The sequence below is a fragment of the Giraffa tippelskirchi genome, chromosome X, assembly GCF_054371585.1.
Source record: "Giraffa tippelskirchi isolate mGirTip1 chromosome X, T2T-mGirTip1v1.2.pri, whole genome shotgun sequence".
In the NCBI taxonomy this organism is placed as follows: Eukaryota; Metazoa; Chordata; class Mammalia; order Artiodactyla; family Giraffidae; genus Giraffa; species Giraffa tippelskirchi.
Window position 1 is genome coordinate 57863028 of NC_137289.1, and position 143731 is coordinate 58006758.

Here is a 143731-nt window from a genome sequence, read left to right on the forward strand (position 1 = left end):
GGTCTTGATCCCTGTCTCCTGTACAATGTCACAAACCTTCTTCCATAGTTCATCAGGCACTCTGTCTATCAGATCTAGTCCCTTAAATCTATTTCTCACTTCCACTGTATAATCATAAGGGATTTGATTTAGGTCTCACTTGAATGGTCTAGTGGTTTTCCCTACTTTCTTCAATTTAAGTCTGAATTTGGCAATCAGGAGTTCATGATCTGAGCCACAGTCTGCTCCCGGTCTTGTTTTTGCTGACTATATAGAGCTTCTCCATCTTTGGCTGCAAAGAATATAATCAATCTGATTTTGGTGTTGACCATCTGGTGATGTCCACGTGTAGAGTCTTTTCTTGTGTTGCTGGAAGAGGGTGTTTGCTGTGACCAGTGTGTTCTCTTGGCAAAACTCTATTAGCCTTTGCCCTGCTTCATTCTGGACTCCAAGGCCAAATTTGCCTTGTTACTCCAGGTGTTTCTTGACTTCCTACTTTTGCATCCCAGTCCCCTATAGTGAAAAGGACATCTTTTTTGGGTGTTAGTTCTAGAAGTTCTTGTAGGTCTTCATAGAACCGTTCAATTCAGCTTCTTCCACGTTACTGGTTCGGGCATAGGCTTGGATTACAGTGATATTGAATGGTTTGCCTTGGAAACGAACAGAGATCATTCTGTCATTTTTGAGATTGCATCCAAGTACGCATTTCGGACTCTTTTGTTGACCGTGATGGCTACTCCATTTTTTCCTAAGGGATTCCTGCCCACAGTTGTAGATATAATGGCCATCTGAGTTAAACTCACCTGTTCTGGTCCATTTTAGTTTGCTGATTCCTAAAATGTTGATGTTCACTCTTGCCATCCTGTTTGACCACTTCCCATTTGCCTTGATTCATGGACCTAATATTCCAGGTTCCTATGCAATATTGCTTTTACAGCATGGGACCTTGCTTCTATCACCAGTCACATTCAAAACTAGGTGTTGTTTTTGGTTTAGCTCCATCTCCTCATTCTTTCTGGGGTTATTTCTCCACTGATATCTAGTAGCACATTGGGCACATACCAACCTGGGGAGTTCATCTTTTAGTGTCCTATCTTTTTGCCTTTTCATACTGTTCATGGGGTTCTCAAGGCAAGAATACGGAAGTGGTTTGCCATTCCCTTCTCCAGTGGACCACGTTTTTGTCAGAACTCTCCACCATGACCTGTCCATCTTGGGTGGCCCTACATGGTATGTCTCATAGTTTCATTGAGTTAGACAAGGCTGTGGATTAAAGATTTTTAATCTTATTGGATTAAAGATTTACTGAGCATGGCCCCGCCCATCAGAACCAGACCCAGTTTCCCCCTCAGTCAGTTTCTCCCATCAGGAAGCTTCCATAAGTGTCTTATTCTTCTCCATCAGAGGCAGACAGACTGAAAACCACAGTCACAGAAAAAATATAGTGTAAAAGAATATTTAAAAAAGAATGTATATATATATATACGTATAATTGAATCACTTTGCTGTATAACACAGGAATTAACAACAATGTAAATCACCCATACTTCAATAGAAATAAGAAAAAAGTTGAAAATAAAAAAAGGAGGAAAGCAAAAACTTCATTTTCTTCTACCACCTAGAGACAGCCACTATTACTATTTTCTGCATTTCTTTTTAGCCTTTTCCACTCATTTCCACTAATTCTTGTGATCATATCTTATATTAAAGTTGTATTGTACTTTCAGGGCTTCCCTGGTGGCTCAGACAGTAAAGAATCTGCCTGCAATGTGGGAGACCTGGGTTCGATCCCTGGGTTAGGAAGATCCCCTGGAGGAGGGCATGGCAACCCACTCCAGTATTCTTGCCTGGAGAATCCCACAGACAGAGGAGCCTAGCTGGCTATAGTCCATGGCGTTGCAAAGAATCAGACACCACTGAGCAAGTAAGCATAGCACATACTTTCAATTAATCCTAGAGTATAAATATTTTCCTGTCATTAGGAATTATGTGTAAATATCATTTTTATTGTTTATATAGTATTCTGTGACTATACTGTAAGTTACTTAACCTTTGAACCATAAGAATGTTTTTCAACATAATTAAGTTTTAAACAATTTTCACACAACATTATAAAACAAATTCTATTTGAGTTCTCACAGACTGTAATCCAAGAGACACTGGAAATATACCCAGGGACATAGAACAAGATGCAAAGATTTCATGGTCTAAAGGTATTGAAATCATAGAGGGTCTGTTCGTTATCACTCTGAACCATAAGGATTTTTTCTAGTATTTTATTATTCTAAGTAGTATTGGGACTAACATCATTCTGCAAAATTTTGTGTACGTTTCTGTTTCCCTAGGAAACATTCATTCATTCATTATATGCAAATATTAGTGAGGACTTACTAAATGCCAGGTACTATGCTTGGTGCAAAGTTTCTGCCTTGGGTGACATGTTGTCATCTACTGAGATAAGGAGGAGGAGCAAATTTAAGAGAGAAGGTGGTGGGTTCAGCTTCAGATGTGTTGAGTTTGAGACGTCCAAGTGGAAATGTCAAGAAAGCAGAGCTCAGTGAAGAGGTCTGGATAGAGGTATAAAATTACAGTTGTGGTCATATAGATGGTAATTCATGCCAAATGAGTGAAAGATCATACAGGGAAAGAGTATAGGTAGCCTAATCCTGACAATGTCCAGCTTTCAGAGGCTAAATAGCAAAAGTGGAATCTGCAAAAGAGACTGAAGAGAGGGCAAAAGGTTTGGAGGCAAAGCAAGAGTGTGGCATCATAGATGCCGCAGGAAGACTTTCAAGGAGGAGGAAATGGTTAACAGTGTTAAATGTAGGAGGGAGGTCAAGCAAGATAAGCAGGGAAAATACCACATTTATTTATTTAATATAGCTTTTCTGACAAGAGTTCATTGGTTGAGTATCTTGTTGAGCAGTTTCAGTGGAGTGTTGGGGGGAAGGAAGCCAAATTGCTGAGTAATAAGGGAATAGAAATTGCCCATAAAGAGGAGCTGGAGAAGTACCTAGTGTGTAGGGAGGATTTTTTTTCAAGGTGACAGACACTTGAGCATGTTTAATTGCTGATGACAGATGGAAGGGACTTGAGCCTGGTTAATAGCTGATGAGAAGAATTAGGGGGAGTAGGGAGACTGGGGAGAGGAATGTATAATTACTGGGTAAATATAAACATTTTAATGTCTATTGATATATACTGCTCACATGCTTTCTAAAAGGGTTTTAAACCAAAATACACTCCTCCTAGCGATTATGAAAGAGCTTGTTTTGTGGCCACTTTGTCTTCATTAACTGTTATAAAAACAAACAAACAAACAAAAACCGTTGCTGAAGAGTTTCATTATGGTTCTAATTTACTCCATTTGGATTACTAGTTAGCTGAATATTTTAAACAGTTGTGTCTGTGTGTGAATTTAGTCTATGTCCTTTCCCCAAAACGTTTCTGTTTTGGACAGACACTTTTATTTGCCATAAAAAACTGAAAGTCAAAGGATCAGAATAGCATCGTGTTTTTTCTTCCCAAATTATATATGGTCGGGAGTCTTCGTCTTCTTAGAAGTACACAACAATTTGACAACTTGTGGCTCAGCTGAACGGAAGAGAGACACGATGTATCATCTGAGAGAGGGACCACCTATGAAACTCGGGTCTAGTCAGACTCCTATGTCAGTCGTCAAGCTCCCTTTGCTAACCTGGGACCGCATCCCTCCAGTGCCTTAAGGATCTGGTCCTCAGAGCTCCCCTTCAGGTGGCCGGTGGCGCGTCTCCCTACCACGGAGCCCGGAGTGCTGTGCGGCCCCTTTAAGAGTCCAGCTCCTCCCCGCTCCAGGGAAAGTTGCAGCTTTTTCCGCCTCCAGGGAGGGTGAGAAGGGCCAGCTGCTGGAGCTGGGCTGCGGTCTTCCCGGAGCGGGATACCCTTCCCTGAATCTGGCACTGGGACGTCTCGCCCTCTCGTGGCACCTGTTGCAGGTGACAGGTAGGTCCATGGCCCGAGACCGTCCCTCCGCACTCGGTCCGGGACGCTTCCTGGGCCCCCAGCACCTTTTCACTGCCTAAGCGCCCCCACCCCCATCTAGGGGACCTGCGCTCTTCCCTCCCTCCTCCCGCTCTCCCAGTCTCGCCTTGTCCGGAGCTGACCCTCTGTCCCTTAGCCCCGTCCGCCTGAGCGGACCGCACCCCCACGCTTTGACTCCCGTCAGCTGGGCGGTCCCTCCCCACCACTTTGCTTTCCCTTAGTCTCCCGGCCCTTTCCCCGGCCCCTCCGTCGCCGCCCAGGGCTCCGCTTCCTCCAGTGTGGACGCCTTTTCCCGCCCTCGGGAGCCGGGGCCCCTCCCGGGAGGTGGCCCTAGGGGCGGGGGTGGGGCCGAGCTCCTAGCGGGAACTGCGCCCTCTGAGGCGTCGAGTCACCTTTTCTGCGGTGTCTGGGCCCCGCATTGCTTCCGGACCTTGGCCTTCACAGCGTCCGCTTTCCTGGCCTCCGCGGATCCACCGCAGGTAAAGGCTGGAGGCCGGTTGGCCCCTAGTCCTGCTTCAGTGGGCAACCTCTGCGCTTGGGGGTGAGGACCCGGCTGTGTGCTCTGGAGCTGAACCGCTTTATCTTTCCACCCTTAGGCTTCCCTGATGGCTCAGCAGTAAAGAATCCGCCTGCCAATGCAGGATCCCTGGATTGGAAAGATCCCCTGGAGAAGGGAATGGCAACCCACTCCAGTATTCTTGTCTGAGAAATCCTATGGACAGAGGAGCCTGATGGGCTACAGTCCATGGGGTCACACAAGAGTCTGACACGACTTAGCCACTAAAGGACAATTTACAGCCGTCAGCGAGGTTCGCTTCTGAAAGAGGGTCCTCAGAGCCCTCAGAAGGGACATAGAACGTTTCCATCTGTGATGGTTTGTAAAGGGGTAGAAAAGATGTCCCTCCAACCCTTAATGTTGAGTAAGATGGTTGAAATTTTGGGTGCTAAAATCGTTGGATTAGAATTTTGGCGACTGGAACAGGTGATGTTTCTAATTAACCAAACTTTTCTTCCTGAAGTACCCTGCCTGCTTCTCTAAGACCAGAGGACCTAGCGTTCCAGAATACTGCTTTAGGCAGGGTTGATCCTAGACCTTGTACATTTGTGCCAGAAATTAGTCTTCAGTACATATTGTACCTCTTGGCTTCTTTTCTGCTTTCAGCTCCCCACCCCTCATAAGTCCATTAATTTTAAGGTGTTTAACGGTCTTATGTGTTTGCCCGATGGTCTGTGGAGAGAACAATGGTTAATGCAAAGAGTTGAGGCCCTAATGAAGTTTTCGGCTATAGTTGTAGTTGTTGGGTGTTATTTTATTTTATTTTTTTTTTGGCATCTGTTGGAAATTCTAATGTTAAAAGACCACCAGCTTGGCTTGTGAGACTTTTCCTGGCAGGGGATGAACATTTCTGATAGCACAATTTCAGGTGCCTCTCACTAAGTCAGAGCAGTGAAATGGAGTTTGGAGGCCTGTTCAGGGATAATTGGTCTGTGAGTGTATGTGACATTTCTGATTGATGCTTTCTGAGCTTTTCCCCTGAAAGTTGCTACTAATCAGGGTTGTTAGAATCCATTGAGCCAGGCACTGTGAGAAGTTCTTTATATAATTACCTCACATAATCCTAATGATAACTGTATGTGTGGGGTACCACAATTATAAGCCTGAAGGCTTAGGCTTCTCTGGTGGCTCAGCAGTAAAGAATCTGCCAGCCAGTGTAGGAGACACAGGTTCGATCCCTGGGTCGGGAAGATCCTGGGGAGAAGGAAATGGCAACCCACTCCAGTACTCTTGCCTGGGAAATCCCATGGACAGAGAAGCCTGGCAGCCTAATAGTCCGTGGAATGGCAAAAGAGTCAGGTATGACTTAGCGACTCAACAACATAATGAAAGGGAGACTCTGAGTGTTTAAGTACCTTGACTCAAATCACCCAACTGATGAGGGCCAGAGCTGGGCCATCTGACTGCAGCTGAGCTGTATTCTTCTCCCTATCACACCAACTCTGCTGTCTTAGATTTTAGGAACACTAAATAGCTCACAGGTGAGGACTAAGTGATGAAAAATTTCACTTCCAAGCTGAAGCCTAAGTTTTGGTCCTTGATTCCACCTCAGAGGGACTGCAGAGACTTTGGAGCACTTACCTCACTGATGGCTCACCCACTTCACTTCCACTGTGGGAATGCGTGCCACATTGCCACTATAAGCACACCCCACCCCCACCCCGCGCGCCTCCTGTACCCAGGTGAGGAGACTTCCAGGGCTTTAAGCTCAGAAGGAATTGTCCTGAAGTTAGAGAAGGTGACCCTTGATTCTAGGGATGTGTGCCTGGCTCAATTTTTTCCTTTTCTGCTAGGTAGGGGAGAAATGAGAGTGTGGAAAGTGGTAAGGATTTCCCAATAGCCAGGCCAGGATGTCTGAGGCTGAGTGTGGGCTTGTTTTATGATGGAATGGATGGACTACCTTAGGGAAGAACAGTCCATGAGAAAATTTCCCTCCTGATCCCATCTCTGGGTCTTTGCTTAAATTACTCTTTTTTTCTCTCTCTCTCGCTCTTTTCCTGAAGTGATAACTTTGTCACCCATACCCACTTCCCTGCCATTAATTCCTATTCATCAAGATTTAGCTCTAAAGTCACCTCTAAAGTTACTGAACACACAGTTCCTTCCCCTAAGCAGAATTACCAGTTATTCTGTGTCCTAAAACTCTTTGTTAACACCTCAGGAAAGTCCCTTAAAACCTCTTTCAGTTGATTTTCCTGGGAAAGGAAATAACAACCCACGACAATTTTCTTGCCTGGAAAATCCCATGGACAGAGGAGCCTTGCGGGCTACAGTCCATAGGGTCGAAACATGACCAAGTGACTGAGTACCTGCTGACCACAGTCGGTTTTCCATCTTGAAGGTTGTAATCTAAAACAAGGTCTAGATCTTGGAGCTCCCTTTGTCTTGAGCACAAGAGATTAACAAATATTTGTACAAGGACCTGGGGATACCATCCCTTCAAGGGCCTGAGGTCAGGTGATGATGGGATTAAAGTACAGAAGACACCTTTTTGAGGCACTTGAATCTACAGCTAGGACTTTGTACTTAAATGTCACCTTAGGTCATCCCTAACCACCCTAATTAAACTTATTTAAATAAGTTTTAAAGTTTTAAGTCCTTCCCTGAACATTCTGTTGATATATGCTCCTTCCCTACCGTATTACTCTAATGTAATATTTTGTGTATTTTATTCATTTTTCTTTCTTGTTTTTCTTTTTCTTTTCTTGTTTTCTTTCTTATTCATTTTTCTTTTCTTCTCCCTCCATGGTGTAAGTTCTATGTGGGCAGAGATTGCTGTCTGTTTCATTCACCAGTGGACCCCAGCATCCATAACAGAGCCTGGCACATTGTAGGTGCTTAATGAATGACATCACCATTGTAGGAATTGGTACTCTTTTATGTTCTCCTGGACTGGAAACTTAAGTGTCCCTGGTCTGCCCCAGGCCCAGTTCTCACACAATTCTGCTTTGAGATTGCATGCCTGATGACAACTTTGACCTGCTTGGAAGTACTTCGTCTCTCTTTTTTTAAGGCATGAGTCTCTGGATGGAAACTTTTAAAATTTAAAGTGGAAATGTAAAGATGCTGTGCTTCTTGTGGTCCGCACTAGGAAGAGGGGTATGGCTTGTCAGATGTCTTAAGGCATTTATCCAGTGAGCTCAGTAAGAAGCTGGAGAAGGTTGCTGTGTGATAGGGAAGTGAACAGCTCAAAAGAATAAAAGATGCCTAAAAAATTAAGCTTCTGGCCTCAAGTCACTCTTAGCCTTTTAGGCATGATGTGGTTATTGGATTATTAACTTTATGAAAAAGCCATTGCTGATTACTGCTTGTGTGGTACTTGACAAGTTTTATACTAGGAGAATTATACCATGTGAGGAAACCACTATGTAAAAGGAAAGAAAGAAAGTACTATTCTATTTAAATGTTTTGAAACATTCAGAAAGAAAAATAAGGCTAGAATCTTTCCAAAGACAGGCTGGAAGGAGTTAGACTCTTGATACTTTGGTAAATATGTGATTCTCCACCATTTAATGAATGATAACTTCTCTGAAACTGAAGTTTGTACAAAAAACTTCTGCCCAACCTCTTCTTCTACTCAATTTATCTCCTCAACTTCTCAATATAGTGGCATGACCCAGGGCTCAGTCCATGGACTTTTCTCTACCCAGAATTTTTCTAGAAGCATTCATCCAGCCCCATGGTTTTAAATACCATCTGTCACTCCAAAATTTATGTCTCTGTCCTAAGCCTTGCTTCTAAGCTGCAGCCTCATAGATCTAATGAGCTATTAAGCATTCCTACTTGGATATCAAATAGGCATCTCAAACATAACATGGCCAAAACAAGACTCTTTAAAAAATTTTATTGACATATAGCTGATTCACAATGTTGTGTTAATTTCTGTTGTACAACAAAGTGATTCAGGTATACATATATATAGTTATGTATACATACATATATATGTATATTTATACAGTTATATATATATGCACACACACACATATTATTTTTGGCCCTGCTACCCAGCTTATGGGATCTTAGTTCCCAGACCACAGATTGAACCCATGCCCTTTTTAGTGAAAGTGTGCAGTCCTAACCACTGGACCACCAGGGACTTCCCTATGCATTATTTTTTTAAACATTCTTTCCTCCATGGTTTATCATAGGATAATTGAATATAGTTCTCTGCTATACAGCAGGACCTTGTTTATCTATCCTCTATATACTAGTTTGCATTGCTGCTTCCAAACTCCCAATCCATCCCTTCCCCAACCCCCTCCTGCTTGGCAGCCACCAGTCTGTTCTCTATGTCTCTGAGTCTATTTCCAAAACAGGACTCGAGTCCTCTCAAATCCCCAGCCCCTTCCCTCAGCCTCCCCTGTCTCAGTAAAATGACACCATCATCCATTCCAACCACGAACCTACAGTCACCCTTGATTCCTCTCATTCTCTCACCCCCTCCCTATACCCAATTCATCAGCAAATCCTGTCCACCATGTTATTATATTCTGCCACGTCTCCATCTCCTCTGCCTATCCCCCTAGTCCAAGCCACCACATGCTGCAATAAGCATCTTTGCGCAGTGCTCAATGATGTATATAGAGCTAGGTAAACATACAGATATTTACGCTGGACAGCTTTCTAGTAGGATAATTGTTGGGTCCAAGGACATGCACATTTAAAAAATGTGAATAGGCATCAGAAAAGTGGCATCGAAGAAGATTTACACTCTCACCATTGAGAGTGCTTTTCCTCATTCCCTTGCTGAGGATGGACAGTCTGTTTAATTTTTGCCAATCTGACAATGAAAAATAGTATCTAACTGATTTAACTTTCATTTATATCTGGTCACTAGTAAGGCTGAGTGTCTTCATGTGTGTTAGCTACTTGTATTTTTCCTGAGACTTGCTCCTCAATATCCTTCCCACACTTCTCTTTTGGATTATATATTTCATTTGTTTATAATAACACTATTTTTAGGGATATTTACCCATTGTCTGTTATACAGTGCAAGTTTTTTTTTTCTCTTTAGTCTTCCATAGTCATAACTTTATTCATGATGTGTACCCCTCTTGTAATCAGATAAAGCATAACATAAAACATTTAAAAAACATGTTCATTAGATTTGACAATTAGGATGTCAGTGATGATATCAATGCAGCAGGAGGAGAGAGGCAGATTGTAGAGAGTTGGGGGGGTAGCACTTAGACAGACTGATAGGGAATATGGTATACATTTGAAGAGGCTTGGCTCTGACGGGAAGGAGAGCATTTCCCATAGACAGTGGAGCACAGGGGAGAAGAAAATGTTAATTTTGTTTCTTTTTAAATATAGGAGAGAGATGAACCCATTTCAGAGCTTGACTGATGCCAGGTTGATTGATTTGGAGGATGCCGGAGGGTGGGGGCTTCAGCATGAAAGTGGTGAAAAGATGGGTCTTCGAGAAAGAGAGGTAGCTCTTCCATTGAGACAGGAGGGAATCACAGCAGGATTGTTGGGGCTATGGAGAAGGAAGGAGCTGTGGAAGGACAGGATTTTGAAGGAGATCCCAACTGATGAGAGTGGTGATGGGTTGGAACAGCATTTGAGGAGGATGAATAGAAGAACCCCTTAGCGGCAAATCATCCAGACTGCCACATCACAGTGAGCCCAGAGAGGCTTGGATAACTTGAATTTGTCTCCTTCCAAGTCACAGAACTCTGTATCCATTCTCTCTAGAAGCACTCATCAGCCCAGGTGTAGGAACAAAGTGGAGACTGTCTAGTTTGGGGGATATTTCTGGGTGCCTGTGGCAGAAATATAAGAGGGTAGGAAATTGGACAGTGGTGCCAGAATAGTTGAATTGACGAACCACTGTGGCTTTCATATCTGTGTCTATCTAAACCTAACTTGATGTTTAACAATTCATAAGAGATGGAAAATTTCCTTGACTTCTGCTCTGTTTCTTGTTTGTATCTCTGTCAACTCAGGCTAGCTTTAGTGGGACTTTCCTGGTGGTCCAGTGGCTAAGACTCCTCATTCCCAATGCAAGGGGGTCCAGGTTTGATCCCTGATCAAGAAACTTGATCCCACATGCCACAACTAAGAACCAGGACAGCCAAATAAATAAATAAATTTTTTAATAGCTTTAGTATCAGTGTCTTTAAACTATTGCTTGTCACTTTTCAGAAAATATAGGTTTATTTGGGCTTCCCTGGTGGTTCAGTGGTAAAGAATCTGCCTGCAGTGCAGAAGATGCAGGAAACTCAGGTTCTATTCCTGGGTCAGAAAGGCCCTCTGGAGGAGGGCACAGCAACCCACTCCAGTATTCTTGCCTGGAGAATCCTATGGACAGAGGAGCCTGGTGGAGCCTGCTATAGTCCATAGGGTTGCAAAGAGTCAGACACTACTGAAGCAACTGAGCATGCATGCATGCGTGGGTTTATTTACTGAGAATCAACAATGTGCCAGTTTCTAGACTAGGTGCTTGAGATGGAGTGTATAAGAAGGTAGATGATGCCCTTTTATGGGAGTAGAACTTATTTCAACCAGGGAGTATATGTTTTTAAAAGGAACATATTTCATAATCAGTGATTTAATTGCAATTGTGATAAGTTGTATGAAGTTTGGTTTTTTATAAATCAAATTTAAATTTATTTATTTTAATTTTTATTGGAGTAGAGTTAAATTACTGTGTTAGTTTCTGTTGTACAGCAAAGTGACTCAGTTATACATATATCTACTTCTTTTAAGATTCTTTTCCCATTGAGGTCATTACAGAGTATTGAGTAGAGTTCCCTGTGCTATACAGTAGGTCCTTATTAGATCAAAACTGTTTTGCATTTGCTAACGAAGTGTGAGAGTACTTGTTACATCTTCCCTTTTAAAATTGAATATTGTCTTTAAAATTTTGCTTCATTGATAGGAAAACAAAAAATCTTTATTACCAGTAACAGTGAAACTTTTTTCTTTTTTCCATCTATTGGTCATTTGACCTTCTTCAAGAATTATCTGTTCATGCTCTTTATTTATTGTATACCTACCTCTTCTTATTTTTAGTAGATCTTTCTTTTCATGTTTAAAACCATTAGCTACCTTTCTCTCTCTCCTCCCTTTATCTCTGGTACATTAAAATATACTTGACCCGGTTTCTCTGGCCATTCCCTTTTGATCTGCTTTGAACTTCTTTCTTACCTGCTTTGGGAATGTTGGTGTGCTTAGGGATCTGACTACATTTTTATTACTTGACCCAATAAAAGAGAACGTATAAGTATTCCATTCTCCTCTCCATATCCCATTTCCCACAGGTTACAATATTAAATTCGTATCCCCTTTCAGACATTTTCCGTGCCCATATGAAATATTTCCTTCCTTCCTTCCATTCATCTATTCATCCATCCTGTCTGCAGTTATATGTTACAAAATACAAATGGAATTATCATACATATGTTCTGGAATGTATTTTTTGCTTAACATTTGTGGCATGCTTTCAGTGTTAGTATATGTAGAACTATCTCTCTTTTCTTGGCTGTACTGTGTGTCATGTGGGTTCTTAGTTCCTTGACCAGGGATGGAACCCTTGCCCCCTGCAGTGAAAGCATGGAGTCTTAACCACTGGACCATCAGGGAAGTCCCTTACCGCTTTCTTTTTAACAGTGACATTGCATTCCATTATAGAATGGAACCATAGTTCTGGAACCATAGTTGTACCATAGTTTATTTAATCAGTTTTGTATTGATGTTTAAATTGTATAAATTTTTTGCTGGTTTAAACGTTGAACATCCTTATGATATATATTTGTGCATCTACTTGAATATCAGTAGGATAAGTTTTTCAAGATGGAATGGCTCCATTAAAAAAATAGTCAGTGTTGCTAAAGATTCAGAGATGTCTACGATAATAAAAACTGACTACTATCCATTGGATTTAGGAGGTTGTTGGTGACCTTAAAGCAATTTCAGGGGACTGGGGGGTGGAATGCTAGATTTTGATGGGTTGGGAAATATTTGGGGATATGAGGAAGTGGAGGCAGTGGATATGGACAATTCCTTAGACAAATTTGTCTCGGAAGAGCACAGAAAGGGTGGTAGTAGGGGAAGAATTGAAATCCAGAGAAGTTTTTTCTTTTCTTTTTTTTTAATTTAGGAAGACTTAGATGTCTTTAAAGGCTGATGGAAAGAGATAATTGATAGAGCAAAGTTCTTACCGAGTAAAGTCCTTATGCCAGATGGGAGAGGATCCCAAAATGAAGTGGAGAGATTACCTTTAAACAAGAGGAAGGACATTACAGTTTTGAAGAAAAAAAAAGTGAACAGATATAGATAACAATAAGTTTATAGATTTGGTGGCAGGAGCTTGTCTGAGGGTGTTTATATTTCCCTATGATGGAAGAGGAAAGATAATACTCTTAGAGCAAGGGGTTGAAGTGGAGCAGGGTTTGGGATGGAATATTGAGGTGCTTTTGGAAGGTTTGAAATACTGTGATGAACAGGAGAGCAAGCTAGGACCACAAAAGCATAGCTGGAGTGTCAGGCAGTGTTGAAGTGAGCTTGGCAACCAAGAATTCATATTGATCGTAATCCACCATATTGTGATTTTTTTTTTTCTCCAGCAGATCTCAGTAGTCCCAGTGTGGGCATAAAGCACAAGAGTTGGGCTCTTCCAGGGTTACGTTTTTATTAGATATTTGCAATGAAAATGGGTTATTGAGAATGATGACAAGAGTGCAGTTGAAACAATAGAATCCAAACTGTCTAGGAAAAGAAGACAGGAAGGAGCTGACAGAGTGGAAGTGAAAGGTCTATGGAAGACTACCTCCCCTCCATGAGGTCTGAGAACTGGTATAGGGCTGGGAGAGGTCATTGAATGAACAGGCCAGAAGGACAGGCAACTGTAGCTAGAGTCGGGTATTTGACTTAATGATATCAAATGTAGAGAAGTCCTGGGTGATAAACTTTTGGGTGTGGCTAAATATGACCTATGGTATTTTAATGCCAGCTCAGTCATTCAACAAGCATTTATTGTGTGCATATTATGTACGAGACAGCACTCTTGGCACTGAAGAGCACAGAGATGAACAAAACAAAGTCCCCTCTCTCATACAGTTAATTATCTAGTGAGGGAGATTATTCATTTTTGCAAAGTGAAAGGGCACCCTCATTGATATGCTAATTACTGTTTGTGTAGTTCTGTTTAGAAATAATAGTAATACCAAGGACAAATGTTTATGTATGTGGGACTAGGAAAGTCCATCTAGACATAGTGCCTTGCTTTATTGTAAATTACATTAACTGAACAATGAAAATTAATTTATCTTTCCCCCTTGGAACTTTTAAAGGTACTTTATATGCTATGTCACAATTGAAGATAAAACAAATATATGTACATGAAATTTGAATATTTTAGCAGTTTCAAATTTTTTATACTTTAGTGGGTTTTATAGTATTTTTTAAATATTGGGATATTGCTTCTAGCTGTAGACCAGATGTTGATAATACATGTACTAATCTTGTTCTAGGGATTTGATGTAATGTGTAATTATGATTAAGCAGTTTAGGAGGCAAAGAAAGCTTGCACATTAATATTGTATCTTTATTTTATATTCTCCAATTTATACCTACTCTTCTGCTTACATATACTCATATATACATTTATTAATGTTATATTTGAAGGAAATTAGCATTTATTTTATGTCTTATAGGCCTTAAATAACACCTTAAAATTATCTGCCACATATATAGTTCAATTCAAGTTCAACTACAGGTTATTTCATTGTGTTTTAAAGTTTCTGTGGCCATAGCTAGATCACAGCATCCCTAAAATTAAAAAAGAAACCAAATGCATGAAATCTCAGCTACGTGTGAACATGGGTTGGATTAGTCATGAACCATCATGATTTCTCATTTAAGGGGACTGCGTGGGTGATTTTTAGGTGATGTGTCCTGCAAGAAAGAATTAGATGCTAGCTAGAGTTCAGTTAGAAATCCCCACCATCTGTGACCCAGGCATGAGAAGAGGGTCTTCCCTGAGGGGCATGCTGGTTTATCAAAGCTGGTTGACTAAGGAAAGATAATGGAGTTTCACAGGGTGATGGTGATAAGGCTTATTGAAAAATGACGTGTTGACTCTCACTAGACTTAAAAAGTGTTTTATGCATATAAATGACCTGGGTTTTAAAGCATTCTGTTCTTTTTCGTGTGTGCTCAGTCATGTCTGACTCTCTGTGACCCTTTGGACTATAGCCCACCAGACTCCTCTGTCCATGGAATTTTTCAGACAAGATTACTGTATGTGTAGATTTGCTCCATTGGTGGGCTTGTGGGGGTCTGGACCCTAGCTGACCACTGGGAAGCCTCAGTTGCCCTTTTGTTTTGGAGCCTTGATTTTTACTCTCTTTTGTCTCCGCTCTTGCTTTCTTCTTTTTGACACGGTTTTTTAAACTTTTGCTATCTTGTTCTATGTATCTTTATATTCCCTGGTGGCTCAGATGGTAACGCATCTGCCTGCAATGTGGGACACCCAGGTTGAATCCCTGGGTCAGAAAGTTCTTCTGGAGAAGGAAATGGCAACCCACTCCGGTACTCTTGCCTGGAAAATTCCATGGACAGAGAAGCCTGGTAGGCTACAGTCCATGGGGTCTCGAAGAGTCAGACACGACTGAGTGACTTCACTCACTTCACTATGTATCTTTATGAGTTACTTTAAATGCAGTCTGGCACAGTGTATAAATATCTTTTAAACTGATCGTTTTTAATTACTAACATTTGCTTAATATTTATGCTTGTCAGCTACTTCCCTGCAGAGAGATATGGTGACTTTCCATCTGGGCAAGAATACTGATTTGATTTCTCAAATTTCATAGTAAGATGTCAAAACTGCAATTTGCTCATATATTTTCTAAAGCATATGGTTAATAATAATAAAATTAAACAGCTACCAAAATTGAATGCTTATTCTAGACCAGGCACTACGCTGTGCCCTTTACTCGTGAATATACTTGAATCCTCACAGCTTTAAGTGGCTCTTATTATTAATCACTTTTTGCAGATGGGGAAACAGATTCAGGAGGTTGAATAACTGCCCCAAGGTCACACAGCTAAAAAGTAGTGAAGCTGTGATTTGAACAGAGCTCCAGATCCAGTCCTTGTAGGCACTTTTCTATGCCATACTGCTCTTAATTAGAAATCTAGCAAATCAGAACTCCAAGTCCTAGTAGAAGAGGCTGTTCTGTGTTATAGAACATTCACAGGTCTGGCAGATTTTACCTCAGTATTAAATCTTCAGTATGGCCCCTTTCCATCTCTTCTATCACTGCCCTCTACTTTGGGGTTTCATCTTCCCCCTGGATTTATACTAGATCCTCCTCAAATCTATATTCTGCAAAACCGTCAGAGTGATCTAACGAGTCCTTGCCTTCCTGAAAAGTCTTCAGTCATTCCCATTGTCCAAGGCTAATTATCCATGTCTCTGAGCATAGCATATCAAGCTCCTCCTTTGATCCCCATTTGCCTCTTCCACATCCTTCTTTACAACTTGCTATACAATATCACTGCACTTCTTGCCTATACCACATTGCTTTGTGCCTCTATGCTTATGCTTTTGTAAATGCTGTGCCCTCTACCTGGCTGACCATCTGGTAGATATTTACAACCATTTCATGTGCTACTGCTGTTTCATTCTAATTCCCTTTCCCCAAGCTGGAATAGGTGCCCCAACTTGGCATTCTCATAATACCCTGTGTGTAAATTTCTTTGATTACCATTGAAGGCCTGAAATCTCACAGACATTCAGAGATAACTACCAGTACAGGAGAGGGAGATCTCACAGAATAATCTTTGGGGCCAGATACATTTACATCATTTAATCTAGGAGCCAGAAGGGACTTCAGAGGATGAGAGTGGGAGTCTGTATCCAAGAAAAATTGGAAAGATCTGAGAAATCAGACTTAGCACCTTTGCAATTTGAATCTACCTTAAGTTTGTCTGAGCAACCTTGACTAGATATAGAAGACAGACACATTTTAATAAACATTTAGATTTCTTTTCTTGGACAGACAACACCTTAAAATTAAAAGGGACGATTGACAAAATAACCAACACAGTATCCTAATGTAAAACTTTTTGTTGACTGTAAGCAATGTTGCATGTCACTCAGCTGTTACCAACCAAGAGGATGTTCTCAGTTGGTGCCTTTGTGTATAGATGGCTGGATCCAAACAAGGGGATTTAGGGAAGCCCTGCATCCCTGGGAACTTTCTTTTCTACATGGAGTCTTTTTTGGGGGCGGGGGTGAGTTTGGCAGACTCACCACATAACATGTTTTGGTTTCATTTCTTTATGCTCTAAAATCCTCTCTCTTTTACCTTTAGATTTTAAAATAATTAGTTCTTTTCCTCCAAAGTGGGCTGGATTTTGCTAGGTATGCTTCACTCATGTTTTGGAAACCCGCACACATAATAGGTATTAATTCTGACTATGCTAGATTGGTCTGCTTCAGATACGGTAATTGCCTTCATCACAATTAGCTAATAGAGTTCACTGTGGAATGTACCTTATGGCAGCACAATCTTCATTCATTAAGCTGCCCTACTTGCATCTGGGCAACTGCATTATAGTCATCAGAATGATTTATTCTTTCCTAATTAACATATAACTATATGTAAGCAGAATCATGATAATACATGGCAATTAGTAAGAATTGTTTCTCTTTACCGTCCTTTAAGCAAATTGTTTCCCAACTTTTTGATCACTCTCCCTTACCAGCAAAATTTTTGATCACCTCTAATATATTCAAGGGCTTCCCAGGTGGTTCAGTGGTAAAGAATCTGCCTGCCAAGGAGGAGACCCGAGTTCAATCCCTGGGTGGGGAATATTCCCTGGAAAAAGAAATGGCAACCCACTCCAGTATTCCTGCCTGGGAAATCCGAAGGACAGAGGAGCCTGGTGGGCTACAGTCCATAGAGTCACGAGAGTTGGATATGACTTAGAAACTACACAAAAACAAATACACATAAATTTATTTACAAACTATATTTCTCACTGTCCCAATATTTTATAAGGCATTTACAAAAATAGAGATAAAGAAGGGTATGAGATGAAACAAACCCTCTTTAAGATTAATTTTAATATTTATTAATAGTGTAACAACTGTTGCTCTCACTTTGAGAGCAGTGACACTGTGGTGCTTCATTTGAACAAAATCTTGATTTATGATACAGCTGCCTGAGGGTCTGATTCTAAGTTGTTTATCTTAATACTTGATTAAAAAAAATTTTTGGTTGTGCTGGGTGTTTGTTACCATGCAGGCTCTTTCTCTAGTTGCATCAAGTGGGGCTACTGTTCATTGCAATCCATGGCTTCTTATTGAGGTAGCTTTTCTTGTTGTGGAGCACAGGCTCTAGGTTGCCCGAACTTCAGTAGCTGCAGCGTGTGGGCTTAGTTGCTGCACAGCATGTGGAATCTTCCCAGATCAGGTGCCAAAACCGAGTCTCCTGCATTGGCAAGCAGATTCTTTACCACTGAGCCACCAGGGAAACCCCCATACTTGAGTTTAATGACTGTTGTAGCTGAGAAAGGATACCTCACAAAACATATAAATCTAAAAATTATTTTTTTTTATTAAATAAATTTATTTTAGTTGGGGGCTAATTACTTTACAATATTGTAATAGTTTTTGCCATACATTGACATGAATCAGCCATGGGTTTACATGTGTTCCCCTTCCTGGACCCCCCTCCCACCTCCCTCCCCATCCCATCCCTCTGGGTCATCCCATTGCCCCTGCCCTGAGCATTTGTCTCATGCATCGAACCTGGAATGGTGTTCTGTTTCACATATGATAATATACATGTTTCAATGCTATTCTCCCAGAACGTCCCACCCTCCCCTTCTCCCTCAGAGTCCATAAGACTGTTCTATGCATCTGTGTCTCTTATTCTGTCTCACATATAGGGTTAAAAAGTGCATTGTTGGATGCACTTACTAAATAACGGTATAAATATTAGTTTCAGGAAACAGTTATACAAACGTTTTGTTGTTGTTCCGTCTTCTCAGCTCTCAGCATGCTGTCTTTTCGTCTTTTTAACATATGGTTCAAAACTCATGGAATGTCTTCATTTGGAAGGGTTAGAAGATGAAATACATCTTTTAGGTAATAATTAATAATAGAAAAAAAATTCAAATCTACTCTGTATTCTTTATAAAAGCCCCTTTGATAAAAAAAAATATTTTACTGTTTGAATGCATTTAAAGTCTCCTACTGCCTTAGAGGTATTTTGGGAATATAAAGCTGCTGGTTACAAAACGTTTAGTTACATTTAACCTTAAAACTTTAAAAAGTATGTTTTTGAGTCATCATTTACATACAATAAGCTGTGCATATTTAAAGTATACAATTTAATAAAATTTGACATCTCTGTATATCCATGAAACCATTACCAAAATCAAAATATAATCATATCTATTACCTTCAGAAGTTTTCCTTTTGCTATTTTGTAATCCTTCCTTGGAGGAACCTGGTGGGCTACAGTCCATGGGGTCATACGAGTTGGATATGGCTTAGTGACTGAACAAACCACACCAATCCTTCCTTCCTGTTCATCTCTATAATGTATCCCTGTTTTCTCACAACCACTGATCTGTTTTCTGTCACTGTATATTATTTTTCATTTTCTACCAGTTTTACGTAAATGAAATAATGTACTACTGTGTGTTCTTTTTCTGTCTGATTTTTTTCAGTCAACATAGTTGAGATTCATCCATATTGCTGTGTGTGTGTCAGTAGTTCACTCTGTTCTATTGTTGAACAATGTTCCATTATATGGATATACCTCAAGTAAGAAAAATCCATTCACCTTTTCATGGGCATTTGGGTTGATTCCAGTTTTTGGCTATTATGAATAATGCTGTTATTATCATTCACATGCAAGTCTTTTCATGGACATATGCTCTTTATTTTCTTGGGTTAACACCTAGAAGTGGAAAGTCTGGGTCATATGGGAGATATATGTTTAACTTTTTGAGAAACTACTAAAATGTTTTCCAGCATGGTTGTATCATTTTATTAATACATTCCCATTGCAGTGTGTGAGAGTTCCAGTTGCTTCAAATCTTGGCCAACATTTGTTACATTTTTAGTTTTAGTCATTCTAATAAGAGAGTAGAGGCATTTTGTTGTGGTTTTAGTTTGCATCTCACTAAGAATTAATGATGTTGAACATCTTTTCAGATACTTATTTGCTATTTATATGTCTTTGGTGATGCATTTGCCTAAATTTTTGGTTCATTGAAAAATTTTAGAGTTTTTTTGTCTCAAAAATCTTTATTTAAATAAAGATAGACATTAACACATATAAAGCATTGATTTTTCTTGGCTCTTGTGCCCCAATCCTGTATTTCTTTCTTTTTGTTTTTTTGGTAGCAGAGGATTAGCAAGAACTACTTTTTTTTTTTTAATTGGAGTGTAATTGCTTTACAATGTTGTGTTAGTTTCTGCTGTACAACAGCATGAATCAGCTATTAGTATACATATATATCCTCCCACTGGAGCCTCCCACCCCTCTAGGTCTTCACAGAGCACCGAGCTGAGCTCCCTGTGCTATACAGAAGCCTCACACTAGCTATCTATTTTACACAAGGTAGTGTATATATGTCAATGCTACTCTCTCAATTTGTCCCACCCTCTCCTTACCCCGCACCATGTCTGTTTTCTACATCTGCATCTCTATTCCTGCCCTGCAAATAGGTTCATCGGTACTGTTTTCTAGATTCCATATATATGCATTAATATATGATATTTGTTTTACCCTTTCTGACTAACTTCACTCTGTATGGCAGATGATAAGTTCATCCATATCACTACAAATGACAAATTTCATTCCTTTTCATGGCTGAGTAATATTCCATTGTATATACATACTGCTTCTTCTTTATCCATTCGTCTGTTGTTGGACATCTAGGCTGCTTTCATGTCCTGGCTATTGTAAATAGTGCTGCCATGAACATTGGGGTACATATTTCTTTTTGAATTATGGTTTTCTCAGGGTGTATTCCCAGTAGTGGGATTGCTGGGTCATAGGGTGGTTTTATTTTTAGTTTTTTAAGGAACCTCCATACTGTTCTCCATAGTGGTTATATCAGTTTACATTTCTACCAACAGTGCAAGAGGGTACCTTTTTCTCCACAACCTCTCCAGCATTTATTGTTTGTAGGTTTTTTGATGATGGCCGTTCTGACTGGTAAGAGGTGATACCGCATTGTAGAGTGTAGAGTTTTGAGAGTACCTTACATGTTCTGGATACAAGTCATTATCAGATATACTGTTTACAAATATTTTCTTCCAGTATATATAATTTTTTTTAAATTTTCTTATTAGCATTTTTCAAAGAGCAGAGTTTTTAGTTTATGTTTTAGCAAGTTCTGGATCACGTTTTAGATATCATATCTAAGAAATCTCTGCATTTTTTGCATATGTCTACCCAGTTTTCTCAGCACCATTTGTTGAAAAGACTGTCACTTCTCCACTGAATTCCCTTGCATTTTTTTTTTTTAATTTATTTTTGACTGTGCTGGGTCTTCATCGTTGCATGCAGGCTTTCTCTACTTGCAGTGAGTGAGGCCTACTCTTTGTTGCGGGGTGCAAGCTTCTCATTGTGGTGGCTGCTCTTGTTGAGGAGCACAAGCTCTAGGCGGGTGGGCTTTAGTAGTTGTGGTGCTTTGGCTCAGTAGTTGTAGCACATGGGCCTAGTTGTTCCACGGCATGTGGAATCTTCCTGGACTGGGGATTGAACCCATGTCCCCTGCATTGGTAGGCTAATTCTTAACCACTGGATTACCAAGGAAGCCCCTCCCTTACATCTTTATCAGAATTTAAGGGACTATAAACATAAGGATTTATTTCTAGACTCTATTCTCTTCCAGTGTCTACCTGTATGCTACTAAAACACTCCCTTGATTACTGTAGATTTATAATAAGTCTTGAAAACAGATTGTGTAACTCTTCTAATTTGGTTCTGTGTATGTCTTGAACTTTACAATATGTTTTATAAATTTTTTTGCTTTAAGGAGTCAATTATATTTTTAAAGGAAACTTAAATAAGAAAATAATATTTTTTACCTGCATATTTTGGAGTAGGAAATGGCAACCCACTCCAGCATTCTTGCCTGGAAAATTCCATGGGCAGAGGAGCCTGGTGGGCTACAGTCCGTGGGATCACAAAGAGTCGGCCATGACTGACCGACTAACACACACCCCCCGACATGTTTACTATAGCATGTGTTCTTCATTACTTTTTATAGATCCATATTTCTATTATTTCTATCTGGTATTATTTTTCTTCTGCCTGAAGGACTTCCTTTAACATTTTTTATAGTTGCAGATCTGATTGTGATTAATTCTGTCAATTTTTGTATTTTTAAAAAAGTCTTTATTTCACCTGTTTTTGAATGACATTTCACTGGGTTTAGAATTCTAGGTTGGCAGATATTTTCCTTTCAGTGTTTTAGAGATGTTGACTGTCTTCTCGTTTGCATTGTTTCCAATGGTAAATTTACTTTCATCATTAGCTTTATTCTTCTGAGTATGGTATGTTGTTTCTCTCCTGCCTCCCACCTGCTGGCTGCTTTTAAGAATTTCTCATTATCTCTTGTTTTAAAAAATTAGACTATGCTGTCCCATATGGTGCAGTTTTCTTTCTGCTTCTTGTGAAGTTCATTGAGCTTCTTGGATCTGTGAATTTGTACTGTTCATCAAACTTAGAAAAAACTTGGGCCAGTATTTTCTCAAATATCTTTTCAGTGTCCCTATTTCCTTTGATGACTCCAATGACATGCATATTAGCTGAAAGTTGTTTCACTGCTCATTAATGCTCTGTTTTCTTCCGTGTTTTTCTGTTTCATTTGAATAGTTGCTACTGCTGTCAACTTTAATAATCTTTTTTCTTACAATGTGTAACCTGTTATTAGTCCAATTCTGTGTATTTTTCATCTCAGACATTGTTTTTTTTTAATTAATTTATTTTAATTGGAGGCTAATTACTTTACAATATTGTGGTGGTTTTTGCCATACATCAACATGAAGACATTGTTTTTTATCTCTAGGTTTGATTTGAGTCTTTTTTTAAACACCTTTCATGTCTTTATTTAGCTTTTTGAAATATGGAATACAGTTACAATAACTGTTTTAATGACTCTGCTAATTCTAAATTTGTGTCCATTCTTGGTCAGCTTTTGATTAATTTTTCCTCTCATCATGGACTGTATTTTCTTGCTTTTTTGCATGCCTATTTATTTTTTATTGGGTACTAGATGTTGTAAATTTTACCTTGTTGGGTGCTGATACTTTCATATTAGTACAGATATGCTTGAGCTCTGTTCTTGGATGCACTTGAGTTACTTGAAACAGATTAACCCTTTCAGGCTCTTCTGTTTAGATTTGTTGGACAATGCACAATCTAGGACTAATTATTTCCCATTATGTAGGCAAGACCCTTCTGAGTACTCTGCCCAGTGCCCTGTGAATCATGAGGTTTTCCAGTTTGACTGGTGGAACAGGCACTATTTCTGGTCATGTTTGAGTGACAGGCACTGTTCTTTTGAATCCTTTCAGCTAGGGTTCTTTCTCTGGCCTAGTGTAATTTCCTCACAGGCATGCCACACTGTTGACCAGTCCTTTGCTGAATATGTGAGGGAGACCCTCTATAGACCCTCTGCACGTCCCTCTGTGTGACTTTCTCAGGTACTCTGTCTTATGAACTCCAGCCAGACTCTCAGTTCTGTCCCCACAACTCAGGGAGTTCACTGGGACCTGCCTGTATTCGTCCTCCCTGCACCATGGCCTGGAAACTCTCTCAAGACAATGAGCCTGGAAAGTCAGAGGGCTCACCCTGTTTGCTTCCTGTCTCCCGGGGATCACAGTCCTCCATTGTCTAATACTCAGTGTCTTCAAAATTACCATTGTTTTATATATTTTATTCATTTGGAGAGGTGGAGGGGGTCCAGGAAGGGTAAAAATCCATTCTTGGCCAGAAATAGAAGGCCACTGACATTTTATAACCCCCAATTTTCATGAGCAATTATAATTTGTAGCCCCATTTCAGTTCTAATTTTTCAAAAAATATATACATCATCATGTTTCTTGACATAGCTAGATCAGTTCTAAATATCTGTTCAAAAGTATACAGAATGACATGCAGCAATGCAAATCTTTCCATATCACTCATCAGTTTCTGTGTAAAACATACTATTATTTGCTTAATTATAGCAGTTTAACTCAGTGTTTCTTGGTTAAACTAATGTCCTTTGAAAGACACTGGTTCACTTTTTCATTTTCAGTGAGCTATAAACTTTACCAAAATTGTCCATTGCCCTTGGCCCAAACAGCAAAATGCTTTTGTCATATCACTTAAGTGGGACATGACTGATGGTGGAATAGGATTATATATGCAAAACCATCGCATAATTATTACCCATAGGTTTAGAGGAATAATTTAATACCAGTTCAGTCTTTTTGCCCTTAAGCGTGGGTCAGTTTTTCTGGAATTCTCTGTCATCTCTAAAGTTGTCAGCATAGTTTCTCACTGGAAAACAGGCCTGAAACTTTAAACATAAATGCAGTTTAACTCACATTCATCTGTATTCTTCAATAGAAAATCAATGTCACTTTGTAAGACCCAGTTACATCTTAAAGAACAAATGCACGTATAAAAACTGACAAAAATAAAAATAGCCAAATCTTAGAGTTTAGCACTCTCTCTGTTCACATTACTTTAAACACTGCATATTTTAAAAACTCATGAATCTTTATAATAAACCCAAGACAGTAGGTCTGACAGAATGTGGTCCACTGGAGAAGGGAATGGCAAACCACTTCAGTATTCTTGTCTTGAGAACCCCATGAACAGTATGAAAAGGCAAAATGGTAGGATACTGAAAGAGGAACTTCCCAGGTTGGTAGGTGCCCAGTGTGCTACTGGAGATCAGTGGAGAAATAACTCCAGAAAGAATGAAGGGATGGAGACATGGCAAAAACAATACCCAGCTGTGGATGTGACTGGTGACAGAAGCAAGGTCCGATGCTGTAAGAGCAATATTGCATAGGAACCTGGAATATTAGGTCCATGAATCAAGGCAAATTGGAAGTGGTCAAACAGGAGATGGCAAGAGTGAACGTCAGCATTCTAGGAATCAGCGAACTAAGATGGACTGGAATGGGTGAATTTAACTCATATGACCATTATATCTACTACTGTGGGCAGGAATCCCTTAGAAGAAATGGAGTAGCCATCATGGGCAACAAAAGAGTCCGAAATGCGTACTTGGATGCAATCTCAAAAATGACAGAATGATCTCTGTTCGTTTCCAAGGCAAACCATTCAATATCGTGGTAATCCAAGCCTATGCCCCAACTAGTAACGCTGAAGAAGCTGAAGTTGAATGGTTCTGTGATGACATACAAGACCTTTTAGAACTAACACCCAAAAAAGATATCCTTTTCATTATAGGGGACTGGAATGCAAAAGTAGGAATTCAAGAAACACCTGGAGTAACAAGGCAAATTTGGCCTTGGAGTACAGAATGAAGCAGGGCAAAGGCTAATAAAGTTTTGCCAAGAGAACACACTGGTCACAGCAAACACCCTCTTCCAACAACACTAGAGAAGACTCTACACATGGACATCACCAGATGGTCAACACCAAAATCAGATTGATTATATTCTTTGCAGCCAAAGATGGAGAACCTTTATACAGTCACCAGAAAAAAGACCGGGAGCTGACTGTGGCTCAGATCATGAACTCCTTATTGCCAAATTCAGACTTAAATTGAAGAAAGTAGGGAAAACCACTAGACCATTCAGGTATGACCTAAATCAAATCCCTTATGATTATACAGTGGAAGTGAGAAATAGATTTAAGGGACTAGATCTGATAGAGTGCCTGATGAACTATGGACAGAGGTTCATGACATTGTACAGGAGACAGGGATCAAGACCATCCCCATGGAAAAGAAATGCAAAAAAGCAAAATGGCTGTCTGAGGAGGCCTCACAAATAGCTGGGTAAAGAAGAGAAGTGAAAAGCAAAGGAGAAAAGAAAAGATATACCCATTTGAATGCAGAGTTCCAAAGAATAGCAAGGAGAGCTAAGAAAGCCTTCCTCAGCAATCAATGCAAAGAAATAGAGGAAAACAACAGAATGGGAAAGACTAGAGATCTCTTCAAGAAAATTGGAGATACCAACGGAAAATTTCATGCAAAGATGGGCTCAATAAAGGACAGAAATGATACGGACCTAACAGAAGCAGATGATATTAAGAAGAGGTGGCAAGAATACACAGAAGAACTATACAAAAAAGATCTTCATGACCCAGATAATCATGATGGTGTAATCACTCACCTAGAGCCAGACATCCTGGAATGTGAAGTCAAGTGGGCCTTAGAAAGCATCACTACCAACAAAGCTAGTGGAGGTGATGGAATTCCAGTTGAGCTATTTCAAATCCTGAAGGATGATGCTGTGAAAGTGCTGCACTCAATATGCCAGCAAATTTGGAAAACTCAGCAGTGGCCACAGGGCTGGAAGAGGTCAGTTTTCATTCCAATCCCAAAGAAAAGAATGCTCAAACTACTGCACAATTGCGCTCATCTCACACGCTAGTAAAGTAATGCTCAAAATTCTCCAAGTCAGGCTTCAGCAATACGTGAACCGTGAACTTCCAAATGTTCAAGATGGTTTTAGAAAAGGCAGAGGAACCAGAGATCAAATGCCAACATCCACTGGATCATCGAAAAAGCAAGAGAATTCCAGAAAAACATCTATTTCTGCTTTATTGACTATGCCAAAGCCTTTGACTGTGTGGATCACAATAAACTGTGGAAAATTCTGAAAGAGATGGGAATACCAGACCACCTGACCTGCCCCTTGAGAAACCTGTATGCAGGTCAGGAAGCAACAGTTAGAACTGGACATGGAACAACAGACTGGTTCCAAATAGGAAAAGGAGTACATCAAGGCTGTATATTGTCACCCTGCTTATTTAACTTCTATGCAGAGTACATCATGAGAAACGCTGGGCTGGAGGAAACACAAGCTGGAATCAAGATTGCTGGGAGAAATATCAATAACCTCAGATATGCAGATGACACCACCCTTATGGCAGAAAGTGAAGAGGAGCTAAAAAGCCTCTTGATGAAAGTGAGAGAGGAGAGTGAAAAAGTTGGCCTAAAGCTCAACATTCAGAAAACTAAGGTCATGACATCTGGTCCCATCACTTCATGGGAAATGGATGGGGAAACAGTGGAAACTGTGTCAGACTTTAATTTTTTGGGGTCCAAAATCACTGCAGATGGTGATTGCAGCCATGAAATTAAAAGATGCTTACTCCTTTGAAGGAAAGTTATGACCAACCTAGATAGCATATTTAAAAGCAGAGACATTACTTTGCCAACAAAGGTCCATCTCGTCAAGGCTATGGTTTTTCCAGTAGTCATGTATGGATGTGAGAGTTGGACCGTGAAGAAAGCTGAGTGCCGAATAATTGATGCTTTTGAACTGTGGTGTTGGAGAAGACTCTTGAGAGTCCCTTGGACTGCAAGGAGAACGAAGCAGTCCATCCTAAAGGAGATCGGTCCTGGGTGTTCAGTGGAAGGACTGATATTTTAGCTGAAACTCCAATACTTTGTCCACCTCATGGAAAGAGTTGACTCATTGGAAAAGACCCTGATGCTGGGAGGGATTGAGGGCAGGAGGAGAAGGGGATGACAGAGGATGAGATGGCTGGTTGGCATCACCGACTTGATGGACATTAGTTTGAGTAAACTCCGGGAGTTGGTGATGGACAGGGAGGCCTGGTGTGCTGCAGTTCATGGGGTCACAAGGAGTCAGACACGACTGAGCGACTGAACTAACTAACTAAGACAGTAGGTACCATTTTCTTCCTTTTACCAATGAAGAATTTGGGAGCTTCCCAGGTGGTGCTAGTGGTAAAGAACTCGCCTGCCAGTGCAGGAGACATAAGAGACATGAATTCGATCCTTGGCTTGGGAAGACTCCCTTGAGCAACCCACTCCAGTATTCTTGCCTAGAGAATCCCATGGACAGAGGAGCCTGGAGGGCTACATTCCATAGGTTCACACAGAGTCGGACAGGACTGAAACGACTTAGCATACATGCACAGTTTTCTTCCTTTGACCAATGAAGAAATTGAAGCACTGAGAGGTTTAGTAGCTTGCCCAAGGTCACACAGATAGTCATTAATGGAGTTGCAATTCATATTCAGGCAGTTGGGGTCCAAAGGTCACATTTTTGGCCTGACACCAGACTGCCTCAGGAAAATAAAACCACTTTGCTCTCAGCTCTAGTCCCACTCTTCAGTTTCTGTGAGTTTAAATTTAAACATATAAATACAAATAGATTTCTGGGTGAAGACATTCAGCAAAGTTTATTGATCTCATATTGTGTATCAGACACTGTGCCAAGTAAGCTCTTCAGGGTACTAAGTCCAGATACAGTGCCTACCTTCAAAAAGGCCACATCTGGTAGAAGTTTCTAGTTTGAACATAAGTATTACCATCTTCCCATTTACATGTGCCATGTGCGTTGCATGTTTGAGAGAGGGAGGGGTACCAATGTGCCCAACAAATTAAACACAAAAAAATCTGTTTTATTTGCTGACGACTACACGGACATTATTTGATGTCTTTCTAATTCACATCAGTTTCTGTTTTGGGAATACCACAAAGATTTTAAATCAAGCACTGTTCTTACAAGGAATTCTATGTCTTTGATGGTCTTTTTTTATATTTTTGGTCATTGCCCAAGATCATATAGCTAATAAAAATCTCTGCTCTATTCAGCTGGTCCTCAGAATTTAAGACAATTCAAGAGAGCTCCCCCTACCCTTTCTTGGAAACTAGCTCTGTTAGTGTTGGTGTTAATGTTCTCTTAATCTACAGGAATAGGGTATAAAATAGATATATCTCTTTGGATAAATAATTCTACATATGTTCATTGTACCAAGATTATTGTGTTGTTTAAGTTGCTTACACACACACACACACACACACACACACTAAATTTTTATCTGCTGTGCTATCAGTAATTGAGAGATGTATATTAACCTCCCATTTTAAAAAACTAATTTATTTATTTTAATTGGAGGCTAATTACTTTACAATATTGTGGTTAACTTCCCATTTTGATGGTAGATTTTTCAGTTCCCTATTGCTTCCTGGTAGGTCAGTGGTAAAGAATCTGCCTGCCAATGCAGGAGACATGGGTTCAATCCCTGGGTTTGGAAGATCCCCTAGAGAAAGAAATGGCAACCTACTCCAGTATTCTTGCCTGGAAAATTCCATGGACAGAGGAGCCTGGCAGGCTACAGTCCATGGGGTTGCAAAAAAGTCAGACATGACTTAATGACTAAACAACAACAGCAACTTGATTTGTAGGTATTCATGCATTGGAGAAGGAAATGGCAACCCACTCCAGTGTTCTTGCCTGGAGAATCCCAGGGATGGGGGAGCCTGGTGGGCTGCCATCTATGGGGTCACACAGAGTTGGACACGACTGAAGCAACTTAGCAGCAGCAGCAGCATTACAATATTTTCCTGAATTTTGAGTAATAAGTATTTGTAATTTTATAACTCAACGAACCATCTTTCCTAAAATATTTTGTGGGCAGGAAGCCCATAAGACGTTTCATCTGAGTCTTGACACCCCATGACTAACATGGAACAAACTGTCCATCAGAGCTTGGGTTTGGACACTCCTATTATCTGATCTGTGGTTCTTTTCAGTGGATAATCCTTACACTTTTGACTGGATAGTGTTAGTTGCTCAGTTGTGTTTGACTCTTTTTGACTCTGTGGACTGTAGCCACCAGTATACCTGTAATTGAATTTCAGTGAAGGACTAAAGTTTTCTTGGCCTTTGGTCTCTCCATTAAATCCTAGTACTGTGTTTGTCAATTGGGAGAAAATGAAAGGTCACAGGTTTTCTGTGGCACAAATCTGGCTTTCTTATTTGTGCCTCATTATTTTTTTGAATTATATTTTTCAAAATGTGATATGCCATTTGCCATAAAAATATATCACTTAAGTCACTGCATATAAAAGCATTTTTTAATGCCTTGTTTTCCTTTATGAATTTCTAGGAAACATTCTACCCTATGTTATGGGCATGGTGGTGGTGCTGAGGCAGGGAGCAAGTTTCTTCTTTAAGATGTTAATGATAGGTTTAGTACAATTATGAAATTATGATTTATTCTTTGGCCTATGAGTTATTAAGAAGTATCTTTAAATTTCCAAAAGGTATCAGGATTAAAGATTATCTTTTGTTGTTGACTTCATTTTTAATTTCCTTGAGGTCAGAGACCATGGTCTGTATGAGAATGGGTTTCTTTGAAATTTTCTGAGACTTGCATTATAACCTAGTACATGATCATTTGGTGGGGGAGGCAGTAAATGTTCCAATTGGATATAGAATTCTACATATGTTCATTAAATTAGACCTATTTTGTTCAACTTGTCTTATATTTAGTGATTTTTATCTGCTTATACTATTAATAATTGAAAGAAGTATGTTATTTCCCCTCTTTTTTTTACAAATGCTATTTTATTTCTTGACTACACCTATCAGTATAGTGCTAATTTACATAGATTACGTCATATTTTCTTTTTAAATTAAAGTATAGTTAATATTAAAGAAAATGAACCCTAAATATTCATTGGAAGGACTGCTGCTGAAGCTGAAGCTTCAGTACTTTGGCTACCTAATGCAAAGAGCCAACTCATTGGAAAAGACCCTGATGCTGGGAAAGACTGAAGACAAAATGAGAAGGGGACGACAGAGGGTTAGATGGTTAGATAGCATCATGGACTCAATGGACATGAATTTGAACAAGCTCTGGGAGATAGTGGAGGACAGGGAAGCCTGGCATGCTGCAGTCCATGGGGTTACACAGAATTGGACACATCTCAGTGACTAAACAACAACAGTAATAGTTAATATACATTATTATATGTTACATATAGTTATATGTAAGGTATACAATATAATGACTTACAGTTGTTAAAGGTTAGACTCCATTTAGAAGAGACAGTGATAGAGTTAGTCACTTAGTCATGTCCGACTCTGCAACCCCACAGACTGTAGCCCACCAGGCTCTCCTGTCCATGGAATTCTCCAGGCAAGAATACTGGAGTGGGTAGCCATTCCCTTCTCAAGGGGATCTTCCTGACCCAAGCATTGAACCCAGATCTCCTGTATTGCAGGCAGAATCTTTATCATCTGAGCCACCAGGGAAGCCCAGACTTCTTTTATAGTTATTATAAAATATTGGCTATATTCCCTGTGTTGTATCCTTTTGGCTTATTTTATATACTCTCCCATTTTGATGGTAATTTTTCAGTTTCTCTCTCTAGTTGTACATAATCTTCTGTTATATATTTGGAGGTATTTTCTGAGTGCATGTTAATAAAACATACTTGATATTTTTAACTCTATGTAGTAGTCTTATCTTTTATAATGATTTTATTATTTTGAAATTTTGCTCTTTAGATATTGATATAACTGTCTCAACTTTATTTTGGTTTTTATATACCTAGTATATCTTTTTTCCATCTTTTTACTTTCAGTCTTTTGTGATCTTTATGTTTTAGATTTGTCCCTTGTGAAATGGCACATACCTGGATTTTTAAATTTTATGTAGTCTGTTAACCTCTGTATTTTAAAGTATGAGTTTTACTTATACATTTAAAAATGTTAGTTGATATACTGGAGCTTTTTTTACCATCTTATGTTTTGTTTTCTATTTATTTCATTTTTCTATGGTTTTTCTCCTTGCCTTTAACTTTTTTTTTCCTTATTCTGTTTTCCCATTACTGACTCTACAAGATCACATCTCAAGTGAGCTGGCTAGTAGCAGGGTTAACATTGGAAATAGCAACCTATCATCTAAGGTGAGGTTGAGAATGGAATGTAGCTTTACCAAAAGTAGTCAGGTTGGCAAGTGATAGGGCAGAGGAGGCAGGAAGCTGATGGAGGTCATGGCTTATATATTTTCCTTGAGGATGAGAATTAAGAATATTTCCTCAAGACTACCTAAGAAAGGGCCTGTGAAAGAGGCTTAGCATCTTATAATCCAGTAAAGACCAAGAAATAGTGAAGTCAAGAAAATGTTGATACTTCCAGAACCTATGTAGCTTTGCTGTGATGTTTATATGCTCTATTATCTTGCTGGTAATTAGTTTAATTACTTTTTATTACCTTTGTCATGCTGATGGATTCTAAAAGCCCACCAGGCTCCTCTGTCCATAGGATTTCCCAGTCAAGAATACTGGAGTAGGGGGTTTCCCAGGAGGCTCAGTGGTAAAGAACCTACCTGTCAATGCAGGAATACTGGATTGGGTTGCCGTTTCCTTCTCCAGGGGATCTTCCTGACCTAGGGATCGAACCTGGGTCTCCCGCATTGCAGGCAGATTCTTTACCATCTGAACCACCAAGAAAGCCACCAACCGAACTAAAGGCAAGTAAGAAGACTTATAGATGATACTGAGGGTACAGCTGAGGTTGTAGACTAGGAATTATGTAGGACCTGGGTATAGGAGCAGACAAGGCAGACTATGTAGCCTTGGTACAGGTTTGGGATTTTGATGGACAGTTGCTGCAGTGGGATGAAGATGCATGGATATGGAAGATACTGGTGAGAGTGGTTCAAATGTTGCACTATCTGGAGTCCAGGATGGGTAGGGAAGGAAGATAGATCAATGGAAGGCAAGTAGACCAAGAGAAAATGGAGGGAGGGCTCAAGAGACTGTGCTCTTGATAAGGTTGTAGATAGGTATAGTGGGAGTAAGCTGTAATTGAAAAGTAGGGATTCTTGAATTTAAGATTTCAGAGGCGGGCAGTCCTGGTTGATCAACTCCATGAGTGAAAAATAAAGGGAAGATGTACAGTATTAGCAGTTCCATTTTGTTATCGTGCTATCTTTGATTCCTCAATGGCACTCTTACTTCCTTGGCTTTTACTACTAGTTGGTCTCATTATTGTGCCAGTGTGCTTGTCTCATCACAGAACTCTCCTGTCTCTCCATAAATATCAGTTTTCTAATAAATTTGGTTTTGCTTTCATTTCCAGTGTGTCTGTGCCATCCTTGGTCTTTAATTGCCAGTCAATTGGTGATACCTAGTTTATCCAGGAGCTGCTGATTTTTTTGGCCAGTTCTTCAACCATAATCACACATATGGGAATTCATTTCCACAGTGCTTTTGATTGCTGTGTTCAATATTTTGTAATTGCTTTGGCCATGATCCTGTCTGAATAGAGCCAGTGGAGCACTAGCTCTTGAATGCAATTGCCTGGGCTTGAATCCTAGCAACTTCAATTACTCTGTGTTTATTCTTGAGTGAGTTAACCTAACCTCTCCTGAGTCCTCATCTGTAAAATGTGGATAATAATAGTACCTCATTCTTGTGGTTGTTGTGAGCATTAAATTAATGTATGTCAAGTACTTGTTGCCTGGCACATAATAAATTCTCAATCAATGGAACTATTGGGGTTGATGATGACAGTGATGATGATCAGCAGTAGTGGTGGCATATGCAACAACATAATGTGCCAAATACAGTGTTAGGTGCTGGGCCAGATGCATAGAAGAATATTGAAAAAGTCCCTGTTCTCATGGAGAATATATATTCTCCTTGGGGGTGAAAATTAAGAATATTTCCTCAAGACTTCCTAAGAAAGGGCCTATAACAGAGGCTTAGCATTTTATAGTTCAATAAAGACCAAGAAATAATGAAATCAAGAAAGTGTTGATATTTCCAGAATCTGTGTAGCTTTGGTATGTTGTTTGTGCTCAGTGCGCTCAGTCGTGTCTGACTCTTTGCGACCCCATGGACTGTAGCCCACCAGGCTCCTCTGTCCGTGGGATTCTCCAGGCAAGAATACTGGATTGGGTTGCCATTACTTTGTTTGTATTCTCTATTATTGTCTTATCGATAATTAGTTTTAAAAAGTGAAAGCACTTGTGTAATTTCAAGGGAGAGCAGAGAAGGTAAGTATGATCCTCATTTCCTTTCTCATGCTCTGTCCATCCTGGGCTCTTTGACTCTCAATATGACTACAACAAAACTTCCTGCCTTACTTCTTTTTTTTTTTTTAATTAAGAAATACTTTATTGATGAAAAAGGCTATTATCTGAGCCTTCAGCGAGTTATAGTAGTAACATCAAGATCATTGATCACCGATCACCACAACAAGCATAATAATGAAAAAAAAGCTTGAGGTATTGTAAGAATTACCAAAATGTGACACAGAGACAGGAGTGAGCAAATACTGTTGGGAAAATTGTGCTGATAGATTTGCTCCACATACATAGTGTTGCCCCAAACTTTCAATTTCTAAAAATTGTATTATCCACAAAGCACGATAAATTGAAACACAATAAAATGAGGCATGCTTGTGTAAATAGTTGTGCTGTGATCATCCATATACAAATTTTTGTGTGACCATGTGTTTTCAGTTCTTTGAGTATCTATGTGGGAGTGGAATTGCTGGATCCTTGCCTTACTTCTATACCTGTTTCTTCTCTTACCACCCCTGTCACTGTTACGACTCTTACTAGCCAGGTGTTTAACTTTGACATGCACACTAGGCATCTTTGCCTTCACCTTCATTCTTTCCATTCAGTCAGTCACTCCATTTTGTCAATTCTACTTCTCAAACCTATTTGTGTTCTCTTGTCTTCCTGTTCTGGTTTAGGTCTCCCCTGTAGCAGATTCAGTGAGTACGTATATTCCGCATGTGTGTTCCAAACACTGTGATGGGACTTTTAGCACACAATATTCAATTTTCTTGACACCTTTGAGAAGTAGTTCATTTTGTAGTTGAGAAACCAGAGGATGACAGAGATACAGTGACTTTGCCCAGTTGGTTAAAAGCATAGTTAAATAAACTTAGGTTGTCTTTTTGTCCAGTAATCTCTCTGTCTTCTTTGAATGTTTTCTTTCTTTCCTGAAATTTAAAAGGAAGACTTATCTGTGAAAAAAAATCAGAGCTATATAAAATAAAAAGTAAAAGTTGCCCCCCTCAATTCTGCTTCTCAGCAGGAACCAATGATAATGGGTTTTGTTCTAGACTTTCTTCTTTGCATATACAAATGTATAGATAGACACTTGAGCAAACAGATCATTCAAGTATAGTCCTAAAATGACTCTTATTTTTTTACTCAGGGTCTATTTTCATACAGATCTACCACATTTTAAAAATGGATACATAGTATGCCATCATATGGAAATATTGTTTTGTTTAATGATTTCTCTGTTAAAGAACTTGCTTTTTCTCTTACAAATGATATTGCAATAACTTTCTTGTACATACACCTTGCATACACATTTATGTGAGTATTTCTATTAGCTAGGTTCTTAGATTTGGTATTGCTTGCTTTTGAAGTATGCACATTTTACAATGTGTTATCTGTTATTGAATCTGAAGCCCCAATAATTTGGCCACCTGATGCAAAGAACGACTCATTGGAAAAGACCCTGATGCTGGGAAAGATTGAAGGCAGGAGAAGGGGATGACAGAGGATGAGATGTTGGGATGGAATCGCTGACTCGATGGACATGAGTGAGAGCAAACTCCTGAAATTGGTGAAGGACAGGGAAGCCTGGCGTGCTGCAGTCTATGGGGTCGCAAAGAGTTGGACTTGATTGAGCAACTGAACAACAATGTGTTACTGTACTTCAATTTGTCTTTTGAACCAGCCTTTCATACTATAGCTAGAGTGATCTTTGTAAAACAAATTTGAGTATGTAATTTCCCAATATCAAAAACAAAGCAACAACAAAGGTGTTTAATTGATTTCTATTCTCTGTGTCATCAATTTAAAAATCTTAATTTTTAAGAGTATTTGAGAATTACATAATCAGGTTTCCAGCTATATTTCCTACCATTCTCCCCAACCAACAAACATATACTCTGTTCTATAAGGCAAAATCCACCTGTTCTATAAAACCTTCCACATGTATATAGTTCTCTCTCTCCCCTCTCTAGGCAAGATAGAACTAATTACTCCCTTCTCTAAGTTCCCATAACAATTTTTTATTCCTCTAAGAGTGCTTAGTACACTGTACTGTGTTTGTGTGTACCTTTCTCCTCTACTACTCTGTGATCATCTTCAGCACAGGAACTGTGCCTCACTCATCTTTGTATCTGTAGCACTTTGCACAATGCCTGTCAGAGTGGGTTCTCAACAAATGTGGGTGAAACAGGTGAAGATATTCTTGAGGTAGTGTTAGCAATAAGAACTTGTAAGCCAGAAAGAAAAACAACAATACAGTATACTAATGCATATATATGGAATTTGAAAGATGGTAACGATAACCCTATATGCGAGACAGAATAAGAGACACAGATGCATAGAACAATTTTATGGACTCTGAGGGAGAAGGTGAGGGTGGGACGTTCTGGGAGAATAGCATTGAAACATGTATATTATCATATGTGAAACTGAACACCATTCCATGTTCAATGCATGAGACAAATGCTCAGGGCAGGGGCAATGGGATGACCCAGAGGGATGGGATGGGGAGGGAGGTGGGTGGGGGGTCCAGGAAGGGGAACACATGTAAACTCATGGCTGATTCATGTCAATGTATGGCAAAAACTATTACAATATTGTAAAGTAATTAGCCCCCAACTAAAATAAATAAATTTATATAAAAAAAAAGTAAAAATAAATAAATAAATAAATAAAAAGAACTTAGAGTAGGTGATGGCCATTTTGAAGTGTAGCAGAAAGCTGACTCAATCTAGGACTCTGGTCCAGAAAGGTTTGGAAGGATGTAGGCTTCAACTGGCAGAGGTCCGTGTGTGGTTTTCTCCACTATAGAGATCAGCTGTCTGATTATTTGGCTTAATAGACTTGTGACTTGAGAACATTAAAAGTATTGAAAATTAGATAATTGAGGATCCACTTGGTGGAAGGAGAATTTGACTCAGCTGTTTTGTCCTCTTTCCAGAGATGCTTATGTTGAAAGACCCAACTGTTTGCCAGAGTCATGAGTAAATTTTTCTTCTTGAAAAATTAGTCTCTTCATTTTCAGGGTAGGATTCACCTGGAAGTAGGAATGGTAAATTGGTCACATAGTTCTATGTTGTCTCTTTAGCCTAGCTCAAGGGGGAAATAGTAAATTATCTGTGCAAAATTAGTTTTTATCTTGTTTCAGACAAATCTGGTGGCCTGGTAGCTTTGAAGAAAGAAGAGTAGAAGGAAAAACTGGACAAGTCATGTCGGAGATACTTGATCTCTCTTTTCTGTCTGAGGTGGAAAGGGATTTGATCCTCAGTGTTCTACAACGAGATGAGGAACTCCGGAAAGCAGATGAGAAAAGGATTAGGTAAGAGTCCCAGAAAAATCATGTTCCCAGGCCCTTAACCAATGATACGTGGACTTTTCCTTATACTTCTCATCTGACTTTCAGAGGAACTTGTATATGAGGTTTACAGCTCCTCACTGGGTCAGGTTGGGCTCTGTTGCTTTCACAAAACTAAATAGTCTTCCTGTCTCCACCCCTCAACCCATCTCTATCCAGCCCATGCAGCCTCCACATGACTTGTGCTTCTCTTTTGGGTATTGGCAGGCGACTGAAGAACGAGTTACTGGAGATAAAAAGGAAAGGGGCCAAAAGGGGCAGCCAGCGCTATAGCGATCGGACCTGTGCCCGGTGCCAGGAGAGCCTGGGCCGTCTGACTCCCAAGACCAACACTTGTTGGGGTTGTAATCACCTGGTGTGTCGGGACTGCCGCGTTCAGGAAAGCAATGGTACCTGGAGGTGCAAGGTGTGCGCCAAGGAAATGTGAGTGTTACTTAGAGTTGAGAGAAGAAAGGGGGCCCCAGTTGTGGTTACCATTTCTCCCCTTGGCCTTTATTAGTTGAATGTCAAGGGTCATTTTGTAAAAATCCGTCTCTCGTTTTCTTTTGTTCCTTCCCAGAGAGCTGAAGAAGGCAACTGGAGACTGGTTTTATGACCAGAAAGTGAATCGCTTTGCTTACCACACGGGCAGTGAGATAATCAGGATGTCCCTGCGCCGCAAGCCTGCAGGTACCAGACCTGTTGGGATATGGTTCCTTGAGGTGCTTGACCTCAGTCATAGACCCTCTGGTGTGGAATCTTAGTGTATTCTTACCAGTGGTGTGTCTTCCTTCATTCCATGGGCTCAACCCATTTGTGGGCCACATAAAGACTGTGTTGCCATCCTTTCTGCAAGCATACTGTGTTCCCCTTCCCCCACCCCTCACCCCCGCCATCATCACCCATATGCCATGCTTTTGTTTGTCTTAAAGTGAATAAAAGAGAGACAGTGGAACAGTCTCTCCTTCATCAGTCACAATTGGGTGATATCTGGCCAGGAAGAAAGATCATTCAGGAGCAACAGAAGGAGCCCAGGTAAGAACCAAGCAACCATTTAAAGAAAAAGCTACACATGCCTCTAATTGTTTTATTTTTTAACTTCTATTTATAAAATAATAGATGTTCATTGTAGGAAAATTTAGAAAGGACAGAAAAGAGTAAACAAGGAAGAAAAAAAAAATTCCTAATCCTGTAACCCACATATAAACATTAACATTTTGGTATATTTACTTTTTTATTTATAAGAACAATTTGAAGACAAAAATACAAATAACACAAACTCATTATTAAACATTTAACCAGTATAGAAAACAATAAAGAAAACAACAAATCACCCCAAACCCTACTACCCCAGTATTCATATTATATCAAGTTATTTCAGATATGTTTTTGGCATATATATGGATAGAAGGATGGGTGGGTGGATAGATCAAAACACTTTTATAATATTGGATCATAATATATTAAATTAAAAGCTTTGGTTCATTTTACTTGAATTTAACAGAACAACCACTAAAATAAGATACAGGAATCACTAATCTTCAGATGAATGTTTCTTTACTGTAAAGGATATTGGTCATTAATATCCCTCTAAACTTAAGAAAAAATATTATGAAAACCACTGAGCAGTTAGTCATTTTTGTGTAGTATCTTTCTGGTAGCAGCCCTATCAAGCTATAATTCACAGACCATATAATTCACCCGTTAATAGTGTACAATGAAGTAGATTTTAGTATATATACAGAATTGTGCAACCATCACCTCAATTGATTTTAGAACTTTTTATTACCTTCAAAAGAAACCCTTGTGCCCTTTAGCTATCACTGCCCCCCACCCACCTCCATATCATTCCCCATCCCTAAACAGTCTCTGATCTACTTTTAATTTCTATTTTGGACATTTTATTTAAATAGAATCATAAAATATGTGGTCCTTTGTGACTGTTTTGTCTCACTTAACATAATGTTTTCAAGGTTCATCCATGTTGAAGCATGTATCAGTACTTCATTTCTTTTTATTGCCAAATAATATTCCATTATATGTAAATACCCCCATTTGTTTATCCATTCATCTGTTGATAGATGTTTGGGTTCTTTCCACTTTTTGGACCAATGCTATTATGAACATTTTTAATGAGTTTTTATGTGGACATATGTTTTCACTTCTCTTAGGAAGATACCTAGGAATGGAGTCGCTAGGTCAAATGGTCATTTAGTCATTTTTTAAAAATCTACCTTGTTCAATATTAAGCATTATCAGTGGACTCTACTATGAAGGAAGAGATTAGCTTTCTTATACTTCTCCCCAATACTTTACCCTACTGCCACTTTTTATTAATCAACGTGTTTTTACTTTGTCAGGGCTTACAACATTTACATTCTATTGTGAAATCTTAAATCATTTGCTTGTTTTATCTGTTTGTTTAGTTTTAGTTCTTATTTAAAAGGATTGTATACTTACAATTAGGTTTTGGCCTATGGCTTATCTATATTTCCGATTCCTTTATTTCTTGATTTTTGGGATTTTATTATTGAGAAGTTTCTTCAAGAAGGGATTGTGAGTGCTATATTTGTTTTACTCTTTCATGTTAAGAATGTCTACTTAGTCCCTTTATGAATTTAAATGTTGTCCTGGCTGAATATTATATTCTTGGATTATACTTCCTTTCTCTCAGAATGGTGTAGACCTTACTCCATTGTATTCTGCCACTGAATGTAACTGTGAAGAAGTCTGAGGCCAGCTAGTCTTCTGTTTTATCCCCTTGTAGGTAACTTACTGTGTGTGTGTGCACATACCTACATGCATGTGTATGTGTCTGAATATGCCTGAAAAATTCCGTTTATTTTTCTTGAAGTTTAGTAACAAGAATAGATCTCAATGGTGATCACCCTGTTTCATTTTTCCTTAATATGCAGTGTACCTTGATGCTTTCTATCTTCATTGCTGCAAAATTTTTCTGTGTTGTATCCTCTGAACTTCTGTTCTGTTTCACCAGTTAAGTTCTCCACTTCAGGGACATTGGATATCTTTATCTTCCATTTCTGTCCTTTTACTATCAGATGCAAAAGAAAAAGACAAAGGTGAAAGCAATTCACCATCATAACCCAGCCCTTTTCTTCTGTGCTATTACTTTATCAGCCAGTTTCTTTCTTGTCCTCCCTTCTTCCTTCCCCCCTTCCTTTGTGCTGTATCTAATTTACTTATTTGAATGAACAATCTTGTTTAGGTTTTCAATTTATACTTTGTTATCCGTTTTTCCTTTTCTCTAATTTTGTGGTTTTATCATCTTGTATTTGAGCTCTTGTGCCTTATCAAATCTGTATGCTTATTAAGTTACTGTGTAAATCTAAAGCATTCACAAAAAGCTACTTATTTTCTTATGGTTATATTCTTCTCCAAAATGGGTGTTTTGTTGATAATGCAATTTGTTTCTATTCTCCCCACCCCATAGCATATTTATATATCTTCCAGCCTACTTTTCATTTGAATCATGTTTAACACAGGAGTTCTGCCTGTGTTTTTTATTTGCTCTGATATTGTGTGTGAATTCTGCTTGATAGGCTTTCACCTTAAACTGACACAATTTATCTCTTCTTCACACTCATTTATACTTTAGTTTAAGGATAGAAGTTACTTTCTACAAAAGACCTGTATTTTGGAAACTGTAAGATGCTGATAAAAAAAATTAAAGACCACACAAACATATGGAAAGATATACCATGTTCTTGTATTGGAAGAATCAATATTGTTAAAATGACCATACTACCCAAGATAGTCTACAGATTCAGTGCAGTCTCTATCAAATTACCAATGGCATTTTTCATAGAAAAGGAAGAAGAAATTTTAAAATTTGTATGGAAACACAAAAGACTCCAAATAGCCAAACAATCTTGAGAAAGAAAAACAGAGTTGGAGGAACCAAGCTTCCTGACTTCACACTATACTACAAAGCCACAGTCATCAAAAGAGTATGGTACTGGCACAAAAACAGATGCATAGCTCAATAGAACACGATAGAAAGCCCTGAAATAAACCCATACACTTATAGTCAATTAATCTATGACAAAAGGGGCAAGAATATACAACGGAAAAAAGACAGTCTCTTCAGTAAGTGGTGCTGGGAAAGCATACAGTTACATGTAAAAGAGGGAAATTAGAACATTCTCTAACATTATACACAAAAATAAACTGAAAAATGAATTAAAGACCTATGTAAGACTGGATACTATAAAACTCATAGAGGAAAACATGCAGAACACTTGTTGACATAAATCACAGCAATATTTTCTGAATCTATCTCCTAGAGTAATGGAAACAAAAGCAAAAACAAGCAGATGGGACCTAATTAAACTTAAAAGCTTTGCACAGCAAAGGAAATCATAAACAAAATGAAAAGACGACCTACAGCATGGGAGAAAATACTTGTACAGCTTAATCAGAAAATGGGGAGAAGACCTTGATAGACATTTCTCCAAACGTATCCAGATGGCCAACAGGCTCAACATTACTAATTACTCGAGAAATGCAAATCAAAACTACAATGAGGTATTAGCTCACACTGATCAGAATGGCCATAATCAAAAAGTCTACAAATGCTAAATGCTGGAGAGGGTGTGGATCATAGAGAACCCTCCTACACTGTTGGTGGGAATGTAAATTGGTGCAGCCACTATGCAAAACAGTATGGAAGTTCCTTAAAAAACTGAAAATAGAGTTACCATATTATTCCAGCAATCCCACTCCTGAGCATATATTTGGGAAAGACAAAAACTCCAATTAAAAAAGATATATGCATCCCAATGTTCATAGCAGTACAATTCACAATAGCCAAGACATGGAAGCAACCAAAATGTCCATTGACAGATGAATGGATAAAGAAGATGTGGTACATATATACAATGGACTACTACTCAGCCGTAAAAAGAATGAAATAATGCCATTTGCAACAACATGGATGGACCTAGAGATTGTCATACTAAGTGAAGTAAGTCAAATAGAGAAAGACAAATAGCATATGATTATCACTTATATGTAGGACCTAAAATATACAAATAAACTTATTTACAAAACAGAAGTAGACTCACAGATGTAGAAAACAAATTTATGGTTACCAGAGGAGAAAGGGATGGGGAGGGATAAACTGGGAATTTGGGGTTAACAGATATACATTACTATACTGTATAGCACAGTTCTTTTGAGTGGTGGACCCAAAGACTGCAGTTGAATCAGGAGGCTAAGACAAAAATTAACATAATTATATTAAAAAGCCTCAGGAAATGGGAAGAGAATACTGCCTCCCAGCCTCAATTTCTGATATTCAATATGTTGTAACAAATGATGAAGAAAAAAATCTGAAAAAGAATATATATATATATATATATATATGCATGTAACTGAATCACTTTGCTGTACACCCGAAACACTGTAAATCAACTATGCAAGTGCAAGTGTTAGTCCCTCAGTCGTGTCTGACTCTGTGACCCCATGGACTGTAGCCTGCCAGGTTCCTCTGTCCATAGAATTCTCCAGGCAAGAATACTGGAGTGGGTAGCCATTCCTTTCTCTAGGGGATCTTCCTGACCCAGGGATTGAATCTGGATCTTCTGAATTGCAGGCAGATTCTTTACTGTCTGATCCACTATACTTTAATAAAAAAATAAATTAAAAATAATGAAATAAAATACTTAAGGAAAAAAGGAATTGCTTTTTATATACTTCTTTTCTATAACCCAAGGAAGGGGTTACCAAGGGACAGAGATACCAAGGGAATATTTCATGCAAAGATGGGCACAATAAATGACAGAAATGGTATGGACCTAACAGAAGCAGAAGATATTAAGAAGAGGTGGCAAGAATACACAGAAGAACTATACAAAAAAAGTTCTTCATTACCCAGATAACCACAATGGTGTGGTCACTCACCTAGAGCCAGCCATCCTGAATGCAAAGTCAAGTGGGCCTTAGGAAGCATCTCTACGAACAAAGCTACTGGAGGTGATAGAATTCCAGTTGAGCTATTTCAAATCCTAAAAGATGATGCCAGCAAATTTTGAAAGCTCAGCAGTGGCCATAGTACTGGAAAAAGTCAGTTTTCATTCCAATCCCAAAGAAAGGCAATGCCAAAGAATGTTCAAACTACTGCACAATTGCACTAGCAAAGTAATGCTCAAAATTCTCCAAGCTAGGCTTCAGCAATACATGAACCAAGAACTTCCAGATGTTCGAGCTGTATTTAGAAAAGGCAGAGAAACCAGAGATCAAATTGCCAACATCTGCTGGATCATGGAAAAAGCAAGAGAGTTCCAGAAAATTATCTACTTCTGCTTTATTGACTACGCCAAAGCCTTTGACCGTGTGGATCACAACAAATTGTGGAAAATTCTTAAAGAGGTGGGAATACCAGAGCACCTTACGTCCCTCCTGACAAATCTGTATGCAGGCCAAGAGGCAACAGTTATAACTGGACATGCAACAACAGGCTGGTTCCAAATCAGTAAAGGAGTATATCAAGGCCGTATATTGTCACCCTGCCTATTTAACTTATATGCAGAGTACATCATGAGAAACGCTGGGCTGGATGAAGCACAAGCTGGAATCAAGATTGCTGGGAGAAATATCAATAATATCAGATATGCAGATGATACCACCCTTATGGCAGAAATAGAACTAAAGAGCCTCTTAATAAAAGTGAAAGAGGAGAATGTAAAAGCTGGCTTTCAACTTAGCATTCAGAAAACTAAGATCAGGGCATCTGCTCCCATCACTTCATGGCAGATAGATGGGGAAACAATGGAAACAGTGAGAGACTATTTTGGGGGGCTCCAAAATCATTACAGATGGTGACTGTAGCCATGATATTAAAAGATGCTTGCTCCTTGGAAGAAAAGCTATGACCAACCTAGACAGCATATTAAAAAGCAGAGACATAACTTTGCTGACAAAGGTCCGTCTAGTCAAAGCTATGGTTTTTCCAGTGGTCATGTATGGATGTGAGAGTTGGACTATAAAGAAAGCTGAGCATCAAAGAATTGATGCTTTTGAACTATGGTGTTGGAGAAGACTCTTGAGAGTCCCTTGGACTGCAAGGAGATCCAACCAGTCCATCCTAAAGGAAATAAGTCCTGAATATTCATTGGAAGGACTGATGCTGAAGCTGAAACTCCAATACTTTGGTCACCTGATGTGAAGAACTGACTCATTTGAAAAGCTCCTGATGCTGGGAAAGATTGAAGGCAGAAGGAGAAGGAGATGACAGAGGATGAGATGGTTGGATGGCATCACTGACTGGATGGACACGAATTTGGGCAAGCTCTAGGAGTTGGTGTTAGACAGGGAATCCTGGAAGGCTGCAGTCCATGGGGTTGCAAAGAGTTGGACACTACTGAGCAAGTGGACTGAACTGAAGGGAGGCGCAAAAGATAACTTGATGATACTGGATTTCAGTCTCCTGAAATTCTCATAAGTGTCTTGTTCAGTATCTCAGTCATGTCATACTCTTTGCAACCCCATGGACTGCAGCATACCAGGCTTCTCTGTCTTGCTCACTCAGTCTTACGTGTCTGGGCTCACTCAGTCTAACTCTAGATGCATCCTCTAGTTCATACTAGTGCCCTGAGAGATGACATCCCACAGAAGGCTTGTCTGCCTTGGTTGGGGTGCCCCATTGATACCTGGGGCTGTAAATATTGAGGATCTTTGTTTTCTTTATCTTACCCCAGGTTTGCCTACTCACTTACTTAATCTGTACACATTGGAAGAATTCTTGCCAAGCTAGATCTTTCTTCTGTTTTCTTAGCCTTCACTTTTCGAACTTCATGTCTTGAGGCTTTATTCCTTTCCTCATTTGGTTGCTGCTGGCGAAGTTTTGACTTTTTATTTGTATTTCCCCCCCCAACTTTCCCTCATCCAAAGCAAAATGAGATTTTATCATGTTTTATATGATTGATGAAAAGCAATATAGAAATATATCAAATGAATCCCCAGTAAGTTTACTTCTTCTGCCCCAGACAGTTCTTATTGTCATTAATAATTCTGGTGTACAGACTACCACACTGTCTCAATGTACAAATATGAGTTGGATTCTTAAGATTTTAGTTTCTTTTTACAAAAGGATCATACTGTATACATTGTTGTTGTTCAGCCCCTAAGTTGTGTCCAACTCTTTGTGACCCTATGGACTGCAGCATGCCAGGCTCCTCTGTCCTTCACTGTCTCCCGGAGTTTGCGCAAATTCATGTCCATTGAGTTAGTGATGCTGTCTAACCATGTCATCCTCCGTTGTCCCCTCCTCTTCCTGCCTTCAATCTTTCCCAGAGTTAGGATCCTTTTCAATGAGTCAGCTCTTCACATCAGGTGGACAAAGTGTTGGAACTTCATCATCAGTTCTTACAATGAATATTCAGGGTTGATTTCCTTTGGGATTGACTGGTTTGATCTCCTTGCTGTCCAAGGGACCCTCAGGAGTCTTTTCCAGCACCACAATTCTAAAGCATCAATTCTTTCATACTCATCTTTCTTAATTCCTTTCTTTGGGCTTCCCTGGTAGCTCAGATGGTAAAGAATCTGCCTGCAGTGCAGGAGACCCAGGTTTGATTCCTGGGTCAGGAAGATCCCCTGTAGAAGGGCATGGCAACCCACTCCAGTATGCTTGCATGGAGAATTCTATGGACAGAGGAGTCTGGTGGGCTACAGTCCATGGGGTCGCAGAGTTGGACACGACTAAGTGACTAACACTATGCTTACTATGCTTCCTTAATGCCTTCAGTATTTTCATTACCCCATTTTTGAACTTGGTATCTATTAGACTGAAGAGATCTGTTTCGTTGTTTGTTCCTTCAGGGGAGTTCTCTGGGTCTTTTAACTCGGAGTGGTTCCTCTGCTTCTTTATTTTGCTTATGTTTCTCTTACTCTGTGAGTTTAGGGAAAACAAATATCTACTTTAGTCTTGGAGGGCTGTTCATCTGCAGGAGTGTTCCTGCATAGCATAGTGTATTTAATATTTTTTTGGCATGAGGGCTGTTTTTGGTTTGGATGCTTGCCGTCTCTTTCCTCAGTGTGTGTTGGCTGTTATGCCCTTGGCAGGGAGAGTGCAATTGCGCTCCCAGGAAGGCAGGTACAGCAGTTAGCACCCGGTTGTGGGGCCCTCAGTGGTAGCAGCAGACTGTGCCCTCTTCTGGGGTCTGAGATGGCAGTGGTGGCTCGCACCCACCCCTGGAGCTTTTGTAGGCAGTGCTTTGCCAGTATGAGAGTACATGGCTGGGGAAAGAAGCTTCTATGGCGAGCCCACCCCTCTCCTAGCTCGCCCCCTGCTAATGGCACCTTGCCTCTCTGGTGGGCCCAGGCTTCTTCTTGTACTACCTTTATGTGGCGTACCACACCCTAGCCCTCTCAGGCTGTCTTCATGCTGGCAACCCCAGTCCTCTCCCCAGCTCTGGCCTCTATAACCTGAGACTCAGCACCTAGTCCCCACCCGCCCCAACAGACCAGTGTCTCAGGCTGGGGAATGCTATTGGCACTGTCTGTGCAGGTCCCTGTCTGCTTTGCCCTCTGCAAACCTGTTACTACACTCTGCTCTGAGGCTCTAAAGCTGCCCCTCTGTCCTGGCTGATCTCTCGCCAGTGAAGGAACTTTCCTTTTCTCTTTCACAGTTCCTTCCCAGATCCCTCCCAGGGGCACAGGCCCCAGTCCTGATTCCTTTCTCTCTTCCTTTTTTCCTTTGTGCTATCCAGTTATATGGAGATTTTCTTGCCCTTTTGGAAGTCTGAGGTCTTCTTCCAGTAGATATTCAGTGAGGATATTCAGTGAAAATATTCAGTAGATATTCTGTGAGAATCGTTTCACATGTATTTTTGATAAATTTGTGGGAGAAGGTGAATTCTACATCCTACTCCTCTGTCATCTTGACCCAATCCCCAACCATATCAATTTTTGATGAGGCTGTAGAGCAACTGGCATTCTCATACAGTGCTGGTAGGAATGTCCAATGGTGAAGCCACTTTGAAAACCAGTTTAGTAGTGTCTTAACCAGTTAAACGTGCACCTACCTTGTGAGTCAGCCTTTAAATTTCTAGATATTTACTCAAGAGAAACACAAGAATACGTCCATACAAAGACTTGTGCAGGAATGTTCATAGCGGCTTTGTGATTGCCAAAACCTAGAGATAACCCCAGTGTCTGTCAGCAGGTGAAAGGATAAACTTTGCTTTGTTTTATACAGTGGAATACTACTCAGCAATGGAAAGGAACGGATTACTGATACGTGCAACAACATAGATGAATCTCAAAATAATCATGCTGAGTGAAAGAAGCCAAACAAAAAAGAGGACCTACTGTATGACTCTGTTTATATAAAATTCTAGAAAAATCAAGCTAATGCTAATGACAGCAGATCAGCACTTACTTGGAGACAGGTCTGAGGAGGGAGAGATGGACTATGAAGGGGCGTGAGGAAACTTTGGGGAGTGATAGATATGTTCAGTAGCTTAATGTATACACATTCACAAATGTATACATATAGCTGATTCATGTTGATGTATGGCAAAAACCACAGTATTGTGAAGTAATTAGCCTCCAATTAAAATAAATAAATAAACTCATCAAATCAAACATTTAAACATGTGCATTTTATTAATGTTAGTTATAGCCCAAGGTGCAAATGGAAAAAAATGACAGAAAAATATAACATTGGCATCTTTCTGTCAACACCAGGGGTCTGCCTCATTCTTTTTTGTTCTCATATGGTATGTCATTGTATGTATGTACTATGATTTTATCCACACAGCCTTGGTTGGGTGACTCATCTGTTTTAGGTGATGAGCCCCTCCCCTTCTTTTGTGGATAAGAATGGCTTTTATTTCCTGAACTTGATTAACACATCTGACATCACTGGTCAGAATGTAATTTCTGAAGCTCACTGCTTCTGGCTGTCTATGACTTCTTGTCTCATTGAACCCAGAAGACTTTCGTTTATCCTAAACATGAAAACAGATTAAGTGGCCATAAATGATCTTTTTCATAAAATTATGGAGCCTCACAAATAATCTAATTCAACTCCCTTATTTTTGCAGAAAAGAAAGCAGGATAAGTGATTTACCTAAGATCATACAGATAGTTAGAGCCCAGGACTCCCATCTCTAAGTTTATTTTTCCACTGCACAGATGTCAAATAATTGCTTTTTTGCCCTAGAGTGGTTTGTATCAGCTTTGGATCAGTACATATTAATCTTTAGGAAAAAATACAAGCAGAAAACACTCTCCATGGACCACTATTAAACTGTCTCTCTAGAGGAATGGTTCTGCTTTGGGTTCTTTGGAGCAAAGAGGGAAAAAGAATGATTCTAAAGTGAAAATGAAATCAAGCTCCCTGCTGTGTTTTTGACTATAAAGCTAATATATCTCTCAAGAAATGACACTGTTTCACCTCTGGCATGCCCTAGGATTTCAACCCCTGCTGTTTGTTTTCATAGAGCTATCTCAAATATCATGTTATGATAACTTGGAAAGTTTATTCTTTCCTGCCTAAGACGTTATAGAGTTTGGCTATTTCATTCTATGTTCTTTTCTTATTAATTCTTTCGTTTGTTTGTCTATGAATGCCTACTATTTTCCAGGCACTGTTTTAGGTAGTAGGATATACTGGTGAAGACAACAAAGTTCCTTGCTTGAGGAGTGTAGATTTGGGAGTGGGGGACACAGACAGTAAGTGAATAATCAAGTAAATATATGTCAGATGTTGACAAGTGCTATGGAGAAAAATGAAGTAGTCTAAAAGGGAGTACCAGGAAAGCGTGTATGTATACAGGCAGTTTTACCTAGGCCAGTGCAGGGAAAGGCTTAATAATAAGATGGCATTTAAGAGGAGACAAGCAAAGAGGACACAAACCCTGAGAGCATCTTGGGGAAAGAGATACTTTCTAGGCAGAGAAAGCAGCAGGTATAACAACCCTAAAGTGAGTTTGTGTTTGGCACATATGAGTCATCTGGAACTGGCAAGCAAGGGGAGAGGGTAGGGGATAAAGACAGAGGCTGGGTGAGAAGCAGATCCTGTAAGATTTTGACACTTGTAAGGACTCTATCTTTATTCCAAGTTTGAAGGAGGGCTCTGAATGATGTGATATTGTTTTTTTTAATTGGGGTAAAATTCACATAAGGTTAATCATTTTAACAGTTTTAAAGTATACAATTCAGTATCTTTTAGTCCTTTCAGAATATTGTGCAGCCATCATCACTGTCTGATATCAGAGCATTTTCATCACTCCAAAAAGAAACCCTGTGCCTATTAAGCAGTCACTCCCCATTTCTGCAGCAACTAATCTTCTTTCTGTTTCTATGGATTTGCCTATTCTGGACATTTCCTATAAGTGGAATCATATAGAATGTGGCCATTTGTGTCTGGCATTTCACTTTAGCATAATATTTTCAAGGTTCATCCATGTTGTAGCATGTGTAGAACTTCATTCCTTTTTGTTGTCAATAATATTTCATTATATGGCTGTACCACATTTCCTTTATCTGTTCATCTGTTGATAGATATTTGGACTGTTTCCACCTGTTGGCTATTGTGAATAATGCTACTGTGAACATTTATATACAATTTTTTGTGTGGACACGTGCTCCCAGTTCTCTTGCGTAGATACCTATGAGTGGAATTGCTGGGTTGTGTGGTAATTCTGTATTGGATATATATATGTAAAATATATATATTTATTTGTATTTATTCCACATTGCGAAGCTTATAGGATCTTAGTTCCACAACCAGGGATTGAACCTGGGCCCCCAGCAGTGGAAGTGTAGGGTCCTAACCACAGGACCACCAGAGAATTCCTTGGGTTTATATTTTTAAAGCTCATTTTGGCTGCTGTGTTGAGGATAGATTGTATGGGGACAAGGGCAGAAGTAGGGAGTTCAGTTAGGAGACTATTACAAGCATTCCTTGAGGTAAAGGGTCCAGGAATTGTGTCCTTTGCTTTAGAGATGAGGACTGTTGTTTTGAATGCCCAGGGTCCTCTTTCATTAAACTGAAAAGAAATTCTGGTCTTCTTAATATCTTCAAAACATACTGCTTATTTATGTATATACTTTAAGCCCCACTGAAGGCATTTAGTCAAGAATTCAGTCAACAAATAATTGAGTGCCCAGTCTATGCTGGTTTCTCTGCTAGGCATTGGGAACGTAGCAGTGAACAAAATATGTGATCACTGATCTTCTGGAACTTAGTCTAATGGAAGAGAAAGACAATTATCGAGCAAATTAAATAATTTGTATAAAAACATAATAATTATGTTTATGATTACTACAAAGACATCAGGTTGCTTTAGGAGCACATAGGAAAGCTACTAATCCATACTTGGGGTTGGGGCATGGTCAGAGATGTGGAGGAATTGACGTGTAAGGAGAGACTGGAAGAAGGAGTAGATTTAGCCAGGAGTTTCAAGTAAACAAGAAAAATGGCCACTGTGACCATCCCAGGCAGAGAGAAGAGAGGGAAGAAAAGCAGCTTTGTCATATTCAGGGAACCAAGAGAGCTTCATCATTCCAGAATGTAAAGTATAAGGAGAGGTGGAGGGTGAAAAATGAGTCTGTAGACATGAGCAGAGGGTCAACTCATAAGGATTTTCTTGCCATGCTAAGGAGTTTGAACTCAATCCCAAGGGCAATAGAGAACCTCTGAGCAGTTTTAAAAGTATACTCAGCTCTTAGAAAGATCACTTAGGCTACCACTGTGAAGGAGTTGGAAGGAAGCCCAACACCCAGCAGGAGAGCCCACTTTCTTTATGTGTTGGCTTGGTTTTTATTGTAGCATGCCATTTGAAGTGCCCAAGCTGAAAAGTGGAAAGAGTGCGCTGGAAGCCGAGAGTGAGAGCCTGGATAGCTATACGGCTGACTCGGATACCATGTCCAGGTGAGATGTCCCCAGTCTGGCCGTTCCACTCAACTGAGCTCGCGTTATGTTCTCTAGAGCCAGGGTGTGGGGTTCCCCTGCCTTCAGTGTTGCTGACTTCTGTACTTGGTAAGGTGAGTGAAGTATTTTCTCTGTTGCTGCAAGTCTCCCACTAGCACTTCTCTGAGCACAGCCTTCTGGAACACACTAATTTCCACAGGCTGCTGCATCTTGGAGGAGTGTTCTTGGACCCCTGGACCAGCAGCAGTGGATGCTGCTATCCCTTAGGCATGGGAGTGTGAGTGTTTGTATTTGTACAAAGCTACTTATCTGATTGTCTGCATTCCTTCAAGGTTGTCAGATGTGAAGTTTACCTTCTGCGTTTGGTTACTGACCTCAAGCCAGTGGCTTTCCTTCCATAGAGCTTGGGTCCCTAGATAGACAGGGAAGGGGAGGAGGTGATTTTATTACAGTTTCTGTATCTGCCCCCAGGAGAGACTCTCTGGATAAATCTGGCCTCTTTCCAGAATGGAAGAAGATGTCTGCCCCCAAACCTCAAGTAGAAAAGGTAAGCTTTAGTTATTGGTTGGTCGATCTCTGTCTTTCTGTCTTTGTCTCTCTCTCTCTCTTTCTTCTTCCTTTCTCAGGAAGAATTTAAATTAAGAATTGAAGCAAACAAATTTTAGTTCAGATTCCCACGGTAGCGTTTTCTAAGGTTTTGGTTGAAACATGTGAGAAAATAGGTTTCAGAAAGACACTTAGAGAATGAACTTAAGGTTGCCAGGAGGAAAGATGAGGAGAAGGGATAGTTAGAGAGTTTGGGATGGACATATACACACTGCTGTATTTTAAAATGGATAGCCAACAAGGGCCTAATGTATAACACGTGGAACTCTGCTCAATGTTATGTGGCAGCCTGGATGGAACAGGAATTTGGGATAGAATGGATACATGTATATGTATGGCTGAGTCCCCTTATTGTTCACCTGAAACTATCACAACATTGTTAATCAGCTATACCCCAATACAAAATAAAAGTTTAAAAAGTTAGTGTAAACCACAAACAAAAAAAAAGTAGATTTTGTGCAACTTCCTAGGATTAAGTTAAAGCCCTAAGATTAAATTAATCTTTCTTTTAAGTTTGTCATAATTTAGTGAATATCGGAGTCTTCTTCCATAGTCCACTCTTCCACCTACCCAACTGTCTTTTTCCATTGTTTCACCCTTATCTGTTCCTAGGAAACTCAGCTTAGGGGTCAAAATGTGGTATCTGTGGACGAAGGTGAAATGATATTCAAGAAGAACACCAGAAAAATCCTCAGACCTTCAGGTAGCTGGTTTCCCTTCATGGCCTTTTGAGATTGAAGTTCTGAGTACTTGGTGGGTTATTGGTATGGAGAAGAGTGTTTCTTTTGCTTTGATTTTTGATTTTCCACTCAGAATATACTAAGTCTGTGATCGATCTTCGCCCGGAAGATGTGGGGCATGAAAGTGGCGCCTTGGGAGACAGGAGCAAATCTGTCCCAGGCCTCAGTGTAGATATGGTAAGTACCCTTGTATTTCACTTGGTCACCATATGAAAAATTATATATAAACATACATACATACATACATATATATATATATATATATATATATCTGACTTTGGGCCTCCCAGGTGGCACTAGTGGTAAAGAACCTGCCTGCCAATGCAGGAGACGTAAGAGAAGACGTAAGAGAAGACGTAAGAGACATGGGTTCAATCCCTAGATCGGGAAGATCCCCTGGAGGAGGGCATGGCAACCCACTGCAGTATTCTTGCCTGGAGAATCCCATGGACAGAGGAGCCTGGTGGGCTACAGTCCATAGGGTCACAAAGAGTTGGACACGACTAAAGCAACTAAGCCTGCACGCACGCAAAGTTGACTTTACTACCTGATACTCTCAATTTACCTGTATAGTTCCTTAGGAAAATGTAACATGAATTTTGATTTTTCCCTCAATTCTAAAGTAAATCTGGTTGCTAAATTGCCTAAAGAAAGAGATTATCTTTCACTGTCTCTTTTGTTTTCTAAATATTGCTTGATATATGGTTGGAGGCTCAAGTAAATACTTCAGTCACTCAGTTCAGTCATTCAGTCATGTCCAACTCTTTGCATGCCAGGCTTCCCTGTCCATCACCAACTCCTGGAGCTTGCTCAAACTCTTGTCCATCGAATCAGTGATGCCATCCAACCATCTCATTCTCTTTCGTCCCCTTCTCCTCCTGTCTTCAATCTTTCCCAAGCATCAGGGTCTTCTCAAATGAGTCAGTTCTTTGCATCAGGTGGCCAAAGTATTGGAGATTCAGCTTCAGCATCAGTCCTTCCAATGAATATTCAGGGCAGATTTCCTTTAGGATGGACTGGTTTGATCTTCTTGAAGTCCAAGAGACTCTCAAGAGTCTTCGCTAACACCCCCGTTCAAAAGCATAAATTCTTTGGTGCTCAGCTTTCTTTATGGCCCAACTCTCACATCCATACATGACTACTGGAAAAACAATAGCTTTGACTAGATGGACCTTTGTCAGCAAAGTTATGTCTCTGCTTTTTAATACTCTGTCTAGGTTGGTCATAGCTTTTCTTCCAAGGAGCAATCGTCTTATAATTTTATGGCTGTAGTCACTATCTGTAGTGATTTTGGATCCCAAGAAAATAAAGTCTGTCACTGTTTTCATTGTTTCCCCATCTATTTGCCATGAAGTGATGGGACCAGTTGCCACAATCTTAGTTTTTTGAATGTTGAATTTTAAGCCAGCTGTTTCACTCTATTTCACTTTCATCAAGAGGCTCTTTAGTTCTTGTTCGCTTTTTGCCATAAGGGTGGTGTCATCTGCATATCTGAGGTTATTGATACTTCTCCTGGTGATCTTGATTCCAGCTGGTGCTTCATCCAGCCTGGCATTTTGCATGATGTACTCGGCATGTAAGTTAAATAAGCAAGGTGACAATATACAGCCTTGATGTACTCCTTTCCCAATTTGGAACCAGTCTGTTGTTCCATGTCTTGTTCTAACTGTTGCTTCTTGACCTGAATACAGATTTCTCAGGATGCAGGTCAGGTGGTCTGGTATTCCCATCTCTTTCAGAATGTTCCACAGATTGTTGTGATCCACACATTCAAAGGCTTTAGCGTAGTAAATGAAGCAGACATAGATGTTTTTCTGGAATTCCATTACTTTTTAAGTGATCCAACAGATGTTGGCAATTTGATCTCTGGTTCCTCTGCCTTTTCTAAATCCAGCTTGAACATCTGGAAGTTCTTGGTTCATGTACTGTTGAAGCCTGGCTTGGAGAGTTTTGAGTATACTTTGCTAGTGTGTGACATGCGTGCAATTGTGCAGTAGTTGGAACATTCTTTGGCATTACCTTTCTTTGGGATTGGAATGAAAACTGACCTTTTCCAGTCCTGTGGCCACTGCTGAGTTTTCCAAATTTGCTGACATATTGGGTGCAGCACTTTCATGGCATCATCTTTTAGTATTTGAAATAGCTCACCTGGAATTCTGTGACCTCCATAGCTTTGTTCATACTGATGCTTCCTAAAGCCTACTTGACTTCGCATTCCAAAATGTCTGGCTCTAGGTGTGTGATCACACCATCGTGGTTATGTGGGCCATTAAGATCTTTTTTGTATAGTTCTTCTGTGTGTTCTTGCCATATCTTCTTCTTCTGCTAGGGCCATACCATTTCTGTCCTTAATTTTGCCCATCTTTGCATGAAATGTTCCCTTTATATCTCTAATTTTCTTGAAGAGATCTCTAGTCTTGCTCATTCTGTTGTTTTCCTCTATTTCTTTGCATTGATCACTGAGGAAGATTTTTTTCTCTCTCCTTGCTATTCTTTGGAACTCTACATTCAGTTGGGTATCTTTCCTTAACTCCTTTGCCTTTCACTTCTCTTCTTTTCTCAGCTATTTATAAGGCCTCCTGAGACAACCATTTTGCCTTTTTGCATTCCTTTTTCTTGAGGATGGTTTTGATCACAGCCTCCTGTATAGTGTCACGAACCTCTGTCCATAGTTCTTCAGGCAGTGTGTCTATCAGGTCTAATTCCTTGAATCTATTTGTCACTTCCACTGTATAATCATAAGGGATTTGTATTAGGTCACACCTGAATGGTCTAGTGGTTTTCCCTACTTTCTTCAATTTAAGTTTGAATTTTGCAATAATGAGTTCATGATCAGAGCCAAAGTCAGTTCTCGGTCTTGATTTTGCTGACTGTATAGAGCTTCTCCATCTTTGGCTACAAAGAATATAATGAATCTGATTTCAGTATTGACCATCCGGTGATGTCCATGTGTAGCGTCATCTCTTGCGTTGTTAGAAGAAGGTGTTTGCTATGACTGCTGCATTCTCTTAGAAAAACTCTGTTAGCCTTGCCCTGCTTCATTCTGTACTCCAAGGCCAAAGTTGCCTGTTACTCCAGCTATCTCTTGACTTCCTACTTTTGCATTCCAGTCTGCTATGAAGAAAAGGACATCTTTTTTTGATCTTAGTACTAGAAGGTCTTGTAGGTCTTCATAGAACCATTCAACTTCAGCTTCTTTGGCATTAGTGGTTGGGGCATAGACTTGGATTACTGTGATATTGAATGGTTTTCCTTTGTAACAGAGATCATTTTGTTGTTTTGAGATTGCACCCAAGTACTGCATTTCGGACTCTTGTTGACTATGAGGGCTAGTCCATTTCTTCTAAGGGATCCTTGCCCACAGTAGTAGATATAATGGTCAACTGAGTTAAATTCACCCATTCCATTTCATTTAGTTCCCTGATTCCTAAAATGTCCATGTTCACTCCCATCTCCTGTTAGACTACTTCCAATTTACCTTGATGCATGGACCTAACATTCCAGGTTCCTATGCAATACTGTTCTTTACAACATCGAACTTTACTTCCATCACCAGTCACATCCACAACTGGGCGTTGTTTTCTCTTTGGCTCAGCCTCTTCATTCTTTCTGGAGCTATTTCTCCACTCTTCTCCAGTAGTATATTGGGCACCTACCAACCTGGGAGGTTAATCTTTCAATGTCGTATCTTTTTGCCTTTTCATACTGTTCATAGGGCTCTCAAGGCAAGAATACTGAAGTGGTTTGCCATTCCTTTCTCCAGTGGATCACATTTTGTCAGCACTCTCCACCATGACCCATTCGTCTTGGGTGGCCCTACACTGCATGGCCCATAGTTTCACTGCGTTACACAAGGCTGTGATCCATGTGATCAGTTTGGTTAGTCTTCTGTGATTGTGGTTTTCATTCTGTCTGCCCTCTGATGGATAAGGATAAGAGGCTTGTGGTAACTTCCTAATTGGAGGGACTAACTATGGGGGAATCTGGGTCTTGCTCTGATGGGGGGGGCATGCTCAGTAAATCTTTAATCCAATTTTCTGCTTTTGAGTGGGGCTGTATTCCCTCCCTGTAGTTTGGCCTCAGGCCAAACTATGGTGGGATAATGGCGGTAATGGCGACCTCCTTCAAAAGGACTTATGCCAGCATGCTCTGCGGCTCCCAGGTCTGTTGTATTCAGTGCCCCTGACCCCGCAGCAGGCCACTGTTGACCCACACCTCCACCAGAGACTCCTGGACACTCTTTGATATAATTGTTCTCCAGTTTGTGGGTTATCTACTCGGTGGCTCTGTGGTGGGGCTAATGGCGATCTCCTCCAAGGGATTTATGCCACACTTAATAAAATGTAAAGAGATGGCTGGGTTGGGGCAGTCAAATTAGAAAGAGATATTCTTACTGTTTTGTGATTTGAGAAGGATGGTTGTGATATAGTTTGGAAGCCTGAAGTAGAGAAACACAAAGATAGAGATAAGCATGTATGTGTGCACATGACACCTCAGAGCTTAGCAACAATTATGGCCCCTACTAAAGGAAAGATACTCGTTTTTGAGCTTTTTCTTATTTCTATTAACTCTGAATCTATATTTATCCTTGGAGGAAGAGGAAGAAGAAGAAGAAGACATTGACCACCTGGTGAAGTTGCATCGTCAGAAGCTAGCCAGAAGCAGCATGAGAAGTGGTTCCTCCATGGTAAGTTCTGTTAGTTCTGTGGCTGTGGACATGTTGGGGTACCAGGAAAGATGGAAGTACTTCCCTAGAGCAGAGTCAGGATGTGGGAAGGTTCTGGTTATTCTTTCTAGGTAAGTGAGATGCATTTGTTTGTTCCTTTTCTCAAGTTAAACCATAGTTGCTTAGTGCACAGTTAGGTCACTTTCTCAGTCTCTGCCCTGGAAATTCTTATTTCAGGTAGTTAGGTCTAGAGATGTTCGTCACAGCTTTGTGAACAGTAACCCATAACTTCTACCCTAAAAAGGTACCCAGGCCACAACAGTAAGAAAGATCAGGTGTCCTCATCAGAGCATGCCCCAAGTCTCACATTCAAGGGCAGTGAATGCCATGAGAAGGGTCTTGGTAGGGTTAACTGGCATCAGGATATGATTAAGGGAAAGCTATACCAATGAGAATCATAAAGTTAAAGGGACATTTAAGAATCAGGGCCTAGTTCTGCCATTAAGTATGAAGACTGATGTTTAAGGGAAACAGAGTCAGAAAGCAGGGCGATTAGATGATCACACTCACACACAGGAAGAGAACGGTAGGCTTGCAGAGTTGATTATCAGCTGAGAGGAACGTGGCTTTTCACCTCTGGTGGGGTTTTCCCCCCAAATCTGACACAATCACTTTTCTCTACAGGCCTTGAGAGGGATAAGGTGGATAAAAGAAACCCACAGACAATTAACACCCCTTGTTTTAATTGGTAACTGATCCTTTCTAACCAACATCGTAGTATACATAATACACACCAAAATCAGACTCAGCTGCACGCTACCTCTACTCCTTGCCCACCTTCTGGGGCAGCTGAAAATTAACAATAAAATGTATAAAAAGAGAATAAGAAGAGCAGCTCAGAGCCTAGGTGAGCTGATTGATAAACCTGAGCAGTTGTGAGCAGTTGTGAGTGTGCTCTTAGCTGTCTCTTATATTCTGGGTACAAGACCATTGGCATTACTGGTTAGTTGCAGGGGCTTTTGTTTTGTTTAGTGACTGTGACTTTCTCATGAGTGAAAATGTGAGCAATGTGGCAGGGAGAGTGTGCCTTCGCCAGATGTTTATGAGTGCTTTAACTTGTTTGTTTATTTCTTCCAGTTTTATTGAGATAGAACTGATATACAGCACTGTGTAAGATGTACTGCATAATGATTTGACTTACATACATTGTGAAATGGTTACCACAATAAGTTTAGGGAACATCCATCATCTTATATAGATACAAAATTAAAGAAATAGAGTTTTTTCCTTGTGATGAGAACTCTTAGTATTTGCTCTCTTAACCACTTTAATATATATAACACACAGCAGTGTTAATTATATATATATATGTGTGTGTGTGTGTGTATCATGTTGTGCATTATATCCCTAGTACTTATTTATCTTATAACTGGGAGTTTGTACCTTTTGACTACTTTCATATAATTCCCCGTCCCCTGACCTCTTGCCTCTTATACCAACAAATCTGCTATCTTTTTCTATGAGTTTTGTTTGTGTTTGAAGTATAATTGACCTATAACACTATGTTAGTTCCTGTTGCACAACATAATGATTTCTGTAAATTTAAAAACGCTCACCATGATAAGTCTAGTTACCACCTGTTATGTGGGTGCTTTATCTTCAGAGTACGATTGGCAGCATGATGAGCATCTATAGTGAAGCTGGTGATTTTGGGAACATCTTTGTGACTGGCAAGATTGCCTTTTCTCTGAAGTACGAGCAGCAAACACAGGCTCTGGTCATTCACGTGAAGGAGTGCCAACAGTTGGCCTATGCTGATGAAGCCAAGAAGCGCTCAAACCCGTGAGTGCTTCTGGACCCTGCACAGTACTTGGAGATGATCAGACCCTAACATCTCTCTGGGCACCCTTGAACCAAAGCTCTCACTTCCTGAGCAGACAGGGAGGTGTGATTGAGAGTGGTTAGGGGAGATGTGGGAAAGGGGCCAGGATTGGGAAAATCCAAGAATGGTGTGTATAAGAGGGCTTGATGTGATATTTTCATTTCATCATGGCATATGTGTATGGAGGGCAGGGAAGTGAGAAGCAGGTTTCCAAAAAGACAGCCAATGACTCAGTATTCTCCTTGGCTTTTAGATATGTGAAGGCTTATCTTCTGCCAGACAAATCCCGCCAAGGAAAAAGAAAAACCAGCATCAAGCAGGACACTATTAATCCGTTATATGATGAGATCCTCAGAGTAAGTATCTAGAGTCTGAGAGGATAGGAGAACTTGTTCTGTCTTGTGTGCTGAGCTGTAGCAATTCCTCTACTATATGGCTGGTCAGCATGGTTTTCAGCGGCCATGTCAATGTTTGAGGATACCCTGTGGGCATCTGTTCACATCCTGACCTCCCAGAAAACAAAGCTGATTTAATTTTCTTGGATTATGGTGAAGGTGGAGGGCCACGTGGTCGCAAATCTCATTTTAAGGAGTCATTTGTGATCAGGAGTCTCCTTGGCAGTTCTTTTGCATATTCCAGTGTTCTCTCACCCACTGAAGGAAACATTTATGTCCCAGTTCCTCCTCTGGAGCATGGTGGGTTTTTGTGAAATGGGATAAGTGAAGGCTTTGAGGGATGAAACTCAAAGTGCTTAGGGACTAAAGCACTATGATCAGGAATATGGACTTTGAGTATGCTTGCTCAGATTTTGGAATAATCTTTTTCTGAGGGAGTACCTTGAACTAATCATCTTGGGTGTCTCCTTTCCTTTCACAGTATGAGATCCCAGAATCTCTCCTGGCCCAGAGGACTTTGCAGTTCTCGGTGTGGCATCACGGCCGTTTTGGCAGAAACACTTTTCTTGGAGAGGCAGAGGTCCAGATGGATTCCTGGAAGCTTGATAAGAAACTGGATCATTGTCTCCCTTTACATGGAAAGGTAGTCTGCTTTAACAGCTCCTTACAGAGTTTGCATCTGAGGTAGGATTGTCTGCAGTGACTTCTGCAGGAACAGTTTTGAATGTAGCTTGTGGAGTTCTCGCGCCCCCTGCTGGAGCTTACTAGTTTAACAGTAATTTCAGATGCTCTTTTGTTTTTTTAATATAAATTTATTTATTTTAATTAGCTTCCCTGGTGGCTCAGAGGATAAAGCGTCTGCCTGCAGTGCAGGAGACCCGGGTTCGATCCCTGGGTCGGGAAGATCCCCTGGAGAAGGAAATGGCAACCCACTCCAGTATTCTTGCCTGGAGAATCCCATGGACAGAGGAGCCTGGAAGGCTACAGTTCACGGGGTCGCAAAGAGGCGGACACGACTGAGCGACTTCTCTTCTTTCATTTATTTTAATTAGAGGCTAATCTCTTTACAATATTGTAGTGGTTTTGCCATACATCGACATGAATCCGCCATGGGTGCACATGTGTTCCCCATTCTGAACCCCCCCCCCACCTCCCTCCCCATCCCATCCCTCTGGGTCATCCCAGTGCAACAGCCACAAGTACCCTATCTCATGCATTGAACTTAGACTGGCCATTCGTTTCACATATGATAATACACATGTTTCAATGCCATTCTCCCCAAATCATCCCTCCCTCGCCCTCTCCCACAGAGTCCAAAAGACTGTTCTATATATCTGTGTCTCTTTTGCTGTCTCGCATATAAGGTTATCATTACCATCTTTCTAAATTCCGTATATATGTGTTAGTATTGGTGTTTTTCTTTCTGGCTTACTTCACTCGTATAATAGGCTCCAGTTTCATCCACCTCATTAGAACTGATGCAAATGTATTCTTTTTAATGGCTGAGTAATATTCCATTGTGTATATGTACCACAGCTTTCTCATCCATTCGTCTGCTGATGGACATCTAGGTTGCTTCCATGTCCTGGCTATTGTAAACAGTGCTGCGATGACCAATGGGGTACACATGTCTCTTTCGGTTCTGGTTTCCTTAGTGTGTATGCCCAGCAGTGGGATTGCTGGGTCATATGGCAGTTCTATTTCCAGTTTTTTAAGGAATCTCCACACTGTTCTCCATAGTGGCTGTACTAGTTTGCATTCCCACCAACAGTGTAAGAGGGTTCCCTTTTCTCCACACCCTGTCCAACATTTATTGTTTGTAGACTTTTGGATAGCGGCCATTCTGACTGGTGTGAAATGGTACCTCATTGTGGTTTTGATTTGCATTTCTCTGATAATGAGTGATGTTGAGCATCTTTTCATGTGCTTGTTAGCCATCTGTATGTCTTCTTTGGAGAAATGTCTGTTTAGTTCTTTGGCCCATTTTTTGATTGGGTCGTTTATTTTTCTGGAATTGAGCTACAGGAGTTGCTTGTATATTTTTGAGATTAGTTCTTTGTCAGTTGCTTCATTTGCTATTATTTTCTCCCATTCTGAAGGCTGTCTTTTCACCTTGCTTATATTTTCCTTCGTTGTGCAAAAGCTTTTAAGTTTAATTAGCTCCCATTTGTTTATTTTTGCTTTCATTTCCAATACTCTAGGAGGTGGGTCATAGAGGATCCTACTGTGATTTATGTCGGAGAGTGTTTTGCCTATGTTTTCCTCTAGGAGTTTTATAGATCTTTAATCCATTTTGAGTTTGTTTTTGTGTATGGTATTAGAAAGTGTTCTAGTTTCATTCTTTTATGAGTGGTTGACCAGTTTTCCCAGCACCACTTCTTAAAGAGATTGTCTTTTCTCCATTGTATATTCTTGCCTCCTTTGTCGAAGATAAGGTGTCCATAGGTGCATGGATTTATCTCTGGGCTTTCTATTTTGTTCCATTGATCTATATTTCTGTCTTTGTGCCAGGACCATACTGTCTTGATGACTGTAGCTTTGTAGTATAGCCTGAAGTCAGGCAGGTTGATTCCTCCAGTTCTATTCTTCTTTCTCAAGATTGCTTTGGCTATTCGAGGTTTTTTGTATTTCCATACAAATTGTGAAATTATTTGTTCTAGTTCTCTGAAAAATACCATTGGTAGCTTGATAGGGATTGCATTGAATCTATAGATTGCTTTGGGTAGTATACTCATTTTCACTATATTGATTCTTCTAATCCATGAACATGGTATATTTCTCCATCTATTTGTGTCCTCTTTGATTTCTTTCACCAGTGTTTTATAGTTTTCTATATATAGGTCTTTTGTTTCTTTAGGTAGATATATTCCAGAGTATTTTATTCTTTTCGTTGCAATGGTGAATGGAATTTTTTCCTTAATTTCTCTTTCTGTTTTCTCATTGTTAGTGTATAGGAATGCAAGGGATTTCTGTGTGTTAATTTTATATCCTGCAACTTTACTATGTTCATTGATTAGCTCTAGTAATTTTCTGGTGGAGTCTTTAGAGTTTTCTATGTAGAGGATCATGTCATCTGCAAACAGTGAGAGTTTTACGTCTTCTTTTCCAATCTAGATTCCTTTTATTTCTTTTTCCGCCCTGATTGCTGTGGCTAAAACTTCCAAAACTATGTTGAATAGTAGTGGTGAGAGTGGGCACCCTTGTCTTGTTCCTGACTTTAGGGGAAATGCTTTCAATTTTTCACCATAGAGGATAATGTTTGCTGTGGGTTTGTCATATATAGCTTTTATTATGTTGAGGTATGTTCCTTCTATTCCTGCTTTTTGGAGGGTTTTTATCATAAATGGATGTTGAATTTTGTCAAAGGCTTTCTCTGCATCTATTGAGATAATCATATGGTTTTTATCTTTCAATTTGCTAATGTGGTGTATTATGTTCATTGATTTGTGGATATTGAAGAATCCTTGCATTCCTGGGATAAAGCCCACTTGGTCATGGTGTATGATCTTTTTAATATGTTGTTGGATTCTGTTTGCTAGAATTTTGTTAAGGATTTTTGCATCTATGTTCATCAGTGATATTGGCCTGTAGTTTTCTTTTTTTGTGGCATCAGATGCTGTTGGATGGCAAGTATCAGTAATCTCTTCTGTTACAAGGCAGGTGAACGATGAAGCCGTGGTTCCCCTTTGAAGTCTTTCATATATATATGTGTGGCAAGCTTTGCCTCCTAATCTTCCAAAGTCTGGGTGTATCCTAACATCCTGACTTGTGCCTTTTCTCCAAGCTAACCTTTTGGGTGTATCCTAATCTGTTCTGGTTTTCCAAACTACCCTTTTAACTACAGAAATGGGAAGTAAACCAATTCATGGAGCTCCACTTCCCGTGCTCTTTGTCATACAAGCCAGGGAAAGTTTTACTTTGGAGATGGAATCCCAGGGGAGAGTGTAGCAGAGTGTGTAATATTACCTGGGGTCTGAGTGTGGACCTGGATTTGAATCCAGACACTGTGATTTGACAGCTAGGTAAATTACCTAACTTAAAAACTAACATAGTTAAGTCACCTAACTTCTGTGGGCCTTAGTTTCTTCATCTATAAAGTGGAAATGATAATACTATTCTCTTCTGCAGGATCGTATACAGAGTACCAATCAGTGCCTGGCACATAAAAGATGTTCAGTAGGTTACTGTCATTCTGGTTAAGATGAAATTGCTAAAACAGGGTTAGGACTTCTTGATTATCAGAACTTTTCAGTGGCAAGGTTCTTCTGTAAAACTTTTTTAAATTAGCATTTTCAATGCCAAAAACAGTTCATGGTAGATAGAATAACTTGGGAAAGATAGACATAGAAGTAGTAGTAGTGACTGCTTCTAAAAAGAGGAACTGAGGTGAGAGGGTGATTTAGTTTTCTCTGTAACATTTGAAATTTTTACCATGTCTACATATATTGTTTATCAAGAACATTAAGAATAAAAGGATTTATGTGTACATGGTTCAAAATTAAAACAATATACAAGTATATAAAAAGAAAAGTAGGTTAGCACTGTTATCAACTACTTGAATATCTTTATAGAAATTTTATATTAAGCAGCACAGATATATACATATGGGTTTACATTTTTTCCTTTTTACACAAATGAGTTCTTCTCATTGTGTGTATATATATCTTGATTTTTTCATTTAACCCTTTGTCATTTATCATATGCATTTTTCCATGCCATCACTACAAGTTTATCTCATTTTAATTGCTGGATAATATTCTTCACGTGGGCTTCCCTGGTGACTCAGATGGTAAAGAATGTGCCTGTAGTGCAGTATACCTGGTTTCAATCCCTGGGTCCAGAAAATCCCCCAGAGAAGGGAATGGCTACCTACTCCAGTATTCTTGCCTGGAGAATCCCAGGAACAAGATGAGCCTGGTGGGCTACAGTCCATGGGGTTGTAAAGGGTCAGACACAACTGAGTGGCTAAGCACACATAACACATTCTTCGTGTACCTGTATTATATTTACAGTTCCCCCACTGATGGGCATTTAATTTTTTTGCCTCTTTTTTCTCTGTTAAAACTATGGTATTCTAGTATACTAGTATGGTATACTATGGTATACTAGTCCTTCTTTTGTGAGTGTAACTGTAGGAGAAATTTCTGGTGGTGGAATTGCTGAGTCAAAGGAAATGAGCATTCAGTATTTTGAAGCTACCGCCCTCCAAAAAAATAGTAACAACATTAAAAATCTCCCTTTAAGTACTAATAAAAATAGGAAAGCCATTATAATAAAACTATAGCATATTATTAGAAATTTAGAATTTCTTAAGCATTTGGCGTATAAGTCATTTTCTCAAGGGCCTACAGTTGATACAATTATAATGGCAATGTCATTGTAAATCATCATGAACTACTGCCAACAAAGAATGCCTTCCATCAAAAGAAAAACCTGCACTGAAATGCAACTGTTTGCTCTTTGAAATTATTTTGAGCCAGAATGAAAATATGCTCTTGAAACAAATGCACCAATTATGCCAATTTCCAGCTAAGGTTAACTCTCATTTTTAAGAGTCCACTGAAGCTCACAATCTAGAGACTAACAAATTGTATAGATATTTTATAAACAACAAAAAGACCACTCCAGTATTGCATATTTATTTTAACTGAAAACATTCTCCATTTATTGTCTCTGATTTTTCTTTTTTTCTTGCCCTAGTGATCCGTTTGCTCCCATTCAGTTTTCTCTTCCTGGCATCCACCTCCCTATCTTTCTATGTCTTTTTCATCCATTACACTGCCGTACATTCTTGGTATGTGGTACATTTTTCCAGACTGAGGGGGATTATGACTTCCTTGCATTGCTATACTGAGGCCCTATGTTAGAGGAGCCCCCATGAACACAGGCAGTGAAAGAGCACTTCTGATCTGCATCAGCTCATGCTCTGGATTCCAAGGCATAAGGAACACAGTCATGCCAAGAGAGCCAGCAGAGTGAAACCATCCTGCTGCTCATGGCCACTTGCTGCTCAACCCTGACACCCACTCATTCCTTCTTGCATTCTTTCAGGAAATATTTGTAGAGCACCTATATATGCCAGGTACATTGCTAAGTGTCAGGCATGCTAGGATGAACAATGATAAAAAGAACACTTGATTCCTGTCCTCCTGGCATTTAGATTCTAGTGGTGGAGACAGTCATTAATCAAAAGTAACATAAAATTAAAATTGTGGCATATTGAAATCCTAGCAACAGAGTTTCACCGAGCCGTCAAATATCTGCAGTTCAGTTCAGTTCAGTCGCTCAGTCGTGTACGACTCTTTGCGACCCCATGAATTGCAGCACGCCAGGCCTCCCTGTCCATCACCAACTCCCAGAGTTTACCCAAACCCATGTCCATCGAGTCGGTGATGCCATCCAACCATCTCATCCTCTGTCGTCCCCTTCTCCTCCTGCCCCCAATCCCTCCCAGCATTAGGGTCTTTTCCAATGAGTCAACTCTTTGCATGAGGTGGCCAAAGTATTGGAGTTTCAGCTTCAACATCAGTCCTTCCAATGAACACCCAGGACTGATCTCCTTTAAGATGGACTGGTTGGATCTCCTTGCAGTCCAACGGACTCTCAAGAGTCTTCTCCAACACCACAGTTCAAAAGCGTCAATTCTTCAGCACTCAGCTTTCTTCACCGTCCAACTCTCACATCCATACATGACCACCGGAAAAACCATACCCTTGACTAGATGGACCTTTGTGGGCAAAGTAATGTCTCTGCTTTTAAATATGCTATCCAGGTTGGTCATAACCTTCCTTCCAAGGAGTAAGCGTCTTTTAATTTCATGGCTGCAATCACCATCAGCAGTGATTTTGGAGCCCAAAAAAATAAAGTCTGACACTGTTTCCACTGTTTCCCCATCTATTTCCCATGAAGTGATGGGACCAGATGCCATGATCTTAGTTTTCTGAACATTGAGCTTTAAGTCAACTTTTTCACTCTCCTCTTTCATTTCATCAAGAAGCTCTTTAGTTCTTCTTCACTTTCTGCCATAAGGGTGGTGCCATCTGCATATCTGAGGTTATTGATATTTCTCCTGGCAATCTTGATTCCAGCTTGTGTTTCTTCCAGCCCAGCGTTTCTCATGATGTACTTTGCATATAAGTTAAATAAGCAGGGTGTCAATATACAGCCTTGACGTACTCCTTTTCCTATTTGGAACCAGTCTCTTGTTCCATGTCCAGTTCTAACTGTTGCTTCCTGATCTGCATACAGGTTTCTCAAGAGACAGGTCAGATGGTCTGGTATTCCCATCTCTTTCAGAATTTTCCACAGTTTATTGTGATCCACGCAGTCAAAGGCTTTGGCATAGTCAATAAAGCAGAAATAGATGTTTATCTGGAACTCTCTTGCTTTTTCGATGATCCATCGGATGTTGGCAATTTGATCTCTGGTTCTTCTGCTTTTTCTAAAACCAGCTTGAACATCTGGAAGTTCACGGTTCAAGTATTGCTGAAGCCTGGCTTGGAGAATTTTAAGCATTACTTTACTAGCGTGTGAGATGAGGGCAAATGTGTGGTAGTTCAAGCATTCTTTGGCATTGCCTTTCTTTGGGATTGGGATGAAAACGGACCTTTTCCAGTCCTGTGGCCATTGCTGGGTTTTCCAAATTTGCTGGCATATTGAGTGCAGCACTTTCACAGCATCATCTTTGAGGATTTGAAATAGCTCGACTGGAGTGCCATCACCTCCACTAGCTTTGTTGGTAGTGATGCTTTCTAAGGCCCACTTGACTTCACATTCCAGGATGTCTGGCTCTAGGTGAGTGATTACACCATCATGATTTTCTGGGTCGTGAAGATCTTTTTTGTACAGTTCTTCTGTGTATTCTTGCTACCTCTTCTTAATATCTTCAGCTTCTGTTAGGTCCATACCATATCTGTCCTTTATTGAGCCCATCTTTGCATGAAATGTTCCCTTGGTATCTCCAATTTTCTTGAAGAGATCTCTAGTCTTTCCCATTCTGTTGTTTTCCTCTATTTCTTTGCATTGATCGCTGAGGAAGGCTTTGTTATCTCTCCTTGCTATTCTTTGGAACTCTGCATTCAGATGGGAATATCTTTCCTTTTCTCCTTTGCTTTTCGCTTCTCTTCTTTTCCCAGCTATTTGTAAGGCCTCCTCAGACAGCCATTTTGCTTTTTTGCATTTCTTTTCTATGGGGATGGTCTTGATCCCTGTCTCCTGTACAATGTCACGAACCTCTGTCCATAGTTCATCAGGCACTCTGTCTATCAGATCTAGTCCCTTTAATCTATTTCTCACTTCTACTGTATAATCATAAGGGATTTGATTTAGGTCTCACTTGAATGGTCTAGTGGTTTTCCCTACTTTCTTTAATTTAAATCTGAATTTGGCAATCAGGAGTTTATGATCTGAGCCACAGTCTGCTCCTGGTTTGTTTTTGCTGACTGTATAGAGCTTTTCCATCTTTGGCTGCAAAGAATATAATCAATCTGATTTCGGTGTTGACCATCTGGTGAAATATCTGCAAGCTCTCTTTTAAAAAAGACTTCTGATCTTTGAAAATCTTGCAAGTGATACTTATCATTCTCACTAAAAAGACACTATAGATATAGACAGAGTAAAAAGTGAAAGCTGTTGTTCCTTTCCCCATTCTACTTTCCTCTTTAGAAGATACAAGTGTTAAGTTTGTCTGTGTCTTTCTGGGTTTTTCTATGCAGTGTAACATAGTGCTTAAAAGCATGGATTCTGGAGCCAGTCTGTCTGAATTTGAATCCTGGCTCTGCCAATTACTATGTGACCTTGGGCAAGTTACTTAACTTCTCTGTTCCTCTGTTCCATAATCTGTAAAGTGGGGGTAATTGTACTCATGTCGTAGGGATTATCTTGAGGATTAAACAAAATGATATACTTAAAATACTGTAACAGTACCTGGCAGATATAGTAAGTACTGTATGAGTGATAATGATAATAATCATTATTAACCTATATATATTCACATATATAAACATGAATATGTTTTAATATAAGTGGGATACTTTTTCTGCATCTTGCTTTGTTGACTTAACAGTATATCTTGGGTATCTTTCCCTGTCAGTGTGTAGAGATTCACTGCATCCTTTCTGAGGATCACATGCCGTATGCCACACGAGGGCATTAAAGTCACTCATTTAACCTTTCCTATATTGATTGACATTTAGATTGTTTCCACTTTGGGGCTATCGCTAACAATGTTGGTAGCAAGATTCTTCATCATGGCATCAGTCCCTTGTCAGTTTGTATGGCAGCCTTGCTTGAAGACCTTTAAGGGTATTTGGAATCTAGTAACAAATCTAGTAGCAAAACAGTCAGCATCACAGAAGACTCTTTGTTAGTTCTTCTGCAGGTCCTTCTGAAGAAACTGCCTAGAATCCTGTGGCTACCATGGCCTAGGGATGCTGGATGGTATTCATAAGAAGGAGGATAGTTTTATGCTGTGAAGCTCTTCTTGCGGGTAATTTTAGAATTGCCTCAGTGAGAGAGGTCCCAACAATCTGAATAGCCCAGCCTGACCTGTTGGTTTTCCCTGTGTTTCAGATCAGTGCTGAGTCCTCGACTGGCTTGTCAATACACAAAGGCGAGTTGGTGGTTTCATTGAAATATATCCCAGCCTCCAAACTCCCCGTTGGAAGTGACCGGAAAAAGAGTAAGTTTTCTTTGGGGCCTTGGATTTAACTCTTAGTTTTCTGCACTTCATCTGTGCAAGGTTGGTGCTGGCTAGTGGCTTGCTCTGTTGGAGAGACCAGATTATGATTCACACTGGATCGTCTTCTAAGGAAGATTTCTGTAGTAAGTAAGCCATTTCTGTTGTTCAACCAGAAGGGAATGCCTTCAAGTTGAAATTACTTTTTTGTTTTGCCTTTTGTTGATGCCATTAAACTAACTTGGTCCAGCTCTGGAAGGCTACTAAGAGGTCAGAACAGAACAGAAACTTCGGGACTGAGAGAAGGTGGTTGGGAAGGGTGTTGTATAAGTATAAGGGACAGGAAGTTGAAGGCGGAGGAAGAGTAAGTCAACACACCAGGCACTGTACTAGTGACTGTGGATATGTAGGTGAATAAGACATGATTTTTGCCCTCCCTTGCACAGCTAATTTTAGAAAGAATGACAGTCATCTGCTCAAAGAACACAGATAACAGGAGTGATGAATTCTGTCTGGTTGTATTTGGGAGAGTTTTAAAGAAGAAGTAATGATGATATTGGACTTAAGACTTTACCAAGCAGAAAAGGAAGAGGATGGGGTGAGAAGAGCACTTTCTAAGAAGAGGGGATAGCAGGAGCAAAGGTTTGAAAAAAGCCTGGGACATGTGAGGTGATGTGTGACTGTGAGGCAGTTAACTTCTTAGTTAAGTGGGGCTGGAGTTCTGGTATATAGATGTGGGAGTGGAGATGGAATTGTTGATGGGGTTGGAGCCTGGCTATAAAAGGCCGTGGACGTAATGGTAAGAAGCTGAACTTGATGCTTTGGCAACGCAAGAAAAATCAAGAAATTTTAAGAAAAATGTCTTAAAAAGTTACTTGCAGCAAGGTCTAATCTATAGGATTTGGGGAAGTCAATGAGATTTCCAAGGAGACTGTGCAGGATGACTAGAGAAGAGAGGCAAGGAGAGAACCATGGGGAACAATTTAAAGGATGAAGAGGGGGAAGAGAAGCCAGCGAGGTAGAGACTTATCAGAAGAGAGCCATGCGGGGAGAGAGCTTGAAGAAGGGAGCAAGGGTTGTCAACAGTGTTGAAATACCACTGGCCTGTCAGGCCCAATGAGAAGACACAACTCCTTGACATTAGATTACATTTTCAGTGTTTCTCAGTGGAAGCAGAAGCCAGATTTCACTAGAAACTAGGCTGAGTGAATGAGGCAAAGAAGTAGAAGTGATGCATGTGGACTCTGTTTTCTAGGAAAATTGATGGTGAAAGAAAAGAGAAAAATGGAGGAGAGCTTGAAAAGGAGATAGGGTGAAGGGAAATATTCTTTCAAAAGGATTTTTTAAAAGCAGAAGCGAGATTAGCATCTATTTAGACTGAAAGGAATGGGACCAGTAGAGAACGAGATATTAAAATGCGATCTGGGGGTTAAAATTGATGATGCCTGATGAGTCTTGTTGCCATGGGAATGGGATCCAGAACAGAAGTGGAGGAATTCCCTTTTTTCAATCATTCAACAAATATCAGGCAACTTTATTTCTCTTATGCCTCAATCTTCTCATGTGTAAAATGAGGACAATGATAGTCTATGTCTCATACAATTGTTTTGAGGAATAAATGCTTAATGTAGAATATGGCACAAAGCCAGTTTTCAGTAAGCCTTTATTGCTATTTTTGTTATGACTTGAGTGCCTGTTGCTCACTGTCAGGCACTGTGCTGGGTACTGCGAATACAAGGCAGGTGTGGTCCGTTTATCGTGGAGCTGACTGTCTTCAGGAACGAGGAGAGAGAGTGCTGTGTAGAAAAGCTTGAGAGAAATGTGAAGGTGTCAGAACTCACTTGCTTTGGCTGATATCCCTTCCAGGTAAAGGTGGGGAAGGGGGAGAGCTCCAGGTGTGGATCAAAGAAGCCAAGAATCTGACGGCTGCCAAATTAGGAGGGACTTCAGACAGCTTTGTGAAGGGGTGAGTCCATGGACCAGCACCAAATTAACCGGTTTCAGGACATGAGAGCTCAGAGAGGAATCCAGCTAAACCTTTCTCTGTGGATATTATCCCCGTGTGTCCTGCCACCTCCAGCAGCCAACTTTGTTCTTGAAATTAGGTAATGGCCCAGCCTCCACTACTGTGTTGGCACTGGTCGGAGCTCAGTTTGGACTGGGCTGCAGTGCTGATTTCCAAAAAGGAGAGTGGTGGACAGTTAGGTCTGACTTTTCCTTTGTTATAGATTTGTGCTCTTAATCCTGAATAAAAAGCTGCATTCCTTGACTGTCAAGATGAGGACTCAGGACTTTGTTCCCCACAGTATTTAAGCAATGCCAGCTTTCCCCAAGTTACAGTTCACCCCCACTGACTTCAGTTCTCTAGCAAATATGAAATCATGTTTGGCAATGCCTATGCTTATTACAATGCCAATACTTTGGCCACCTGATGTGTAACAGCCAGCTCATTGGAAAAGACCTTGATGCTGGGAAAGATTGAAGGCAGGAGGAGAAAAGGGTGATAGAGGATGAGATGGTTAGATAGCATCACCGATTCAGTGCAGATGAATTTGAGCGAACTCCAGGAGATAGTGAAGGTCAGGGAAGCCTGGTCGCAGATTTGGACATGACTTGGCAACTGAACAACAAGAATTGCTTATTACTGTTGTTTTTTACTAAAGAGGACTTTGCCCAATAGAGGTGGAACCAGATATTCAAAACCCATTTTTGGTGGAGTATAGACAATAGCTCCCTAATAACATGGTGTTAATTTTCTCTCCAGGTTAAAGGCATTGAATCAGGTGAATGATCTAGTGGAGGTGGTAGGAACTGTGCTTCTGCAGATTCAAAGGAGGGAATATGTGTTCTTGGATCCGAGTTTTGACTCACCTTCCTGGGCTAGGCCTGTGGGAGAGGAAAGGGGAATTTAGGGAGACGTTGCCAGCTTTGAGTAGGTTGTTGACTCCTCCACACTCTCTGCCAGATACCTCCTTCCCATGAGGAACAAGGCCAGTAAGCGTAAAACTCCAGTGGTGAAGAAGACCCTAAATCCCCACTACAACCATACATTTGTCTACAATGGTATGAGGCTGGAAGATCTCCAACACATGTGCCTGGAACTGACTGTGTGGGATCGGGAGCCCCTGGCCAGCAATGACTTCCTGGGTGGGGTCAGGCTGAGTGTCGGCACAGGTGAGAGCTTCTCCCCTCACCCTCACTGTCTTCAGGGCCTCTTAGATATTTCACTCTGAATGGACCCATCCCTCTCCCTGCATGGGCTTCCCTGGTGGCTCAGCTGGTAAAGAATCTGCCCGTAATGCGGGAGACCTGGGTTCGATCCCTGGGTTGGGAAGATCCCTTGGAGGAGGGCATGGCATCCCACTCCAGTATTCTTGCCTGGAGAATCCCCATGGACAGAGGAGCCTGGTGGGCTACAGTCCAAGGGGTCACAAAGAGTCAGACACGACTGAGCGACTTTCACTCACTCATTCCTTCCTGCATAGCTCCTCTATTTCAAGAGTTGTCTTCTTTCCTTTCAGTGAACATTCAGACAGGATTTACTGAGTGCCTACTATGTGCAGGGCTGGAGGGAGGCCAAGCTCATGCACTGTCAGGTGTACAGATAAACGGTACCCTGAATGCCCAGGAATGCCGTCAGCTTCCCACCAAAAACATCCCCAGATGTCCCTATATCTGTACCTCTGATTTCCACCTTCCATCCTGTTATGTAAAAGAAACGGTCCTTCCTAGCAAAGGCCAAGCTCTGTCCAAGTGTTCTAGATCACAACACCCTCACCTTCTCAATGACCTTTCTTCTGGAATCTCCTGTCTCTCCTGTCTGATCAGTTTTATTCTCTCTACCTCCCTATTAGACGTGAAAGTCGATATGCTCTGGTATTTCTAGTCTTAATAAACAGAAACAAACCTTCTCTTGAGCCCACGTCCCCCCTCTAATCTCTGAAAGAGTCGTCCCCACGTCCTCATGTCTCCTTTAGTCTTCCCACTTCTGTCCCACCACTCCACTGAGCAACTTGTTGTATCAAAATTTTGTTTTCATCATTCTAGAATTTTCAGGAGCTGATCACTCCCTTTTTCTTGAAATAACTTAGCTTCTGTTGACACCACACTTTTCTTTGGGGCATCCTCATTCTCTAGCCAAACTTGGAATATTGGTGGTTCTCAAGGCTTAGTCTTGAATACTCTTTTCTGTCTGTACAGTCTGCATTCCTGTGGCTGTGCATATTACTTGTATATTGTTAATTCATGCAAAGTATTTAACACAAAGCATCTAGAATGATGTTCTTACAAATGTAAGCCAGTTCATGTCAGTCCCCTACTTAAAGCCCTTCAGGGGCTCCTCCTGTACTTAGAAAACAACCCAAAGTTGTCACCATGCCAAGAGGCCCCTGTGTGATCTGGACCGTCTGTTCATTTATTATCTGTCCTGTAACACTGCTTGCTCACTGTGCTCTAAACATGGTGAGTAGCTTTCTGTTCTCCAAATATACCAAGCTTCTCCCTACTTTATAACCTCTGCAATTAGTGTTCCCTCTGTCTGGAAGGGCTGCTTCCTTTCTATCCTTCAGCTCCTGGCTCAGATATCTCCTTCTCAGAGGGGCCCAAAGACCACTTCTAAGGGAGACCCTGATCTAGGCACTACAAATCACTCTGTTTATTTGCTTTATGATGCTTACCTCATTCTTGGTTTACTTCTGTATTTTCTATCTTCTCTATTCAAACATAACCTGCTTGCAGGCAGAACTTTTTCTGTGTTGTTCACATTGTACCTCCAGAGCCTGGAAGAGTACTTAGTACATAGTAGCCACTTGATAAATGTTTCCTGAATGAATGAATGTACAAGAGAATAGAAATGAGGCCCCATATGATCCAAACTTCAAGCCTGGAGTCTACAGCTGGAAAATAAAAGTGTTCAGCTCTCTTTCTTCCTTCCTCCCTCTCACCCTCTCTGTCTCCTTTCCTCCCTCCTTCCTTCTTCTCTCCCTCTTTCTTCCTTCCTTCCTCCCATCCCTGCATTCCCCACCTCTCCCCTTCCATCATAAGTCAACATGGCAGTAACAGAATGGCCCTAGCTGTAATAGCCTTAGAATAAGAGGTCTCGAGCTACCATGTGCCATTTGGAGCCCTGTTTTATCAACTTGAAGTCTCTCGATGGAATCTCAGGAGCAGAGAAATATGGCAGTGCCGAGTCAACAGGGAGCTGTTCCCCAAACACTGTCCCCATTAGCCCATCTTCATAGCACACTGTCTTTTATGGAATGCTGCCCTTAATGCATAACCCATCCTCCCCAGTGGGCTGAGGAGTGGGATCTCTGTTCAGCCTCCTCTGGTGTTTTTCCTCAGGGATCAGTAACGGGGAAGTGGTGGACTGGATGGACTCGACTGGGGAAGAAGTGAGCCTGTGGCAGAAGATGCGACAGTACCCAGGGTCTTGGGCCGAAGGTACTCTGCAACTCCGTTCCTCAATGGCCAAGCAGAAGCTGGGCTTGTGAGCCCTGTCCTTCTCTGCAGCTCCAGCCCTGTCCAGGGCAAGTCAGAGGAAGTGAATAAACCAAGGGCAAAGATTTATAATTTAATTTGTGTGTGTGTGTGTGACGTATGTGTGTGTGTATAAATGTGTATTTCTACAGATCTCATTATGCTAGAGCGATGTAGACTTCCCCTTTTTAAAGCAGGCTCAAGAATAAGGGTCTCTTCAAAATATTTTTATTTGTGCATTAACTACTATATATTTTCAGAGTCCATGATTCTTATATCTTTATGAGATTTAATTAATTTATCTTTTAAAACAACTTTTTAATTGCCTGTCTTGCTCTCCTGGTTCCTCCTTCCACAGGAAGCCCTGGCTGCCTTTGGCACTTGTACTGGTCTGTGTTTCAGGGTGTGCCTGGTCTGAGGCCAAGGCTCTGAGAAGCAGGGGTGGTTTACTAAAGACAGAAGAAGATTGGAGAGAGGTGACTGGGTCCTTTCTTTCTTCTCCACTTTATGCTTTTCACTCCATTTCTACCTTGACACATTTCTGAAACTTGGTTTTTAACTCTTGTTTGGAGCAGTTTCCACCTTGCTTTGGTCTAATAGTTTTCCTGGAAATGCTAAGAAGATGTCTAAGTTGCTTCCAGTTCTGAACACCTTCCCTAGACCTCTGCAGGACCCTTATAATAGAGTCGCTTTAGAAGAGCACTTTAATTAGATAATGGCCTTTGGACTAAGTTACAGGCATGCCCAGTACAGGCTTCTCAGTGGTCCCAGAGGACTAGCAATGGAGCATCTCTCACCCTGTGCTGATTCTTTGCATTTTAAACTGATATAGCACTTGTTAGAAAGCTCCTAATGAAAGAAAAGACATTTTCGCTCTCACATACCACATCTTTCGTAGCATTTGTGTCTGCCGTGTGTTACAGTATACACACTTTGACTGTGTGGACCACAACAAACTGGAAAATTCTTAAGGAGATGGGAATACCAGACCACCTGACCTGCCTCCTGAGAAATCTGTATGCAGGTCAAGAAGCAATAGTTAGAACTGGACATGCAACAACACACTGGTTCCAAATTGGGAAAGGAGTGCGTCAAGGCTATATATTGTCACCCTGCTTACTTAACATTTATGCAGAGTACATCATGAGAAATGCTGGGCTGGATGAAACACAAGCTGGGATCAAAATTGCCGGGAGAAATATCAATAACCTCAGATAGGCAGATGACACCACCCTTATGGCAGAAAGTGAAGAAGAACTAAAGAGCCTCTTGATGAAAGTGAAAGAGGAGAGTGAAAAAGTTGGCTTAAAACTCAACATTCACAAAACTAAGCTCATGGCATATGGTCCCATCACTTCATAGGAAATAGATGGGGAAACAGTGGCAACAGTGGCTGACTTTATTTTTCTGGGCTCCAAAATCACTGCAGATGATGACTGCAGCCATGAAATTAAAAGACACTTGCTCTTTGGAAGAAAAGTTATGACCATCCTAGACAGCATATTAAGAAGCAGAGACATTACTTTGCCGACAAAGGTCTATATAGTCAAAGCTATAGTTTTTCCAGTAGTCATGTATGGATGTGAGAGTTGGACTATGAAGAAAGCTGAGCACTGAAGAATTGATGCTTTTGAACTGTGGTGTTGGAGAAGACTCTTGAGAGTCCTTTGGACTGCAAGGAGACCCAACCAGTCCATCCTAAAGGAAATCAGTCCTGAATATTCATTGAAAGGACTGATGCTGAAGCTGAAACTCCAATACTTTGGCCCCCTGATGTGAAGAATGGACTCATTGGAAAAGACCCTGATGCTGGGAAAGATTGAAGGCGGGAGGAGAAGAGGACGACAGATAATGAGATGGCTGGATGGCATCACCAACTTGATGGACATGAGTTTGCACAAGCTCCAGGAGTTAGTGATGGACAGGGAAGCCTGGCATGCTGCAGTCCATGGGGTCGCAAAGAGTTGGACATGACTGAGCAACTAAACTGAACTGTTATATCAACCTGAATAGCCAGCTATGGTCTAAACCAGTCCAGTGTTTTCTCTGGGCTGGGCGCTATTAGTGTCCAAGAGAGTGTGTTCAGAGAACATAGCTTTTCTGACCTCCTTCTTGAAGTGGTTTCAGTTCCTATTTTTTTTTCTCTCGTTTCCTAAAGTTGACCTGGATGTAACCTGGGTGTGGTGGGTTGAAACCTTCCTAAGAAGGGTCTGTTGACCTAAGGTTCATTTTCTGAAACCCACTGTCCCAAACTGACCTTTTAATTTTCACAATTGTACCTTCCCAAAGTCATCTGTAAAGGGAGTCTATACCGGAGAAGAAGTTCCTTTCAGTAGAGTCAGCTGCCAGCTGCCTGTCCTATGAGGCTGAGGGATTGAGGGTGGATACTGTGGTTTCTGATGTATGTGTGAAGTGAATGAAATAGTATTTGGTGTGGATTAATATTGTACTTGAAAGCATAACTTGGGATCCTGGACTGTCACTTGCTCCTTTGTTCTCCACCCCCCCTGAAATGTCTGTGTGCTTCAATAAAACTTTCTTCCTTGTCAAGTGTTTGCATTCCTTAGTTCTCTAGACAGTTTTGTCTCTGATGTCCTGACTTTGTTGTTGCTTTTCACATGGTTTGAAGGATAAGAACCGAAGCAACAAATGCCCTTCCCTAAGCATCATTTGCTGACTCAAAGAAAATTTCCCTCTCCCCACATTGCTGCCTGATACCTCCTCTGAGGTCTGATGCATTGACCTGTATGTTTGGTATATAGGGGGAGAATGAGAACCCATCTTAGAAGTGCTAATGCTTGTCTTTCTCTTAAAGTATCATATGTGAAACAGAACACCATTCCAGGTTCGATGCATGAGACAAATGCTCAGGGCTGGGGCAATGGGATGACCCAGAGGGATGGGATGGGGAGGGAGGTGGGAGGGGGGTTCAGGATGGGGAACACATGTAAACCCATGGCTGATTCATGTCAATGTATGGCAAAAACCACTACAATACTGTAAAGTAATTAGCCCCCAACTAAAATAAATAAATTTATTTTAAAAAAAAGTATCAAAGGAACTCCTCCTTTAGTTGTTTTTTTATGTGTAAAACTTTTATTCTTTCAATAAACATCATTACATAGTCAATTTTCATATTTTTCCAGCTCACTGCCTTTTCCAAATCATTAAATTTGTTAACGTAAATGGAAGAGAAAAGTTATTTTCTTTTTTTTTTTTTAATAAATCTATTTATTTTAGTTGGGGGCTAATTACTTTACAATATTGCAGTGGTTTTTGCCATACATTGACATGAATCAACCATGGGTTTACATGTGTTCCCCTTCCTGGACCCCCCTCCCACCTCCCTCCCCATCCCATCCCTCTGGGTCATCCCATTGCCCCAGCCCTGAGCATTTGTCTCATGCATCGAACATGGAATGGTGTTCTGTTTCACATATGATAATATACATGTTTTGTAGCCACCCCGACCCCATCTCTGCAACTTCAGGAAGGAGAGAAAAGTACACGGGGGAGGAAAGACATCCTCTGCTGTTTCTTTCTAGATCTTTCACTTTTTCTAGGAGGGAGGGCCTTTTCTATCACTCCTACTTCCACTATTTAGTTTTGAGAGATAAATAACCCAGATGCCTAGTGACCCATCTCAAAAATAAAGCTCTGTGTTTCCGGGTAAAGCCCAAGTGATTCTTGATCTTTTGTACAAAAGGGCATGAAAATATATTGAATGCCTCTTGGGCATAAAGCTTTCTGCTAGGCATATGTTATTTCCTTAATGTCTCCAAGTCCTTATTGAAAGGTTGCTGCTATGACCTGTGAACCACGCTACGATTTTTGTCCTCTGGAGGAGAGGAATTCGACCCCGGGGCCCGTGATGAGGCTTGATTGCATCTCAGAGATTTTTGTGTAGTAAAGTTTTATTAAAGTATAAAAGAGATAGAGAAAGCTTCTGACCTAGACATCAGAAGGGGACAGAAAGAGTGCCCCCTTGCTAGTTTTTAACAAGGAGTTATATACCTATTAGCAAGGTGCAAAACAGAGAGAGTTGCACCAGGCCCCTCACCCACAACATGCATTTTGAGACAGCATTGGCACAAGGTAAGTCATCCATGACCATAAAACAGTTGACAGGAATCTTGAAGAAAGGCAGTTCAGTTCAGTTGCTCAGTAGTGTCTGACTCTTTGCAACGCCATGGACTGCAGCATGCCAGGCTTCCCTGTCCATCACCAACTCCTGGAGCTTGTTCAAACTCATGTCCATCGAGTCGGTGATGCCATCCAGCCATCTCATCCTCTGTTGTCCCCTTCTCCTCCTGCCTTCAAACTTGCCCAGAATGAGTCTTTTCCATTGAGTCCGTTCTTCACATCAGGAGGCCAGAGTATTGGAACTTCAGCTTCAGTCCTTCCAATGAATATTCAGGACTGATTGCCTTTAGGATGGACTGGATGGGTCTCCTTGCAGTCCAAAGGACTCTCAAGAGTCTTCTCCAACACCAAAGTTCAAAAGCATCAATTCTTCAGTGCTCATGGTCCAACTCTCACATCCATACATGACTACTGGAAAAACCATAGCTTTGACTAGATGGAACTTTGTCAGCAAAGTAATGTCTATCCTTTTTAATAAGCTGTCTAGCTTTGTCATAGTTTTTCTTCCAAGGGGCAAGCGTGTTTTAATTTCATGGATGCATGCACCATCTGCAGTGATTTTTGAGCCCAAGAAAATAAAGTCTGTCATGGTTTCCATTGTTTCCCCACCTATTTGCTATGAAATGATGGGACCGGAATGCATGATCTTAGTTTTGTGAATGTTCAGTTTTAAGCCAGCTTTTTCACTCTCCTCTTCACTTTCATCAAGAGGCTCTTTAGTTCCACTTCACTTTCTGCCATAAGGGTGGTGTCATCTGTATATCTGAGGTTATTGATATTTCTCCCAGTAATCCTGATTCTAGCTTGTGCTTCATCCAGCCTTGCATTTCACATGATATACTCTGCATAGATGTTAAATAAGCAGGGTGACAATATACAGCCTTGTCGTACTCCTCTCCCAATTTGGTATCAGTCTGTTGTTCCATGTCTGGTTCTAACTGTTGCTTCTTGACCTACATACAGATTTCTCAGGTGGCAGGTAAGGTGCTCTTGTATCCCCATCTCTTTAATAGTGTTACACAGTTTGTTGTGATCCACACAGTCAAAGGCTTGGTGTAGTCATTAACACAGAAGTAGGTATTTTTCTGGAATTCTCTTGCTTTTTCTCTGATCCAACGGATGTTGGCAATTTGATCTTTGGTTCCTCTGCCTTTTATAAATCCAGCTTGAACATTTGGAAGTTCTCAGTTCATGTACTGTTGAAGCCTAGCTTGGGGAATTTTGAGCATTACTTTGCTAGTGTGTGAGATGAGTGCAAATGTGTGGTATTCTGGACGTTCTTTGGCATTGCCTTTCTTTGGGGTTGGAATGAAAACTGACCTTTTCCAGTCCTGTGGCTACTGCTGAGTTTTCCAAATTTGGTGGCGTATTGAGTACAACACTTCAACAGCATCAATTTCAGGATTTGAAATAGTTCAGCATGAATTGCATCACCTCCAATGGTGTTGTTCGTAGTGATGCTGCTTAAGGCCCACTTAACTTCACATTCCAGGATGTCTGGCTCTAGGTGAGTGATAGATAACCACCATCATGGTTATCTGGGTCATTAAGATCTTTTTGTATAGTTCTGTGTATTCTTGTCTCCTCTTCTTAATATCTTCTGCTTCTGTTAGGTCTGTCATTCATTGTGCCCATCTTTGCACGAAAAGTTCCCATGGTATCTCTAATTTTCTTGAAGAAATCTCTAGTCATTCCCATTCTATTGTCTTCCTCTATTTCTTTGCTTGATTTCTGAGGAAGGCTTTCTTATCTCTCCTTGCTATTCTTTGGAACTTTGTATTCAGTTGGGTATATCTTTCCTTTTCTCCTTTGTCTTTTACTTCTCTTCTTTTCTCAGCTATTTGTAAGACCTCCTCAGATGACCATTTTGCCTTTTGGATTTCTTTTTCTTGGGGATGGTTTTGATCACTGCCTCCTGTACAATGTCACGAACCTCTGTCCTTTGTTCTTCAGGCACTCTGTCTATCAGATCTAATCCCTTGAATCTATTTGTCACTTCTACTGTATAATCGTAAGGGATTTGATTTAGGTCATACCTGAATGGTCTAGTCACTTTCCCTACTTTCTTCAATTTAAGTCTGAATTTTGCAATAAGGAGTTCATGATCTGAGCCACAGTCCATTCCCGATCTTGTTTTTGCTGACTGTATAGTGCTTCTCCATCTTTGACTGCAAAGAATATAATCATTCTGATTTAAGTATTGACCACCTGGTGATGTCCATGTGTACAGTCTTTCCTTGTGTGTTGGAAGAGGGTGTTTGCGATGACAGGTGTGTTCTCCTGGCAAAACTGTTAGCCTTTGCCCTGCTTCATTTGTACTCCAAGGCCATACTTGCCTGTTACTCCAGATATCTCTTCACTTCCTCCTTTTGCATTTCAGTCATCTTTGATGAAAATGACATTTTTTTTTGGTGTTAGTTCTAGAAGGTCTTGTAGGCATCATCGAACCATTCACTCCAGCTTCTTTGGTATTAGTGGTTGGGGCATAGACTTGGATTACTGTCATATTGAATGGTTTGTCTTGGAAATGAACAGAGTTCATTCTGTCATTTTGAGATTGCACCCATCTTAGGCCAGTTACCTAAGTTCTCTGTGCTTCCGTGTGTGAGTGATGTGATCTTAGTCAAGTTGCCTAAGCTTTTGTGCTTCCATATCTTAGCTGTGTGATCTTAGACAAGTTGTGTGACCTTTTCTGTGCTTCCACTTATGAGCTGTGTGATCTTGGGCAAGTTGCCTGACCTCCCTTTGCTTCCATTTCTGAGCTGTGTGATGTTAGGCAAGTATCCTGCCCTCTCTGTGTTTCCACTTCTGAGCCCTGTGATCTTAGGCAAGTTGCCTACCTGTCTATGCTTCAGTATCTTTAGTTATCATATGTAATTTGCCTGACCACTCTGTTGTTCTAATTTTGAACTGTCTGATCTTAAGCAAGTTGTCTAACCCCTTTGTGCTTCCACTTCTGAGTTGTGCAATTGTAGGCAAGTTGCCTGTCCTTACTGTGCTTCCACTTCTGAGCTATGTGATCTTAGGCAAGGTGCCTGACCTCTAGGTGCTTCCTCTTCTGAACTGTCTTATCTTAGTCAAGTTGCCTGAACTCTCTGTGCTTCCCCTTAAGAGCTGAGTGATCTTAAGCAATTTGCATGACCTCTCTGTGTTTCCACCTATGAGCTGTGTGAACTTAGTCAAGATGCCTGACCTTTCTGTGCTTCCATTTGACCTGTGTGATCTTAGGCAAGTTACTTAACATCTCTGTGCTTCCATATGTGAGTTGTGTGCACTTAGGCAAGATGCCTAACCTCTCTGTATTTCCACATGAGCTGTGTGTTGTTAGGCATGTTGCCTAACTTCTCTGTCCTTCTTCCACTGAGCTGTGTGATCATAGGCAAGTTCCTTGACCTCTCTGTGCTTCCACTTATGAGATTTGTGATGTTAGGGAAGTTGCTTGACATGTCTGTGCTTCCACATCTGAGCTGTGTGATCTTAGGCAAGTTGCCTAACCTCTCTGTGCTTCCATTAATGATCTGTGAGCTCTTAGGCAAGCTGCCTAAACTCTCTGCTTCCTGGTGAGTTTTATGTTCTTAGGCAAGTTGCCTAACCTCTCTATGTATCCACTTTTGAGCTGTGTGATCTTAGGCAACCTGCCTGACCTCTCTGTGCTTCCACCTCTGAGCTGAGTGATCTTAGGCAAGTTACCTGAACACTCTGTGCTACCACTTTGGAGCTGTGTGATCCTAGGCAAGTAGCCTGACCTCTAGTGCTTCCTTTATGAGCTGTGTGATGTTTGGGAAGTTTTCTGGCATCTATGTGTTAATGACCCACATCTGAGCTGTGTGATCTTAGGCAATTTGTCTAACCTCTGTGCTTCCATATCTGAGCTGTGTGACCTTAGGCAAGTTGCGTAAACTCTCTGTGCTTCCACTTCTGAGCTGTGTGATCTTAGGCAAGTTGCCTGACCTCTCTGTGCTTTCAACTCTGAGATCTGTGATCTTAGACTAGTTGCTACCTCTGTGTTTCCACTTTTGAGCACTGTGATCTTAGTGAAGTTCCTGATCTCTCTCTGCTTCTACTTCTGAGTTGTGTAATCTTAGTCAAGTTGCCTGACCTCTGTGTGCTTCCACATGTAAGCTGTGTGTTCTTAGGCAAGTTCATGAACATCTCTGTGCTTCCACGTCTGAGCTGTGTGATCCTGTTCAGGTTCCCTGACCTCTCTGTGCTTCCAATTCTGAGCTGTGTGATGTCAAGGAGGTTGCCTGATCTCTGTGCTTCCAAGTCTGAGCTCTGTGATCTTAGGCAAGTTGCCTAACCTCACTATGCTTCCACTTCTTAGCTTTGTGATCTTAGGCAAGTTCCCTGATCTCTCTGTGCTTCCACTTTTCAGCTGTGTGATATTAGGCAAATTTCCTGACATTTCTGTTTTTCCACTTCTGAGCCCTGTGATCTTAGGCAAGTTGCCTAAACTCTCTATGCTTCAATACCTTACCTGTGTGATCATAGGTAAGTAGCCTTACCACTCTGTGCTTCCACTTCTGAGCAGTGTGATCTTAGGCAAGTTGCCTGACCTCTGTGTATTTTGACTTATGAGCTGTGTGACCTTAGATAAATTGTCTGATATCTCTGTGCTTCCATATATGAGCTGTGTCCTCTTAGGTAAGGTTTTAACCTCTCTGTACCTTTACTTTTGAGCTGTGTGATCTTAGCCAAGTTGCCTAACCTCTGTGTGCTTCTACTTCTTATCTGGGTGATCATAGCCAAGTTGCCTGACCTGTCTGTTCTTCCACCTCTGAGCTTTGTGATCTTAGTAAAGTTGCCTGATTCTCTGTTTCCATGTGAGCCATGTGATCTTAGGTAACTTGCCTATCCTCTTTATGCTTCCATATATGAACTCTGTGCTCATAGGCAAAGTGCCTAAACTCTCTGTGCTTGCACTTCTGAGCTCTGTGATCTTAGGCAGGTTTTCTAACCACTCTGTGCTTCTACTTATGAGCTGTGTGATCTTAGGCAAGTTGAATGACCTCTCTGTTTTTCCACTTAGATGCTATGTGATCTTAGGCAAGTTGTCTGACCTCTCTCTGCTTTCTCTTCTGAGCTGTACAATGTTAGGCAAGTTGCCTGACCTCTCGGTGCTTCCACTTCTGAGCTGTGTGATCTTAGGCAATTTGCCTAACTTCTCTGTGCTTCAGTATATGAGCTGTATGCTCTTAGGTAAGGTCCCTAACCTCTTTGTGCTTCCACCTGTGAACTGTGTGATTTCAGTCAAGTTGCCTGCCCTCACTGTGCTTCCACTTGAGCTGCATCATCTTAGGAAAGTTGCCTAACCTCTGTGTTGTTCCGTATATGAGCTGTGTGCTCTTAGGCAGGGTGCCTAACCTTTCTGTGATTCCATTTCTGAGCAGAGTGATCTTAGACAGGTTGCTTGACCTCTCTGTTCTTCCACTTCTGAGCTGTGTTATGTTAGGCAAGTTGCCTAACTTCTCTGTTCTTCCACTTCAGAGCTATGTGATGTTATACAGGTTGCCTGACTTCTATGTGCTTCCACTTCTGAGCTCTGTGATCTTAGGCAAGTTGCCTAACTTCTCTGTGCTTCCAATTCTGAGTTGTGAGTTCTTAGACAAGTCACCTCACTTCTCTGTGCTTCTACCACTGAGCTGTGCGATCATAGGAAAGTTGCCTGACCTTCTGTGCTTCCATTTCTGAGCTGTATGATCTTAGGAAAGTTGCCTGATGTCTCTGTGCTTCCAGTTCTGAGCTGTGTGATTTTAAGCATGTTGCCTGCCTTCTTTTTGCCTCCATTTTTGAGCTGTGTGGTATCAGGCAAATTGCCTAACCTTTCTGTGCTTCTATGTATGAACTGTGTGCTCTTAGGCAAAGTGCCTAACATCTCTGTGCTTCCACTTCTGAGCTGTGTGATCTTAAGCAAGTTGCCTAACCTCTCTGTGCTTCTATGTATGAGCTGTGTGCTCTTAAGCACAGTGCATAACTTTTCTCTTCTTATGCTTAAGAGCTGTGTGATCTTAAGCAAATTACCTAACCTTTCTGTGCTTCCAGCTCTGAGCTACATGATCCTGGGAAAATTTCCTGACTTCTCTGTGCTTCCACTTATTAGTTGTGTGCTGGTAGGCAACGTGACTAACCTCTCTGTGCTTCCACATCTGAGCTGTGTGATCTTTGGCAAGTTGTCTGACCTCTTCCTGCTTCCTCTTCTGAGCTCTGTTATCTTAAGCAGGTCGTCTGACCACTCTCTGCTTCCATATCTGAGCTATGTGATCTTAGGCAAGTTGCCTAACCTCTCTGTGCTTCCATATATGAGCTGTGTGCCCTTAGGCTAGGTTTTAACCTCTCTGTGCTTTCACTTATGAGCTGTGTGATCTTAAGCAAGATGCCTGACCTCTCTGTGTTTCCACTCTGAGCTGTTTCATCTTAGGCAAGTTGCCTGATCTTTCTGTGATTCCACTATTGAGCTGTGAGATCTTGGTCAAGTTGCTTGACATCTCTGTTCTTTTACTTGTGAACTGTGTGATCTTAGGCAAGTTGCCTGACCTCTCTGTGCTTCCACCTTGGAACTATATCTTCTAATGAAAGTTGCATGAACTCTCTGTGATTCTGCTTCTGAGCTATGTGATCTTAGGCAAGTTGCCTGACATCTCTTTTTTTCCAACACTGAGCTGTGTGATCTTACTCAAGGTGCCTGATTTCTCTGCTTTAATGTGAGCTGTGTGATCTTAGGCAATTTGCCTAATATCTCTGTGCTTCCATATGTGAACTGTAGGCTCTTAGTCAAGGTGCCCAACCTTTCTGGGCTTTCACTTGTGAGCTGTGTGATCTTAGGCAAGTTGCCTGACCTCTCTGTGGTTCCATTTCTGAGCTGTGTAATGTCAGGGAGGTTGCCTGACACTCTGTTCTTCCAGGTCTGAGCTCTGTGATCTTAGTCAAGATGTATAAACACTCTGTACTTTCACTTCTGAGCTCTGTGATCTTAAGCATGTTGTCTAACCAACTGTGCTTCCACTTCTGAGCTGTGTGATCTTTGGATAATTGCCTCAACCCTCTGTGCTTCCCTATCTGAGATGTGTGCTCTTAGGCACATTGTCTAACCTCTCTGTGCTTCTATATCGTAGCTTTGTTAAATTCAGATCAGTCACTCCGTTGTGTCTGACACTTTGAGACCCTGGTAGCACCCCAGGCTTCCCTGTCCATCACAAACTCCTGGAGCTTGCTCAATTTCATGTCCATCGAGTTGGTGATGCAATCCAACAATCTCATCCTCTGTCGTCCCCTTCTCCTCCTGCCTTCAATCTTTCCCAGCATCAGGGTCTTTTCCAATGAGTCAGTTCTTCATCAGGGGGCCAAAGAATTGGAGCTTCAGCTTCAGCATTAGTCCTTCCAAAGTATATTCAGGACTGATTTCTTTAGAAGGGACTGGTTGGATCTCCTTGCAGTCCAAGGGAATCTCAAGAGTCTTTTCCAACACCACAGTTCAAAAGCATGAATTCTTTGGCACTCAGCTGTCTTTATGGTCCAATTCTCACATCCATACATGACTATGGGAAAAACCATAGCTTTGACTAGACAAACATTTGTTAGCAAAGTAATGTGTCTGCTTTTTAATATGCTATCTAGGTTGGTCATAGCTTTTCTTCCAAGGAGCTAGCATCTTTTAATTTTGTGGATGCATTCACCATCTGCAGTGATTTTGAGTCCAAGAAAATAAAGTCTGTCACTGTTTCCATTGTTTCCCCATCTATTTGCCATGAAGTGATGGAACCGGAGGCCATGATCTCAGTTTTTTGAATGTTGAGTTTTAAGCCAGCTTTTTCACTCTCCTCTTTCACTTTCATCAAGAGGCTCTTTAGTTCTACTTCACTTTCTGCCATAAGGGTGGTGTTATCTGCATATTTGAGGTTATTGATATTTCTCCCATCAATCTTGATTGCAACTCATGCTTCATCCAGCCTGGCATTTCACATGATGTACTCTGCATGGAATTAAATAAGCAGGTTTACAATATAGAGCCTTGATGTACTCCTCTCCCAATTTGGAACCAGTCCTTGGTTCCATGTCTGGTACTAACTGTTGCTTCTTGACCTGCATGCATATTTGTCAGGAGGCAGGTAAAGTGCTCTGGTATCTCCATCTCTTTAAGAATGTTCCATAGTTTGTTGTGGTCCACACAGTCAAAGGCTTTGGTGTAGTCAATAATGCAGAAGTAGGTGTTTTTCTGGAACTCTCTTGCTTTTTCTATGATCCAACAGAGGTTTGAAATTTGATCTCTGGTTCCTCTGCCTTTTCTAAATCCAGCTTGAACATCTGGAAGTTCTCAGTTCACATATTGTTGAAGCCTAGCTTGGAGAATTTTGAGTATTTCTTTGCTAGCGTGTGACATGCGTGCAATTGTGCAATAGTTTGAACATTCTTTGGCATTGCCTTTCTTTGAGATTGGAATGAAAACTGCCCCTTTCCAGTCCTGTGGCCACTGCTGAGTTTTCCAAATTTGCTGGCATATTGAGTGCAGCACATAACAGCATCATGTTTTAGGATTTGAAATAGCCCACCTGGAATTCTATCACCTCCACTGGAGTTGTTCGTAGTGATGCTTCCTAAGGCCCACTTGATTTGACATTCCAGGATGTCTGGCTCTAGGTGGGTGATCACACCATTGTGGCTATGTGGGTCATTAAGATCTTTTTTGTATAGTACTTCTGTGTATTCTTGCCACCTCTTCTTAATAACTTCTTCTTCTGCTAGGTCCATACCATTTCTGTCCTTAATTTTGCCCATCTTTGCATGAAATGTTCCCTTGATATTTCTAATTTTCTTGAAGTGATATCTAGTCTTTCTCATTCTATTGTTTTCCTCTATTTCTTTGCATTGATCACTGAGGAAGGCTTTCTTCTCTCTCCTTGCTATTCTTTGGAACTCTGCATTCAGTTGGGTATATCTTTTCTTTTCTCCTTTGCTTTTTGCTTCTTTTCTTTTCTCAGCTATTTGTAAGGCCTCCTGAGACAACCATTTTGCCTTTTTGCATTTCTTTTTCTTGGGGATGGTTTTGATGACAGCCTCCTGTACAGTGTCACGAACCTCCGTTCATAGTTCTTCAGGCAGTGTGTCTATCAGGTCTGATTCTTTGAATCTGTTTGTCACTTCCACTGTATAATCATAAGCGATATGATTTAGGTCATCCATGAACGGTCTAATGGTTTTCCATACTTCCTTCAGTTTAAGTCTAAATTTTGCAATAGGGAATTCATGATCTGAGACACAGGCAGTTCCTGGTCTTGTTTTTGCTGACCGTATAGAGCTTCTCCATCGTCAGCTGCAAAGAATATAATCAACCTGATTTCGGTATTGACTACCTGGTGATGTCCAAGTGTACAGTCTTTCCTTGTGTGCTGGAAGACAGGTGCATTCTCTTGTCAAAACTTTGTTAACCTTTGCCCTGCTTGATTTTGTACTCCAAGGCCAAACTTGCCTGTTACCCCAGGTATCTCTTGACTTCCTCCTTTTTCATTCCAGTCTGCTTTGATGAAACTGACATCTTTTTTTGGTGTTAGTTCTAGAAGCTCTTGGAAGCATCGTAGATCCGTTCACTTTCAGCTTCTTCTGCAATAGTGGCTGGGGCATAGACTTGAGTTATTGTAATATTGAATGGCTTGCCTTGGATACAGAGTTCATTCTGTCATTTTTGAGACTGCACCCAAATTAGGCCAGTTGACTAACTCCACTGTGCTTCCACGCCTGAGCTGTCTGATCTTAAGCAAGTTTCCTGAATTCTTTGTGCTTCCATTTATGAGTTGTGTGATCTTAAGAAAGTTGCCTAACCGCTCTGTGTTTCCATTTCTGAGCCATGTGCTTTTCGGCAAAGTGCCTAACCTCTCTGTGCTTCCAATTAAGAGCTCTGTCATCCTAGGCAGCTTTCCTGACCTCTCTGTGCTTCCACCAAAGTGCTGTGTAATCTAAGGCAAGTTGCCTGACCTCTCTTTACTTCCACTTCTGATGTCTGTGACATTAAATAAGTGGTCTGATCTCTCTGTGCTTCCTCATCTGAGATGTGTGACCTTAGGGACGTTGCCTGACCTCTCCCTGCTTCCTCTTCTGAGCTATGTTAACTAGGCAAGTTGTCTGACCACTCTGCTTCCGTAAGTGAGCTCTGTGATCTTAGGAAAGTTGCCTAACATCACTGCTCTTCCAATATTTGAACCGGGTGAGGTGATACATTTTGCCTGGCCTCTCTGTTCTTCCAGTTATGAGCTGTCATATCTTAGGGAAGTTGTCTAACCTCTCTCTGCTTCCACTTTTGAGCTGTGTGATCCCAGGCAAGTTGCCCGACCTGTCTGTGCTCCTACTTATGAGCTGTATGATGTTAGTCATGTTGCCTAACTTGTATGTGCTTCCACTTCTGAGCGGGGTGATCATAAGCAAGCATCCTGCCCTCCTTGTGCTCCCATTTTTGAGCTGTGTTATCTGAGTCAAGTTGCCTAACCTCTCCGTGGTTCCACTTCTGAGCCACGTGCTATTAGGCTACGTGCCGAACCACTCTGTGCTTCCACTTAGGTGCTGTGTGTTCTTAGGCTATTTGCTTTTCCTCTCTGTGCTTCCAACCCGGTTCTCCATGATCTTAGGAACATTTCCTCACCTCCCTGTGCTTCCCACTTAAGAGTTGTGTACGCTGCTAGGCGAGGTGATCAACCGCTTGTGTTTTCACCTCTGACATATGTGACCTTAGGCAAGTTTCCTGACCTCTCCGTGCTTCCCTCCAAGAGCTGTGTGAGATTAGGCAAACTGCCAAACCTCTCTGTGCTTCCACTGTTGAGCTGTGTGATGTTACACAAGTTCCCTAACTTCTCTGTGCTTCCACTTCTGAGGTTTGTGACCTTAAGCGAGTTTCCTGACCTCTTTGTGCTTCTGCTTATGAGCTGTGTGATCTTAGGTAAGTTGCTTGACCTCTCTGTGCTTCCAACGTCGAGCTCGGTGACGGGAATGAAGTGGTCTGAGCTCTGTGTGCTTCCACTTGTGATTTGTGTGATCTCAGGTAAGTTTCTGAACCTCTCTGTTTCCACTTCTGAGCTGTGTGAGGCCAGGCAGATTGCCAGACCTCTCCATGCTTCCAGGGATGGGCTGTGTGACCTTACCTGAGTGGTCTGACGTCTCTGGGCTTCCACGTGTGAGATGTGTGATCTTAGGTATGTTGCTTGACCCCTCTCTGCTTCCGACTCCCTTCTACATGATCCTAGGAACATTTCCTGACCTCTCTGTGCTTCCACTGAAGAGCTGTGGACGCTGGTAGGCAAGGTGACCAACCACTTGTGTTTCCACTTCTGAGGTATGTGATTTTCGGCAAGTTTCCTGACCTCTCTGTGCTTCCATCCAAGAGCTGTGTGATATGAGGCAAGTTGCCTAACCTCTCTGTGCTTCCACGTCTGAGCTCTGTGACCTGAATTAAGTGGTCTGTCCTCTCTGTCTTTCCACATCTGAGTTGGGTGACCTTACGGAGGCTGGATGGCCTCTCCCTGCTTTGTCTTCAGAGGTCTGGTAACTTGGCAAGTTGCCAGACCAGTCTCTTCTTCCCTATCTGAGCTCTGTGATTTTAGGAAAGTTGCCCGAACTGTCTGTGCTTCCATGTGGAAGGTGTGTGATTTTAGGCAATTTCCCCGACCTGTCTCTGCTTCTACTTAGGAGCTGTGTGATCTGAGGTAAGTTGCTTAACCTCTCTGGGCTTCCAACATAGAGCTCTGTGAGCTGAATGAAGTGGTCTGAGCTCTCTGTGCTTCCACTTCTGATTTGTGTGATCACAGGTAGGTTTCTCAACCTCTCTGTTTCCACTTCTGAGCCTGTGTGAGGCCACGCAGGTTGCCAGACCTGTCCATGCTTCCAGTGATGGGCTGTGCGACCTGACCTGAGTGGTCTGACCTTCCACATCTGACCTCTCTCCGCTTCCTCTTCTGATCTGTGTGTTCTGAGGTACGTTGCCTGACCACTCTGCTTCTATAAGTGAGCTCTGTCATCTGAGGAAAGTGACCTAACCTCTCTGGGCTTCCATATGTGACCTGGGTGACCCTAACGAATTTCTCTAGCTCTGTGTGTTTCCACTTATGAGCTGTCATATCTTCGGGAAGTTGTCTAACTTGTCTGTGCTTCCTCTTCTGAGCTTTGCGATCCTCATCCTGTTGCCTGTCCTCTTTGTCCTTACGTTTTGGAGCTGTGTGATCTTAGACAAGTTGCCTATCCTGTCTATCACACAGCTCAAAAGTGGAAGCAAAGAGAGGTTAGACAACTTCCCTAAGCTATGGCATCTCATAACTGGAAGAAGAGAGAGGCCAGGCAAAATGTACACAATCACACGGTTCAAATATTGGAAGAGCAGTGATGTTAGGCACCTTTCCTGAGATCCCAGAGCTCACTTACGGAAGCAGAGTGGTCAGACAACTTGCCTAGTTAACACAGCTCTGAAGAGGAAGCAGGGGGAGGTCAGGCAGTCTCGCTCAAATCACTTCTAGGTCTGAGCTGTGTGCTCTTCAGTAAAGTTTCTAACCTCTCTGTGCTTCCCCTTAAGACCTCTCTGATCTTAGGCCACACTACCTGACTTCGATGCTTCTAGCTCGAGCTACATGATCTTAGCAACATTTCCTCACCTCTCTGTGCTTCGACTTAGGAGCTGTGTGCTGGTAGGCGAGGTGACGAATGTTCTGTGCCTCCACTTCTGAGATGTGTGATCTTCGCCAAGTTTCCTGACCTCTCTGTGCTTCCAACAAAGAGCTGTGTGATCTTAGGCAAGGTGCCTGACCTCTCTGTGCTTCCACTTCTGATGTCTGTGTCATTCCATAAGTGGTCTGACCTCTCTGTGCATCCACATCTGAACTGGGTGAGTTTAGCGAGACTGCCTGACCTCTCCCCGCTTCCTCTTCAGAGCTGTGTTAACTAGGCAAGTTGTCTGACTACTCTGCTTCCGTAAGTGAGCTCTGTGATCTTAGGAAAGTTGCCTAACATCACTGCTCTTCCAATATTTGAACCGTGTTAGGTGATACATTTTGCCTGGCCTCTCTGTTCTTCCAGTTATGAGCTGTCATATCTTAGGCAAGTTGTCTAACCTCTCTCTGCTTCCACTTTTGAGCTGTGTGATCCCAGGCAAGTTGCCCGACCTGTCTGTGCTCCTACTTATGAGCTGTATGATGTTAGTCATGTTGCCTAACTTGTATGTGCTTCCACTTCTGAGCTGGGTGATCATAAGCAAGCATCCTGCCCTCCCTGTGCTCCCATTTTTGAGCTGTGTTATCTGAGTCAAGTTGCCTAACCTCTCCGTGGTTCCACTTCTGAGCCACGTGCTATTAGGCTACGTGCCGAACCACTCTGTGCTTCCACTTAGGTGCTGTGTGTTCTTAGGCTACATGCTTGACCTCTCTGTGCTTCCAACCCGGTTCTCCATGATCTTAGGAACATTTCCTCACCTCCCTGTGCTTCCACTTAAGAGTTGTGTACGCTGCTAGGCGAGGTGATCAACCGCTTGTGTTTTCACCTCTGACATATGTGATCTTAGGCAAGTTTCCTGACCTCTCCGTGCTTCCCTCCAAGAGCTGTGTGAGATTAGGCAAACTGCCAAACCTCTCTGTGCTTCCACTGTTGAGCTGTGTGATGTTACACAAGTTCCCTAACTTCTCTGTGCTTCCACTTCTGAGGTTTGTGACCCTAAGCGAGTTTCCTGACCTCTTTGTGCTTCTGCTTATGAGCTGTGTGATCTTAGGTAAGTTGCTTAACCTCTCTGTGCTTCCAACGTCGAGCTCGGTGACGGGAATGAAGTGGTCTGAGCTCTGTGTGCTTCCACTTGTGATTTGTGTGATCTCAGGTAAGTTTCTGAACCTCTCTGTTTCCACTTCTGAGCTGTGTGAGGCCAGGCAGATTGCCAGACCTCTCCATGCTTCCAGGGATGGGCTGTGTGACCTTACCTGAGTGGTCTGACGTCTCTGGGCTTCCACGTGTGAGATGTGTGATCTTAGGTATGTTGCTTGACCCCTCTCTGCTTCCGACTCGCTTCTACATGATCCTAGGAACATTTCCTGACCTCTCTGTGCTTCCACTGAAGAGCTGTGTACGCTGGTAGGCAAGGTGACCAACCACTTGTGTTTCCACTTCTGAGGTATGTGATTTTCGGCAAGTTTCCTGACCTCTCTGTGCTTCCATCCAAGAGCTGTGAGATATGAGGCAAGTTGCCTAACCTCTCTGTGCTTCCACGTCTGAGCTCTGTGAGCTGAATTAAGTGGTCTGTCCTCTCTGTGTTTCCACATCTGAGTTGGGTGACCTTAAGGAGGCTGGATGGCCTCTCCCTGCTTTGTCTTCAGAGGTCTGTTAACTTGGCAAGTTGCCAGACCAGTCTCTTCTTCCATATCTGAGCTCTGTGATTTTAGGAAAGTTGCCCGAAATGTCTGTGCTTCCATGTGGAAGGTGTGTGATTTTAGGCAATTTCCCCGACCTGTCTCTGCTTCTACTTAGGAGCTGTGTGATCTGAGGTAAGTTGCTTAACCTCTCTGGGCTTCCAACATAGAGCTCTGTGAGCTGAATGAAGTGGTCTGAGCTCTCTGTGCTTCCACTTCTGATTTGTGTGATCACAGGTAGGTTTCTCAACCTCTCTGTTTCCACTTCTGAGCCTGTGCGAGGCCACGCAGGTTGCCAGACCTGTCCATGCTTCCAGTGATGGGCTGTGCGACCTGACCTGAGTGGTCTGACCTTCCACATCTGACCTCTCTCCGCTTCCTCTTCTGATCTGTGTGTTCTGAGGTACGTTGCCTGACCACTCTGCTTCTATAAGTGAGCTCTGTCATCTGAGGAAAGTGACCTAACCTCTCTGGGCTTCCATATGTGACCTGGGTGACCCTAACGAATTTCTCTAGCTCTGTGTGTTTCCACTTATGAGCTGTCATATCTTCGGGAAGTTGTCTAACTTGTCTGTGCTTCCTCTTCTGAGCTTTGCGATCCTCATCCTGTTGCCTGTCCTCTTTGTCCTTACGTTTTGGAGCTGTGTGATCTTAGACAAGTTGCCTATCCTGTCTATCACACAGCTCAAAAGTGGAAGCAAAGAGAGGTTAGACAACTTCCCTAAGCTATGGCATCTCATAACTGGAAGAAGAGAGAGGCCAGGCAAAATGTACACAATCACACGGTTCAAATATTGGAAGAGCAGTGATGTTAGGCACCTTTCCTGAGATCCCAGAGCTCACTTACGGAAGCAGAGTGGTCAGACAACTTGCCTAGTTAACACAGCTCTGAAGAGGAAGCAGGGGGAGGTCAGGCAGTCTCGCTCAAATCACTTCTAGGTCTGAGCTGTGTGCTCTTCAGTAAAGTTTCTAAGCTCTCTGTGCATCCCCTTAAGACCTCTCTGATCTTAGGCCACACTACCTGACTTCGAGGCTTCTAGCTCGAGCTACATGATCTTAGGAACATTTCCTCACCTCTCTGTGCTTCGACTTAGGAGCTGTGTGCTGGTAGGCAAGGTGACGAATGTTCTGTGCCTCCACTTCTGAGATGTGTGTTCTTCGCCAAGTTTACTGACCCCTCTGTGCTTCCAACAAAGAGCTGTGTGATCTTAGGCAAGTTGCCTGACCTCTCTGTGCTTCCACTTCTGATGTCTGTGTCATTCCATAAGTGGTCTGACCTCTCTGTGCATACACATCTGAACTGGGTGAGTTTAGCGAGACTGCCTGACCTCTCCCCGCTTCCTCTTCAGAGCTGTGTTAACTAGGCAAGTTGTCTGACTACTCTGCTTCCGTAAGTGAGCTCTGCGATCTTAGGAAGGTTGCCTAACATCACTGCTCTTCCAATATTTGAACCGTGTTAGGTGATACATTTTGCCTGGCCTCTCTGTTCTTCCAGTTATGAGCTGTCATATCTTAGGCAAGTTGTCTAACCTCTCTCTGCTTCCACTTTTGAGCTGTGTGATCCCAGGCAAGTTGCCCGACCTGTCTGTGCTCCTACTTATGAGCTGTAAGATGTTAGTCATGTTGCCTAACTTGTATGTGCTTCCACTTCTGAGCTGGGTGATCGTAAGCAAGCATCCTGCCCTCCCTGTGCTCCCATTTTTGAGCTGTGTTATCTGAGTCAAGTTGCCTAACCTCTCCGTGGTTCCACTTCTGAGCCACGTGCTATTAGGCTACGTGCCGAACCACTCTGTGCTTCCACTTAGGTGCTGTGTGTTCTTAGGCTATTTGCTTGACCTCTCTGTGCTTCCAACCCGGTTCTCCATGATCTTAGGAACATTTCCTCACCTCCCTGTGCTTCCACTTAAGAGTTGTGTACGCTGCTAGGCGAGGTGATCAACCGCTTGTGTTTTCACCTCTGACATATGTGATCTTAGGCAAGTTTCCTGACCTCTCCGTGCTTCCCTCCAAGAGCTGTGTGAGATTAGGCAAACTGCCAAACCTCTCTGTGCTTCCACTGTTGAGCTGTGTGATGTTACACAAGTTCCCTAACTTCTCTGTGCTTCCACTTCTGAGGTTTGTGACCTTAAGCGAGTTTCCTGACCTCTTTGTGCTTCTGCTTATGAGCTGTGTGATCTTAGGTAAGTTGCTTAACCTCTCTGTGCTTCCAACGTCGAGCTCGGTGACGGGAATGAAGTGGTCTGAGCTCTGTGTGCTTCCACTTGTGATTTGTGTGATCTCAGGTAAGTTTCTGAACCTCTCTGTTTCCACTTCTGAGCTGTGTGAGGCCAGGCAGATTGCCAGACCTCTCCATGCTTCCAGGGATGGGCTGTGTGACCTTACCTGAGTGGTTTGACGTCTCTGGGCTTCCACGTGTGAGATGTGTGATCTTAGGTATGTTGCTTGACCCCTCTCTGCTTCCGACTCGCTTCTACATGATCCTAGGAACATTTCCTGACCTCTCTGTGCTTCCACTGAAGAGCTGTGTACGCTGGTAGGCAAGGTGACCAACCACTTGTGTTTCCACTTCTGAGGTATGTGATTTTCGGCAAGTTTCCTGACCTCTCTGTGCTTCCATCCAAGAGCTGTGTGATATGAGGCAAGTTGCCTAACCTCTCTGTGCTTCCACGTCTGAGCTCTGTGAGCTGAATTAAGTGGTCTGTCCTCTCTGTGTTTCCACATCTGAGTTGGGTGACCTTAAGGAGGCTGGATGGCCTCTCCCTGCTTTGTCTTCAGAGGTCTGTTAACATGGCAAGTTGCCAGACCAGTCTCTTCTTCCATATCTGAGCTCTGTGATCTTAGGAAAGTTGCCTAACATCACTGCTCTTCCAATATTTGAACCGTGTTAGGTGATACATTTTGCCTGGCCTCTCTGTTCTTCCAGTTATGAGCTGTCATATCTTAGGCAAGTTGTCTAACCTCTCTCTGCTTCCACTTTTGAGCTGTGTGATCCCAGGCAAGTTGCCCGACCTGTCTGTGCTCCTACTTATGAGCTGTATGATGTTAGTCATGTTGCCTAACTTGTATGTGCTTCCACTTCTGAGCTGGGTGATCATAAGCAAGCATCCTGCCCTCCCTGTGCTCCCATTTTTGAGCTGTGTTATCTGAGTCAAGTTGCCTAAGCTCTCCGTGGTTCCACTTCTGAGCCACGTGCTATTAGGCTACGTGCCGAACCACTCTGTGCTTCCACCTAGGTGCTGTGTGTTCTTAGGCTATTTGCTTGACCTCTCTGTGCTTCCAACCCGGTTCTCCATGATCTTAGGAACATTTCCTCACCTCCCTGTGCTTCCACTTAAGAGTTGTGTACGCTGCTAGGCGAGGTGATCAACCGCTTGTGTTTTCACCTCTGACATATGTGATCTTAGGCAAGTTTCCTGACCTCTCCGTGCTTCCCTCCAAGAGCTGTGTGAGATTAGGCAAACTGCCAAACCTCTCTGTGCTTCCACTGTTGAGCTGTGTGATGTTACACAAGTTCCCTAACTTCTCTGTGCTTCCACTTCTGAGGTTTGTGACCTTAAGCGAGCTTCCTGACCTCTTTGTGCTTCTGCTTATGAGCTGTGTGATCTTAGGTAAGTTGCTTAACCTCTCTGTGCTTCCAACGTCGAGCTCGGTGACGGGAATGAAGTGGTCTGAGCTCTGTGTGCTTCCACTTGTGATTTGTGTGATCTCAGGTAAGTTTCTGAACCTCTCTGTTTCCACTTCTGAGCTGTGTGAGGCCAGGCAGATTGCCAGACCTCTCCATGCTTCCAGGGATGGGCTGTGTGACCTTACCTGAGTGGTCTGACGTCTCTGGGCTTCCACGTGTGAGATGTGTGATCTTAGGTATGTTGCTTGACCCCTCTCTGCTTCCGACTCGCTTCTACATGATCCTAGGAACATTTCCTGACCTCTCTGTGCTTCCACTGAAGAGCTGTGTACGCTGGTAGGCAAGGTGACCAACCACTTGTGTTTCCACTTCTGAGGTATGTGATTTTCGGCAAGTTTCCTGACCTCTCTGTGCTTCCATCCAAGAGCTGTGTGATATGAGGCAAGTTGCCTAACCTCTCTGTGCTTCCACGTCTGAGCTCTGTGACCTGAATTAAGTGGTCTGTCCTCTCTGTGTTTCCACATCTGAGTTGGGTGACCTTAAGGAGGCTGGATGGCCTCTCCCTGCTTTGTCTTCAGAGGTCTGTTAACTTGGCAAGTTGCCAGACCAGTGTCTTCTTCCATATCTGAGCTCTGTGATTTTAGGAAAGTTGCCCGAACTGTCTGTGCTTCCATGTGGAAGGTGTGTGATTTTAGGCAATTTCCCCGACCTGTCTCTGCTTCTACTTAGGAGCTGTGTGATCTGAGGTAAGTTGCTTAACCTCTCTGGGCTTCCAACATAGAGCTCTGTGAGCTGAATGAAGTGGTCTGAGCTCTCTGTGCTTCCACTTCTGATTTGTGTGATCACAGGTAGGTTTCTCAACCTCTCTGTTTCCACTTCTGAGCCTGTGCGAGGCCACGCAGGTTGCCAGACCTGTCCATGCTTCCAGTGATGGGCTGTGCGACCTGACCTGAGTGGTCTGACCTTCCACATCTGACCTCTCTCCGCTTCCTCTTCTGATCTGTGTGTTCTGAGGTACGTTGCCTGACCACTCTGCTTCTATAAGTGAGCTCTGTCATCTGAGGAAAGTGACCTAACCTCTCTGGGCTTCCATATGTGACCTGGGTGACCCTAACGAATTTCTCTAGCTCTGTGTGTTTCCACTTATGAGCTGTCATATCTTCGGGAAGTTGTCTAACTTGTCTGTGCTTCCTCTTCTGAGCTTTGCGATCCTCATCCTGTTGCCTGTCCTCTTTGTCCTTACGTTTTGGAGCTGTGTGATCTTAGACAAGTTGCCTATCCTGTCTATCACACAGCTCAAAAGTGGAAGCAAAGAGAGGTTAGACAACTTCCCTAAGCTATGGCATCTCATAACTGGAAGAAGAGAGAGGCCAGGCAAAATGTACACAATCACACGGTTCAAATATTGGAAGAGCAGTGATGTTAGGCACCTTTCCTGAGATCCCAGAGCTCACTTACGGAAGCAGAGTGGTCAGACAACTTGCCTAGTTAACACAGCTCTGAAGAGGAAGCAGGGGGAGGTCAGGCAGTCTCGCTCAAATCACTTCTAGGTCTGAGCTGTGTGCTCTTCAGTAAAGTTTCTAACCTCTCTGTGCTTCCCCTTAAGACCTCTCTGATCTTAGGCCACACTACCTGACTTCGAGGCTTCTAGCTCGAGCTACATGATCTTAGGAACATTTCCTCACCTCTCTGTGCTTCGACTTAGGAGCTGTGTGCTGGTAGGCGAGGTGACGAATGTTCTGTGCCTCCACTTCTGAGATGTGTGTTCTTCGCCAAGTTTGCTGACCCCTCTGTGCTTCCAACAAAGAGCTGTGTGATCTTAGGCAAGTTGCCTGACCTCTCTGTGCTTCCACTTCTGATGTCTGTGTCATTCCATAAGTGGTCTGACCTCTCTGTGCATCCACATCTGAACTGGGTGAGTTTAGTGAGACTGCCTGACCTCTCCCCGCTTCCTCTTCAGAGCTGTGTTAACTAGGCAAGTTGTCTGACTACTCTGCTTCCGTAAGTGAGCTCTGCGATCTTAGGAAGGTTGCCTAACATCACTGCTCTTCCAATATTTGAACCGTGTTAGGTGATACATTTTGCCTGGCCTCTCTGTTCTTCCAGTTATGAGCTGTCATATCTTAGGGAAGTTGTCTAACCTCTCTCTGCTTCCACTTTTGAGCTGTGTGATCCCAGGCAAGTTGCCCGACCTGTCTGTGCTCCTACTTATGAGCTGTATGATGTTAGTCATGTTGCCTAACTTGTATGTGCTTCCGCTTCTGAGCTGTGTGATCATAAGCAAGCATCCTGCCCTCCCTGTGCTCCCATTTTTGAGCTGTGTTATCTGAGTCAAGTTGCCTAACCTCTCCGTGGTTCCACTCCTGAGCCACGTGCTATTAGGCTACGTGCCGAACCACTCTGTGCTTCCACCTAGGTGCTGTGTGTTCTTAGGCTATTTGCTTGACCTCTCTGTGCTTCCAACCCGGTTCTCCATGATCTTAGGAACATTTCCTCACCTCCCTGTGCTTCCACTTAAGAGTTGTGTACGCTGCTAGGCGAGGTGATCAACCGCTTGTGTTTTCACCTCTGACATATGTGATCTTAGGCAAGTTTCCTGACCTCTCCGTGCTTCCGTCCAAGAGCTGTGTGAGATTAGGCAAACTGCCAAACCTCTCTGTGCTTCCACTGTTGAGCTGTGTGATGTTACACAAGTTCCCTAACTTCTCTGTGCTTCCACTTCTGAGGTTTGTGACCTTAAGCGAGCTTCCTGACCTCTTTGTGCTTCTGCTTATGAGCTGTGTGATCTTAGGTAAGTTGCTTAACCTCTCTGTGCTTCCAACGTCGAGCTCGGTGACGGGAATGAAGTGGTCTGAGCTCTGTGTGCTTCCACTTGTGATTTGTGTGATCTCAGGTAAGTTTCTGAACCTCTCTGTTTCCACTTCTGAGCTGTGTGAGGCCAGGCAGATTGCCAGACCTCTCCATGCTTCCAGGGATGGGCTGTGTGACCTTACCTGAGTGGTCTGACGTCTCTGGGCTTCCACGTGTGAGATGTGTGATCTTAGGTATGTTGCTTGACCCCTCTCTGCTTCCGACTCGCTTCTACATGATCCTAGGAACATTTCCTGACCTCTCTGTGCTTCCACTGAAGAGCTGTGTACCCTGGTAGGCAAGGTGACCAACCACTTGTGTTTCCACTTCTGAGGTATGTGATTTTCGGCAAGTTTCCTGACCTCTCTGTGCTTCCATCCAAGAGCTGTGTGATATGAGGCAAGTTGCCTAACCTCTCTGTGCTTCCACGTCTGAGCTCTGTGACCTGAATTAAGTGGTCTGTCCTCTCTGTGTTTCCACATCTGAGTTGGGTGACCTTAAGGAGGCTGGATGGCCTCTCCCTGCTTTGTCTTCAGAGGTCTGTTAACTTGGCAAGTTGCCAGACCAGTCTCTTCTTCCCTATCTGAGCTCTGTGATTTTAGCAAAGTTGCCCGAACTGTCTGTGCTTCCATGTGGAAGGTGTGTGATTTTAGGCAATTTCCCCGACCTGTCTCTGCTTCTACTTAGGAGCTGTGTGATCTGAGGTAAGTTGCTTAACCTCTCTGGGCTTCCAACATAGAGCTCTGTGAGCTGAATGAAGTGGTCTGAGCTCTCTGTGCTTCCACTTCTGATTTGTGTGATCACAGGTAGGTTTCTCAACCTCTCTGTTTCCACTTCTGAGCCTGTGTGAGGCCACGCAGGTTGCCAGACCTGTCCATGCTTCCAGTGATGGGCTGTGCGACCTGACCTGAGTGGTCTGACCTTCCACATCTGACCTCTCTCCGCTTCCTCTTCTGATCTGTGTGTTCTGAGGTACGTTGCCTGACCACTCTGCTTCTATAAGTGAGCTCTGTCATCTGAGGAAAGTGACCTAACCTCTCTGGGCTTCCATATGTGACCTGGGTGACCCTAACGAATTTCTCTAGCTCTGTGTGTTTCCACTTATGAGCTGTCATATCTTCGGGAAGTTGTCTAACTTGTCTGTGCTTCCTCTTCTGAGCTTTGCGATCCTCATCCTGTTGCCTGTCCTCTTTGTCCTTACGTTTTGGAGCTGTGTGATCTTAGACAAGTTGCCTATCCTGTCTATCACACAGCTCAAAAGTGGAAGCAAAGAGAGGTTAGACAACTTCCCTAAGCTATGGCATCTCATAACTGGAAGAAGAGAGAGGCCAGGCAAAATGTACACAATCACACGGTTCAAATATTGGAAGAGCAGTGATGTTAGGCACCTTTCCTGAGATCCCAGAGCTCACTTACGGAAGCAGAGTGGTCAGACAACTTGCCTAGTTAACACAGCTCTGAAGAGGAAGCAGGGGGAGGTCAGGCAGTCTCGCTCAAATCACTTCTAGGTCTGAGCTGTGTGCTCTTCAGTAAAGTTTCTAACCTCTCTGTGCTTCCCCTTAAGACCTCTCTGATCTTAGGCCACACTACCTGACTTCGAGGCTTCTAGCTCGAGCTACATGATCTTAGGAACATTTCCTCACCTCTCTGTGCTTCGACTTAGGAGCTGTGTGCTGGTAGGCGAGGTGACGAATGTTCTGTGCCTCCACTTCTGAGATGTGTGTTCTTCGCCAAGTTTGCTGACCCCTCTGTGCTTCCAACAAAGAGCTGTGTGATCTTAGGCAAGGTGCCTGACCTCTCTGTGCTTCCACTTCTGATGTCTGTGTCATTCCATAAGTGGTCTGACCTCTCTGTGCATCCACATCTGAACTGGGTGAGTTTAGCGAGACTGCCTGACCTCTCCCCGCTTCCTCTTCAGAGCTGTGTTAACTAGGCAAGTTGTCTGACTACTCTGCTTCCGTAAGTGAGCTCTGCGATCTTAGGAAGGTTGCCTAACATCACTGCTCTTCCAATATTTGAACCGTGTTAGGTGATACATTTTGCCTGGCCTCTCTGTTCTTCCAGTTATGAGCTGTCATATCTTAGGGAAGTTGTCTAACCTCTCTCTGCTTCCACTTTTGAGCTGTGTGATCCCAGGCAAGTTGCCCGACCTGTCTGTGCTCCTACTTATGAGCTGTATGATGTTAGTCATGTTGCCTAACTTGTATGTGCTTCCGCTTCTGAGCTGGGTGATCATAAGCAAGCATCCTGCCCTCCCTGTGCTCCCTTGTTTGAGCTGTGTTATCTGAGTCAAGTTGCCTAACCTCTCCGTGGTTCCACTTCTGAGCCACGTGTTATTAGGCTACGTGCCGAACCACTCTGTGCTTCCACCTAGGTGCTGTGTGTTCTTAGGCTATTTGCTTGACCTCTCTGTGCTTCCAACCCGGTTCTCCATGATCTTAGGAACATTTCCTCACCTCCCTGTGCTTCCACTTAAGAGTTGTGTACGCTGCTAGGCGAGGTGATCAACCGCTTGTGTTTTCACCTCTGACATATGTGATCTTAGGCAAGTTTCCTGACCTCTCCGTGCTTCCCTCCAAGAGCTGTGTGAGATTAGGCAAACTGCCAAACCTCTCTGTGCTTCCACTGTTGAGCTGTGTGATGTTACACAAGTTCCCTAACTTCTCTGTGCTTCCACTTCTGAGGTTTGTGACCTTAAGCGAGCTTCCTGACCTCTTTGTGCTTCTGCTTATGAGCTGTGTGATCTTAGGTAAGTTGCTTAACCTCTCTGTGCTTCCAACGTCGAGCTCGGTGACGGGAATGAAGTGGTCTGAGCTCTGTGTGCTTCCACTTGTGATTTGTGTGATCTCAGGTAAGTTTCTGAACCTCTCTGTTTCCACTTCTGAGCTGTGTGAGGCCAGGCAGATTGCCAGACCTCTCCATGCTTCCAGGGATGGGCTGTGTGACCTTACCTGAGTGGTCTGACGTCTCTGGGCTTCCACGTGTGAGATGTGTGATCTTAGGTATGTTGCTTGACCCCTCTCTGCTTCCGACTCGCTTCTACATGATCCTAGGAACATTTCCTGACCTCTCTGTGCTTCCACTGAAGAGCTGTGTACGCTGGTAGGCAAGGTGACCAACCACTTGTGTTTCCACTTCTGAGGTATGTGATTTTCGGCAAGTTTCCTGACCTCTCTGTGCTTCCATCCAAGAGCTGTGTGATATGAGGCAAGTTGCCTAACCTCTCTGTGCTTCCACGTCTGAGCTCTGTGACCTGAATTAAGTGGTCTGTCCTCTCTGTGTTTCCACATCTGAGTTGGGTGACCTTAAGGAGGCTGGATGGCCTCTCCCTGCTTTGTCTTCAGAGGTCTGTTAACTTGGCAAGTTGCCAGACCAGTCTCTTCTTCCCTATCTGAGCTCTGTGATTTTAGGAAAGTTGCCCGAACTGTCTGTGCTTCCATGTGGAAGGTGTGTGATTTTAGGCAATTTCCCCGACCTGTCTCTGCTTCTACTTAGGAGCTGTGTGATCTGAGGTAAGTTGCTTAACCTCTCTGGGCTTCCAACATAGAGCTCTGTGAGCTGAATGAAGTGGTCTGAGCTCTCTGTGCTTCCACTTCTGATTTGTGTGATCACAGGTAGGTTTCTCAACCTCTCTGTTTCCACTTCTGAGCCTGTGTGAGGCCACGCAGGTTGCCAGACCTGTCCATGCTTCCAGTGATGGGCTGTGCGACCTGACCTGAGTGGTCTGACCTTCCACATCTGACCTCTCTCCGCTTCCTCTTCTGATCTGTGTGTTCTGAGGTACGTTGCCTGACCACTCTGCTTCTATAAGTGAGCTCTGTCATCTGAGGAAAGTGACCTAACCTCTCTGGGCTTCCATATGTGACCTGGGTGACCCTAACGAATTTCTCTAGCTCTGTGTGTTTCCACTTATGAGCTGTCATATCTTCGGGAAGTTGTCTAACTTGTCTGTGCTTCCTCTTCTGAGCTTTGCGATCCTCATCCTGTTGCCTGTCCTCTTTGTCCTTACGTTTTGGAGCTGTGTGATCTTAGACAAGTTGCCTATCCTGTCTATCACACAGCTCAAAAGTGGAAGCAAAGAGAGGTTAGACAACTTCCCTAAGCTATGGCATCTCATAACTGGAAGAAGAGAGAGGCCAGGCAAAATGTACACAATCACACGGTTCAAATATTGGAAGAGCAGTGATGTTAGGCACCTTTCCTGAGATCCCAGAGCTCACTTACGGAAGCAGAGTGGTCAGACAACTTGCCTAGTTAACACAGCTCTGAAGAGGAAGCAGGGGGAGGTCAGGCAGTCTCGCTCAAATCACTTCTAGGTCTGAGCTGTGTGCTCTTCAGTAAAGTTTCTAACCTCTCTGTGCTTCCCCTTAAGACCTCTCTGATCTTGGGCCACACTACCTGACTTCGAGGCTTCTAGCTCGAGCTACATGATCTTGGGAACATTTCCTCACCTCTCTGTGCTTCGACTTAGGAGCTGTGTGCTGGTAGGCAAGGTGACGAATGTTCTGTGCCTCCACGTCTGAGATGTGTGATCTTCGCCAAGTTTGCTGACCTCTCTGTGCTTCCAACAAAGAGCTGTGTGATCTTAGGCAAGTTGCCTGACCTCTCTGTGCTTCCACTTCTGATGTCTCTGTCATTCCATAAGTGGTCTGACCTCTCTGTGCATCCACATCTGAACTGGGTGAGTTTAGCGAGACTGCCTGACCTCTCCCCGCTTCCTCTTCAGAGCTGTGTTAACTAGGCAAGTTGTCTGACTACTCTGCTTCCGTAAGTGAGCTCTGTGTCTTAGGAAGGTTGCCTAACATCACTGCTCTTCCAATATTTGAACCGTGTTAGGTGATACATTTTGCCTGGCCTCTCTGTTCTTCCAGTTATGAGCTGTCATATCTTAGGGAAGTTGTCTAACCTCTCTCTGCTTCCACTTTTGAGCTGTGTGATCCCAGGCAAGTTGCCCGACCTGTCTGTGCTCCTACTTATGAGCTGTATGATGTTAGTCATGTTGCCTAACTTGTATGTGCTTCCGCTTCTGAGCTGGGTGATCATAAGCAAGCATCCTGCCCTCCTTGTGCTCCCATGTTTGAGCTGTGTTATCTGAGTCAAGTTGCCTAACCTCTCCGTGGTTCCACTTCTGAGCCACGTGCTATTAGGCTACGTGCCGAACCACTCTGTGCTTCCACTTAGGTGCTGTGTGTTCTTAGGCTATTTGCTTGACCTCTCTGTGCTTCCAACCCGGTTCTCCATGATCTTAGGAACATTTCCTCACCTCCCTGTGCTTCCACTTAAGAGTTGTGTACGCTGCTAGGCGAGGTGATCAACCGCTTGTGTTTTCACCTCTGACATATGTGATCTTAGGCAAGTTTCCTGACCTCTCCGTGCTTCCGTCCAAGAGCTGTGTGAGATTAGGCAAACTGCCAAACCTCTCTGTGCTTCCACTGTTGAGCTGTGTGATGTTACACAAGTTCCCTAACTTCTCTGTGCTTCCACTTCTGAGGTTTGTGACCTTAAGCGAGTTTCCTGACCTCTTTGTGCTTCTGCTTATGAGCTGTGTGATCTTAGGTAAGTTGCTTAACCTCTCTGTGCTTCCAACGTCGAGCTCGGTGACGGGAATGAAGTGGTCTGAGCTCTGTGTGCTTCCACTTGTGATTTGTGTGATCTCAGGTAAGTTTCTGAACCTCTCTGTTTCCACTTCTGAGCTGTGTGAGGCCAGGCAGATTGCCAGACCTCTCCATGCTTCCAGGGATGGGCTGCGTGACCTTACCTGAGTGGTCTGACGTCTCTGGTCTTCCACGTGTGAGAGGTGTGATCTTAGGTATGTTGCTTGACCTCTCTCTGCTTCCGACTCGCTTCTACATGATCCTAGGAACATTTCCTGACCTCTCTGTGCTTCCACTGAAGAACTGTGTACGCTGGTAGGCAAGGTGACCAACCACTTGTGTTTCCACTTCTGAGGTATGTGATTTTCGGCAAGTTTCCTGACCTCTCTGTGCTTCCATCCAAGAGCTGTGTGATATGAGGCAAGTTGCCTAACCTCTCTGTGCTTCCACCTCTGAGCTCTGTGACCTGAATTAAGTGGTCTGTCCTCTCTGTGTTTCCACATCTGAGTTGGGTGACCTTAAGGAGGCTGGATGGCCTCTCCCTGCTTTGTCTTCAGAGGTCTGTTAACTTGGCAAGTTGGCAGACCAGTCTCTTCTTCCATATCTCAGCTCTGTGATTTTAGGAAAGTTGCCTGAACTGTCTGTGCTTCCATGTGGAAGGTGTGTGATTTTAGGCAATTTCCCCGACCTGTCTCTGCTTCTACTTAGGAGCTGTGTGATCTGAGGTAAGTTGCTTAACCTCTCTGGGCTTCCAACATAGAGCTCTGTGAGCTGAATGAAGTGGTCTGAGCTCTCTGTGCTTCCACTTCTGATTTGTGTGATCACAGGTAGGTTTCTCAACCTCTCTGTTTCCACTTCTGAGCCTGTGTGAGGCCACGCAGGTTGCCAGACCTGTCCATGCTTCCAGTGATGGGCTGTGCGACCTGACCTGAGTGGTCTGACCTTCCACATCTGACCTCTCTCCGCTTCCTCTTCTGATCTGTGTGTTCTGAGGTACGTTGCCTGACCACTCTGCTTCTATAAGTGAGCTCTGTCATCTGAGGAAAGTGACCTAACCTCTCTGGGCTTCCATATGTGACCTGGGTGACCCTAACGAATTTCTCTAGCTCTGTGTGTTTCCACTTATCAGCTGTCATATCTTCGGGAAGTTGTCTAACTTGTCTGTGCTTCCTCTTCTGAGCTTTGCGATCCTCATCCTGTTGCCTGTCCTCTTTGTCCTTACGTTTTGGAGCTGTGTGATCTTAGACAAGTTGCCTATCCTGTCTATCACACAGCTCAAAAGTGGAAGCAAAGAGAGGTTAGACAACTTCCCTAAGCTCTGGCATCTCATAACTGGAAGAAGAGAGAGGCCAGGCAAAATGTACACAATCACACGGTTCAAATATTGGAAGAGCAGTGATGTTAGGCACCTTTCCTGAGATCCCAGAGCTCACTTACGGAAGCAGAGTGGTCAGACAACTTGCATAGTTAACACAGCTCTGAAGAGGAAGCAGGGGGAAGTCAGGCAGTCTCGCTCAAATCTCTTCTAGGTCTGAGGTGTGTGCTCTTCAGTAAAGTTTCTAACCTCTCTGTGCTTCCCCTTAAGACCTCTCTGATCGTAGGCCACACTACCTGACTTCGATGCTTCTAGCTCGAGCTACATGATCTTGGGAACATTTCCTCACCTCTCTGTGCTTCGACTTAGGAACTGTGTGCTGGTAGGCAAGGTGATGAATGTTCTGTGCCTCCACGTCTGAGATGTGTGATCTTCGCCACGTTTCCTGACCTCTCTGTGCTTCCAACAAAGAGCTGTGTGATCTTAGGCAAGGTGCCTGACCTCTCTGTGCTTCCACTTCTGATGTCTGTGTCATTCCATAAGTGGTCTGACCTCTCTGTGCATCCACATCTGAACTGGGTGAGTTTAGCGAGACTGCCTGACCTCTCCCCGCTTCCTCTTCAGAGCTGTGTTAACTAGGCAAGTTGTCTGACCACTCTGCTTCCGTAAGTGAGCTCTGTGATCTTAGGAAAGTTGCCTAACATCACTGCTCTTCCAACATTTGAACCGTGTTAGGTGATACATTTTGCCTGGCCTCTCTGTTCTTCCAGTTATGAGCTGTCATATCTTAGGGAAGTTGTCTAACCTCTCTCTGCTTCCACTTTTGAGCTGTGTGATCCCAGGCAAGTTGCCTGACCTGTCTGTGCTCCTACTTATGAGCTGTATGATGTTAGTCATGTTGCCTAACTTGTATGTGCTTCCACTTCTGAGCTGGGTGATCATAAGCAAGCATCCTGTCCTCCTTGTGCTCCCATTTTTGAGCTGTGTTATCTGAGTCAAGTTGCCTAACCTCTCCGTGGTTCCACTTCTGAGCCACGTGCTATTAGGCTACGTGCCGAACCACTCTGTGCTTCCACTTAGGTGCTGTGTGTTCTTAGGCTATTTGATTTTCCTCTCTGTGCTTCCAACCCGGTTCTCCATGATCTTAGGAACATTTCCTCACCTCCCTGTGCTTCCACTTAAGAGTTGTGTACGCTGCTAGGCGAGGTGATCAACCGCTTGTGTTTTCACCTCTGACATATGTGATCTTAGGCAAGTTTCCTGACCTCTCCGTGCTTCCGTCCAAGAGCTGTGTGAGATTAGGCAAACTGCCAAACCTCTCTGTGCTTCCACTGTTGAGCTGTGTGATGTTACACAAGTTCCCTAACTTCTCTGTGCTTCCACTTCTGAGGTTTGTGACCTTAAGCGAGCTTCCTGACCTCTTTGTGCTTCTGCTTATGAGCTGTGTGATCTTAGGTAAGTTGCTTAACCTCTCTGTGCTTCCAACGTCGAGCTCGGTGACGGGAATGAAGTGGTCTGAGCTCTGTGTGCTTCCACTTGTGATTTGTGTGATCTCAGGTAAGTTTCTGACCCTCTCTGTTTCCACTTCTGAGCTGTGTGAGGCCAGGCAGATTGCCAGACCTCTCCATGCTTCCAGGGATGGGCTGTGTGACCTTACCTGAGTGGTCTGACGTCTCTGGGCTTCCACATGTGAGATGTGTGATCTTAGGTATGTTGCTTGACCCCTCTCTGCTTCCGATTCGCTTCTACATGATCCTAGGAACATTTCCTGACCTCTCTGTGCTTCCACTGAAGAGCTGTGGACGCTGGTAGGCAAGGTGACCAACCACTTGTGTTTCCACTTCTGAGGTATGTGATTTTCGGCAAGTTTCCTGACCTCTCTGTGCTTCCATCCAAGAGCTGTGTGATATGAGGCAAGTTGCCTAACCTCTCTGTGCTTCCACGTCTGAGCTCTGTGACCTGAATTAAGTGGTCTGTCCTCTCTGTGTTTCCACATCTGAGTTGGGTGACCTTAAGGAGGCTGGATGGCCTCTCCCTGCTTTGTCTTCAGAGGTCTGTTAACTTGGCAAGTTGCCAGACCAGTCTCTTCTTCCCTATCTGAGCTCTGTGATTTTAGGAAAGTTGCCCGAACTGTCTGTGCTTCCATGTGGAAGGTGTGTGATTTTAGGCAATTTCCCCGACCTGTCTCTGCTTCTACTTAGGAGCTGTGTGATCTGAGGTAAGTTGCTTAACCTCTCTGGGCTTCCAACATAGAGCTCTGTGAGCTGAATGAAGTGGTCTGAGCTCTCTGTGCTTCCACTTCTGATTTGTGTGATCACAGGTAGGTTTCTCAACCTCTCTGTTTCCACTTCTGAGCCTGTGTGAGGCCACGCAGGTTGCCAGACCTGTCCATGCTTCCAGTGATGGGCTGTGCGACCTGACCTGAGTGGTCTGACCTTCCACATCTGACCTCTCTCCGCTTCCTCTTCTGATCTGTGTGTTCTGAGGTACGTTGCCTGACCACTCTGCTTCTATAAGTGAGCTCTGTCATCTGAGGAAAGTGACCTAACCTCTCTGGGCTTCCATATGTGACCTGGGTGACCCTAACGAATTTCTCTAGCTCTGTGTGTTTCCACTTATGAGCTGTCATATCTTCGGGAAGTTGTCTAACTTGTCTGTGCTTCCTCTTCTGAGCTTTGCGATCCTCATCCTGTTGCCTGTCCTCTTTGTCCTTACGTTTTGGAGCTGTGTGATCTTAGACAAGTTGCCTATCCTGTCTATCACACAGCTCAAAAGTGGAAGCAAAGAGAGGTTAGACAACTTCCCTAAGCTATGGCATCTCATAACTGGAAGAAGAGAGAGGCCAGGCAAAATGTACACAATCACACGGTTCAAATATTGGAAGAGCAGTGATGTTAGGCACCTTTCCTGAGATCCCAGAGCTCACTTACGGAAGCAGAGTGGTCAGACAACTTGCCTAGTTAACACAGCTCTGAAGAGGAAGCAGGGGGAGGTCAGGCAGTCTCGCTCAAATCACTTCTAGGTCTGAGCTGTGTGCTCTTCAGTAAAGTTTCTAACCTCTCTGTGCTTCCCCTTAAGACCTCTCTGATCTTGGGCCACACTACCTGACTTCGAGGCTTCTAGCTCGAGCTACATGATCTTGGGAACATTTCCTCACCTCTCTGTGCTTCGACTTAGGAGCTGTGTGCTGGTAGGCAAGGTGACGAATGTTCTGTGCCTCCACTTCTGAGATGTGTGATCTTCGCCAAGTTTGCTGACCTCTCTGTGCTTCCAACAAAGAGCTGTGTGATCTTAGGCAAGTTGCCTGACCTCTCTGTGCTTCCACTTCTGATGTCTCTGTCATTCCATAAGTGGTCTGACCTCTCTGTGCATCCACATCTGAACTGGGTGAGTTTAGCGAGACTGCCTGACCTCTCCCCGCTTCCTCTTCAGAGCTGTGTTAACTAGGCAAGTTGTCTGACTACTCTGCTTCCGTAAGTGAGCTCTGTGTCTTAGGAAGGTTGCCTAACATCACTGCTCTTCCAATATTTGAACCGTGTTAGGTGATACATTTTGCCTGGCCTCTCTGTTCTTCCAGTTATGAGCTGTCATATCTTAGGGAAGTTGTCTAACCTCTCTCTGCTTCCACTTTTGAGCTGTGTGATCCCAGGCAAGTTGCCCGACCTGTCTGTGCTCCTACTTATGAGCTGTATGATGTTAGTCATGTTGCCTAACTTGTATGTGCTTCCGCTTCTGAGCTGGGTGATCATAAGCAAGCATCCTGCCCTCCTTGTGCTCCCATGTTTGAGCTGAGTTATCTGAGTCAAGTTGCCTAACCTCTCCGTGGTTCCACTTCTGAGCCACGTGCTATTAGGCTACGTGCCGAACCACTCTGTGCTTCCACTTAGGTGCTGTGTGTTCTTAGGCTATTTGCTTTTCCTCTCTGTGCTTCCAACCCGGTTCTCCATGATCTTAGGAACATTTCCTCACCTCCCTGTGCTTCCACTTAAGAGTTGTGTACGCTGCTAGGCGAGGTGATCAACCGCTTGTGTTTTCACCTCTGACATATGTGATCTTAGGCAAGTTTCCTGACCTCTCCGTGCTTCCCTCCAAGAGCTGTGTGAGATTAGGCAAACTGCCAAACCTCTCTGTGCTTCCACTGTTGAGCTGTGTGATGTTACACAAGTTCCCTAACTTCTCTGTGCTTCCACTTCTGAGGTTTGTGACCTTAAGCGAGCTTCCTGACCTCTTTGTGCTTCTGCTTATGAGCTGTGTGATCTTAGGTAAGTTGCTTAACCTCTCTGTGCTTCCAACGTCGAGCTCGGTGACGGGAATGAAGTGGTCTGAGCTCTGTGTGCTTCCACTTGTGATTTGTGTGATCTCAGGTAAGTTTCTGAACCTCTCTGTTTCCACTTCTGAGCTGTGTGAGGCCAGGCAGATTGCCAGACCTCTCCATGCTTCCAGGGATGGGCTGCGTGACCTTACCTGAGTGGTCTGACGTCTCTGGGCTTCCACGTGTGAGATGTGTGATCTTAGGTATGTTGCTTGACCCCTCTCTGCTTCCGACTCGCTTCTACATGATCCTAGGAACATTTCCTGACCTCTCTGTGCTTCCACTGAAGAGCTGTGTACGCTGGTAGGCAAGGTGACCAACCACTTGTGTTTCCACTTCTGAGGTATGTGATTTTCGGCAAGTTTCCTGACCTCTCTGTGCTTCCATCCAAGAGCTGTGTGATATGAGGCAAGTTGCCTAACCTCTCTGTGCTTCCACGTCTGAGCTCTGTGACCTGAATTAAGTGGTCTGTCCTCTCTGTGTTTCCACATCTGAGTTGGGTGACCTTAAGGAGGCTGGATGGCCTCTCCCTGCTTTGTCTTCAGAGGTCTGTTAACTTGGCAAGTTGCCAGACCAGTCTCTTCTTCCCTATCTGAGCTCTGTGATTTTAGGAAAGTTGCCCGAACTGTCTGTGCTTCCATGTGGAAGGTGTGTGATTTTAGGCAATTTCCCCGACCTGTCTCTGCTTCTACTTAGGAGCTGTGTGATCTGAGGTAAGTTGCTTAACCTCTCTGGGCTTCCAACATAGAGCTCTGTGAGCTGAATGAAGTGGTCTGAGCTCTCTGTGCTTCCACTTCTGATTTGTGTGATCACAGGTAGGTTTCTCAACCTCTCTGTTTCCACTTCTGAGCCTGTGTGAGGCCACGCAGGTTGCCAGACCTGTCCATGCTTCCAGTGATGGGCTGTGCGACCTGACCTGAGTGGTCTGACCTTCCACATCTGACCTCTCTCCGCTTCCTCTTCTGATCTGTGTGTTCTGAGGTACGTTGCCTGACCACTCTGCTTCTATAAGTGAGCTCTGTCATCTGAGGAAAGTGACCTAACCTCTCTGGGCTTCCATATGTGACCTGGGTGACCCTAACGAATTTCTCTAGCTCTGTGTGTTTCCACTTATGAGCTGTCATATCTTCGGGAAGTTGTCTAACTTGTCTGTGCTTCCTCTTCTGAGCTTTGCGATCCTCATCCTGTTGCCTGTCCTCTTTGTCCTTACGTTTTGGAGCTGTGTGATCTTAGACAAGTTGCCTATCCTGTCTATCACACAGCTCAAAAGTGGAAGCAAAGAGAGGTTAGACAACTTCCCTAAGCTATGGCATCTCATAACTGGAAGAAGAGAGAGGCCAGGCAAAATGTACACAATCACACGGTTCAAATATTGGAAGAGCAGTGATGTTAGGCACCTTTCCTGAGATCCCAGAGCTCACTTACGGAAGCAGAGTGGTCAGACAACTTGCCTAGTTAACACAGCTCTGAAGAGGAAGCAGGGGGAGGTCAGGCAGTCTCGCTCAAATCACTTCTAGGTCTGAGCTGTGTGCTCTTCAGTAAAGTTTCTAACCTCTCTGTGCTTCCCCTTAAGACCTCTCTGATCTTGGGCCACACTACCTGACTTCGAGGCTTCTAGCTCGAGCTACATGATCTTGGGAACATTTCCTCACCTCTCTGTGCTTCGACTTAGGAGCTGTGTGCTGGTAGGCAAGGTGACGAATGTTCTGTGCCTCCACTTCTGAGATGTGTGATCTTCGCCAAGTTTGCTGACCTCTCTGTGCTTCCAACAAAGAGCTGTGTGATCTTAGGCAAGTTGCCTGACCTCTCTGTGCTTCCACTTCTGATGTCTCTGTCATTCCATAAGTGGTCTGACCTCTCTGTGCATCCACATCTGAACTGGGTGAGTTTAGCGAGACTGCCTGACCTCTCCCCGCTTCCTCTTCAGAGCTGTGTTAACTAGGCAAGTTGTCTGACTACTCTGCTTCCGTAAGTGAGCTCTGTGTCTTAGGAAGGTTGCCTAACATCACTGCTCTTCCAATATTTGAACCGTGTTAGGTGATACATTTTGCCTGGCCTCTCTGTTCTTCCAGTTATGAGCTGTCATATCTTAGGGAAGTTGTCTAACCTCTCTCTGCTTCCACTTTTGAGCTGTGTGATCCCAGGCAAGTTGCCCGACCTGTCTGTGCTCCTACTTATGAGCTGTATGATGTTAGTCATGTTGCCTAACTTGTATGTGCTTCCGCTTCTGAGCTGGGTGATCATAAGCAAGCATCCTGCCCTCCTTGTGCTCCCATGTTTGAGCTGAGTTATCTGAGTCAAGTTGCCTAACCTCTCCGTGGTTCCACTTCTGAGCCACGTGCTATTAGGCTACGTGCCGAACCACTCTGTGCTTCCACTTAGGTGCTGTGTGTTCTTAGGCTATTTGCTTGACCTCTCTGTGCTTCCAACCCGGTTCTCCATGATCTTAGGAACATTTCCTCACCTCCCTGTGCTTCCACTTAAGAGTTGTGTACGCTGCTAGGCGAGGTGATCAACCGCTTGTGTTTTCACCTCTGACATATGTGATCTTAGGCAAGTTTCCTGACCTCTCCGTGCTTCCGTCCAAGAGCTGTGTGAGATTAGGCAAACTGCCAAACCTCTCTGTGCTTCCACTGTTGAGCTGTGTGATGTTACACAAGTTCCCTAACTTCTCTGTGCTTCCACTTCTGAGGTTTGTGACCTTAAGTGAGTTTCCTGACCTCTTTGTGCTTCTGCTTATGAGCTGTGTGATCTTAGGTAAGTTGCTTAACCTCTCTGTGCTTCCAACGTCGAGCTCGGTGATGGGAATGAAGTGGTCTGAGCTCTGTGTGCTTCCACTTGTGATTTGTGTGATCTCAGGTAAGTTTCTGAACCTCTCTGTTTCCACTTCTGAGCTGTGTGAGGCCAGGCAGATTGCCAGACCTCTCCATGCTTCCAGGGATGGGCTGCGTGACCTTACCTGAGTGGTCTGACGTCTCTGGTCTTCCACGTGTGAGAGGTGTGATCTTAGGTATGTTGCTTGACCTCTCTCTGCTTCCGACTCGCTTCTACATGATCCTAGGAACATTTCCTGACCTCTCTGTGCTTCCACTGAAGAGCTGTGTACGCTGGTAGGCAAGGTGACCAACCACTTGTGTTTCCACTTCTGAGGTATGTGATTTTCGGCAAGTTTCCTGACCTCTCTGTGCTTCCATCCAAGAGCTGTGTGATATGAGGCAAGTTGCCTAACCTCTCTGTGCTTCCACCTCTGAGCTCTGTGACCTGAATTAAGTGGTCTGTCCTCTCTGTGTTTCCACATCTGAGTTGGGTGACCTTAAGGAGGCTGGATGGCCTCTCCCTGCTTTGTCTTCAGAGGTCTGTTAACTTGGCAAGTTGCCAGACCAGTCTCTTCTTCCATATCTCAGCTCTGTGATTTTAGGAAAGTTGCCTGAACTGTCTGTGCTTCCATGTGGAAGGTGTGTGATTTTAGGCAATTTCCCCGACCTGTCTCTGCTTCTACTTAGGAGCTGTGTGATCTGAGGTAAGTTGCTTAACCTCTCTGGGCTTCCAACATAGAGCTCTGTGAGCTGAATGAAGTGGTCTGAGCTCTCTGTGCTTCCACTTCTGATTTGTGTGATCACAGGTAGGTTTCTCAACCTCTCTGTTTCCACTTCTGAGCCTGTGTGAGGCCACGCAGGTTGCCAGACCTGTCCATGCTTCCAGTGATGGGCTGTGCGACCTGACCTGAGTGGTCTGACCTTCCACATCTGACCTCTCTCCGCTTCCTCTTCTGATCTGTGTGTTCTGAGGTACGTTGCCTGACCACTCTGCTTCTATAAGTGAGCTCTGTCATCTGAGGAAAGTGACCTAACCTCTCTGGGCTTCCATATGTGACCTGGGTGACCCTAACGAATTTCTCTAGCTCTGTGTGTTTCCACTTATCAGCTGTCATATCTTCGGGAAGTTGTCTAACTTGTCTGTGCTTCCTCTTCTGAGCTTTGCGATCCTCATCCTGTTGCCTGTCCTCTTTGTCCTTACGTTTTGGAGCTGTGTGATCTTAGACAAGTTGCCTATCCTGTCTATCACACAGCTCAAAAGTGGAAGCAAAGAGAGGTTAGACAACTTCCCTAAGCTCTGGCATCTCATAACTGGAAGAAGAGAGAGGCCAGGCAAAATGTACACAATCACACGGTTCAAATATTGGAAGAGCAGTGATGTTAGGCACCTTTCCTGAGATCCCAGAGCTCACTTACGGAAGCAGAGTGGTCAGACAACTTGCCTAGTTAACACAGCTCTGAAGAGGAAGCAGGGGGAAGTCAAGCAGTCTCGCTCAAATCTCTTCTAGGTCTGAGGTGTGTGCTCTTCAGTAAAGTTTCTAACCTCTCTGTGCTTCCCCTTAAGACCTCTCTGATCGTAGGCCACACTATCTGAGTTCGATGCTTCTAGCTCGAGCTACATGATCTTGGGAACATTTCCTCACCTCTCTGTGCTTCGACTTAGGAACTGTGTGCTGGTAGGCAAGGTGATGAATGTTCTGTGCCTCCACGTCTGAGATGTGTGATCTTCGCCACGTTTCCTGACCTCTCTGTGCTTCCAACAAAGAGCTGTGTGATCTTAGGCAAGGTGCCTGACCTCTCTGTGCTTCCACTTCTGATGTCTGTGTCATTCCATAAGTGGTCTGACCTCTCTGTGCATCCACATCTGAACTGGGTGAGTTTAGCGAGACTGCCTGACCTCTCCCCGCTTCCTCTTCAGAGCTGTGTTAACTAGGCAAGTTGTCTGACCACTCTGCTTCCGTAAGTGAGCTCTGTGATCTTAGGAAAGTTGCCTAACATCACTGCTCTTCCAACATTTGAACCGTGTTAGGTGATACATTTTGCCTGGCCTCTCTCTTCTTCCAGTTATGAGCTGTCATATCTTAGGGAAGTTGTCTAACCTCTTTCTGCTTCCACTTTTGAGCTGTGTGATCCCAGGCAAGTTGCCCGACCTGTCTGTGCTCCTACTTATGAGCTGTATGATGTTAGTCATGTTGCCTAACTTGTATGTGCTTCCACTTCTGAGCTGGGTGATCATAAGCAAGCATCCTGCCCTCCTTGTGCTCCGATTTTTGAGCTGTGTTATCTGAGTCAAGTTGCCTAACCTCTCCGTGGTTCCACTTCTGAGGTACGTGCTATTAGGCTACGTGCCGAACCACTCTGTGCTTCCACTTAGGTGCTGTGTGTTCTTAGGCTATTTGCTGGACCTCTCTGTGCTTCCAACCCGGTTCTCCATGATCTTAGGAACATTTCCTCACCTCCCTGTGCTTCCACTTAAGAGTTGTGTACGCTGCTAGGCGAGGTGATCAACCGCTTGTGTTTTCACCTCTGACATATGTGATCTTAGGCAAGTTTCCTGACCTCTCCGTGCTTCCGTCCAAGAGCTGTGTGAGATTAGGCAAACTGCCAAACCTCTCTGTGCTTCCACTGTTGAGCTGTGTGATGTTACACAAGTTCCCTAACTTCTCTGTGCTTCCACTTCTGAGGTTTGTGACCTTAAGCGAGCTTCCTGACCTCTTTGTGCTTCTGCTTATGAGCTGTGTGATCTTAGGTAAGTTGCTTAACCTCTCTGTGCTTCCAACGTCGAGCTCGGTGACGGGAATGAAGTGGTCTGAGCTCTGTGTGCTTCCACTTGTGATTTGTGTGATCTCAGGTAAGTTTCTGACCCTCTCTGTTTCCACTTCTGAGCTGTGTGAGGCCAGGCAGATTGCCAGACCTCTCCATGCTTCCAGGGATGGGCTGTGTGACCTTACCTGAGTGGTCTGACGTCTCTGGGCTTCCACATGTGAGATGTGTGATCTTAGGTATGTTGCTTGACCCCTCTCTGCTTCCGATTCGCTTCTACATGATCCTAGGAACATTTCCTGACCTCTCTGTGCTTCCACTGAAGAGCTGTGGACGCTGGTAGGCAAGGTGACCAACCACTTGTGTTTCCACTTCTGAGGTATGTGATTTTCGGCAAGTTTCCTGACCTCTCTGTGCTTCCATCCAAGAGCTGTGTGATATGAGGCAAGTTGCCTAACCTCTCTGTGCTTCCACGTCTGAGCTCTGTGACCTGAATTAAGTGGTCTGTCCTCTCTGTGTTTCCACATCTGAGTTGGGTGACCTTAAGGAGGCTGGATGGCCTCTCCCTGCTTTGTCTTCAGAGGTCTGTTAACTTGGCAAGTTGCCAGACCAGTCTCTTCTTCCCTATCTGAGCTCTGTGATTTTAGCAAAGTTGCCCGAACTGTCTGTGCTTCCATGTGGAAGGTGTGTGATTTTAGGCAATTTCCCCGACCTGTCTCTGCTTCTACTTAGGAGCTGTGTGATCTGAGGTAAGTTGCTTAACCTCTCTGGGCTTCCAACATAGAGCTCTGTGAGCTGAATGAAGTGGTCTGAGCTCTCTGTGCTTCCACTTCTGATTTGTGTGATCACAGGTAGGTTTCTCAACCTCTCTGTTTCCACTTCTGAGCCTGTGTGAGGCCACGCAGGTTGCCAGACCTGTCCATGCTTCCAGTGATGGGCTGTGCAACCTGACCTGAGTGGTCTGACCTTCCACATCTGACCTCTCTCCGCTTCCTCTTCTGATCTGTGTGTTCTGAGGTACGTTGCCTGACCACTCTGCTTCTATAAGTGAGCTCTGTCATCTGAGGAAAGTGACCTAACCTCTCTGGGCTTCCATATGTGACCTGGGTGACCCTAACGAATTTCTCTAGCTCTGTGTGTTTCCACTTATGAGCTGTCATATCTTCGGGAAGTTGTCTAACTTGTCTGTGCTTCCTCTTCTGAGCTTTGCGATCCTCATCCTGTTGCCTGTCCTCTTTGTCCTTACGTTTTGGAGCTGTGTGATCTTAGACAAGTTGCCTATCCTGTCTATCACACAGCTCAAAAGTGGAAGCAAAGAGAGGTTAGACAACTTCCCTAAGCTATGGCATCTCATAACTGGAAGAAGAGAGAGGCCAGGCAAAATGTACACAATCACACGGTTCAAATATTGGAAGAGCAGTGATGTTAGGCACCTTTCCTGAGATCCCAGAGCTCACTTACGGAAGCAGAGTGGTCAGACAACTTGCCTAGTTAACACAGCTCTGAAGAGGAAGCAGGGGGAGGTCAGGCAGTCTCGCTCAAATCACTTCTAGGTCTGAGCTGTGTGCTCTTCAGTAAAGTTTCTAACCTCTCTGTGCTTCCCCTTAAGACCTCTCTGATCTTGGGCCACACTACCTGACTTCGATGCTTCTAGCTCGAGCTACATGATCTTGGGAACATTTCCTCACCTCTCTGTGCTTCGACTTAGGAGCTGTGTGCTGGTAGGCAAGGTGACGAATGTTCTGTGCCTCCACGTCTGAGATGTGTGATCTTCGCCAAGTTTGCTGACCTCTCTGTGCTTCCAACAAAGAGCTGTGTGATCTTAGGCAAGTTGCCTGACCTCTCTGTGCTTCCACTTCTGATGTCTGTGTCATTCCGTAAGTGGTCTGACCTCTCTGTGCATCCACATCTGAACTGGGTGAGTTTAGCGAGACTGCCTGACCTCTCCCCGCTTCCTCTTCAGAGCTGTGTTAACTAGGCAAGTTGTCTGACTACTCTGCTTCCGTAAGTGAGCTCTGTGATCTTAGGAAAGTTGCCTAACATCACTGCTCTTCCAATATTTGAACCGTGTTAGGTGATACATTTTGCCTGGCCTCTCTGTTCTTCCAGTTATGAGCTGTCATATCTTAGGGAAGTTGTCTAACCTCTCTCTGCTTCCACTTTTGAGCTGTGTGATCCCAGGCAAGTTGCCCGACCTGTCTGTGCTCCTACTTATGAGCTGTATGATGTTAGTCATGTTGCCTAACTTGTATGTGCTTCCACTTCTGAGCTGGGTGATCATAAGCAAGCATCCTGCCCTCCCTGTGCTCCCATTTTTGAGCTGTGTTATCTGAGTCAAGTTGCCTAACCTCTCCGTGGTTCCACTTCTGAGCCACGTGCTATTAGGCTACATGCCGAACCACTCTGTGCTTCCACTTAGGTGCTGTGTGTTCTTAGGCTATTTGCTTTTCCTCTCTGTGCTTCCAACCCGGTTCTCCATGATCTTAGGAACATTTCCTCACCTCCCTGTGCTTCCACTTAAGAGTTGTGTACGCTGCTAGGCGAGGTGATCAACCGCCTGTGTTTTCACCTCTGACATATGTGATCTTAGGCAAGTTTCCTTCCCTCTCCGTGCTTCCCTCCAAGAGCTGTGTGAGATTAGGCAAACTGCCAAACCTCTCTGTGCTTCCACTGTTGAGCTGTGTGATGGTACACAAGTTCCCTAACTTCTCTGTGCTTCCACTTCTGAGGTTTGTGACCTTACGCGAGTTTCCTGACCTCTTTGTGCTTCTGCTTATGAGCTGTGTGATCTTAGGTAAGTTGCTTAACCTCTCTGTGCTTCCAACGTCGAGCTCGGTGACGGGAATGAAGTGGTCTGAGCTCTGTGTGCTTCCACTTGTGATTTGTGTGATCTCAGGTAAGTTTCTGAACCTCTCTGTTTCCACTTCTGAGCTGTGTGAGGCCAGGCAGATTGCCAGACCTCTCCATGCTTCCAGGGATGGGCTGTGTGACCTTACCTGAGTGGTCTGACGTCTCTGGGCTTCCACGTTTGAGATGTGTGATCTTAGGTATGTTGCTTGACCTCTCTCTGCTTCCGACTCGCTTCTACATGATCCTAGGAACATTTCCTGACCTCTCTGTGCTTCCACTGAAGAGCTGTGGACGCTGGTAGGCAAGGTGACCAACCACTTGTGTTTCCACTTCTGAGGTATGTGATTTTCGGCAAGTTTCCTGACCTCTCTGTGCTTCCATCCAAGAGCTGTGTGATATGAGGCAAGTTGCCTAACCTCTCTGTGCTTCCACGTCTGAGCTCTGTGACCTGAATTAAGTGGTCTGTCCTCTCTGTGTTTCCACACCTGAGTTGGGTGACCTTAAGGAGGCTGGATGGCCTCTCCCTGCTTTGTCTTCAGAGGTCTGTTAACTTGGCAAGTTGCCAGACCAGTCTCTTCTTCCCTATCTGAGCTCTGTGATTTTAGGAAAGTTGCCCGAACTGTCTGTGCTTCCATGTGGAAGGTGTGTGATTTTAGGCAATTTCCCCGACCTGTCTCTGCTTCTACTTAGGAGCTGTGTGATCTGAGGTAAGTTGCTTAACCTCTCTGGGCTTCCAACATAGAGCTCTGTGAGCTGAATGAAGTGGTCTGAGCTCTCTGTGCTTCCACTTCTGATTTGTGTGATCACAGGTAGGTTTCTCAACCTGTCTGTTTCCACTTCTGAGCCTGTGTGAGGCCACGCAGGTTGCCAGACCTGTCCATGCTTCCAGTGATGGGCTGTGCGACCTGACCTGAGTGGTCTGACCTTCCACATCTGACCTCTCTCCGCTTCCTCTTCTGATCTGTGTGTTCTGAGGTACGTTGCCTGACCACTCTGCTTCTATAAGTGAGCTCTGTCATCTGAGGAAAGTGACCTAACCTCTCTGGGCTTCCATATGTGACCTGGGTGACCCTAACGAATTTCTCTAGCTCTGTGTGTTTCCACTTATCAGCTGTCATATCTTCGGGAAGTTGTCTAACTTGTCTGTGCTTCCTCTTCTGAGCTTTGCGATCCTCATCCTGTTGCCTGTCCTCTTTGTCCTTACGTTTTGGAGCTGTGTGATCTTAGACAAGTTGCCTATCCTGTCTATCACACAGCTCAAAAGTGGAAGCAAAGAGAGGTTAGACAACTTCCCTAAGCTATGGCATCTCATAACTGGAAGAAGAGAGAGGCCAGGCAAAATGTACACAATCACACGGTTCAAATATTGGAAGAGCAGTGATGTTAGGCACCTTTCCTGAGATCCCAGAGCTCACTTACGGAAGCAGAGTGGTCAGACAACTTGCCTAGTTAACACAGCTCTGAAGAGGAAGCAGGGGGAGGTCAGGCAGTCTCGCTCAAATCACTTCTAGGTCTGAGCTGTGTGCTCTTCAGTAAAGTTTCTAACCTCTCTGTGCTTCCCCTTAAGACCTCTCTGATCTTGGGCCACACTACCTGACTTCGATGCTTCTAGCTCGAGCTACATGATCTTGGGAACATTTCCTCACCTCTCTGTGCTTCGACTTAGGAGCTGTGTGCTGGTAGGCAAGGTGACGAATGTTCTGTGCCTCCACTTCTGAGATGTGTGATCTTCGCCAAGTTTCCTGACCTCTCTGTGCTTCCAACAAAGAGCTGTGTGATCTTAGGCAAGGGGCCTGACCTCTCTGTGCTTCCACTTCTGATGTCTGTGTCATTCCATAAGTGGTCTGACCTCTCTGTGCATCCACATCTGAACTGGGTGAGTTTAGCGAGACTGCCTGACCTCTCCCCGCTTCCTCTTCAGAGCTGTGTTAACTAGGCAAGTTGTCTGACCACTCTGCTTCCGTAAGTGAGCTCTGTGATCTTAGGAAAGTTGCCTAACATCACTGCTCTTCCAACATTTGAACCGTGTTAGGTGATACATTTTGCCTGGCCTCTCTGTTCTTCCAGATATGAGCTGTCATATCTTAGGGAAGTTGTCTAACCTCTCTCTGCTTCCACTTTTGAGCTGTGTGATCCCAGGCAAGTTGCCCGACCTGTCTGTGCTCCTACTTATGAGCTGTATGATGTTAGTCATGTTGCCTAACTTGTATGTGCTTCCACTTCTGAGCTGGGTGATCATAAGCAAGCATCCTGCCCTCCTTGTGCTCCCATTTTTGAGCTGTGTTATCTGAGTCAAGTTGCCTAACCTCTACGTGGTTCCACTTCTGAGCCACGTGCTATTAGGCTACGTGCCGAACCACTCTGTGCTTCCACTTAGGTGCTGTGTGTTCTTAGGCTATTTGCTTGACCTCTCTGTGCTTCCAACCCGGTTCTCCATGATCTTAGGAACATTTCCTCACCTCCCTGTGCTTCCACTTAAGAGTTGTGTACGCTGCTAGGCGAGGTGATCAACCGCTTGTGTTTTCACCTCTGACATATGTGATCTTAGGCAAGTTTCCTGACCTCTCCGTGCTTCCCTCCAAGAGCTGTGTGAGATTAGGCAAACTGCCAAACCTCTCTGTGCTTCCACTGTTGAGCTGTGTGATGTTACACAAGTTCCCTAACTTCTCTGTGCTTCCACTTCTGAGGTTTGTGACCTTAAGCGAGTTTCCTGACCTCTTTGTGCTTCTGCTTATGAGCTGTGTGATCTTAGGTAAGTTGCTTAACCTCTCTGTGCTTCCAACGTCGAGCTCGGTGACGGGAATGAAGTGGTCTGAGCTCTTTGTGCTTCCACTTGTGATTTGTGTGATCTCAGGTAAGTTTCTGAACCTCTCTGTTTCCACTTCTGAGCTGTGTGAGGCCAGGCAGATTGCCAGACCTCTCCATGCTTCCAGGGATGGGCTGCGTGACCTTACCTGAGTGGTCTGACGTCTCTGGGCTTCCACGTGTGAGATGTGTGATCTTAGGTATGTTGCTTGACCCCTCTCTGCTTCCGACTCGCTTCTACATGATCCTAGGAACATTTCCTGACCTCTCTGTGCTTCCACTGAAGAGCTGTGGACGCTGGTAGGCAAGGTGACCAACCACTTGTGTTTCCACTTCTGAGGTATGTGATTTTCGGCAAGTTTCCTGACCTCTCTGTGCTTCCATCCAAGAGCTGTGTGATATGAGGCAAGTTGCCTAACCTCTCTGTGCTTCCACGTCTGAGCTCTGTGACCTGAATTAAGTGGTCTGTCCTCTCTGTGTTTCCACATCTGAGTTGGGTGACCTTAAGGAGGCTGGATGGCCTCTCCCTGCTTTGTCTTCAGAGGTCTGTTAACTTGGCAAGTTGCCAGACCAGTCTCTTCTTCCCTATCTGAGCTCTGTGATTTTAGCAAAGTTGCCCGAACTGTCTGTGCTTCCATGTGGAAGGTGTGTGATTTTAGGCAATTTCCCCGACCTGTCTCTGCTTCTACTTAGGAGCTGTGTGATCTGAGGTAAGTTGCTTAACCTCTCTGGGCTTCCAACATAGAGCTCTGTGAGCTGAATGAAGTGGTCTGAGCTCTCTGTGCTTCCACTTCTGATTTGTGTGATCACAGGTAGGTTTCTCAACCTCTCTGTTTCCACTTCTGAGCCTGTGTGAGGCCACGCAGGTTGCCAGACCTGTCCATGCTTCCAGTGATGGGCTGTGCGACCTGACCTGAGTGGTCTGACCTTCCACATCTGACCTCTCTCCGCTTCCTCTTCTGATCTGTGTGTTCTGAGGTACGTTGCCTGACCACTCTGCTTCTATAAGTGAGCTCTGTCATCTGAGGAAAGTGACCTAACCTCTCTGGGCTTCCATATGTGACCTGGGTGACCCTAACGAATTTCTCTAGCTCTGTGTGTTTCCACTTATGAGCTGTCATATCTTCGGGAAGTTGTCTAACTTGTCTGTGCTTCCTCTTCTGAGCTTTGCGATCCTCATCCTGTTGCCTGTCCTCTTTGTCCTTACGTTTTGGAGCTGTGTGATCTTAGACAAGTTGCCTATCCTGTCTATCACACAGCTCAAAAGTGGAAGCAAAGAGAGGTTAGACAACTTCCCTAAGCTATGGCATCTCATAACTGGAAGAAGAGAGAGGCCAGGCAAAATGTACACAATCACACGGTTCAAATATTGGAAGAGCAGTGATGTTAGGCACCTTTCCTGAGATCCCAGAGCTCACTTACGGAAGCAGAGTGGTCAGACAACTTGCCTAGTTAACACAGCTCTGAAGAGGAAGCAGGGGGAGGTCAGGCAGTCTCGCTCAAATCACTTCTAGGTCTGAGCTGTGTGCTCTTCAGTAAAGTTTCTAACCTCTCTGTGCTTCCCCTTAAGACCTCTCTGATCGTAGGCCACACTACCTGACTTCGATGCTTCTAGCTCGAGCTACATGATCTTGGGAACATTTCCTCACCGCTCTGTGCTTCGACTTAGGAGCTGTGTGCTGGTAGGCAAGGTGACGAATGTTCTGTGCCTCCACGTCTGAGATGTGTGATCTTCGCCAAGTTTGCTGACCTCTCTGTGCTTCCAACAAAGAGCTGTGTGATCTTAGGCAAGTTGCCTGACCTCTCTGTGCTTCCACTTCTGATGTCTGTGTCATTCCGTAAGTGGTCTGACCTCTCTGTGCATCCACATCTGAACTGGGTGAGTTTAGCGAGACTGCCTGACCTCTCCCCGCTTCCTCTTCAGAGCTGTGTTAACTAGGCAAGTTGTCTGACTACTCTGCTTCCGTAAGTGAGCTCTGTGATCTTAGGAAAGTTGCCTAACATCACTGCTCTTCCAATATTTGAACCGTGTTAGGTGATACATTTTGCCTGGCCTCTCTGTTCTTCCAGTTATGAGCTGTCATATCTTAGGGAAGTTGTCTAACCTCTCTCTGCTTCCACTTTTGAGCTGTGTGATCCCAGGCAAGTTGCCCGACCTGTCTGTGCTCCTACTTATGAGCTGTATGATGTTAGTCATGTTGCCTAACTTGTATGTGCTTCCACTTCTGAGCTGGGTGATCATAAGCAAGCATCCTGCCCTCCCTGTGCTCCCATTTTTGAGCTGTGTTATCTGAGTCAAGTTGCCTAACCTCTCCGTGGTTCCACTTCTGAGCCACGTGCTATTAGGCTACGTGCCGAACCACTCTGTTCTTCCACTTAGGTGCTGTGTGTTCTTAGGCTATTTGCTTTTCCTCTCTGTGCTTCCAACCCGGTTCTCCATGATCTTAGGAACATTTCCTCACCTCCCTGTGCTTCCACTTAAGAGTTGTGTACGCTGCTAGGCGAGGTGATCAACCGCTTGTGTTTTCACCTCTGACATATGTGATCTTAGGCAAGTTTCCTGACCTCTCCGTGCTTCCCTCCAAGAGCTGTGTGAGATTAGGCAAACTGCCAAACCTCTCTGTGCTTCCACTGTTGAGCTGTGTGATGTTACACAAGTTCCCTAACTTCTCTGTGCTTCCACTTCTGAGGTTTGTGACCTTAAGCGAGCTTCCTGACCTCTTTGTGCTTCTGCTTATGAGCTGTGTGATCTTAGGTAAGTTGCTTAACCTCTCTGTGCTTCCAACGTCGAGCTCGGTGACGGGAATGAAGTGGTCTGAGCTCTGTGTGCTTCCACTTGTGATTTGTGTGATCTCAGGTAAGTTTCTGAACCTCTCTGTTTCCACTTCTGAGCTGTGTGAGGCCAGGCAGATTGCCAGACCTCTCCATGCTTCCAGGGATGGGCTGTGTGACCTTACCTGAGTGGTCTGACGTCTCTGGGCTTCCACGTTTGAGATGTGTGATCTTAGGTATGTTGCTTGACCCCTCTCTGCTTCCGACTCGCTTCTACATGATCCTAGGAACATTTCCTGACCTCTCTGTGCTTCCACTGAAGAGCTGTGGACGCTGGTAGGCAAGGTGACCAACCACTTGTGTTTCCACTTCTGAGGTATGTGATTTTCGGCAAGTTTCCTGACCTCTCTGTGCTTCCATCCAAGAGCTGTGTGATATGAGGCAAGTTGCCTAACCTCTCTGTGCTTCCACGTCTGAGCTCTGTGACCTGAATTAAGTGGTCTGTCCTCTCTGTGTTTCCACATCTGAGTTGGGTGACCTTAAGGAGGCTGGATGGCCTCTCCCTGCTTTGTCTTCAGAGGTCTGTTAACTTGGCAAGTTGCCAGACCAGTCTCTTCTTCCCTATCTGAGCTCTGTGATTTTAGGAAAGTTGCCCGAACTGTCTGTGCTTCCATGTGGAAGGTGTGTGATTTTAGGCAATTTCCCCGACCTGTCTCTGCTTCTACTTAGGAGCTGTGTGATCTGAGGTAAGTTGCTTAACCTCTCTGGGCTTCCAACATAGAGCTCTGTGAGCTGAATGAAGTGGTCTGAGCTCTCTGTGCTTCCACTTCTGATTTGTGTGATCACAGGTAGGTTTCTCAACCTCTCTGTTTCCACTTCTGAGCCTGTGTGAGGCCACGCAGGTTGCCAGACCTGTCCATGCTTCCAGTGATGGGCTGTGCGAGCTGACCTGAGTGGTCTGACCTTCCACATCTGACCTCTCTCCGCTTCCTCTTCTGATCTGTGTGTTCTGAGGTACGTTGCCTGACCACTCTGCTTCTATAAGTGAGCTCTGTCATCTGAGGAAAGTGACCTAACCTCTCTGGGCTTCCATATGTGACCTGGGTGACCCTAACGAATTTCTCTAGCTCTGTGTGTTTCCACTTATGAGCTGTCATATCTTCGGGAAGTTGTCTAACTTGTCTGTGCTTCCTCTTCTGAGCTTTGCGATCCTCATCCTGTTGCCTGTCCTCTTTGTCCTTACGTTTTGGAGCTGTGTGATCTTAGACAAGTTGCCTATCCTGTCTATCACACAGCTCAAAAGTGGAAGCAAAGAGAGGTTAGACAACTTCCCTAAGCTATGGCATCTCATAACTGGAAGAAGAGAGAGGCCAGGCAAAATGTACACAATCACACGGTTCAAATATTGGAAGAGCAGTGATGTTAGGCACCTTTCCTGAGATCCCAGAGCTCACTTACGGAAGCAGAGTGGTCAGACAACTTGCCTAGTTAACACAGCTCTGAAGAGGAAGCAGGGGGAGGTCAGGCAGTCTCGCTCAAATCACTTCTAGGTCTGAGCTGTGTGCTCTTCAGTAAAGTTTCTAACCTCTCTGTGCTTCCCCTTAAGACCTCTCTGATCTTGGGCCACACTACCTGACTTCGATGCTTCTAGCTCGAGCTACATGATCTTGGGAACATTTCCTCACCTCTCTGTGCTTCGACTTAGGAGCTGTGTGCTGGTAGGCAAGGTGACGAATGTTCTGTGCCTCCACTTCTGAGATGTGTGATCTTCGCCAAGTTTCCTGACCTCTCTGTGCTTCCAACAAAGAGCTGTGTGATCTTAGGCAAGGGGCCTGACCTCTCTGTGCTTCCACTTCTGATGTCTGTGTCATTCCATAAGTGGTCTGACCTCTCTGTGCATCCACATCTGAACTGGGTGAGTTTAGCGAGACTGCCTGACCTCTCCCCGCTTCCTCTTCAGAGCTGTGTTAACTAGGCAAGTTGTCTGACCACTCTGCTTCCGTAAGTGAGCTCTGTGATCTTAGGAAAGTTGCCTAACATCACTGCTCTTCCAACATTTGAACCGTGTTAGGTGATACATTTTGCCTGGCCTCTCTGTTCTTCCAGATATGAGCTGTCATATCTTAGGGAAGTTGTCTAACCTCTCTCTGCTTCCACTTTTGAGCTGTGTGATCCCAGGCAAGTTGCCCGACCTGTCTGTGCTCCTACTTATGAGCTGTATGATGTTAGTCATGTTGCCTAACTTGTATGTGCTTCCACTTCTGAGCTGGGTGATCATAAGCAAGCATCCTGCCCTCCTTGTGCTCCCATTTTTGAGCTGTGTTATCTGAGTCAAGTTGCCTAACCTCTACGTGGTTCCACTTCTGAGCCACGTGCTATTAGGCTACGTGCCGAACCACTCTGTGCTTCCACTTAGGTGCTGTGTGTTCTTAGGCTATTTGCTTGACCTCTCTGTGCTTCCAACCCGGTTCTCCATGATCTTAGGAACATTTCCTCACCTCCCTGTGCTTCCACTTAAGAGTTGTGTACGCTGCTAGGCGAGGTGATCAACCGCTTGTGTTTTCACCTCTGACATATGTGATCTTAGGCAAGTTTCCTGACCTCTCCGTGCTTCCGTCCAAGAGCTGTGTGAGATTAGGCAAACTGCCAAACCTCTCTGTGCTTCCACTGTTGAGCTGTGTGATGTTACACAAGTTCCCTAACTTCTCTGTGCTTCCACTTCTGAGGTTTGTGACCTTAAGCGAGTTTCCTGACCTCTTTGTGCTTCTGCTTATGAGCTGTGTGATCTTAGGTAAGTTGCTTAACCTCTCTGTGCTTCCAACGTCGAGCTCGGTGACGGGAATGAAGTGGTCTGAGCTCTTTGTGCTTCCACTTGTGATTTGTGTGATCTCAGGTAAGTTTCTGAACCTCTCTGTTTCCACTTCTGAGCTGTGTGAGGCCAGGCAGATTGCCAGACCTCTCCATGCTTCCAGGGATGGGCTGCGTGACCTTACCTGAGTGGTCTGACGTCTCTGGGCTTCCACGTGTGAGATGTGTGATCTTAGGTATGTTGCTTGACCCCTCTCTGCTTCCGACTCGCTTCTACATGATCCTAGGAACATTTCCTGACCTCTCTGTGCTTCCACTGAAGAGCTGTGGACGCTGGTAGGCAAGGTGACCAACCACTTGTGTTTCCACTTCTGAGGTATGTGATTTTCGGCAAGTTTCCTGACCTCTCTGTGCTTCCATCCAAGAGCTGTGTGATATGAGGCAAGTTGCCTAACCTCTCTGTGCTTCCACGTCTGAGCTCTGTGACCTGAATTAAGTGGTCTGTCCTCTCTGTGTTTCCACATCTGAGTTGGGTGACCTTAAGGAGGCTGGATGGCCTCTCCCTGCTTTGTCTTCAGAGGTCTGTTAACTTGGCAAGTTGCCAGACCAGTCTCTTCTTCCCTATCTGAGCTCTGTGATTTTAGCAAAGTTGCCCGAACTGTCTGTGCTTCCATGTGGAAGGTGTGTGATTTTAGGCAATTTCCCCGACCTGTCTCTGCTTCTACTTAGGAGCTGTGTGATCTGAGGTAAGTTGCTTAACCTCTCTGGGCTTCCAACATAGAGCTCTGTGAGCTGAATGAAGTGGTCTGAGCTCTCTGTGCTTCCACTTCTGATTTGTGTGATCACAGGTAGGTTTCTCAACCTCTCTGTTTCCACTTCTGAGCCTGTGTGAGGCCACGCAGGTTGCCAGACCTGTCCATGCTTCCAGTGATGGGCTGTGCGACCTGACCTGAGTGGTCTGACCTTCCACATCTGACCTCTCTCCGCTTCCTCTTCTGATCTGTGTGTTCTGAGGTACGTTGCCTGACCACTCTGCTTCTATAAGTGAGCTCTGTCATCTGAGGAAAGTGACCTAACCTCTCTGGGCTTCCATATGTGACCTGGGTGACCCTAACGAATTTCTCTAGCTCTGTGTGTTTCCACTTATGAGCTGTCATATCTTCGGGAAGTTGTCTAACTTGTCTGTGCTTCCTCTTCTGAGCTTTGCGATCCTCATCCTGTTGCCTGTCCTCTTTGTCCTTACGTTTTGGAGCTGTGTGATCTTAGACAAGTTGCCTATCCTGTCTATCACACAGCTCAAAAGTGGAAGCAAAGAGAGGTTAGACAACTTCCCTAAGCTATGGCATCTCATAACTGGAAGAAGAGAGAGGCCAGGCAAAATGTACACAATCACACGGTTCAAATATTGGAAGAGCAGTGATGTTAGGCACCTTTCCTGAGATCCCAGAGCTCACTTACGGAAGCAGAGTGGTCAGACAACTTGCCTAGTTAACACAGCTCTGAAGAGGAAGCAGGGGGAGGTCAGGCAGTCTCGCTCAAATCACTTCTAGGTCTGAGCTGTGTGCTCTTCAGTAAAGTTTCTAACCTCTCTGTGCTTCCCCTTAAGACCTCTCTGATCGTAGGCCACACTACCTGACTTCGATGCTTCTAGCTCGAGCTACATGATCTTGGGAACATTTCCTCACCGCTCTGTGCTTCGACTTAGGAGCTGTGTGCTGTTAGGCAAGGTGACGAATGTTCTGTGCCTCCACGTCTGAGATGTGTGATCTTCGCCAAGTTTGCTGATCTCTCTGTGCTTCCAACAAAGAGCTGTGTGATCTTAGGCAAGTTGCCTGACCTCTCTGTGCTTCCACTTCTGATGTCTGTGTCATTCCGTAAGTGGTCTGACCTCTCTGTGCATCCACATCTGAACTGGGTGAGTTTAGCGAGACTGCCTGACCTCTCCCCGCTTCCTCTTCAGAGCTGTGTTAACTAGGCGAGTTGTCTGACTACTCTGCTTCCGTAAGTGAGCTCTGTGATCTTAGGAAAGTTGCCTAACATCACTGCTCTTCCAATATTTGAACCGTGTTAGGTGATACATTTTGCCTGGCCTCTCTGTTCTTCCAGTTATGAGCTGTCATATCTTAGGGAAGTTGTCTAACCTCTCTCTGCTTCCACTTTTGAGCTGTGTGATCCCAGGCAAGTTGCCCGACCTGTCTGTGCTCCTACTTATGAGCTGTATGATGTTAGTCATGTTGCCTAACTTGTATGTGCTTCCACTTCTGAGCTGGGTGATCATAAGCAAGCATCCTGCCCTCCCTGTGCTCCCATTTTTGAGCTGTGTTATCTGAGTCAAGTTGCCTAACCTCTCCGTGGTTCCACTTCTGAGCCACGTGCTATTAGGCTACGTGCCGAACCACTCTGTGCTTCCACTTAGGTGCTGTGTGTTCTTAGGCTATTTGCTTTTCCTCTCTGTGCTTCCAACCCGGTTCTCCATGATCTTAGGAACATTTCCTCACCTCCCTGTGCTTCCACTTAAGAGTTGTGTACGCTGCTAGGCGAGGTGATCAACCGCTTGTGTTTTCACCTCTGACATATGTGATCTTAGGCAAGTTTCCTGACCTCTCCGTGCTTCCGTCCAAGAGCTGTGTGAGATTAGGCAAACTGCCAAACCTCTCTGTGCTTCCACTGTTGAGCTGTGTGATGTTACACAAGTTCCCTAACTTCTCTGTGCTTCCACTTCTGAGGTTTGTGACCTTAAGCGAGCTTCCTGACCTCTTTGTGCTTCTGCTTATGAGCTGTGTGATCTTAGGTAAGTTGCTTAACCTCTCTGTGCTTCCAACGTCGAGCTCGGTGACGGGAATGAAGTGGTCTGAGCTCTGTGTGCTTCCACTTGTGATTTGTGTGATCTCAGGTAAGTTTCTGAACCTCTCTGTTTCCACTTCTGAGCTGTGTGAGGCCAGGCAGATTGCCAGACCTCTCCATGCTTCCAGGGATGGGCTGTGTGACCTTACCTGAGTGGTCTGACGTCTCTGGGCTTCCACGTGTGAGATGTGTGATCTTAGGTATGTTGCTTGACCCCTCTCTGCTTCCGACTCGCTTCTACATGATCCTAGGAACATTTCCTGACCTCTCTGTGCTTCCACTGAAGAGCTGTGGACGCTGGTAGGCAAGGTGACCAACCACTTGTGTTTCCACTTCTGAGGTATGTGATTTTCGGCAAGTTTCCTGACCTCTCTGTGCTTCCATCCAAGAGCTGTGTGATATGAGGCAAGTTGCCTAACCTCTCTGTGCTTCCACGTCTGAGCTCTGTGACCTGAATTAAGTGGTCTGTCCTCTCTGTGTTTCCACATCTGAGTTGGGTGACCTTAAGGAGGCTGGATGGCCTCTCCCTGCTTTGTCTTCAGAGGTCTGTTAACTTGGCAAGTTGCCAGACCAGTCTCTTCTTCCCTATCTGAGCTCTGTGATTTTAGGAAAGTTGCCCGAACTGTCTGTGCTTCCATGTGGAAGGTGTGTGATTTTAGGCAATTTCCCCGACCTGTCTCTGCTTCTACTTAGGAGCTGTGTGATCTGAGGTAAGTTGCTTAACCTCTCTGGGCTTCCAACATAGAGCTCTGTGAGCTGAATGAAGTGGTCTGAGCTCTCTGTGCTTCCACTTCTGATTTGTGTGATCACAGGTAGGTTTCTCAACCTCTCTGTTTCCACTTCTGAGCCTGTGTGAGGCCACGCAGGTTGCCAGACCTGTCCATGCTTCCAGTGATGGGCTGTGCGACCTGACCTGAGTGGTCTGACCTTCCACATCTGACCTCTCTCCGCTTCCTCTTCTGATCTGTGTGTTCTGAGGTACGTTGCCTGACCACTCTGCTTCTATAAGTGAGCTCTGTCATCTGAGGAAAGTGACCTAACCTCTCTGGGCTTCCATATGTGACCTGGGTGACCCTAACGAATTTCTCTAGCTCTGTGTGTTTCCACTTATGAGCTGTCATATCTTCGGGAAGTTGTCTAACTTGTCTGTGCTTCCTCTTCTGAGCTTTGCGATCCTCATCCTGTTGCCTGTCCTCTTTGTCCTTACGTTTTGGAGCTGTGTGATCTTAGACAAGTTGCCTATCCTGTCTATCACACAGCTCAAAAGTGGAAGCAAAGAGAGGTTAGACAACTTCCCTAAGCTATGGCATCTCATAACTGGAAGAAGACAGAGGCCAGGCAAAATGTACACAATCACACGGTTCAAATATTGGAAGAGCAGTGATGTTAGGCACCTTTCCTGAGATCCCAGAGCTCACTTACGGAAGCAGAGTGGTCAGACAACTTGCCTAGTTAACACAGCTCTGAAGAGGAAGCAGGGGGAGGTCAGGCAGTCTCGCTCAAATCTCTTCTAGGTCTGAGCTGTGTGCTCTTCAGTAAAGTTTCTAACCTCTCTGTGGTTCCCCTTAAGACCTCTCTGATCGTAGGCCACACTACCTGACTTCGATGCTTCTAGCTCGAGCTACATGATCTTGGGAACATTTCCTCACCGCTCTGTGCTTCGACTTAGGAGCTGTGTGCTGGTAGGCAAGGTGACGAATGTTCTGTGCCTCCACGTCTGAGATGTGTGATCTTCGCCAAGTTTGCTGACCTCTCTGTGCTTCCAACAAAGAGCTGTGTGATCTTAGGCAAGTTGCCTGACCTCTCTGTGCTTCCACTTCTGATGTCTGTGTCATTCCGTAAGTGGTCTGACCTCTCTGTGCATCCACATCTGAACTGGGTGAGTTTAGCGAGACTGCCTGACCTCTCCCCGCTTCCTCTTCAGAGCTGTGTTAACTAGGCAAGTTGTCTGACTACTCTGCTTCCGTAAGTGAGCTCTGTGATCTTAGGAAAGTTGCCTAACATCACTGCTCTTCCAATATTTGAACCGTGTTAGGTGATACATTTTGCCTGGCCTCTCTGTTCTTCCAGTTATGAGCTGTCATATCTTAGGGAAGTTGTCTAACCTCTCTCTGCTTCCACTTTTGAGCTGTGTGATCCCAGGCAAGTTGCCCGACCTGTCTGTGCTCCTACTTATGAGCTGTATGATGTTAGTCATGTTGCCTAACTTGTATGTGCTTCCACTTCTGAGCTGGGTGATCATAAGCAAGCATCCTGCCCTCCCTGTGCTCCCATTTTTGAGCTGTGTTATCTGAGTCAAGTTGCCTAACCTCTCCGTGGTTCCACTTCTGAGCCACGTGCTATTAGGCTACGTGCCGAACCACTCTGTGCTTCCACTTAGGTGCTGTGTGTTCTTAGGCTATTTGCTTTTCCTCTCTGTGCTTCCAACCCGGTTCTCCATGATCTTAGGAACATTTCCTCACCTCCCTGTGCTTCCACTTAAGAGTTGTGTACGTTGCTAGGCGAGGTGATCAACCGCTTGTGTTTTCACCTCTGACATATGTGATCTTAGGCAAGTTTCCTGACCTCTCCGTGCTTCCCTCCAAGAGCTGTGTGAGATTAGGCAAACTGCCAAACCTCTCTGTGCTTCCACTGTTGAGCTGTGTGATGTTACACAAGTTCCCTAACTTCTCTGTGCTTCCACTTCTGAGGTTTGTGACCTTAAGCGAGCTTCCTGACCTCTTTGTGCTTCTGCTTATGAGCTGTGTGATCTTAGGTAAGTTGCTTAACCTCTCTGTGCTTCCAACGTCGAGCTCGGTGACGGGAATGAAGTGGTCTGAGCTCTGTGTGCTTCCACTTGTGATTTGTGTGATCTCAGGTAAGTTTCTGAACCTCTCTGTTTCCACTTCTGAGCTGTGTGAGGCCAGGCAGATTGCCAGACCTCTCCATGCTTCCAGGGATGGGCTGTGTGACCTTACCTGAGTGGTCTGACGTCTCTGGGCTTCCACGTGTGAGATGTGTGATCTTAGGTATGTTGCTTGACCCCTCTCTGCTTCCGACTCGCTTCTACATGATCCTAGGAACATTTCCTGACCTCTCTGTGCTTCCACTGAAGAGCTGTGGACGCTGGTAGGCAAGGTGACCAACCACTTGTGTTTCCACTTCTGAGGTATGTGATTTTCGGCAAGTTTCCTGACCTCTCTGTGCTTCCATCCAAGAGCTGTGTGATATGAGGCAAGTTGCCTAACCTCTCTGTGCTTCCACGTCTGAGCTCTGTGACCTGAATTAAGTGGTCTGTCCTCTCTGTGTTTCCACATCTGAGTTGGGTGACCTTAAGGAGGCTGGATGGCCTCTCCCTGCTTTGTCTTCAGAGGTCTGTTAACTTGGCAAGTTGCCAGACCAGTCTCTTCTTCCCTATCTGAGCTCTGTGATTTTAGGAAAGTTGCCCGAACTGTCTGTGCTTCCATGTGGAAGGTGTGTGATTTTAGGCAATTTCCCCGACCTGTCTCTGCTTCTACTTAGGAGCTGTGTGATCTGAGGTAAGTTGCTTAACCTCTCTGGGCTTCCAACATAGAGCTCTGTGAGCTGAATGAAGTGGTCTGAGCTCTCTGTGCTTCCACTTCTGATTTGTGTGATCACAGGTAGGTTTCTCAACCTCTCTGTTTCCACTTCTGAGCCTGTGTGAGGCCACGCAGGTTGCCAGACCTGTCCATGCTTCCAGTGATGGGCTGTGCGACCTGACCTGAGTGGTCTGACCTTCCACATCTGACCTCTCTCCGCTTCCTCTTCTGATCTGTGTGTTCTGAGGTACGTTGCCTGACCACTCTGCTTCTATAAGTGAGCTCTGTCATCTGAGGAAAGTGACCTAACCTCTCTGGGCTTCCATATGTGACCTGGGTGACCCTAACGAATTTCTCTAGCTCTGTGTGTTTCCACTTATGAGCTGTCATATCTTCGGGAAGTTGTCTAACTTGTCTGTGCTTCCTCTTCTGAGCTTTGCGATCCTCATCCTGTTGCCTGTCCTCTTTGTCCTTACGTTTTGGAGCTGTGTGATCTTAGACAAGTTGCCTATCCTGTCTATCACACAGCTCAAAAGTGGAAGCAAAGAGAGGTTAGACAACTTCCCTAAGCTATGGCATCTCATAACTGGAAGAAGACAGAGGCCAGGCAAAATGTACACAATCACACGGTTCAAATATTGGAAGAGCAGTGATGTTAGGCACCTTTCCTGAGATCCCAGAGCTCACTTACGGAAGCAGAGTGGTCAGACAACTTGCCTAGTTAACACAGCTCTGAAGAGGAAGCAGGGGGAGGTCAGGCAGTCTCGCTCAAATCACTTCTAGGTCTGAGCTGTGTGCTCTTCAGTAAAGTTTCTAACCTCTCTGTGCTTCCCCTTAAGACCTCTCTGATCTTGGGCCACACTACCTGACTTCGATGCTTCTAGCTCGAGCTACATGATCTTGGGAACATTTCCTCACCTCTCTGTGCTTCGACTTAGGAGCTGTGTGCTGGTAGGCAAGGTGACGAATGTTCTGTGCCTCCACGTCTGAGATGTGTGATCTTCGCCAAGTTTCCTGACCTCTCTGTGCTTCCAACAAAGAGCTGTGTGATCTTAGGCAAGTTGCCTGACCTCTCTGTGCTTCCACTTCTGATGTCTGTGTCATTCCGTAAGTGGTCTGACCTCTCTGTGCATCCACATCTGAACTGGGTGAGTTTAGCGAGACTGCCTGACCTCTCCCCGCTTCCTCTTCAGAGCTGTGTTAACTAGGCAAGTTGTCTGACTACTCTGCTTCCGTAAGTGAGCTCTGTGATCTTAGGAAAGTTGCCTAACATCACTGCTCTTCCAATATTTGAACCATGTTAGGTGATACATTTTGCCTGGCCTCTCTGTTCTTCCAGTTATGAGCTGTCATATCTTAGGGAAGTTGTCTAACCTCTCTCTGCTTCCACTTTTGAGCTGTGTGATCCCAGGCAAGTTGCCCGACCTGTCTGTGCTCCTACTTATGAGCTGTATGATGTTAGTCATGTTGCCTAACTTGTATGTGCTTCCACTTCTGAGCTGGGTGATCATAAGCAAGCATCCTGCCCTCCCTGTGCTCCCATTTTTGAGCTGTGTTATCTGAGTCAAGTTGCCTAACCTCTCCGTGGTTCCACTTCTGAGCCACGTGCTATTAGGCTACGTGCCGAACCACTCTGTTCTTCCACTTAGGTGCTGTGTGTTCTTAGTCTATTTGCTTTTCCTCTCTGTGCTTCCAACCCGGTTCTCCATGATCTTAGGAACATTTCCTCACCTCCCTGTGCTTCCACTTAAGAGTTGTGTACGCTGCTAGGCGAGGTGATCAACCGCTTGTGTTTTCACCTCTGACATATGTGATCTTAGGCAAGTTTCCTGACCTCTCCGTGCTTCCCTCCAAGAGCTGTGTGAGATTAGGCAAACTGCCAAACCTCTCTGTGCTTCCACTGTTGAGCTGTGTGATGTTACACAAGTTCCCTAACTTCTCTGTGCTTCCGCTTCTGAGGTTTGTGACCTTAAGCGAGTTTCCTGACCTCTTTGTGCTTCTGCTTATGAGCTGTGTGATCTTAGGTAAGTTGCTTAACCTCTCTGTGCTTCCAACGTCGAGCTCGGTGATGGGAATGAAGTGGTCTGAGCTCTGTGTGCTTCCACTTGTGATTTGTGTGATCTCAGGTAAGTTTCTGAACCTCTCTGTTTCCACTTCTGAGCTGTGTGAGGCCAGGCAGATTGCCAGACCTCTCCATGCTTCCAGGGATGGGCTGTGTGACCTTACCTGAGTGGTCTGACGTCTCTGGGCTTCCACGTGTGAGATGTGTGATCTTAGGTATGTTGCTTGACCCCTCTCTGCTTCCGACTCGCTTCTACATGATCCTAGGAACATTTCCTGACCTCTCTGTGCTTCCACTGAAGAGCTGTGGACGCTGGTAGGCAAGGTGACCAACCACTTGTGTTTCCACTTCTGAGGTATGTGATTTTCGGCAAGTTTCCTGACCTCTCTGTGCTTCCATCCAAGAGCTGTGTGATATGAGGCAAGTTGCCTAACCTCTCTGTGCTTCCACGTCTGAGCTCTGTGACCTGAATTAAGTGGTCTGTCCTCTCTGTGTTTCCACATCTGAGTTGGGTGACCTTAAGGAGGCTGGATGGCCTCTCCCTGCTTTGTCTTCAGAGGTCTGTTAACTTGGCAAGTTGCCAGACCAGTCTCTTCTTCCCTATCTGAGCTCTGTGATTTTAGGAAAGTTGCCCGAACTGTCTGTGCTTCCATGTGGAAGGTGTGTGATTTTAGGCAATTTCCCCGACCTGTCTCTGCTTCTCCTTAGGAGCTGTGTGATCTGAGGTAAGTTGCTTAACCTCTCTGGGCTTCCAACATAGAGCTCTGTGAGCTGAATGAAGTGGTCTGAGCTCTCTGTGCTTCCACTTCTGATTTGTGTGATCACAGGTAGGTTTCTCAACCTCTCTGTTTCCACTTCTGAGCCTGTGTGAGGCCACGCAGGTTGCCAGACCTGTCCATGCTTCCAGTGATGGGCTGTGCGACCTGACCTGAGTGGTCTGACCTTCCACATCTGACCTCTCTCCGCTTCCTCTTCTGATCTGTGTGTTCTGAGGTACGTTGCCTGACCACTCTGCTTCTATAAGTGAGCTCTGTCATCTGAGGAAAGTGACCTAACCTCTCTGGGCTTCCATATGTGACCTGGGTGACCCTAACGAATTTCTCTAGCTCTGTGTGTTTCCACTTATGAGCTGTCATATCTTCGGGAAGTTGTCTAACTTGTCTGTGCTTCCTCTTCTGAGCTTTGCGATCCTCATCCTGTTGCCTGTCCTCTTTGTCCTTACGTTTTGGAGCTGTGTGATCTTAGACAAGTTGCCTATCCTGTCTATCACACAGCTCAAAAGTGGAAGCAAAGAGAGGTTAGACAACTTCCCTAAGCTATGGCATCTCATAACTGGAAGAAGAGAGAGGCCAGGCAAAATGTACACAATCACACGGTTCAAATATTGGAAGAGCAGTGATGTTAGGCACCTTTCCTGAGATCCCAGAGCTCACTTACGGAAGCAGAGTGGTCAGACAACTTGCCTAGTTAACACAGCTCTGAAGAGGAAGCAGGGGGAGGTCAGGCAGTCTCGCTCAAATCTCTTCTAGGTCTGAGCTGTGTGCTCTTCAGTAAAGTTTCTAACCTCTCTGTGCTTCCCCTTAAGACCTCTCTGATCGTAGGCCACACTACCTGACTTCGATGCTTCTAGCTCGAGCTACATGATCTTGGGAACATTTCCTCACCGCTCTGTGCTTTGACTTAGGAGCTGTGTGCTGGTAGGCAAGGTGACGAATGTTCTGTGCCTCCACTTCTGAGATGTGTGATCTTCGCCAAGTTTCCTGACCTCTCTGTGCTTCCAACAAAGAGCTGTGTGATCTTAGGCAAGTTGCCTGACCTCTCTGTGCTTCCACTTCTGATGTCTGTGTCATTCCGTAAGTGGTCTGACCTCTCTGTGCATCCACATCTGAACTGGGTGAGTTTAGCGAGACTGCCTGACCTCTCCCCGCTTCCTCTTCAGAGCTGTGTTAACTAGGCAAGTTGTCTGACTACTCTGCTTCCGTAAGTGAGCTCTGTGATCTTAGGAAAGTTGCCTAACATCACTGCTCTTCCAATATTTGAACCGTGTTAGGTGATACATTTTGCCTGGCCTCTCTGTTCTTCCAGTTATGAGCTGTCATATCTTAGGGAAGTTGTCTAACCTCTCTCTGCTTCCACTTTTGAGCTGTGTGATCCCAGGCAAGTTGCCCGACCTGTCTGTGCTCCTACTTATGAGCTGTATGATGTTAGTCATGTTGCCTAACTTGTATGTGCTTCCACTTCTGAGCTGGGTGATCATAAGCAAGCATCCTGCCCTCCCTGTGCTCCCATTTTTGAGCTGTGTTATCTGAGTCAAGTTGCCTAACCTCTCCGTGGTTCCACTTCTGAGCCACGTGCTATTAGGCTACGTGCCGAACCACTCTGTGCTTCCACTTAGGTGCTGTGTGTTCTTAGGCTATTTGCTTTTCCTCTCTGTGCTTCCAACCCGGTTCTCCATGATCTTAGGAACATTTCCTCACCTCCCTGTGCTTCCACTTAAGAGTTGTGTACGCTGCTAGGCGAGGTGATCAACCGCTTGTGTTTTCACCTCTGACATATGTGATCTTAGGCAAGTTTCCTGACCTCTCCGTGCTTCCCTCCAAGAGCTGTGTGAGATTAGGCAAACTGCCAAACCTCTCTGTGCTTCCACTGTTGAGCTGTGTGATGTTACACAAGTTCCCTAACTTCTCTGTGCTTCCACTTCTGAGGTTTGTGACCTTAAGCGAGTTTCCTGACCTCTTTGTGCTTCTGCTTATGAGCTGTGTGATCTTAGGTAAGTTGCTTAACCTCTCTGTGCTTCCAACGTCGAGCTCGGTGACGGGAATGAAGTGGTCTGAGCTCTGTGTGCTTCCACTTGTGATTTGTGTGATCTCAGGTAAGTTTCTGACCCTCTCTGTTTCCACTTCTGAGCTGTGTGAGGCCAGGCAGATTGCCAGACCTCTCGATGCTTCCAGGGATGGGCTGTGTGACCTTACCTGAGTGGTCTGACGTCTCTGGGCTTCCACGTGTGAGATGTGTGATCTTAGGTATGTTGCTTGACCCCTCTCTGCTTCCGACTCGCTTCTACATGATCCTAGGAACATTTCCTGACCTCTCTGTGCTTCCACTGAAGAGCTGTGGACGCTGGTAGGCAAGGTGACCAACCACTTGTGTTTCCACTTCTGAGGTATGTGATTTTCGGCAAGTTTCCTGACCTCTCTGTGCTTCCATCCAAGAGCTGTGTGATATGAGGCAAGTTGCCTAACCTCTCTGTGCTTCCACGTCTGAGCTCTGTGACCTGAATTAAGTGGTCTGTCCTCTCTGTGTTTCCACATCTGAGTTGGGTGACCTTAAGGAGGCTGGATGGCCTCTCCCTGCTTTGTCTTCAGAGGTCTGTTAACTTGGCAAGTTGCCAGACCAGTCTCTTCTTCCCTATCTGAGCTCTGTGATTTTAGGAAAGTTGCCCGAACTGTCTGTGCTTCCATGTGGAAGGTGTGTGATTTTAGGCAATTTCCCCGACCTGTCTCTGCTTCTACTTAGGAGCTGTGTGATCTGAGGTAAGTTGCTTAACCTCTCTGGGCTTCCAACATAGAGCTCTGTGAGCTGAATGAAGTGGTCTGAGCTCTCTGTGCTTCCACTTCTGATTTGTGTGATCACAGGTAGGTTTCTCAACCTCTCTGTTTCCACTTCTGAGCCTGTGTGAGGCCACGCAGGTTGCCAGACCTGTCCATGCTTCCAGTGATGGGCTGTGCGACCTGACCTGAGTGGTCTGACCTTCCACATCTGACCTCTCTCCGCTTCCTCTTCTGATCTGTGTGTTCTGAGGTACGTTGCCTGACCACTCTGCTTCTATAAGTGAGCTCTGTCATCTGAGGAAAGTGACCTAACCTCTCTGGGCTTCCATATGTGACCTGGGTGACCCTAACGAATTTCTCTAGCTCTGTGTGTTTCCACTTATGAGCTGTCATATCTTCGGGAAGTTGTCTAACTTGTCTGTGCTTCCTCTTCTGAGCTTTGCGATCCTCATCCTGTTGCCTGTCCTCTTTGTCCTTACGTTTTGGAGCTGTGTGATCTTAGACAAGTTGCCTATCCTGTCTATCACACAGCTCAAAAGTGGAAGCAAAGAGAGGTTAGACAACTTCCCTAAGCTATGGCATCTCATAACTGGAAGAAGAGAGAGGCCAGGCAAAATGTACACAATCACACGGTTCAAATATTGGAAGAGCAGTGATGTTAGGCACCTTTCCTGAGATCCCAGAGCTCACTTACGGAAGCAGAGTGGTCAGACAACTTGCCTAGTTAACACAGGTCTGAAGAGGAAGCAGGGGGAGGTCAGGCAGTCTCGCTCAAATCACTTCTAGGTCTGAGCTGTGTGCTCTTCAGTAAAGTTTCTAACCTCTCTGTGCTTCCCCTTAAGACCTCTCTGATCTTGGGCCACACTACCTGACTTCGATGCTTCTAGCTCGAGCTACATGATCTTGGGAACATTTCCTCACCTCTCTGTGCTTCGACTTAGGAGCTGTGTGCTGGTAGGCAAGGTGACGAATGTTCTGTGCCTCCACTTCTGAGATGTGTGATCTTCGCCAAGTTTCCTGACCTCTCTGTGCTTCCAACAAAGAGCTGTGTGATCTTAGGCAAGGTGCCTGACCTCTCTGTGCTTCCACTTCTGATGTCTGTGTCATTCCATAAGTGGTCTGACCTCTCTGTGCATCCACATCTGAACTGGGTGAGTTTAGCGAGACTGCCTGACCTCTCCCCGCTTCCTCTTCAGAGCTGTGTTAACTAGGCAAGTTGTCTGACCACTCTGCTTCCGTAAGTGAGCTCTGTGATCTTAGGAAAGTTGCCTAACATCACTGCTCTTCCAACATTTGAACCGTGTTAGGTGATACATTTTGCCTGGCCTCTCTATTCTTCCAGATATGAGCTGTCATATCTTAGGGAAGTTGTCTAACCTCTCTCTGCTTCCACTTTTGAGCTGTGTGATCCCAGGCAAGTTGCCCGACCTGTCTGTGCTCCTACTTATGAGCTGTATGATGTTAGTCATGTTGCCTAACTTGTATGTGCTTCCACTTCTGAGCTGGGTGATCATAAGCAAGCATCCTGCCCTCCTTGTGCTCCCATTTTTGAGCTGTGTTATCTGAGTCAAGTTGCCTAACCTCTACGTGGTTCCACTTCTGAGCCACGTGCTATTAGGCTACGTGCCGAACCACTCTGTGCTTCCACTTAGGTGCTGTGTGTTCTTAGGCTATTTGCTTGACCTCTCTGTGCTTCCAACCCGGTTCTCCATGATCTTAGGAACATTTCCTCACCTCCCTGTGCTTCCACTTAAGAGTTGTGTACGCTGCTAGGCGAGGTGATCAACCGCTTGTGTTTTCACCTCTGACATATGTGATCTTAGGCAAGTTTCCTGACCTCTCCGTGCTTCCGTCCAAGAGCTGTGTGAGATTAGGCAAACTGCCAAACCTCTCTGTGCTTCCACTGTTGAGCTGTGTGATGTTACACAAGTTCCCTAACTTCTCTGTGCTTCCGCTTCTGAGGTTTGTGACCTTAAGCGAGTTTCCTGACCTCTTTGTGCTTCTGCTTATGAGCTGTGTGATCTTAGGTAAGTTGCTTAACCTCTCTGTGCTTCCAACGTCGAGCTCGGTGACGGGAATGAAGTGGTCTGAGCTCTTTGTGCTTCCACTTGTGATTTGTGTGATCTCAGGTAAGTTTCTGAACCTCTCTGTTTCCACTTCTGAGCTGTGTGAGGCCAGGCAGATTGCCAGACCTCTCCATGCTTCCAGGGATGGGCTGCGTGACCTTACCTGAGTGGTCTGACGTCTCTGGGCTTCCACGTGTGAGATGTGTGATCTTAGGTATGTTGCTTGACCCCTCTCTGCTTCCGACTCGCTTCTACATGATCCTAGGAACATTTCCTGACCTCTCTGTGCTTCCACTGAAGAGCTGTGGACGCTGGTAGGCAAGGTGACCAACCACTTGTGTTTCCACTTCTGAGGTATGTGATTTTCGGCAAGTTTCCTGACCTCTCTGTGCTTCCATCCAAGAGCTGTGTGATATGAGGCAAGTTGCCTAACCTCTCTGTGCTTCCACGTCTGAGCTCTGTGACCTGAATTAAGTGGTCTGTCCTCTCTGTGTTTCCACATCTGAGTTGGGTGACCTTAAGGAGGCTGGATGGCCTCTCCCTGCTTTGTCTTCAGAGGTCTGTTAACTTGGCAAGTTGCCAGACCAGTCTCTTCTTCCCTATCTGAGCTCTGTGATTTTAGCAAAGTTGCCCGAACTGTCTGTGCTTCCATGTGGAAGGTGTGTGATTTTAGGCAATTTCCCCGACCTGTCTCTGCTTCTACTTAGGAGCTGTGTGATCTGAGGTAAGTTGCTTAACCTCTCTGGGCTTCCAACATAGAGCTCTGTGAGCTGAATGAAGTGGTCTGAGCTCTCTGTGCTTCCACTTCTGATTTGTGTGATCACAGGTAGGTTTCTCAACCTCTCTGTTTCCACTTCTGAGCCTGTGTGAGGCCACGCAGGTTGCCAGACCTGTCCATGCTTCCAGTGATGGGCTGTGCGACCTGACCTGAGTGGTCTGACCTTCCACATCTGACCTCTCTCCGCTTCCTCTTCTGATCTGTGTGTTCTGAGGTACGTTGCCTGACCACTCTGCTTCTATAAGTGAGCTCTGTCATCTGAGGAAAGTGACCTAACCTCTCTGGGCTTCCATATGTGACCTGGGTGACCCTAACGAATTTCTCTAGCTCTGTGTGTTTCCACTTATGAGCTGTCATATCTTCGGGAAGTTGTCTAACTTGTCTGTGCTTCCTCTTCTGAGCTTTGCGATCCTCATCCTGTTGCCTGTCCTCTTTGTCCTTACGTTTTGGAGCTGTGTGATCTTAGACAAGTTGCCTATCCTGTCTATCACACAGCTCAAAAGTGGAAGCAAAGAGAGGTTAGACAACTTCCCTAAGCTATGGCATCTCATAACTGGAAGAAGAGAGAGGCCAGGCAAAATGTACACAATCACACGGTTCAAATATTGGAAGAGCAGTGATGTTAGGCACCTTTCCTGAGATCCCAGAGCTCACTTACGGAAGCAGAGTGGTCAGACAACTTGCCTAGTTAACACAGCTCTGAAGAGGAAGCAGGGGGAGGTCAGGCAGTCTCGCTCAAATCACTTCTAGGTCTGAGCTGTGTGCTCTTCAGTAAAGTTTCTAACCTCTCTGTGCTTCCCCTTAAGACCTCTCTGATCGTAGGCCACACTACCTGACTTCGATGCTTCTAGCTCGAGCTACATGATCTTGGGAACATTTCCTCACCGCTCTGTGCTTCGACTTAGGAGCTGTGTGCTGGTAGGCAAGGTGACGAATGTTCTGTGCCTCCACGTCTGAGATGTGTGATCTTCGCCAAGTTTCCTGACCTCTCTGTGCTTCCAACAAAGAGCTGTGTGATCTTAGGCAAGTTGCCTGACCTCTCTGTGCTTCCACTTCTGATGTCTGTGTCATTCCGTAAGTGGTCTGACCTCTCTGTGCATCCACATCTGAACTGGGTGAGTTTAGCGAGACTGCCTGACCTCTCCCCGCTTCCTCTTCAGAGCTGTGTTAACTAGGCAAGTTGTCTGACTACTCTGCTTCCGTAAGTGAGCTCTGTGATCTTAGGAAAGTTGCCTAACATCACTGCTCTTCCAATATTTGAACCGTGTTAGGTGATACATTTTGCCTGGCCTCTCTGTTCTTCCAGTTATGAGCTGTCATATCTTAGGGAAGTTGTCTAACCTCTCTCTGCTTCCACTTTTGAGCTGTGTGATCCCAGGCAAGTTGCCCGACCTGTCTGTGCTCCTACTTATGAGCTGTATGATGTTAGTCATGTTGCCTAACTTGTATGTGCTTCCACTTCTGAGCTGGGTGATCATAAGCAAGCATCCTGCCCTCCCTGTGCTCCCATTTTTGAGCTGTGTTATCTGAGTCAAGTTGCCTAACCTCTCCGTGGTTCCACTTCTGAGCCACGTGCTATTAGGCTACGTGCCGAACCACTCTGTGCTTCCACT

General features: G+C 43.9%; 1 protein-coding gene across 4 annotated transcripts; it reads left to right on the forward strand.

Moving 5' to 3' along the window:
* Window positions 1-3838: 3838 nt before the first annotated feature.
* SYTL4 (synaptotagmin like 4) lies at window positions 3839-76818 on the forward strand. Of its 4 annotated transcripts, XM_081567277.1 has the most exons (19): window positions 3839-3960; window positions 36740-36910; window positions 37154-37369; window positions 37506-37615; window positions 37858-37960; window positions 50724-50825; window positions 51297-51372; window positions 52044-52134; window positions 52245-52348; window positions 56766-56858; window positions 58501-58679; window positions 58973-59075; window positions 59596-59757; window positions 68685-68793; window positions 70657-70756; window positions 71756-71964; window positions 74134-74232; window positions 74627-74744; window positions 74844-76818. In XM_081567277.1, the coding sequence occupies exons 2-18, from the start codon at window positions 36801-36803 to the stop codon at window positions 74698-74700; spliced, it is 2040 nt and encodes a 679-aa protein (XP_081423403.1). In that variant the 5' UTR covers window positions 3839-3960; window positions 36740-36800; the 3' UTR covers window positions 74701-74744; window positions 74844-76818. The 4 variants fall into 4 exon arrangements, with proteins under 4 accessions (XP_081423403.1, XP_081423405.1, XP_081423404.1 ...); XM_081567278.1 differs by lacking the exon at window positions 3839-3960 and adding an exon at window positions 4127-4478 and having other exon boundaries at window positions 74627-76818; XM_081567279.1 differs by lacking the exons at window positions 74627-74744; window positions 74844-76818 and having other exon boundaries at window positions 74134-74354.
* Window positions 76819-143731: the final 66913 nt, after the last annotated feature.

Coding starts and splice junctions, on each gene's coding strand:
- SYTL4 (XM_081567277.1), top strand. CDS start 36,801: ATGTCGGAGATACTTGATCTCTCTTTTCTGTCTGAGGTGGAAAGGGAT. Junction 37,961..50,723: donor GAGCAACAGAAGGAGCCCAG/GTAAGAACCAAG, acceptor TTTTTATTGTAG/CATGCCATTTGAAGTGCCCA. Junction 74,233..74,626: donor CCCAGGGTCTTGGGCCGAAG/GTACTCTGCAAC, acceptor CTCCTTCCACAG/GAAGCCCTGGCTGCCTTTGG.